The 111,547-nt window shown below is 42.4% G+C and overlaps 4 protein-coding genes, 4 non-coding genes and 1 pseudogene across 10 annotated transcripts; 6 read left to right on the top strand and 3 right to left on the bottom strand.

Annotated features, from left to right (window-relative positions):
* The first annotated feature begins 5,866 nt into the window (after positions 1 to 5,866).
* Positions 5,867 to 6,281, top strand: LOC123779227 (histone H3). The gene has a single exon (XM_045777151.2). The coding sequence runs from the start codon at positions 5,871 to 5,873 to the stop codon at positions 6,279 to 6,281; it is 411 nt and encodes a 136-aa protein (XP_045633107.2). The 5' UTR covers positions 5,867 to 5,870.
* A 946-nt stretch (positions 6,282 to 7,227) lies between these two features.
* On the top strand, positions 7,228 to 7,795 carry LOC123779216 (histone H2B type 2-F-like). The gene has a single exon (XM_045777144.2). It carries the CDS (start codon positions 7,237 to 7,239, stop codon positions 7,729 to 7,731), a length of 495 nt encoding a protein of 164 aa, XP_045633100.2. The 5' UTR covers positions 7,228 to 7,236; the 3' UTR covers positions 7,732 to 7,795.
* A 19,415-nt stretch (positions 7,796 to 27,210) lies between these two features.
* FCGR1A (Fc gamma receptor Ia) lies at positions 27,211 to 41,357 on the bottom strand. Of its 2 annotated transcripts, XM_045777118.2 has the most exons (7): positions 41,233 to 41,357; positions 36,828 to 36,935; positions 36,406 to 36,426; positions 35,304 to 35,558; positions 30,061 to 30,312; positions 28,833 to 29,117; positions 27,211 to 27,636 (listed from the first exon to the last, which is right to left on the bottom strand). In XM_045777118.2, exons 1-7 carry the CDS (start codon positions 41,282 to 41,284, stop codon positions 27,428 to 27,430), a joined length of 1,182 nt encoding a protein of 393 aa, XP_045633074.2. In that variant the 5' UTR covers positions 41,285 to 41,357; the 3' UTR covers positions 27,211 to 27,427. The 2 variants fall into 2 exon arrangements, with proteins under 2 accessions (XP_045633074.2, XP_087722363.1); XM_087866237.1 differs by lacking the exon at positions 35,304 to 35,558 and having other exon boundaries at positions 41,233 to 41,343.
* A 6,756-nt stretch (positions 41,358 to 48,113) lies between these two features.
* On the top strand, positions 48,114 to 48,184 carry TRNAG-CCC (transfer RNA glycine (anticodon CCC)). Its single transcript has one exon. It is a non-coding gene; the product is annotated as a tRNA-Gly (tRNA).
* A 3,763-nt stretch (positions 48,185 to 51,947) lies between these two features.
* TRNAE-UUC (transfer RNA glutamic acid (anticodon UUC)) lies at positions 51,948 to 52,019 on the bottom strand. The gene has a single exon. It is a non-coding gene; the product is annotated as a tRNA-Glu (tRNA).
* Positions 52,020 to 52,935: 916 nt separating this feature from the next.
* On the top strand, positions 52,936 to 98,981 carry LOC123779200 (myomegalin-like). Of its 2 annotated transcripts, none has more exons than XM_045777122.2 (8): positions 52,936 to 53,207; positions 77,640 to 77,787; positions 88,757 to 88,992; positions 90,087 to 90,138; positions 90,966 to 91,117; positions 95,729 to 95,962; positions 97,292 to 97,423; positions 98,702 to 98,981. In XM_045777122.2, the coding sequence occupies exons 2-8, from the start codon at positions 77,669 to 77,671 to the stop codon at positions 98,791 to 98,793; spliced, it is 1,017 nt and encodes a 338-aa protein (XP_045633078.2). In that variant the 5' UTR covers positions 52,936 to 53,207; positions 77,640 to 77,668; the 3' UTR covers positions 98,794 to 98,981. The 2 variants fall into 2 exon arrangements, with proteins under 2 accessions (XP_045633078.2, XP_045633077.2); XM_045777121.2 differs by having other exon boundaries at positions 77,570 to 77,787.
* TRNAH-GUG (transfer RNA histidin (anticodon GUG)) lies at positions 58,391 to 58,462 on the top strand. Its single transcript has one exon. It is a non-coding gene; the product is annotated as a tRNA-His (tRNA).
* Positions 60,528 to 60,601, top strand: TRNAN-GUU (transfer RNA asparagine (anticodon GUU)). Its single transcript has one exon. It is a non-coding gene; the product is annotated as a tRNA-Asn (tRNA).
* A 12-nt stretch (positions 98,982 to 98,993) lies between the features above and the next one.
* LOC123779226 (thymidylate synthase pseudogene) lies at positions 98,994 to 100,915 on the bottom strand (annotated as a pseudogene).
* Positions 100,916 to 111,547: the final 10,632 nt, after the last annotated feature.

Genomic DNA, 111,547 nt, shown 5'->3' with positions numbered 1-111,547 from the left:
TTTCCTCTCTCCTGTGGCTCTATCCTCTGTATGCTAATGAGTCCCAATACTATATCTTTATCCAGACTTCTAGGCTCCAGACATATAGATCCTCCAGGTTGTTCTTTAGTCGTTTTAAACTAAAAAATGTCAAAATGCTTAAACTTCAAAGCTCCAAGGTGTGACTCTAATAGCGGCTGAGGGAATTATCTCTTCCTTCCTCCCCAGCCATGAACTTTGTTCTCTGCTCATTGAATGGTGCCACCATGCATCACTTGCCTCCGGGATTCACAATGATGTTGATTACAAAAATTAAATGAAAGGAATGTTGAGAAGGAAGGTACCTTTAAAAAATAGCCTCTTTCTTTTTTTTCTCTTTCTTTCTCTCTTTTCTTTCTTTCTCTTTCTTTCTTTCTTTCTTTCTTTCTTTCTTTCTTTCTTTCTTTCTTTCTTTCTTTGTCTTTTTCTTTCTTCTTTCTTTCTCTTTCTTTCCCCAGACAGGCTGTATATTAGGTGAAATGTGAGCATTCTGTCCTATTTTCCCCATAAACCAGAGACAGTAAGTGTCCTGTGGCCTGAACTTAACAACAACAAAAACCAAGTAATTTACTTTTCTCGTGGAAAAATTTCCGAGCTGCTTTTAGGTGGAAAAGGGGAGGTCAGAGAGCCCCTCCTACATCTGTTGTTTCTCAAGTAACTCCGGCTCAAAATAATTAATATACCAAATGGCATATTTGGGGGTGGTATGTTCTGAACCCCTGCAAACTGAGATCTGCTGTAGAGGAGACAAAATTTTACCTCTACCCACTTAGAGTTTTTGGCTGGGCCTGATAATTATATTGACACAAGACGGATTAAGGGGAGAAAAGCATAGAAGTTTATTTACTCTGTGTTTTATTTGGCATTGGAGTCCTCATAAGGAAATGAAGACCCAAAGAAGCAGTTAGATTTGACGGCTTATAAACGGGATTGGACAGAGTAGTAAATCATGAAAATGTCACGAGACGGAAGGGCTTTAGCTAGGGCAGTTAATGGGGGAAAAATAACTAGGAAGATAAGGGTTAGTTTAACAAAGGTTTCTTTGTGCAGATTTCTCTTGGCTTCAACTCCCCATCCTGGGTGAAAAGAATGTTGTTTTCCTCGTGGTATAGGGACGACATCTTCCATATGGGGGTTTTGTCTCCCTTTTTTAGGAAAGAAACAGAGGTCAGAGCACACTTTTTGCACCTGCTGTTTTTCAAGTGCCTTTAGCTCAAAATAATCCATGGGCCAAATGGCATAATTTAGGGGTAGCATATTCTGCCACTGACGGGGTTTGGAACAACATAGCACCTTAGCATATTAAATATTTGCAGCTGAAGAAATCGTGAGAGAAGGACATAAGCCCAAAGGTCACGCTACCCCTCTTGTGCCTTCTCTCCATGACTAGAGGGATAGGTGAGGAGGAACGGAGCAGCTTTATCTCTAAAGACAAAGGGACCTATGGAGGAACTTGAACAAACAGGCCTTGCTGCCTCCGCTGGTTTATTAGACTGACCTCACACTCCTTGACCTACTGCGTTTCTGCAGGAGCGCCCACATTTCTTCATAGCCAGCATAAACGTGCTCAGGCCGAACTGTTTCTTTGGGTCTTCATTTCCTTATGAAGGTCCCCGTGCCACATAAAAGTTGTGTTAAGTAAATTTGTGTGCTCTTCCACTGTTACCCTGTCTTTGTTGGTTTAATTTTCAGACCCAGCCAGGGACCCTAAGAGGACCTTGGAAAACTTTTTCCTCCCCTATGCCACCCTTCATTTTACAGGACAAGAAGTAGTGCTAAGGGGGAAAGGGGAAGTTCTTATCCAACCAGCAAGATGTGGAGGGAATGACTTTATCTCAGAATGGAGTGAAGGAAAGAAGCTCAAAAGCCCATGGCTTCTGAATTTGGTCCGGCGCTATCAGCCACTTAAGATGAAAGGCAATCATTTCACTCATATGTGGAATTTGAGAAACAAACGAATGAAGAAGAAAAAAAAGCAAGACAAACCAAAAACGGACCCTTAACTATAGAGAGCAAACTGATGGTTACCAGAAAGGGGGGGAGGGCAGAGTGAAATAGGTGCAGGGGATTAAGAGGACACTCATCTCGATGCTCACCGAGCAATGTACGGAATCGTCAAATCACCATACCGTACACCTAAAACGAATATAACACCGTAGGTTAAACTGCACTGAAATTAAATTTTTAAAATAAAAATTAAAAAAAAAAAAGAAAGGAAAGCAGGCACATGGCCTACCCACCCCACAAACCAAAGATTCAGTCTCATCTCGAGGATACTTGAAGCCCTGGGGGTACCTGCAGTCAAAGACTGAACACAAACTGTCTTCCTGGAACATATAATTGAGTCCATTACTTTTATATTACAAACACATGCACATACAAAGCGTATTTTTCTTTTACTTGCTTATTTCTCGTGGCAAGTGTTAAGCTTCATATGCTCTTTCCCCTCCTCTCTTGGCACTAAATAATGAAACTTCAGGGCTCAATCTGGAAACTACAGATTCTTATTATTTCTGATGAAGGAAACTTCAGAGATATTAGGAGGAGAAAAATACTCCCTTTTCCCCACAGCAGCAGCAAGCAGAGGTTCGACTGCATTATCAATTGACTTCTGATAGAGTAGTGCGTTGAAAACACTCACAGGGGTCAGTCTATTGTCCAATGTGGAGACTGGGTGAAATCAAATGATTATGGATCTGAATTCTGTTATTAAAGGTGACTTCTAAGTGCTGGGGAGCAAGAATTTCCTGCCCCCATCAAGGTCCTTCTACCTAGACTAAGAATCAAATTGACATGGGATAGATTAACAGGAGAAAATCAAATTTAATTTTGTATGTACAAGGAATCCACACAGACATGGAAATGCCAAAGACAGGTAAAATGAACTAAGGAGAAGGAGTAGGGCCTGGGACTTCAAAGGGAAGGAACGCAATTCACAGGAAGATGAAAAAAGTAAATGTTTGGTAAACACACGTGTGCTGGGCCACTCGGAAACAATGGGACACAGAGGACTTTGATCCAACAGGCCTTGCTAGGTTCCTCCCTGCCTGCCAGACCTAGTTCATAATGTATAATGTAGTTATTCACGGTGACAGCTCTCTTCCTGAAGCCGGTCTTCCATCTCAGTTCTTTTCAGGTAGTCGTGGGGAAGGTAAAGAGCTTTTCCTGTGTCTGCTGGGGTTTTGATTGCTTTTTAAACTGGAAATAATCTTCATGCCTGCCCTTGGCATCTGTAAATAATAAATTGTTCTATTCTGAGGCTAGCCAGAAGATGACTCTTGGAATTTTCTTATTCTCTATATTATAGAGGTAAAATACATCCCACAGCTGTTGGATTCTATATGAATATACATTGCAGGGGAGCAAAATTCTGCTCCCCCAAAAAGGTGTTTCTTTGGCACATGGATTATTTCAGGCTGATTATTTTTAAGAAAAAGAAGACTCAAAGAAGATTTTCTTTTGGGGCGCCTGGGTGGCGCAGTAGTTAAGCAGCTGCCTTCAGCTCAGGGCGTGATCCCGGCGTTCTGGGATCGAGCCCCACATCAGGCTCCTCCGCTGGGAGCCTGCTTCTTCCTCTCCCACTCCCCCTGCTTGTGTTCCCTCTCTCACTGGCTGTCTCTGTCACATAAATAAAATAAAATCTTAAAAAAAAAAAAAAAGATTTTCTTTTTGCCTCCCTCCTAACAGCTTGAAAGAATTCAGACAGAGGACCTGCTCGAGGAAGGGAACTATCACACAGATATTTACCGCACAATACAACCTAGGTGTGGTAGACAGCGAGGAAGCCAGCAGAGTCTGCTTGCTGAAACTCTTTTCTATACCCCATTATTTCTGAGTGGCCCAGCAAACATTTGTTTACCAAACACTCATTTTATCTTCTTGTAATGGTCTTCCTTCCCTTCGCAGTCCCAGACCCCAACTGATCCCTTTCTTAGCTATGGGTGGCATATAAACTTCAATCGCCTGACTGCCTGGGGACCTCATATTCTTATATGATTTTCTCCTGTTAGTCAGGCTCATGTCAATTTAATTCTTAGACCAGCCAAAAAAGCTTGAGGAGCAGGGTAAGTTTTTCCTCCCCAACAACAGTTTGAGAATCTTTTTCTTACCTAAATGAATACCGGCCAAGAACGCATATATTTAAAAAGAACACCGCAAAGAAATGTGACACCTGTGTGGGGGCTTTGGGCTGCCATCCAGACCCGCTGTGGTAGTTTCCTCTTCCAATGGTAATAGTTCAGTGGAGAAGTTTGAGAAACATTGAGGAATTTGATTGCATGATGGGAAAATGCTTCGCTGCTTTAAAATGTGCCCCAAGCCTGATGAAACTAGAAATCCATTATAATGTCTTTCTTCTGCTTTAGGATATTACGCAGGCCTTGTTACTTGTCCGGGACAAGCCATAATTTCTCTGAGACTCTGTTTTTTTATCCGTGAAATGAGAAAAGTAACATCTATTTCAGAGTTGGTATTAAATGGGACAGTGTATGTGAAAGAATTTTTAAATACCAAGTCCTGCTCTCTATATGTTAGCCATCATTACAAAACCACAGGAAGGCGTACCAGCTGTTCACATCGGTTGCACTTTTGCAGGACATTTAGGTCTCCCTAGAGCAGGAGACTGTGCTGCCCACAGGAACTCCTGAAGATATACAGAGAAGATTCTAGCTCGTTTAGGGATCAGGAAATCCCTTCAAAATAACTTTTATTTTGCCTTCAGCAGGAAGATGATCATACTGACACCACGGGTTAAGTTTTAAGTTTGTTGGGCTTGATCGTGTTCACAGGTTTGAGTTTTTATAAGGTTTGGATGCAAAGCTTTTTCAATAGAAGGAGCATATGATTAAAATTTTTATATTAACTATTCACACTTTCAAGCGTTATTACCTTACATGACTTGTTTTATGACACGTAATTTTCTGAGCAATACTTCAAAGCATATGAAATAACTAAAAAGCAGAGGATCTTCGATTTCCCTATACAGAATAGAAAAAAATGAAACTTTTAGGTGAAACTTTTAGATGAAACTACTTTATTGAAGAAAATATGTTAGCAACTCGGCAATCAACGAATAATTTATTTGCTTTGAAACTTTTTTATAGCTTTTAATCTGACTGATAAGCAAGTTGACTATTTAGAAACTAATCAGCATTGTGAAGGAGAAATTAACGTTTCCGGTCTTATATTCCTTGATCAGAAGGGTTTCGTGTACAGGACCTAATTGGCCATTGATGGATTGAGGGGAGGGAACAGCATTCCCAGATGAAAAAGCTAAAGAGAGGCTGAAGGCTCTACCCTGCAAATTGGTGCTGATTAGCACACGACTTCGGCGTAGTTCCGAAGTTAGGTAAATGTAAATTCAATTTTTGGTTCCTTTAACTACGTATTGTTTTGTTGAGTCACCGTCGTACTGTAATGCAACTAACGCTCTTAGCACAGTGTCAGGCGCTAAATAAATGTTAGCTATGGGATTGGAGTTACAGTAACTCAACTGGAAATGTAGGCTGAAACCTAGTTCATGGGAAGGCAGGCTTTTTTTCCGAAGGAACCTGTTTAAAATATAAATCCCAAGCTTGCGAAAGCACTTTAAAAATTGCTCTTATAAAAATGACACCAATTTAAAGGAAAGGTCTAAAAAGAAAAACGTCCGTGATCGCCAAGATTACAGAAAAGTACGGAAAGGTGAATAAGGGAGAAAGATTAGCATAACAATCTACCCGAGAAAATAGGATTGAATTCTAGCCAATGAGATCACATTCTGAAGGTTCCTCACTCTTCTGGCCCAATCAAGACAAGGCTACGTCTATAAATAAGGCTGCCTAGCACTTCTGGAATAAAACCAGGAAGACGTCATGGCTCGTACGAAGCAGACCGCCCGCAAGTCGACCGGTGGCAAGGCCCCGCGCAAGCAGCTGGCCACCAAGGCGGCCCGCAAGAGCGCGCCGGCCACGGGCGGCGTGAAGAAGCCGCACCGTTACCGGCCGGGCACCGTGGCCCTGCGGGAGATCCGGCGCTACCAGAAGTCCACCGAGCTGCTGATCCGCAAGCTGCCGTTCCAGCGGCTGGTGCGCGAGATCGCGCAGGACTTCAAGACGGACCTGCGCTTCCAGAGCTCGGCCGTGATGGCGCTGCAGGAGGCGAGCGAGGCCTACTTGGTGGGGCTGTTCGAGGACACGAACCTGTGCGCCATCCACGCCAAGCGCGTCACCATCATGCCGAAGGACATCCAGCTGGCTCGCCGCATCCGCGGGGAGCGGGCTTAAGGCCTGGTGTTTTTATGTAGACCATCTAAAGGCTCTTTTCAGAGCCACCCACGTTTTCATGAAGAGCAGCTGTGCAGTTTTTCGCCTGGCGCGGGTGTGTTCTCGTGCACCGCTGTACTGGATGGAGGGATGGGGGAAGCTCGCACGTGTCAAGTAGTGAGATAATGGAATCCACGTCTGACCTTTAGTCGGCTGGCGTGCAGGAGGGAAGATCTGAAACGGTTTATAGGTTCTTGCCAAACCTGCTGTTTACATGCGAGTTAACTAAAAGTCTAGAGCGTCAGCCTTGGCTTCTGTGAGGAAAAATTTGCAAGGGGGTGGACGCTGCTCTACCAGTCATTTGTAACGTTACAAGCTGCTAGCACAGAACCTTGGCACAAATCTAGGTACAGAAATTAAGTGGGAAGGCCGTCATGTGGTTTGTGATAATTCCTGGGACGGGAATCTGGGTTTATCAACCAGATTTTTACAGTTAGAACTAAGCCGGATATACGTCCTTGTTTAAATACTGAAGACTTCCTGGTTTAGGTGTCTTAAGGGTTGTGTAGGCAGTTACCTAATACCTTCATCGTTGCATAATACAGGCGGCTCAAACAAATTTGAGGGGAATGCCGGATTTTTTTTGAGATGTAGGTTTAAGGTATTCTAAAACCCAAAAGCAAAACACTTTCACAAAGCGTAGGGAAATAAAACGGCGCAAAAACAAGAAAGTTGTCTTTAGCTGTTTCTTCAGATCTCTTCCTTACGCAAGACTACAACCGAAATGTGGAAAACCAGCCCCAAACACCCCAAACAGGTGAAACTACATAATTTATTGGTTAGCCTGAAATGGAACATTTTGATTGGCTAAGAAGACGTTTATTCTGCTAGCCACTAAGGAAGTGAGAGCCGGAGCTATTATTTATGTGGACTCCACCCCCACCATGACGACATTGTTGGAAATTAACCAATAGAAATGCAGTCCTGTGCGAGCCTTCATTTGCATACAAGCTCTATAAGTAGCGCGCAACCAAGCGCCTTGGCAGTAGTCCGGATCGTTTACTGGCGTGTGGCGTTACTTCTTGCAGAAATGCCTGATCCAGCAAAGTCGGCTCCTGCACCTAAGAAGGGCTCTAAGAAAGCGGTTACGAAAGTGCAGAAGAAGGACGGCAAGAAGCGCAAGCGCAGTCGTAAGGAGAGCTATTCTGTTTACGTGTATAAAGTGTTGAAGCAGGTGCACCCAGACACCGGCATCTCGTCCAAGGCCATGGGCATCATGAACTCCTTCGTCAACGACATCTTCGAGCGCATCGCCGGCGAGGCCTCCCGCCTGGCGCATTACAACAAGCGCTCGACCATCACGTCCCGGGAGATCCAGACGGCCGTGCGCCTGCTGCTGCCCGGCGAGCTGGCCAAGCACGCCGTGTCCGAGGGCACCAAGGCGGTCACCAAGTACACCAGCTCGAAGTAAGGGCGTGCGAAGGACGCAACAGAACAGCTATTTTACCCCAACGGCTCTTTTCAGAGCCACTTAATTTGTCACAGAAAGCAGCTGTAAACACTTGCTGGAAGACTTGGCTTTTGGTTAGGTGTGGTGGGCCTGTGCTCTCGAAAACCTTTGGGTGATAAAGATTGCCAGGGGGCTGTTAAAGTCCAGACCCTCCCACAGTGTGGTGGTGTCACTCATGGCACGACTCTTGCTGGTAACAAAAAACCTGGCACTCAAAATGGTCTCTACCTAGTTCTACTGAGTCCGTGATGGAAGCTCAGATGCAGGTAACTGAGCAAGCAGGTTTGCTATAGTTTTAAAGTTTTCGGGTTTTGGTTTTTGTTTTTTTGGTAGGGGATGCTGTACTAAATTTCTCTGCCCATAAATGTCAACACCGTTTTTTACTAATCGGGCCGGATTTGTTTTCCTTAGCATACAAATGGAAATCCCTCCGTTCCCCACTCCCCACTGTCTTAGCCTTCGTAAAAAACGTTTCTAGGCGTCTGTCACGAACGATGCGCAATAAAGCCATGTGCTTTAGTCTGTTGACGTACGTGTAAGTGCCGACCCAGCAATCCTTGCCTAAATTCCTCCCTAGCCCCATCCTTCGGGTAGAGATTTTGCCTCCCACCCCTTGGGACATTCAGTAATATCTGGAGACCGTTATCTCTTGGGAAGGGATGCTAACTGGCATTTAGTGGGTAAAGGCCAGGGATGCTGATTAACATCCCAAAATGCATAGGACAGCCCCCACTGCCAAGACTTCAACTCGTCTGTAACCTCAATCCTTGCGCGGCAGCTGGTAGACCCAGCGCCCAGACTTCCTTTCCGTCGGGATTTAATTCTCACTTGGGTCAAACCTTCCCTCTGCCCCACTACCTAGTCAATGTTCTTGCTCTTGGTGAAAGCTGAGCAGAACGAAGATTTACTGTGATTACTTACAGGAAAATTCTCCTCCAGGGCAAGGAACTTGTCTTCTGTAACAAAGTTTCCTGGTTGTAAGAACCACCTTGGTGCTGGCTAAACACATTCCCAGGTGCCTCTCCTGGAGCTTCCTGATAAAGTCAGGTCGGAGGTGGGGACTGGGGAGGTGGTTTTTAGTGTTCTCAGGTGTATTTAAAAAGTCTGGAGTGCATGATGTGCAAATGGCCACAGTTAACATAGGGGATGAATTTCTAAAGACCCCTTAGTTCAAAACTTGCGTAACTCAAGACTGAGCTGGACAGGACAGAAGCTGGTGAATGTTTTACCAAATAAAAGGTCCCCTTAAGGTAAAAGGAAAAATCTTAGTTTCCAGTTCATTTGTCAAGCTTTGAAATTAAGCCTTTCCTGATAAATGTTAAGGAATTTGCTTGTCAAGTTTGTGCTTAAGATGAATTTTATTTATAACGTAAGAGTCCAAATTTACATCCAATTAAAGTTACATAAAATGGGCTGTATATGATTTTTCACTGGAAAATGAAGATTTTTCTGAGTCATTTTCCCTGGTGAGAGGAATGACTCACTGAGAATTTTAATTTCCCAGTGAAAGAAAAGAAGTCCTTATCCAGCACATTTTATAGTTGGAAAAGTTAGTAAATGAAAAGGCCAGGGTGTCTGTCTTCTCCGTCAAGCCAGAGACACCATCTGGTCTCCTCCCCTAGGATCCTGAAGGTTCTCTTCTCCCTGAGGACTAGCAAGGGACCCTTGTTTCTCATGGTCTTTGGAAGTTGTTAAAGCATTGTCGACTGGCTCACCTTAATCACCTTAATCAAAAGCTATCATTAGTTACTCACGCCTGAAGGATTAAGCCCCCACACCTTATCCTGAAACCAAAGGCCTGCAGCCATCGGGCCGAGTTCCCTTCAATTGCTTATTTTCCTCAGATCCCTAGCAGAACCAAAATGCAGTACCCACTGTCCTATAATGCCTCTTAAGTTTCTCTTCCTTTGTGCTTTTGTTAGGTGGTCCTCCTAAACTGTAGTACTTTCTGTTGCTCTTGCAACTACTCAAAGCCTGTCAACCTGCCAGTTCTTTGAAACTGTTGCTCAAATCTTGCTCCATGAAGCCTTCCCATCCCATTCTAGATCACAGGAAGTCTTTCTCCTTCTAACTCTTAAGGCTTTCTTTGTTCCTCACCCAGTGAATTTGCAATTAACTGTAGCATTGTGAATTGGGTAGCCTTTTTCCTTAAATTTTTTCATTGTTTTTACATGTTCTTCTTTGTCTTCTGATAGAAGACAGGGTTTACTTTCTTAAAAGACTGCTTGGGAGCTTCCACAAAGGCTGTTTCTAGTGACCATTATAAAATAGCATCTCAGGGCATCTAGGTGGCTCAGTCGGTTAAGTGACTGACTCTTGGCTTCAGTTCATGTCATGCTATCAGGGTCAGGAGATCAAGCCCTGAGTTGGGCTCCGAGCTCAGCTGCTGAGTCTGCTTGAGATTCTCTTCTGCTCCTCCCTCCTATTTTGCCCCTCCCCCCTCTGGTGCTCTCTCCCAAATAAATAAAAAATAAATAACATCTTAAAAAAAAAAAAATCTCAGTGAAAGTTTGTTGACTGATTGCCCAGACCAGAGAATGCTAGAAAATTGGTCTGAAGGTGATAAGTTCATGTACTCTGAAAACCTTCACTTTTTCCTAAATTTTCTTGCTCCTTTAACCTGAAACATTTATAATAATTACTGACCCAGTTAAAACAACTGTTGGAGATTAAAAACTCCTAAGAGGGGCAGAAAGAGTACTGCACTTGACTGCTTCCCTTCATCCCTGTACCTATGTGGCCAAAAGGATGGGATTCTACTGGAGCTTTTTCGGCCTAGTTTAGATGCTGCCTTTCAGTGTGGCGAACAATGGTGAGATGCCTTCCAGAAGAAGAAAAAAGTTTGTGCTATGAAGATAAGGAGCTTTAAATATCAGATCCAGTGAGCACTGCAAATAGGCTTGGTCTGGGTCAGGTTAAATGTCATTAAGATTGGTTGGTCATTATTTCAAGGACTGGGGAACGGATTGCGGTATCTAAACCTACAAACATGACAGTTGAATCTTGTCAATTTTTAGACAAATACCTCATTTTTTTTTAAGATTTTATTTTATTCGACAGAGATAGAGACAGCCAGCGAGAGAGGGAACACAAGCAGGGGGAGTGGGAGAGGAAGAAGCAGGCTCCCAGCGGAAGAGCCTGATGTGGGGCTCGATCCCATAACACCGGGATCATGCCCTGAGCCGAAGGCAGATGCTTAACCGCTGTGCCACCCAGGTGCCCCCAAATACCTCATTTTAAAACTGGGTACATTTCCTAAAAGTGATCTAAGACTCAAACCACTTAAATTCAGATGACCATCATTCAAGCACAGGACAACAGATGGGAAATAGGTTATATGATCTCTTTGAGGGGCATAAAGTAGGCATTAGGAAAGAATGTCAGTCTTTAACAAGGAAGGAACAAGACTGTTTTGGAGAATTACTTGATAGTGATTTTTTTTCTACATTTTGTAACTATAACTGAGCTATCATATGATTTGGCAAAAATAGAAAACTTGATTAAAAAAATTCCAGATCCCATACTGCCAACATGAACAAACTTCTGAAATATAAAACCAGGGCGTGTTATAGTTTTCATGTGTAATCAAATAAATATAACAGACATAATATTAGCAAAGCAACGAGATGGATAAAAAGATGAAAATACATCTAATAGAAGGGATTACAGGAGTATAAAAATAATTACAATTCAAGGCAAAATGTGTTATTTCCAAAAGAGGGGGGAAGAAGGAAATGTTATGAGTTAAGGAGAATGATAGGTTGCATATGGCTGGAGGGTTCAGGAACATTCCATGAGGAGAACTTATATGTGCCAGGTCCTATGTGGGTGATGGGGATATGTAGGTGTCCTCCTTCCCAAGTCCATGAGGTTCCTCTGGAATCGTGCTTGTAACCAATATATCAAATGTCCTCTGGGAATCTTTTTTAAAGTTTTAGTTTTATCCAATTTTATTTATTTGCCAGAGAGAGACCACGCGCACAAGCAGAGGGAGAGGCAGGAAGAGGGAGAAGCAGACTCCCTGCTGAGCAGGGAGCCTGATGTGGGACTTGATCTCAGGACCCTGGGATCATGACCTGAGCCGAAGGCAGATGCTTAACCGACTGAGCCGCCCAGGCGTTGCATTAAAAATTTTATTTTCACAGACGATTTTATGTCATTATATTGAAAAGCTCTGGCTGCCCCTCCTGCCTACAAAACAATTCAAGTCACATCGTTCTTGGCTCACAGCATCTCAAACCTGCTGAAACTTTGCTCACCACAGTCCTAGCTTGAGAGAAATTCAATTTCCTTGTTCCCTGTGAGATTAATTTTCTCTGGGGAGGTGACTATGATAGGGTGAGTGAAAAATAAGCCTTTTCTTAGTCACCTGTGATTTATCAGAAAATATTGTTGACTCAAAATGTGTCAAGTCTCCAAACACACCTGGACAGCTCCACTGCTGCCCCCCCCGCCCCCACCCCCAGCCACCAGCACATCCCCAAAAGCAACAGCTTTTGGACTGGTCTCCTTGCTTCTTCTTCTTTTTTTTTTTTAAGACTTTATTTATTTGAGAGAGAGAGACAGCCAGGGAGAGAGGGAACACAAGTACGGGGGAGTGGGAGAGGGAGAAGCAGGGTTCCCACCGAGCAGGGAGCCCGACATGGGGCTCGATCCCAGGACCCTGGGATCAGGCCCTGAGCCGAAGGCAGACGCCTAACAGCTAAGCCACCCAGACACCCCTGGTCTCCTTGCTTCTGCCATCTACCCTCTCTATTTTCCACAAAAGAGCTGGAGTAAACTTCTGGAAACATGAGTCAGATCCTGTTCCTCCCACATCGGTAATCCCTCTTCTCCCCATCGGAACACCCCCACCACCACTACCACCTGCGCCAACCATGGCTTCAGCGTGAAGGCTGCATCCTTAAGCTGGTGGGCGTACACCTCCTGTCTTCCCGCTCTCCCTTCTGTTTGCTCCACTTTGTCACACTTGTCTCTCTGTTCTTCCTGAATATGCCAAGGCCCTACTATCTCAGGGCCTTTTTACTTGCCATTTCCTCTTCTGGAAAGGCTCTTCCCCAGATGCTTACATGACTGGCTTCCTCATGTCTTTTAGGTTTCTGCTCAAAGGATACCTTACCATCTTATCCTTGAGGATGTCCTTGAGCAGCCCATTTCCTCCTCCCCCAACTTTATGATACTTTTTATTCCCCTATCTTTCTTAATTTTCCTCCATGTACCATCTGATACTAATGTGTTTATTTATCTATTACTGAATCAGAGCCTGCTACCCATAAAAACTATTCTTACCTGCTTATTGTAACTCTATGCTTTCTGGGTGCTTGGCTTCTTGGTTTAGAAGCTAATTTATCAGCTTCTTTTGTATCTGGGTTTGTTCATAAGACAAAACTCTGGGACAATGAAATATGAATGGAAGTGATATATATTATTTCTAGTTTGTGCCCTAAAAAGGAAAAGGTATGTGCTTCCCTTGCCTTTTTTTTCGCTTTCCTCTGGCTCAATTGTAGAAGTGATGGCAGGAACTGTGGCAACCACCTTGGACCCAGAAACAGAAATCTTGTGATAAGGATGGCTGAAGTGCTCTCCTAGCCCTGGACTATGAAATGAGAGAGAAAGAGATTTGTATCTTCTTTAAGCCACTGTTTTTTAAAGATTTGTTACAATAATTTAGGCTGTACTCTGACCCATTGTCTGACTCTCTTCTTACCTTCCCAGAGTAAGTCCTATAAAAGCAGGTACTTTTTATTTTTCTATCCCCATCGCCTAGAACTGCATCTGGAATGTAGTAGGTACTCAGTAAATATTTCTGGGATGAATGGATGGATGAGGGGATAGTAGTTGAAAGGGATGGCAGAGCTCCAAGACTTGGATTTAACAAAAAAGGATTGATTTAAAATCTGTCGCCCTCTGAATGGGGAACAGCACAATATAGAGTGAAGGTCTAGGTGAGGTGGCAACAACCACAGTCCGCAAATCAGTTTAGAAGCTTCACAGTGTAAGTCGTTGGATATTTATACTAACCTATACTAATTCAGAAGCAGTAAGAGGGTAAAAGAAAACTTTTTGTTCCTCTGCTACTCAATACTTCTGGCCACCGAGTGTGCGGCTTCTCCATACCAAGCAATTACGACATTAACTACCTGGACTTGGCCCAGCTACCACAGATTAAGGGCTCAGCCCCATAACACTGCTCCCCCCCCACTTCAGACACTACTCACAGTACTGGGTGTCCATGTTACCCACCCTCTGTCAGTCTTGGCTACAAATCAGGGGGTCCCACCATCCCCTCTTCAGGTTTGATCATTTGTTACAATGGCTCATAGAACTCTGGGAAACATGTTTCCCGGGTATTGTCATGGATACAGAAAGGTTACAGATGAGCGGCCAGACGAAGATGTACACAGGGCAAGGTCCACGAGGGTCCCAGGGGAAGGAGTTTCTGTCCCCGTGGAGTTGTGGTGTGCACCAACCCGGAAGCTTTCTGAACCCCACAGTTTAGGGATTTTTATGGAGACTTTATCAAGTAGACATGATGGATTATTGGCTCAATCTCCACCCCTTCTTCTCCCTGGAGGATGCGGGAGGAGGGGGCGGCTAAAAGTTCCAAGCTTCTAATAATAGCTTGGGCCTTTCTGGTGACCAACCTCCATCCTGAAGCTTCCTAGGAGCCCACCAAAAGCCAACTCTTTAGAACAAAAACACTTCCCATTACCCAGGAAACCAAGAGATTTAGGAGCTCTGTATCAGGAACCAGGGGCAGAGACCAAATACATGTTTCTTATTAGTCACTGTCCACCCCTGGTCTCTAGCCACAGACCCCTTACAGCAAACTGATTAAAAGTCAAAAGATACTGGCTGAGGGGCACCTGGGTGGCTCAGTCAGTTGAGCAACCAACTCTTGGTCTTAGCTTAGGTCTTGATCTTGGGGTCATGCTGGGCACGGAACTTACTTAAAAAAAAAAAAGATACTGGCTGAAAAGGCAGTGTGGTGATGAGTCTTAGCAGTGAGTCCCAGTTCCCCCCTAAGAGCTATACGACCTTGGGAAAGTGTCTTCACTCCTCTGACTCTCCATTTCTTCCTCTGTAAAATGAGAAAGATAATGGAACCTACCTGATAGGTTTGTTACAAAGATTAAATGAGATAATGTGTTTTATGCACTTCGTGGAGTAGCTGGAACATGGTAACATTTGATCGGCGTCTCATTATGATTATGGTTAGGAAGACACTTCCTGCAGGAGCACATTTCCCTTGCCAACAAACATTGCTTTAAGAGATTTCTAGTGATTTGAGAGTCACCTCCCTACGCGTTGGAGCAATAAGACCTTCGTTTTCTAAAACATCATCTAAGAAGGCAAGTCCACAATTTACTTGTTGGGCCTTTGATTCTCTAGAACCTTCAATATCTACTATGTGTTCTAATAGGGAAAAAATGAATTAGAAAACAAAAGACCTTATTTACAGTGTCTGTTACCAGTGCTCTACAAAAAAGACCTATATTATCTGGCAAATATCTTTTTTAAAAAAATCAGATGGTGTTTGCAATACTTCCTATCAATGTTCTTAGGAAAAATGAAATACTTTCATTAAATACTTCTTTCAAATTTCTGATTCCTGAGTTGAAAGCTCTGAATTTTGAGGACTTAACACAGGAGCAAGCCAAGTGAATAAAAGGGATTTAGGGTACACTATTATGTAGCACAGAGGAGGACACACATAGCCAAGAGGAGAATAGGCAAATATTTGGGAAATGTTAAAATCAGAAATTTTAAAATGGGCTTGGTGGAGCCAGGTTGATGACTTCTGGGTCAATCATTTCCGCTTGTTTGAAGTACTGCACATTTTTCCTCTCGGTACTTTCAAGAGGAAGCTCTTGTTTTTGTCACCTACTCAGGAATCAAAGTTTTCCCAAGAATATCAGGAAGACTTTCTTATTTAAACTACAGTCCAAGGAGTAGCAAACAGGCAGATGATCGTTCTGAGACCTCAAGATTTCTTTTCTTTGGCCAAGAACACATTATGTTATAGGCGATACATTTCAGGTGGCTGTAGTAAAAAGAGGTATAAGAATCTAGAGAGAATCTCACGATCAGCCAATCCAAGGAACTTTGCTTAGATGACCAAAGCCAGAAAGAGCAAACTAGGGAAATAATAGAGCTTAAGCAGTTCTCCAGTATTTGACCTTTGGGGACCAAACTTGGAAGCTGGCCTACTGTCTCAAGGTAGGAAAGAGGTAGTGGCCTGGCATTGGTTGAGTATTTTGAGAGATTGAGATCTTAATTGATATTGGGACTTGAATAGCACCAGGCACCCAGAAGAAGGAATCTTGTGACAAAAAACAGAAAACACAGATTAGTGAAATGAAGTAAGGAGAAAGTTTTCTCTGTTTCTTCACATGATCAAGAGCAGTGATTTTAAATTACCAGAAGGTTGGGGGAAGTCCATATCACTCTTTTTTTTTTTTAAGATTTTTATTTATTTATTTGACAGAGACACAGACAGCCAGCGAGAGAGGGAACACAAGCAGGGGGAGTGGGAGAGGAAGAAGCAGGCTCCTTGCGGAGGAGCCTGATGTGGGGCTCGATCCCAGAACGCCGGGATCACGCCCTGAGCCGAAGGCAGACGCTTAACCGCTGTGCCACCCAGGCGCCCCTCCATATCACTCTTTTGATATCATATGTTTTTAATATTCAGGAGAACAGAATATACCTAAAGATATCAGCTTTGTTTTTGTAGGTAATGATGTTTGAGCTTTGCGTAATAAGTTTTAGTTTCTACTTGGTAGGATTCTAATTTTCAAATGCATTGAAACTCTTTAGGCCAAGAGGGAGTGTGAAATACAGTTCAGATACACCACAGATTTAACCCTGGGCAAAAGTTGTTCAGTGTTCTTAATGTAATTCCCAATCCTAGGATTGGGCCTTAAAGTACTTGAATTTCTTTCTGGAGATGTGTTTCATGTAGTTTGGCATGTCTAGACCCAAGGCCCACATTATAACATGTAGAATACTGAGCAAGAGAAAGGCATACTGGTTGACCTATATATATTAGAGTTACTTCCAGCAAGGGAATATACCCTTGTTTCCTTAGGCTTCTTCACTCCTCTGCCTGCTGCACTATGAAAAATGAAGAAAAAAATTTTTCGCTTATTGAAGTGACTCTGTAGGGGACTTTTCCCCTGGTGTCTTTTTAAGTGTTTGAACTGTTGAATCGTTCAGAGTTTTGTTGTTGTTTTTCTTTTTCTTTCACATTATCAAGGGACTGGGCAATAGCAATTATTCTTGAGTGATTTTATTTTATTTTTTTCAGAAATAGCAAGTGTGTGTAGAGGACACATTTTAGGATTAGCAGGAGAGTTAACCAAGGTAAAACTTGAATTTCAATCCTTGGCCTAGAGAAAAAACCTAAGAAACCTTTTCATTGTCTAGGGGAGGTGTGTTTCATGGTATTATGGTTGCGGGATGTGTTTAGATGGGAAAGGGGCATAATAGGTCAAGCTTTCTGGATTAGTGCACGCAAATAACTTATAGTGGGGAAAAGCAGAGTCTCAGGAACTGGCAGATCAAGTTGACTAAAACTTGTTGAGGCGATAGAGGATTTGAAGACCATGGTTAACAAAATTAGTCATAACTACACTTATACCCACATCATCTGGTATCCAAAGTGGAAAACATACATTTTGAATTCATGTAAATACTGATAAAAACTGACCACGTTTAAGATAACAAATGAAAGCTCAACAAGTGTTGAAAAAGTTGAAACCACATGAGACCCATTTACTAATCATAATGCAAGGACATAACTAAAAATATTCTCCTCGATCTGTACTGCTAGGAAAACGCACATGGACTAAAGAGGACATAAAAATAAAAATTATATACTTTTTAGTATACAATAATAATAAAGAGAGCACTATATATTAAAACTCACATGAAGAGGTCAGAAGAAAATTCATAGCTTTAAAATGCATTTATGAGAGAGTGAGAACTATTAAAAATAATGAGTAAGCTTTTACCATAAAAGCTAATAAAGGGACACCAATACAGGAGGGAAGTAGAGGAATAAATTAGGATAGAAGCAGAAATGAATAGGTCATACTTCCTCACTCCGCCAAAATAGAATTAACCCATAAGGCCAAAATCTGGTGCTTTGAAAGAAAATTAAAGGGTTAATTCTTTGGTAATTTAATATTGAAAGAGAAAAAAGTACACTACTATATCGGCAACATTAAACATAGAAGATATTTTAAGTGGTATGTGTATTTTGATACATATATTTGCAAATGTAGACAAAATATTTAATTTTTAATACAAGTGATCAAAGTTGCCCTAAGAAAGGTAGAATGACCTTTAAAAATAAAAATAGCTGTAGGAGAAACTGAAAAGATAGGCAAAGACCTACCTTTAAAAACAGCACCAGGTCCAGAGAGTTTCACCAGACATCGAGGGAAGAGACGATACTTAAATAAATTGATCAACATAATGGAAAAAAGATTAAAAGCCACACGTAAATGCTATGAGGCCAAGACAGCAACGGTTACTATGAAGTTTAAGTGAAATAGAGGTGGCTGGGTGGTGTGGTTGGGTAAGCATTCAACTCTTGGTTTCAGTTCAAGTCATGATCTCAGGGTTGTGAGATCGAGCCCTGCATCGGGCTCTATGCTCCGCACAGAGTCTGCTTAAGACTCTCTCTCCCCTGGGGTGCCTGGGTGGCACAGCGGTTAAGCGTCTGCCTTCGGCTCAGGGCGTGATCCTGGCGTTCTGGGATCGAGCCCCACATCAGGCTCCTCTGCTATGAGCCTGCTTCTTCCTCTCCCACTCCCCCTGCTTGTGTTCCCTCTCTCACTGGCTGTCTCTATCTCTGTCAAATAAATACATAAAATCTTAAAAAAAAAAAAAAAAAAAAAGACTCTCTCTCCCTCTGCCTCTCCCTCCTGCCCTCTCTCTCTAAAATAAATAAATAAGTCTTAAAAAAAATTGAGTGAAATAAGCCCTGCAAAGCAAATAAAAGAGTTTTTGGTAAATAAAACAAATCCATAGAAGTTAGATATTATGGGCTACAATATAGATTCCAAAGTGGAAATGAAAGATAATTGGGATAAGAAACCACACTTCAAGGAGCTGTTAAGTGCATGGTTAAGACTTGAATTCTAGTGTGTTGTACCCAAAGCCTGTGAAATTTCAAGATGTGACTGAATTCAAGTTAGGAAGTGATTATTTTCTAAAATGAATATGGTACTTACAAACCTGTTGCAAATGCCTATTTCTTCTCTTTAAGGCTTTTTTCTGCCCTTTCAGAAGAAATGGTGTTCAAAATCACAGCCGGACTCCAGAGCTGATTCACTGGAGATCATGCCATGGTTTCCTCCAAGTTATCCTCTCAAATGTAGAAAAAATATCTTTGCAAATGTAGACAAAATATTTAATTTTTAATACAAGTGATCAAAGTTGCCCTAATAAAGGTAGAATGACTAAATAAAAATAGCTGTGATTTTTCAGAGAGAACCACATTTGGGGAATTTATTTCTCCAGAATGTGTAAACCAATTATTTCTAGTGTTTCTTAGAGAGTTTCTCTCTCCATTAACTCACTTATCATGTTTGGGAAACTTTCCCTTTAACACATGCTTCCTCTTCACAATTTCTTCTTAAGTGGAGGAGGTAAGGACTGACATGTACTTAGTGTGATATGGAGATGAAATGGGGAAGGCAGAAAGATAAGCTTCTAACCCTTTAGGGATTTGGACCCTACAATTAGAAACAAACCAAGAAATAAGGAATAAAGGACAGCAAACAATTTTATTGGCTCTCGTTTGATGCCAGTGTGCATTAACAAGGAAGTCTTTAACTACTAGACCTTATGGAGGCCCAGATTTTCAATTTACTAGAATTTTTTTTTTTTACATCCTGCTTTCCATTGCCAAGCTTAATAGACAGTTCTCTTAGTCTTTCAGTTTTTATATTATCCTAACTATGAGATTGGTAATAATCACTTCTTAAGATTTTAACAATACCATTTACAATAACTTACAAAAATGAAAAACCCAGGAATAAATCTAACGAAAAGATGAACAAGACTTCTAGGGAGAAAATCAAAACATTGTTGAGAGATATTAACAAAAATATAAATAAATGGAGAGTTATACCATGTTCATGAATTGGGAAAGTCATATTATAATGATGTCAGTATCTCTCCTTCACCCTCACTCCCAAAATCTACATATTTAATGCAATCCCCCTCCAAATCCAATAGTCTTCTCAGAAGAATTTGACATAGTTTATCGCTCTTTCTTGAGACCTTTCTTCTTCTCTGTTTTCTCCTATTTCATTGGCTATTCCTTGTCAACATCCTTTGCTGCCAATTCTTCTACACGACCTTTAAGATTGGGTACATCCCAGGGTTCAGCCTTAGACCCTTTTCTGTTTTCTATCTGTACTTACTGCTTACATTGTCTCTTCTAATCCCATGGCTCTAAATGCTACATATATATATGATATTCTCAAATTTTTATCTCTACTTCATTGTTCTCTGAGCTCCACTCATTTTCCATTGTTTTTTCTTTTTTCTTTTTTTTTTTTAAGATTTTATTTATTTATTTGACAGAGAGAGACAGCCAGCGAGAGAGGGAACACAAGCAGGGGGAGTGGGAAAGGAAGAAGCAGGCTCCTAGCGGAGGAGCCTGATGTGGGGCTCGATCCCAGAACTCCAGGATCATGCCCTGAGCCGAAGGCAGACACTTAACAACTGCGCCACCCAGACGCCCCCTCCATTGTTTTTTCAACTGTTATACTCAAATGTCAAATAGGAATCTTAATATGTCCAATACAAAACTTTTGCTTTTTGCTACTTCTCTCTCCCGTTACACCAGCTTGCTCTTTCGCACCTGGTCCCAGTCAATGGAATCAGTTTATTGGTCAGGCCCAAATCTAGAAGTTGTTTCTGATTCCTCTTTTCCCCACATTCACTACATCAATCAATCAGCAAGCTTTTTGGGCACTCCCTACAAAACATATTCCAAATGTGACACTTCTCAGTATCTTCACTGCTCCCTGTAAGTCCAAACTACCGTTGTCTCTCACCTGGATTCCTAACTGCTTTCCATGCTTCCACTGTTGTCCAACCCTTACTGCCCATGGGGTCTGTCTCCAACTGGCCTGGTGGCAGGGAGGACTGTTGAACCCCTTCCAGCCAACTGCCAGCTATGCCTACATTCCATGTGGTTTTCAGGAGGTAATTCCTAAATCCAGAAAGCTCTAGGGTTTCTCCCAACTGTGTGGTAGCCAGGAAAGACCTAGAATGGACCCAACTCTTCCCATTTTACCCCAAACCAGTTGATATGCTCTGGGGTTTCCTTCTCAGGCTAGGAACACTCTGTTCTGAAAAGGGCCTGAACTTCTGTAGAAGCTCGAACGAGTTGAGGGCTTTACCTGTGGAGCCTGGAAGGTGAAAAACTGACCCACCCTTCTCACAACCAGTTGCTTGTTCTGCTCTTTAACTGTCTCCTCTGGGATACTTAGTTCTGCAAACCCTGGGGATTACAGAATATGCCCGAGAGCCTTTGTAGGTCCAGCCGTCTTTTGATCGTCCCTGCTGCGTCTCAAAGTGAAGAAAGAACACCCTCCCTCCGCCAACACCCACCACCCACCACCCTCCTCCCTGCCACCTGCAGCAATCCCTCCAAGGCGTTGTTCTTAGTCCTGGGAGCTTTTGTCATCCGGGATAGGACAGGCCTTTGGGAGAAGCCACGTGATTCCCGAACGCATTTCAGAGCAGTTCTTGAAGAGCTGCGGGCTCCCTGCCCACTGCCAAGCTGGTTCTTTCTGGCTCTGACGGTGGTGGAACCGGCAAGAAAGTCATCTGTGCTTGACTGAACGGCCGTCATTCACTCCCCACCTGTTCCTTCCCCGCCGCCAGCTCCTCCAGCCACCTTGGGTCTCCCGGCCGGTCAGCGCCCGTCCGCTTCCCGCGGTCTCCCAGTCGTAGTCCTCCTCTCCGCGGCGTGGCGCCACCGCCGGGTCTGCGAGCGGGCGGGTCGGCCCCCGGGCCTAGAGAGGGGTTATTTAGCTACGCAGTTCCGGGAAGCCGTCTGCCAACCCGCACTTTTTGGTTTCCCGCCGTATTTCCTGCCGCTGGCGACCGGGCTGCTTGGGGAACCGGGTTCTCACACGTGCCAACCCCGAACAAACAAGTACTTCGGGGGTTGGGAGGCCGCCCACGAGCTGAGTGCTCTTCTGGGTACCGGGACGAATCGGGCATGCACGACTGCTTGCTCTTCTCTACCTGTCCGCCGCCGCTGCCGCCGCCGATCCAGCCTAAAGCCCATTTCTTGCCGCGGCCGGCTCTGGGGAAGCAAAGATCTCTCCCCAGGTTTTGGGGAGGGTTGCGGAAGGCGAGCTAAGCTGACAATGTGCACAGGTGGCCACAGGGTGGAGCCAGCGGCCCGCTGCGGGACGGACTCGGAGCACAACGCCTCGGCGCGGTGCCACAACTACGCCTTGGTCTGTCCATCCAGAAGCCGGTTCTAGCCATTAATTAAATGTAGAGCTTAAAAAAGTGTATTCGTGACGGTTAAGAGCTGATTTACAGTAGAATCTAACACGTGCCAGTTAGGAACAAAAATGGTTCATGAGCGTATTTGCAACCAAGTAATGTGAACACGGATTTACAGTGTCCAGTATTTTTTTTTTTTTGTGGTCAAAATTAACCAAAAATTCTGTTAGATTGTTCAAGAAAATGTATAACACCAACTAATTTCTGTACATTCCTTTTACTTGGAGATGTAATGTTGATCTGTTAGAGGTAAAAAGTTTCATCTCTTGTTTGAAATCAGGCAGAGTATGCAACTGAGAAACACTGAATCGTGGGTGAATGAGTTATCAACTCCTTCCTTCCCTTTGCTTAGAATAATGAAAGTGCAGCCAGACTGCTCTTGGAAGCCGGTTGGTAATTCCCAGCATGCTTTTTATATATCTGAGATACTCTGTGATAGCGTTTGTGCTTTCACGTATTTCCAGCTTCTTGCTTTATGCTTTCTGTAGACTTTTATACGCTCTTTCTGGTTGAATGGAGCTTGATAACTAGTTCCGACCAGCGAGCTGGAAGTGTTGCGTGTCCCTTCTGGGCTGGAGAATTTAATTTCTGGTTTGGGATGCTCCATGCTGTCTTTCAACTCTGGCACAGCTGCTGACAATGTCCCCGAAAGTGCCACCTTCTTGTTTGACTGGTGTATCATGAATGAATGACAAACCTCTGTTGGCTTAAGGTGCTGAGATTTAGGAGTTGTTACCTTAACAAACTCTAGCCTGTTCTTACACAGCCCAATTCACAGATGAATGGATCAGGTACGGAGCTGTTGCCTCGATGAGATAAGATGCAGTTATTTATTAGTATTTCTTACACTCTGCCTTGTTCTCGGGACTCTTCCTCAAGAGCCAAGCTGTTGTTGTTGTTGTTGTTTAAATAATAATAATAAAGAAGAGGCAAGGTCTTTACATGAAAATTGCCATAAATTCTGCTTTACCTCTCTGTACCATATACCAGGATTCAGAACATCTCAGCATGGGCCAACATGTTTATTTCTAGTTCCTAGCTTTGCCCTTAACACCCATAACTATGAGAAACATAAAAACTTCCCTGTGGTCTATAGTGCCTTTGTCTCTGACACACAGAGATTTTTTTATCCTCAGGGCTTAAATAAATCATGATTTGGGATGAGTAAGAGATATGCCTCTCTTTTGCAAACTGGGTGAAGGGTAAGTGGGAAAGAGTAGGTAGAAAAGCAGAACGAGCTTGAAACATTACAGCGGGCATGTTCTTAGACACACAACATAGTGGAAGACTGTGCATGGAAGTTGAGGATTGGGAGCCTGATTCCCTTAAATGGTCATTGCCAATATACCTGTAAGAACATCTTCATATATTCCTATGGGTTCACACACCGGGAAGACACAGGTCAGTGGATAAAGCAATCCATATGTATGACAATAGGGGGCAGTGGTGACTCTGGAGACAAAGTGCTGTATTATCGTTTCACCATTATTGAATAAAATTCTATTGATTGATTTCTTGATTTCTGCAAGTAAAATTAGCAGGCTTGTGTTTTGCTTCTAATGCTAACTAGTGAAATTTGAAACCCTGACCTTAAAATGTAAGTCTTCATTATTCATAAAAGTACAATCAGAATATATGAAGATGTCCCTTCTCCTTTTCAGATAGGAGAGAGCATTTTGCATCATAAGTCAGCTCAGTTTGATAAGGTGTTAAACAAAGGACATTCACAGGAATATCAAGCTTATTCTGTGCAAAATGGAGCCATGTGTGCATATATTTTGCGTACCAATTTGTTTTGTTCTCTGTTAAAATATATGTATGTCCTTAGAAGTGTTATTGGGACAAATGGGTCTTACAAGACTCCAAAGGCTTTATAAATTTTGCAGTGGCATACAAAATACTCAGACTGGACTCTGGGAGCATATGTTGGACAGAGTTTGGGGTGCAAGATGTTTATTAAGGATGAACCCCTGTGAAAGGAAGAGTAAAGAGGTAGGACTGGGCAGTGGAAGAAATCAGACTGCCACAGAAGCTTGATAAAGCCTTGACCAACCCGCTGAGGAGCTCTGGAGCAAATACTGCTCTCAAGCATGTCCTGCTTTGGTCTGAAATGTCCTGTTCTGTTCAGGCAAGACATGCTGGGTGCTCCAGGAAGGATATGACTTTGGGAGAGCTTGGGTTGTTGGGGTCTCAGCAGGCGACAGTTTGCCTTCTGCTGGGTTTTGCAGTGCCTTCCCTTCTCTCCCTTTAGGCCTCTCTCCACTTGGATCCAGGCATTTCTCTGTGTGTTTCTAGTACTGGATAGAATAAAAATAAAGAGAAGTGAGCCCTTAGATAGGGAAAAGTGTCAGGGACAGAGCACCCAACAACTGTAGGGAAATTGGAGGGCTGGGCACCCACCTGAAGAAAGTATGAGGTGGTACCAGGCCTTGACCAGACCCAGAACTTGGGGAACCAGCAGGTAAGCATCAATTTGGGGGACTCCAAGAACCTCTTCCTGTCACAGCTATGGCTAGAAATAAGGGTAGACTGAGGTGCAAATTGTTCAAATCTTAGAGTAGGCAGTTAGGTTCACAGGATACCTGGAGGCCAGCAAAGAGAAAGTCATGGCCAGCGATTGTGAATGTCAGAGGCCTGTCCCCACAGCACTCCTTAAGAAGCTGGACTGAACCAGACAGGCCCAACATGGCAGGTGCCATGACAGAAACCCCTGGCCAAATAAGGAAGAAAAAGCGAGAAAACCTGCTTCCAATCCTGCCCCCAGTAATGAATACCCACCCCCTTGTTAACAGCTATTGATAAAAATAGAAACCTAAACCCCCAGGGCACAGTCCCTCCTTCTCTCTCTCTCTCTCTCTCTCTCTCTCTCTCTCTCTTACTTTCCCACTCTCACATCTCAAGAGTGTACTTTCACTTTAATAAACTTTTCTGCTAGTATCCCTCAGCTCATTTGCTGTGTTTTGTCCTTGAATTCTTTCTCATGACAACCTTTGGTGACATCTTTGGGACAGGATGGGTCAGGGCCTCAGGGTCTGGGATCTCCCCAGTTCATCCAGCAACACAACTAATAATTTAATCACAAAAAGAGGGGAAAAGTTGATTTAACCAAATCAGTTATTTAAGCAGTAAAGAACATGTGAGAAAAAACTATGACAAAGATAGAAAAGCATGGAAAAATCTGGAGAGGAATCACAAGAGGAGAGTGGGGAAGGAGGAAGCACTCACGATGCTTTAGTAATGACTGTCTCCATTCCAGTTCCACCCCAGGTCATGGTGTCTGTCTGTCCCCATCTTCTTCTCTCAGGGAGCCCTTTCCCTGAAATTCTATCCACCCTGTGAGGGTTAGCAGAGAGCTCTCTCCTCTGAGTATGAATGTCACTTCCTGCTTCAGTTCCCAATTCCTCAGGTTAGAGTGTTCTACAGATGGTCCCTCTATAGAGGGTCTTTGGGCCTCATTCCCTGCAATTCTCATTTCCATCTTCTCAGTCAATAAAACCAAACATGTGCAATCAATGAAACTCTTACTATTATGTATGATCATTTCTTTTAATACAAATGTTGCAGTCGTAACTGGGGTGCCTGGGTGTCTCAGTCGGTTAAGCCTCCGACTCTTGGTTTCGGCTTAGGTCATGGGTTCGTAGGTCATGAGATAGATCCCTGCATCGGGCTCTGCACTCAGCTGGGAGTTGGCTTGAAGATTATTTCCCTCTGCCCCTCCCCCCACTCACGCTCGCACTCTCTCTCTCTCTCTCAAATAAATTTTTTTTCCAATGTTGAAGTTGTACTTCTACTGAGATGATAATTGCTGTACTTTATTCTGAAAGAGAGAACATTCTCATTGTCCGTGACGAGGCGAGCAGTGGGCTGAGGTGCTCTTCCATCTACCTCACGCTGCTGAGGTGCTTTAGAGCGCCTCTAGGTGCTGGACGGTAAAGGTGAGCCCCGCCACCGGAGCCAGGACGGAAGCTAGGCAGGGAGCATCCTTGTCTGGCGGATAAGCTACACTGTTTTAAAAAACCAAATCTAGAATTTGTTGCTAGGTTTGTTTACACCCCTTTTGGTTTTTTCTAAGCTTTAATAAAGTCCTTTCACATGTTTCAGTTTTATTTCAGCTATGTTCTAGATAGCAGAAAAATATTTTGCCTCCAAATGAGAACCCAAGTGGGAGAGTAGCATTATCTTGAAGCTGGTTAGTAATCATCCAGAAAATCAGAAGGGGAGAGTAAGTCTCTGGCGGTAAGACCTGGGGCTTTATGATGTCACTGCCCCTCCCCAGCTGAAGCTCCTCCTTGCCGTGCTCTGCTGGGAGGTCTGGGTTTAATTTATTAAGGAAAGCCACAGTTACATTCTGTCTTCCTGGGGGGTGGGGGAGTGGGATAGGCAAGGAAGACTCCTGGCGTCCCTGGACACAGAGAGGTGGTGAGAAAGCCTCATATGAAAGGGCAAAAATCAGGCGCCCATCTGTCGTGGTGAGGGACAGCCCTTAGCTCTGCAAGCTGTGTGGGTGCATTCCCCGCTCCTGTGCTGAAGAGAGAACCCACCAGATAACCACGCTGACTCCGGGGAGGTGTGAGCACTCCACCCATAGTCTCGCAGGAGCCATCTGTAAGTTACCTTTCCTTCTTTTGGGTCTCTGCCCTTTTCTCTTGTCTCCCTGATATTTGTTCTTTTTCTGCCTCCTTCTAACCCTCATTCTGTCTCTTTCTCTTTTTTAATCTCTTGTACATATGCACACAATTACCTTTTCACCCTGTCCCTAGAAATAATATTATTGCTCAAACTACAGAGTAGGATAATCAGGTTAGACTGGACTTATAAGTTTTTAAAGATTTCTTTAGATCTCACTTCAGATAATTCCTGATGACCCATTTTCTAAGTTTATCTTCACTGAAGTCAGCTCGTTTGCTTACTTTATTTCAGAGTTAATCAGATGTCATGGGACTCACAGTGCTAATGTCTTTAAACTTTTGGATGTTTGCACCCCAGTGCTTGCACAGAGAAGAAGGGGAGGGACTGTCTAGATCCGTGGGTACGCTCTGGGCTGCTGCTACTGCCCTCCCTTCAGGGGCTGCTGGTATGTCCTTTCCTGCAGGTGCTCTTGTTCATAACATTATGGTTCTTCTAAATACCTCTCTTTCTGAAGGTAGGAATTTACTCTTTTCTCATGACCAGAGTCCAAAGAGATTTCTAGGTTCCACTTTTTCTTTCTTGGCAGTTCCTTATATATAATCATACAGAAAATGGTGTCCACCAAAAATAGCATTCCCACCACCATGTAGAAAAGGACGTGAAACCAGACACGAGTTTGTATCTGGAGGCCTGAAAAAGAAAATGACAAAGAGAAGAAATGCTAGTTAGAACGCAAAGAGATCTGGCTGAGTTACGTTTGGGAGGGAAGGCTGACTGACACCTGGTATGCCTGTCCCCCGTGGAGACACTGGTAATTTCAGGGGACAGGAAGACGCTGCCCCTGGGCTACGTGGTATACAGACCGGGGGCAGGCTCCTCATAAGAGTTGAACTGCCAGGGCCCTCTCAGTGGACTTACTTGCTAGTTTCAGACATAAAGGCTATTTCTATGCCATTTAATGCTTGGAATGAATTTGGGTTGAAGACCCCCAAGGACTCTTTTCCCAAAGAGTCTCTGTTTTGGAGCTCACAGTCTCTCTACCTCAGCCAGATTAGCACTTGAGCAAGTATTATATGCAATCCACAAAATTCCTACCTCACCAATCTACCACGTGAGCTCCTTGAAGTAAGAACTGCACCCCAGGGACCTGGGTGGCTCAGTCGGTTAAGCTTCTGCCTTTGGCTCAGGTCATGATCCCAGGGTCCTGGGATAGAGCCACACATTGGGCTCCTAGCTCAGCGACAAGCCTGCTTCTCCCTCTCCCGCTCCCTCTGCCTGTAGCTTCCCCTGCTTGTGCTCTCCCACTCTGTCAAATAAATAAATAAAATCTTAAAAGAACTGCACCCCAGTGTCTTCATATCCCCACACCCATGACAATAGATGGGAGGAACTCAATCTATTGTTAATTAGATTTGGGGGGTGGGAGGAGGAGTGAGGGGAAAAGAAAGAGGTGAGAAAATAGGAAATGAAGAAGAAAGGAAGGAAATAAAGGGAGAAGGGACAGGACATTTATGAAGCTCATGAGAATAGTGAAGTTACAAATCAAGAGTGGAAGGGGGTGCCTGGGTGGCACAGCGGTTAAAGCGTCTGCCTTCGGCTCAGGGTGTGGTCCCGGCGTTGTGGGATCGAGCCCCACATCAGGCTCCTCCGCTAGGAGCCTGCTTCTTCCTCTCCCACTCCCCCTGCTTGTGTTCCCTCTCTCACTGGTCTCTATCTCTGTCAAATAAATAAATAAAATCTTAAAAAAAAAAAAAAAAGTGGAAGGGCCTGTTCATCGGTTTTTCCTGGCTGGGCCATGAAATCCCCTTAAATAAACCTCAGCCCCAAAGGGGAAAAGGAAGCATCTTCTCCTTGTGCCTTCTCCTGTCAATTCCCCTCATTCTCACCAAGCACTTGAAGCTCCAACTCAGGGCTGCGCTTGATGACATTGCCATCTTCCGTGGTAGCCTCACACCAGTATAACCCCGAATCTTCTCTCTCAGCAGTCTGTATCTGGTATTCAGAGGACGTGTTCCTGCTCAGCAGGGTCTTGCTGCCCATGTAGAAGGAGAAGTAAAGCCGCAAACCAGGTCTCTCTAGGAGCAACTTTGTTTCACAGCTCAGGTTGACCAGCTGCCCCTCCAGGATGGGTGATGACAAAGATGCTTTTAGCACTGGGGCTGGAAATAGCTCTAAAGAAAAAGTTAATGGGGACAGGGTTGCCTGCTTCACTGTCAAAGTTCTTTTTACAGAAGATATACCCCCTCCTCCTTGGGAAACCTGCCCCCAGAGAATACATCCATAAGACAATGTTTCCCACTTCCAGCAGAGAGGCATTGGGGTTTCCTCACAGATACTCTTATAATGGCCATCTTCCGCATTTCCTACTGTGGAGAATACCTCCACACAGCCCATGCTTCCCTGAATAGCCATGTTGTTGATTACGTGACCATGACTTCTGGTCATCGTCACCAGCAGTAGGCACTGACCCACACACTAGACAGGTCAGTGACTCATTACTTGTGTTACTGCCACAAAAGATAATCTGGGACAATCCTCTTTCCCATAGGAATGAATCCTTTTTCAGATAGAAAAAAGTTGCTAGTAGTTATGAGTACTAAGATGAAAGAACCACAATCAGGCCCACATGCAAGCTGGAACAGAGGAAGCTGCTTAGTTAGCAGATGTTCAGAGAAAAGTAGAACCAGAGGGGCCCCATACTGCCTCTGAGAGACAGAAAGTATAACCAAGTCCTAATGTCTTCATGGCTTCTGTGTCTATGGAGCTTTTTATGATGAGATTCCATTTAGTTATTTTCTAATAACTCTCTTACCTCCCTCGAGTGTATCTCTATTCCTTGCAACTGAAATAAAATTGATGAAATAGATCCTCACTATGACCTGGCCTTCACGTTAGCTCCTGGAATTACTGATGAGGCATTGTGGTTTACCGGAAAGAGCAACAGACTGAGGCCCAGAGGACCTCGGTTCCAGTCCCCGCCCAGCCACTGGTCATTTCATGGCCTTCAGTGAGACAGCTACCTCTCTGGGAACTTAAGTGTCTTCACTTGCAAACTTAAGTGATAATTTATGATGGTCCTTAAAACTACAGCTTTATGACTATTCAGATACATACCTTTTACAGTGATAGGTACTCCTGCTGATTCAAAGCGTTGCTTTCCCATGCCAGAGCAGTGATAGATGCCATTGTGACTCAGGTTCGTTTTCAGAATGGTGAATTCAGAATTCTGAATAGAAAACTTTAAGACCTTGCCATTTTGGTAGAAAAGCACATTGTACACCAGCTTATTATTCCATCCATGACACCTCAAGGTCAGAGGCTCCCCTTCCGTGATGACTCTGCTAGAGACTTGGAGTAGTAGCCAATCTGGAAAATGTAGACCCAAAATGTATGCATACAGTAGCAGAGGTTCAAGGAGGCTGGAACTGGGCCCGGGGGGGGGGGGTTCTTATCTTTTTTTCTTTATAACATTCCAACCTCAGAGCTCTGCTGAATTTGAGGCCCATCCCTCAATTATCTTTAGCTTTGCTGGGAAGCAAAGTCATCTTTACCAGCAGCCATGCACACAGCCCCTTCTTATCTTCCCTTTCCAGATTTCAGAAGTTGGTTGGCGTAAAAAACAGTTTACTGTATGTGGTAGGCAGTATGACCCCAATGAATCATACCCTTGTGTAATCCCCTTGAGTGTGTGTGGAAACTGAGACTTGCTTCTCATCAACAGGATATGACAAAAGTTATGGGATGTCTCTGTCATGATGATGTTACATTATTTGACTCTGTCTTAGCTGACTGGACTGAGAGAGTCTCCCATTGAAGAAGTGAGCTACTATGTTGGGAGAGGGCTGTATGGCAGGGGCCTGCCTCCAGGAGCCGAGATTGGCCTCCAGCTGACAGCCAGCAAAAACGCTGGGATCTCTGGCCTACAACGTAAGGAGATGAATTCTGAATTCTGCCAATGACCACGTGAGTTTGGAAGAACTGCGGGAAGGAGCACAGCCCAGTCATACCCTGATTGCAGCCCCTGAAGAGCACCCAGCTAAGCTGTGCTGAGACTCCTGACCCACGGAAAGATAATCAATGTATGTTGTTTTAAGCTGCAGTGTTTGTGGTAATTTGTTACACGGCAATGAAAAACAAATACACTCCAACTCCTGACTACTTTGTTAATGCGATCCCACATACTAAGACAAACACACAGAAATAGCAAACATGTCCAGGTGGTATGTGCTTCTAAACAGACAGGATACACACATATGTGCCGATCAGTGATCTAGTCGGTAAAAAACAAGCTCCAAGTCCAAGGGGCCCTCCCTTTAGATATACACCTCTACACAGAACTAAAAATGCTTCCTTTTTCTTTCCCTGGGGCAGTGGGTTTGGCTAAATGAGGGTGAGGTTCTTAAAGGACAAAAGATAGAAGTCAGGTATTCCCGTGCTAGATATAGCATGATTTTTATAGTTTTGGATGCTGCTATCGTGTTTCTAAATACAATGAATACTCTTCTCTCCCTTATTCTCATTCCCAACCAAGAGGTGTTCAAAGACTACACTACCCAAACACACAGACACCCTTGCTTTATACATCCACAAATATAGTGGGAAATTTTAACACACCTCCATCAGAAACTGTCAAAAATACTATTGATGATATAAAATATTTGAATGACACAATTAATAGAGTTGATTTTGTGGATTTATATAGGATGCTTAGCTTAGAGAAAATTCACATGCTTTCCAAACATACATACAACAATTACAAATACTGAGTACATACTAGGCCACAAGCAATTTTCAACAAATACTAAAGAACTGATATCATATTTAACACAAATTCTGACCAAAATGCTGTAAAATTAGAAATCGGTAACAAAAAGCCACCTTCCTAAAACACTTCTAAATAATTCATGAGGAAAGAAAACACATATACACACATACTAATGAAAATTAAAAATACTTAGCCTTAAATGATAGTGGGAGTATTATAGATGGAAAACTGCAGGACGCAGCTTTTAGCAGACATTACTAATTTCCTACTCAAAGCCATTCTTTCCATCTTCATCACCTTGGAGCAGGATGGGGACGCTCATTCTAAGCCATATGATTAGGGCTTAGGTCCTCAAAGTAGCTGTATTTTTGTCGTCTCAGCACACACAGATTTAACTGAAGTGACTGAGAGCTAGTGGAACTGCAGTTAAATGCTCCACTGCCGGTTAACAATGGCAAAACATTTTTTTTTAAGGTTTTATTTATTTATTTGACAGAGAGAGAGCATGTGAGTGAGCACAAGCAAGGGGAGTAGCAGGCAGAGGGAGAGGGAGAAACAGGCAGGGAACAGAGAGCCTGACTCGGGGTCTCAATCCCAGGACCCAATCCCAGGACCTGGGGAACATGACCTGAGCTGAAAGCAGACACTTAACCAACTGAGTCACCCAGGAGCCCCGTGGCAAAACATTTTTAAGTAAGGGCATAGAGAGCACCAACTCAAAAACCTGATGTATTATACTACAGTAAATGTAAGCATTTCTTTGACTGAAAAAAAAGAAAACAGCATAGATAGCAAAAAGACAAGCCACAGAGTGGAAGATATTTGCAACACTTGCAAAAGGACTCATGTACAAAATATAGAGCTCCTGCAAGTCGATAAGGAAAGACAACAATAAAAAAAAAAAAAGGCAAAAAACCTAGACAGGTACTTTACAAAAGAGGATATCCAAATAGGTAATAAATGTGACAAATGCTTAATGTCATCTTCAGGAAAATGCAAATTAAAGCTATGTGATAACTATTGCACACGTACCAGAATGGCTAAACTGAAAAATATAGAAACAACTGAGAAACAACTGAAAGAAAGAAAGAAAGAAAGAAAGAAAGAAAGAAAGAAAAGAGAAAAGAAAAGAAAAGAAAAGAAAAGAAAGAAAGAAAGAAAGAAAGAAAGAAAGAAAGAAAAAGAAAGAAAGAAAGAAGAAAAAAAGAAAGAAGAAAGAAAGGAAGAAAGAAAGAAAGAAAGATTTTGTGACCCTGAAATTCCACGCCTGGGCATATTCCAACACATATCTATACATACGTGCATCAAAAAACATGTATAAAAATGACCAGTGGGGGGCGCCTGGCTGGCTCAGCGGGTAGAGTGTGCAAGTCTTGATCCTGGACTTGTGAGTTCGAGCCCCATGTCGTGTGCAGAAATTACTTTAAAAAATAAAATCTTTTTTAAAAAACGTTCACAGTGGTACTATTTATAAGAGGCCCAAAATAGAGAGGCCCCTGGGTGGCTCAGTTGGTTAAACATCTGACTTTTGATTTTGGCTCAGGTCCTGATCTCACTGTCCTGAGAAGGAGCCCCACGTCGGGCTCTGCACCCAGCGTGGAGTCTACTTGAGATTCTCTCTCTCTACCTCTCCCGCTCATGCTCTCTCCCTCTCTCTCTCAAATAAATAAATAAATCTTTTAAAAAAATGTAAAATATTCTCAATACATCATCAATGCTGGGGCTTCTAGAGTCTGCAGAGGCAAAGAAAATGGCCTCTTCCCAGCCCCGCTTCATTTTTTGCCACTTGAACCGTGAAACACTTCTGCTTCTGCCTGAACTACACAGTCCCTTGTTAAAACAGTTCTGTCTGGGGGGCTGTCAGTTAAGTCTCTGCCTTCGGTTCAGGTCAAGATCCGGGGTCCTGGGGGGCACCTGGGTGGCACAGCGGTTAAGCGTCTGCCTTCAGCTTAGGGCGTGATCCCGGCGTTCTGGGATCGAGCCCCACATCAGGCTCCTCCGCTGGGAGCCTGCTTCTTCCTCTCCCACTCCCCCTGCTTGTGTTCTCTCTCGCGCTGGCTGTCTCTCTCTCTGTCAAATAAATAAGTAAAATCTTTAAAAAAAAAAAAAAAGATCCGGGGTCCTGGGATTGCTCCGGGGGTCTGGCTCCCTGCTCAGTGAGGAGGCTCCTTCTCGCTTTCCCTCTGCCCTGCTACCCCGTCATGCTTGTGCCTGCACACTCTCTCTCTCAAATAAATAAATCAAATTTAAAAAACAAAAACAGTTCTGAGAGCCCCCCTCACATCTGTAGCCTAGGATGTGATTCCCAGAAATCTAAAAGACTCATGAGGAACGCCTAGCATTTCCTCTGACATTCTCAATATTTCCTTGGCTAAAACACATTTCCTCCAAAAGAAACCTAGTCCATACAAATCTAATTATGCTGGAGGCATAATTAGATTACTGGACATGGATTAACTTTTGCATGATCATAATGGAACATAATGGATTAACTTTTGCATGACCAATAACAATGAAGTTTTAACTTACTGCTTCTGAATAACTAAAGAACAGATTTGAATGATTTTAACTGAATAATGAAACATTTTACCCTAAAAAGTATTGCAGTTTCCATTTCTTGACAAATGGAAACCTTCTACAGATTTAAGTGGATAGTGGGGTTTTTTTTCCCCCTTCTATTCATCAGTTTAAAATGTTTCATTTCACAGTAATTTCATGTCCAGAATATTATCTTACAGATATATTATGAAATGTGCCCCAGACTATACATATAGAGATGTCTATTGCAAAACTGGAAATACACTACAAGTTTACTAATAGGGAGAAGGATTAAATCAGTTATAGCCCAGCCATACGGCAGACATTTGAAAGCTCATGGTAGATGGGAGATTTAAACAGACTTCCAAGGTATTTTAAGTGATAAAAGCAAGGTGTAGAACAGTATATACCAACCACTTTTTTAAAAAGTTTATATATATATTAACAGTTTTATTTCCACAGCAGGTTACTGTGAGAATAGGGGTTTGGGGTGGAAGAGAGACTTCATTGTTCATCACTGTACATTTCTCTGAATTCTTATTTACTATGTGCAGGCATAACTTTTCAATAAAATTAGATCATTTTAGTTTTTTTAGAAAGATTTTATTTATTTGAGAGAGAGAGTAAGCGAGAGAGAGAGCATGAGCAGGCAGAGTGAGAGGGAGAAGGAGAAGCAGACTCCCCGCAGATCAGGGAGCCCGACGTGGGGCTCAGTTCCAGGACCCTGAGATCATGACCTAAGTGGAAGGCAGACACTTAACCAACTGAGCCACCCAGGCACCCCCAAATTAGATCATTTCAAATAATAAAATCTTAGGGTCTGAGTTTTTACACTAGATACCCTGCTCACAGCTGTCCCAGTTGGGGTGCTGTTGGGGAACAGTTTAAGGACCCTAATGTGATATTCTGAGTATCTTGACTTAATTTCGCCTGGCACAGAGAGCTGAGACTCGTACTCCAATAAATGAAAACCCACATATCTGGCATGCAGAAAGGAGAAAACACAAAGGAAGACCTTGTGATTTCCAACTCTCCTGATCCGTGCCATACTTACCTCTGTGGACTTCCAGCTGTACTGGGTCACTTGGCACTGAAAAACCTGTCTGGCACCTGTATTCACCACTGTCATTGACACTGGCAGCGGCAATTCTGTGTCTGGGGGTCAAGGTCTGAATGGCTGTGCCATTGAGAAACCACTGTGTAGAGGTGTTCCCAGGTAAATGGGGTCCCTCACACCGTAAGGTTACATGTTCCTCTTGGAATATATTGACCCATGGAGGCTGCAAGGTGATCACTGCCTTTGCGGGGTCTGTTTGGGGATTAAAAAAAGAAAAAAAGACCAAGTGGAATAAAAGGATAGTCTGAGCAATTTGTAAAGTTTCGTGGATTGCACAAGGTAAACATATGTATGTAGGTGAGATTGAAAAATAAGCAGGTGGGAACCTACAAAAACTAGCTACTGAGAGTATCCAGACCTCATGCAGAGAGCTGTGTTCATGTTACTAAATCTACATCTGGGTGTTGGAGATTTGGGGTTCCTAAGAAACAAATGACTAATTTAGTTTTTACTGTTGGTAAACAAAGAAGCAAGGTTTTAAACCAAGGCAAGTTGATTAGCTTTGTGCAATCAAGTCTTTCCCTTGAATTCTGAGAGCTTCAGAAGCCCCAATACTGTTCTCCCTGTGCAATACCATCCTTGAGGGTTAAACTCAGGCCTTAATTAACATCTGCATTGGAAACCAAGACTCAAACTCCTCACTTTGAAACCTTTAGTACTTGCTTCATTCTCTCTGAGGAGAAAAAAAATTACTTGGCTTTCTTGTAAAGGGGACTGGTTTGAGGAATGTTAGAAAACCCAGCAGAGCTACGTCTATGGTTTTGCAATTCTGGCTTTTTTCTGCTATTATATACATATATACATATATTATATACGTAGGCATTCAGTCCTGAGGTCACGGCTTTTTCAGGAAATCTTAGAGAGAAACCTTAAAAACTAGGATTTTATCAAAATCATACTCTGAATATTGGGGACTTTACACAATTTATAAATCTTGTTTCTATCCTCTCCCTATACTCTCTTCTTCAGGATAACAAAACTCACCCTTTAGAAGCAGGAATGTGGCAGAGGAAGAGAAACTGAGTTAAAAATTACTCACCCATTTGTGCACCAGCTGGAACTGTAAGAGACCAAAGAATAGAGGCATAAGTCGGTCAGTGGGAGATGACAAGGAAGGAAATCGAAGAGACAAAACTAATGTAGACTCTGAGGGGCTAGCTTAGGTCTCTTGAATCTCTCTCTACCCCCTTTCCCCCAAATCAGGTACTAGTGGTACGAACAGCCTATAGGTGGTTATTGATAAGGCTTTGTTTTTATATGATGCTTCCAGGCTAAATGTTACCACTAAGTCTCTCTTCCTATGCTTTTGAAATAATGAGCAAGAATAAACCATGGAAGCACAGACACAGTTGTCCCCATATTCATGAGTTCTAGCCTAGGATGCCAAAGGAAGACAGAAAGTCTTGAGTCCCATAGCCATAGTCAGTACGCTTCTACCTATCCCCTCTAAGCCCAACTTACCCCAAAGGAGCAGAGCTGTCAAGAGCCACATGTTATCTCCAAGCTGTTGGGAGTAGCAAAGTCTGTAACATGCAAGATATTGAAGAGTTTCTGCTGGAGGCTCTGGAGCTGAAATTAGAAAAGAGGAAGGAAACTGCCTCTTCTAACCACTACCATCATGCTCCTTTTTTGGGAAATACATCCTTAATTCTTGCAGCATTCTCTCCCTGGTCTCAGACTACTTGGCTGTCTTCCCTAGTTTGAAACTCTGGGTTTGGGGCTTATGAAACTCTCAGAATTCGAGGGAAAGACTAAAGTTTTTATTGATACTCTATTCTAACTGTATTCTCTCTTCACTAATTCTGTTTCTTGGGACTAAAATATAGCAAATCCTCATTTCTAAAACCGGTTCAAAGCCTGGCCAATGCCTCTAAAACTTTATTATTTGAATCCAGATTGTTCTATATCAACCTCTACATGACATGTGAGGAACAACTCTTTTATATGAGCTCTCCTACTGCAATGATGCCTCTGTTCCTCGGGAACGCATACAGGATCGATGTCCCGTTTTGGTTGGTTGGTTTGTTTTTAAAGTCACCTCCCTGAAAGACATTATGAATTTGGAGTGTTTATCTTGGCTTCCTCTAAGGAAATTAACTGTTTAATGTAAATGCTGCACAGAAGAAAAATGACATATATATGAGTGGAAATATCCCTAAGAAGGGATGTCTCTTCATGGATATGCAGGATATTTCTAATGTTTTATTGTTATGACCAGCACTGCAATGAATAGACTTGTACCTGTCTTTAAGCACTCAATTTACTATCTCCACGGGATGCATTCCTAGAACCAACATTGCCCAGTCTGAGGAAATGTACTTGTTTTTCTTTAGATAAATGTTGTCAGATTGTTTCTCATCATCATCACCATCATCATTGTATATCTTTGTAGAGTGCTTGTTATATGCCAGGCAAATATGCTGATATGTCTTTCTTCATTTAACCCTCATAATAAACTGTGAGTAGACACTCTTGTTGTCTTTGTTTTGTATACGAGGAAACTGGACAAAGAGGAATTTAGTAACTTGACCAAGGTTATAAAAAAAGTAGAAGCCAGGTTTAAAACAGGCAGTTTAATTTCCTTCACATTCTCTACCAACAGAGTAAAACAGTACCCGCCCCATCCCTCACAATTCCTTTGTAGTAAAACAGCTGCTTCTTTGAAAATTGAGCGAACAATCAGGAAAACATGAGGAAATGAGTATTGTTGTGGAAGAGGAGTGAAAGAGATCCATGATCTGGAGGATGAAGTATTTTTTTTTTCTAATAAGCATCTGTAGTTTCCAAATGAAAAAACAACTAGGATAATGGAGCAAACACTGTAACTAAGGCAGATAAGACTAATCTCCAGTATTTAATGATCAATGAAAATCGTGACGCTCACAAGAGTCATAGGAGAATTCATATCTGTATATGACATTTATATTTCCATTTACTGATGAATTTTATAAGACCATCACATTCATAGGCTTCATACTTTTAAAATCACTTCACAAATACACTTTTCTCAAAGGGAGATGCAAAGTCTTATTTGCCTATCTTAACTAAAATTTTTCTCTTCACTACAGAAAATAATTTGTGAACAATTATTTGATATGTTTTATGAGGTAAGATCATTTAAATCTCATACAGAACTGACCAAAAAATTGTTTTATTTTTACACTCTTTACAAGTAAAAAGCAGTCAGTAATACTTTATTCTCTACTCAATTCCTTCTTCTTTAACAACCATAATTTTAAGAACTATTGAAACCTATCGACAAAGTTTTAAGTAATTGCATATAATTGTCTACAGCACAATTTTGCTTATGTTTTGTATGCTGTTGTATATCTCTTGAATAGCTGTAATATACTACCTTTATATATTTGCTAATGCTGGATTTTTCAAGAGATTCGATAAACTTTACCTGATGTTTTTCTTCAACAGCCATTCATTATAAAAAGTACCTGATTAGTTCAATTTCAAGTTTCCATTAGAAATTCAATGAGCTTTTTATTCTTATTCTTACTGATGAGGTTGTGGAATACAGGTGAGGTTCAGTGGGGTGGAGTCCAGAGCCAACGAACAAGAAAGAATTCTTGAGACGTCTTTGGTGCAAAATGGTGGTTTATTAAAGCAGGGGGACAGGACACGTGGGCAGAAAGCTGCTGCCCTGAGGTTGTGAGGAATGGCCTATTTTATACCCTCAAGTGGGGAGGGGGCTAGGGGTAGCGTAGGTCTCTAAGGAATCTTGGGAGCAAGGTCCCCAGGACCTTGAGGGGGCTAGCTACTATTGGGAAAGGGTCATTTATTACTGTCTAATAAAACCTGAGTCATGAGACCCTTCAGATGTATATCAGTGGGCCATATGCTTGGGGAGTGATTGCCAATACGTATCTTGGGGGGTTAGAGATAAAGGAAGTTTCCAAAGGAATTTTTATACGTTAAAGTAGACTTACAGGATCTCAAGTAGACTTACAGGATCTTAGTGGAGGGGAGGGGCTCAGGCTAGGACTGCCTTTTGCCCTTAGCAAAGTATTAACATGGAGGCAGCTTAATTCCCAGAGGAATGTCACCGTGCCTATTTCAAGGACTTGTCAGTGGGCTGTAGGTAGCAAGGACTTTCTTTGTCCTTCAGGGCAGCCAGGAGTGCCTGAGGAACGTTGCATACATCCAGGGGTGGGGGGATTACAGGGTGCCAGTTTCTGCTTTGTCCTCAGTTTGCCTTCCGTTCCCTCATCACAAAGAAATTCTGTTTTATTTACATTTCCTTCTGCCTCAGCTTCCCTCAATTTTATGGAGGGGATGGTAATGTTAGGGCTTCAGGAAACTGAATTATGGGTCTTGCAGGGCTGTGATCTCTGTCAGTTAACCATTTGTTTTTTCCTTTCCTTAGCTTTAGGGCAGCCAGGAGAGCCAGGGAATGTTCGATACATGGTGGGGGGGGGGTTGGTTGCAGGGTGTCAGCTTCTGCTTTGTCTTCAGCCAGCCTTCTATTCCCTCATCATTACTATTTGATCTATCAAATCTTTCTCTGTTTCATGAATCCTCAAAGTAACTTCATCAACTTAAAAAATTAATTTTCATCTATGACTTCATATTTATATAATCTAGCCTTTATGGTTAATTTCTGGTGGTATTATAATTTGTCTTTTATAGGCTGTCTCAGTCTGGGATGACCTTGTCCATTTCCTCTTTCTCTAACCCCACTTTTTTTGGTCATAATGAATATATTCATCAAGCCTTTTGTCTAATTTTCCTGTGCGCCCTTGAGATTCTTTCCTAAGCTTTTCAGTGATCAAATCAGTGGCTTTACCAAAAGCTCATTGTCATGGAATTCTAATATATAGAATGTTTTCTATAGAAGCTCTATTTTATGACTTTTTACTTAAAACTATTTCAACTTACAGCAAATCTAAGATGCTATCTGCATACTATCAATCCTTTCAACATTTTGTGCAAAAGAAATGACCCCCTTTATGACAACATAACCCAGAATTTCTAAGAACTTTACTACTGGTGACACAATTCTGACCCTCAATATTCTGATGAATTAATGATGAAAATAATAGTGATGTTTTCTTTGTAGTAACCTATGAGGGAGGCAGACTAGAGTACTACAAGTGAAATTGGCAGTTTGAAGAACGTTTTATAATACAGTACTACTTCAGCTAGAAGCTTCTACTCTAATGATTCAGCTAATGTTCCTGCCTATAGTTCCTCCAACAGAGTCCAGATAATAAGTAACCTTCACTTTGTGATCAAAGTTTGTGGGAGTCAGACCAGTTTTTTTGAACTTTGAAAAGCTCCTGGCTCACAGAACTACTAGGGGTGGGTAAGTGTGATTTGATGGACTCTGTAAGATTTTGTGATAGAGTTATTTGAATGAAAATCTTGTACTTTTAGAAATCAGAAGCAGTGCATACAGGGGCTTAATCCTTGAAAATTTCCATACAATAACTTTGTTTCTTAGGGTTTTATCCTGTCTATTTGGGTGATGTTGACCCTTATCACAGTCTAACTTGTTTTTTGCTACCACAATTTAGTTTCTCTTCCTCCAATAGCCTCTAGGCTGATTCTCAGCAAAAAGTAAAAACAAAACTTACTGGAAAGGCAGGGTAACAAAGTAGACTTATCCATCTAAACAAGGCTAGAGCACTCCAACATTTTACTTGGATGAGAATATCTTGCTATTACTAACTCAATTTTGTGCACGAAAAATAAAGCTAAAAGAGGTCAAGCAACTTGCTCATGGTCAGAAAGTTAATAAATAATGCAGTGATACACAAACTAGCTCCAAGTCTGGTTGTTTCGTGCAGTAGTGATATGATAATGGTAAGATTTAGCAAAAACAGAATTATTGTAAATTGACCCCAAGTATGCTTACCTCTGTACTGTAACTCAGAAATATTTCCTGAGGCAATTAGCAGCTTTATCATGTGGAAAGGCAGTCAAAGCCAGATGCCCTCTGGGGAAAATTAATTATTTGCAGTAGAAGTGTGCTGACAGTCCAGAGATAAAGCTTTTACATCTCCTGGCAGCTTAGCATTTGGTAGGGGTAGTAAATGGATAATCTTTTCAAGCCTTGATCACAATCTTTTCAAAATTCAACTTTTCAAAGAGTAAGCATAGACATCTTGTAGTCAAAAGGGACAAAAGCAGACTTTTCTCTTTACAACTAGAATCTGGGCTGGTTAGTGTAAATAATGGATTGGTCTCCAGCAACGGTTGCTGCAGATTGTGGCTCAGAGTTCTATTTTTATACACCGTCTGGCCATTGTCCCATTTGCATATTCAGTCCCTCATCTAGGATCCACTACAATCACACCTTTATTCTCATCACTCTCCTGAAACTGCTCTTGTCAAGGCTGCCAAAAACTTTTTGCTAAATGCAATGGTCAGTTCTTACCCTCATTTAATCTAATCTATCAACATTTTACAACTGATCCTTCCCTCTTCCTTAAACATTTTCCTCCCTTGGTGGGGGAAAAAATAAACTTTGAAATGAAATAAAAATAGCTAAAATTAAGAACTCAATGAGAGTCTAATAGGAGAGAAGTCACAGCTGAAGAAAAAACAGTAAAGCAGAGTATGGGGAAGAAGAAAAAATTCAAAATGTAGGACAAGGAGAAAAAAATGTGTTAAACACACGAACAAAAAATAGCAAATCAAGTGGGAAAGTGTATCTTATATTTTGGTTAGAGTCCTGGAAGTAGAAGAGAGAGAGAAAACAAGGCAAAGTCAATATTTGAAAAATATTTGAGAGTTTTCCAGGCAATATGAAAGACACAAATCAACGGATTCCAGAAGGCCAACCAATCCCATACAAGGTAAACAAAGGGACATCATTACTAGAGAAATCAGTAAAACTGCAGAAAATAAAAAACAAAGATAAAAATTGTAAAAAAAAAAAAAAAATACCCAGAGGAAAAAAGAGATTACATTCAAAGCAGTAGCAGTCAGACCACTGACTAACTTCTGAAAAACAAAAATCAAACGCAAATATTTTCAACATTCTGAGAGTAACTGCCTCCTAGACTTACATACTTAATAAAAAGTCTTCAATAATTAAAGTAAAATAAAGACGCTTCCAGAGAAAAAAACCTGGAACAGTTCTTCCCAAGCAGACTAACACAAAAGAAATTTCTAAATTGACATTTCTCAGGCAGAAGAAAAATGATTCCATATGGAAAGACAGGCACGGAAAGATATAAAGAGAAAGGTTGACATAAATACATGGATAAATCTAACACTGATCATATAAAAATGTATAAATTATCTTCTGGGGCTTAATACTCAGAACTATAACAAATAATAACTGCATATATGTGGATGACACTAAATGGAATAAAAGTATTCCAAGGTCTCTATAGTGTTTAGGATGAGGGTAAATGTAATAAGTATTACTATGCTTGATAAATCAAGGGTTAAAATTAACTGAAAAAGAAAAATAAAGATTAAGACTAATTTTTAAATTAATCACTGGAAGAACAGAAGCAAAATGAAATACAGTGAAAAACATAAAAGGAAAAATGGAAGTAAAGTATATAAAACAATAAAAAAAGTTATAATAGTTTAAAAGATAACTAATCCAAAAAGAGAAAGAAATAAAAACATAGATCAAGAGAGACAAATAGAAAAATAAAGATAGTAAATTTGAAATTAACTATATCAACAATTGTATTAAAGGTAAGGAGACTTAATTATTCAGTAAAAAATAAATATTGCTAGACTGGATTTAAAAATTAACTATATGCTGGGGCACCTGGGTGGCTCGGATGGATGTTTGCCTTGAGCTCAGGTCATGGTCCCAGGGTCCTGGGATCAAGCCAGCTCCCTGCTCAGCAGCCTCTCCTTCTACCCCTGCTCCTTTGCTCTCTCTCACTCATTCAGTCTCTCAAAAAAATAAATAATTTTTAAAAATATTTTAAAAAATTAACTATATGCTGTATTCAAGGGACATACCAAAACCCATAAAGTGATAGAAAGATTGAAAATGAAAGAAAAGGAGCATTATTGAGAACATTAACCAAAAGATAGCTACATTAATAGACTTTAAGGCAAAAAGAATCACTTCGGTATATGTCTCTACTGGAATATAACCATCCATTTTTAATTGCCTTTTATGCTAGTTGGTTGTCATGGGTAATGATATATAAATTAATCTCCAGGAGCCATTTTGTTAGACAAAGAACTTTGATATTTTCTTCTTCACCCTCCAACTATAATAACTAATAATTCTTTTAAAATACCTTATTTTTAAATTTGTGTGTGATTACGGTCATATCTTAATTTAGGATGATTCCCTGGCCACAGCCTGCATTGATGTCAGAACCTCTTCCCTAGAGGGCACCTGGGTGGCTCAGTCATTAGGCGTCTGCCTTCGGCTCAGGGCGTGATTCCAGGGTCCTGGAATGGAGCCCCACATCCGGCTCCTCCGCTGGCAGCCTGCTTCTTCCTCTCCCATTCCCCTGCTTGTGTTCCCTCTCCCGCTGGCTGTCTCTCTTTCTCTCAAATAAATAAATAAAATCTTAAAAAAAAAAAAAAAGAACCTCTTCCCTAGATGAATCCTAGGTTATTAACTGCCTCGTGTCAAGGGAGACTGCAAGAAAGAACCCAGGATGACCGCCCCTGGCATGGGGATGGATATATGGTGGTGCCAAATCCTGTGCCTGTGTTGCCCAGCTTTCTGCTGAATTTTTGTCTCTGTCTCCCACAGTGTATCAAATGCTCATCAAGTGGCTCCTCTCATGCTAACTGCTTTCCTTATAACAAGGCCAACAGTGGGAAGTATTTGGTCCAGAACAGTCTTTCACCACCCCCACTGAACTTCCAACATCGTCCCCCAACCCTCACCCCCTTAATTTTGTCTCTTCAGAACACCAAAACTGGTGATGGCCATTTCTCTGTCCTACTCGTTTGGGTATCCCCTAAATTATTGTGTTTCCTAAGAAGCAGAGGTTGTATACTCTCCTGCACTTTCACCCTTCTGGAGTTGGCATTTTGGACAGGGTAGAGGTAAGGTGGACATGCTTCTGCTTTGGCAATTATCACATTATCCACATTATCACTTGATGTAGTCTCATTTGTGAAAAGTGGCCATGTGATCCATCAGTTAGGGAGTTCAGCTGTTAATTGAGTGGTCAGCAATTAAAGCTGATCAGCTTTTGATTGGCTTTAGAACTTCCTAGCACTTATTCCATACTTCAGTTTCTCTCGTTCTGAACAGTTTTTATTGTGCATTTGCTATGTCCACTTAAGTCAGAAAGTCTGAATACTCCTCTATTTGCTTTTTCTGATAGAAAAGGTAAATAATTAGCATTCAAAAGGAACAACTGACTTCTCAGATACTAGGTTCCTGAAGTTAATTTAATGTATGATTTTGACCATTCATGATATAATGACCTGTACAGTGACCTATAGAAAGAAATTTTTCTATTGGCCAAATTTCCCAACTTTCTGGTCCAACACAACATATAGGAGTTTTGAGAAAAGTTAATGGAATGACAACCTAGAACAGAGGATGAGACATTCTTTATGCTCCTCAAGTCTCCTTCTAGGGATATATTTACATGTATCATGACAACAGAAAATCAGAAGAATATAGGCACAACAAAGAAGGGAAATCTTCTGGCCTTTTTCCAAAAGGAATTTCCAAAGAGAGAAACACACACTGAAGTTATTCTTCATATTCTAGGATACTTCTGCTAGTAGGTGATGTCATGATATCAGAAGGTATGCACATGAGTGTGGCAAGAATATTAGTTCCAAATGTTACATGTCCCCAGCAACATACCAGAACTTACTTTGCCCCTCAGAGGAACAGTTGTGCACCTCCCGCCCAGCACTAATCCTTCCATGATCATAGCCCTGTCCCAGTCCCAAGGCTGCGAGTCACTGTATAGACACACTCTTTAATCATTTTTACTTTCCAAACACTGCCCATTTCATTCTTTCTCTCCCTCTCCTCAACTGACTGCAGTGTTGCCCCTGGCTGCTGGATCTTTGCATAGACCAGACTTACCCTTGTAAAAAAGATTCAAGAAGAGGTAGTAAATGAAGTTACCATGGTGGAGAAAAAAGAAGAAAGACAGTTACATGTATGGGCCTGCAAGCTGGGACAGTCAGGTGGGAGGTGAGATACTTGCTATTGAAGCACCAGTATTCTTAGGTTAAGGTGTCCTTCATCTTGTAACATATCCAAATACTTCATGAGGTTGCTTCTCGCACAACCCACAGCAGGCCCTAAGACTTCATCTACTGGACTTCACGGAAATGGAGCTACCTGTCCATACATGGACTCAATGACCACACAGATTCCAGCTACACTAAGCAGCTCACTATGGAGCCTGATCTGGGATGGATGAGAACCTCAGGTGGGACCTCCTCCTTCTAAAGGGTACAAATTCTCAGCTGAAGAATCCAAAATTATCCCTGTGTGGAGACCTCTGTGCTCCTAGGACACCTCTGAAGCTTGACTACGAAGAATTCCATAAGACCAAATTTCAGAATATTTTCTCCAGGGAACTCCCTACAGGGACCTTTTGGTGGCCTTCATCCCAGCTGTCAGGAAACTGACTTGGTGAAATTGAAAAGTCAGAAAGTCAGGTTTACCAGCACAGTGACTCATTTTATTCTTACTTCTTTATCACCAATCCCTGTCTGACTCTTGAGCTTCTCCAATACGTACATATGTCTCAAAGCCAACACAAGTCCCAAACCCACAGCTCTAGGCGTTACCACTGCAGTTCTTTCCCAAAACTTCCTATGGTCTCCAGGGCTCCAATGACCAAGGAAGGGAAGACTGCTGTTGGTCAGCTACTGTGGTGGTTGATGTTGATTTAGGCTATAGGGATGTCCAACATTACACCATGGAATGATCAGTCAGAATGCAATGCGGCAAATGGACTGAAGCAGACTAGACTAGCTGTAAGAAGACCAGTTTTTTATCTACTTATATTAATGGAGGTAAGAGGTGATAGATGGAAGAGTTTAGTAATGAAATGGCAGTAAATCTGTAGAAAGTCCAATTAACTTAAGCACTGTTTATTATTTATACTGGAAACAAGTTTCTGTCTTGGGAGGATAAGAAAATTTATCCAAAAAGAGCAGCAAGATCTGGTTTGGGAAAAAGAATGGTTGGTGGTGGGGCGCCTGGGTGGCACAGCGGTTAAGCGTCTGCCTTCGGCTCAGGGCGTGATCCCGGCGTTGTGGGCGTGATCCCGGCGTTGTGGGCGTCATCCTGGCGTTGTGGGATCGAGCCCCACATCAGGCTCCTCCGCTGGGAGCCTGCTTCTTCCTCTCCCACTCCCCCTGCTTGTGTTCCCTCTCTCGCTGGCTGTCTCTATCTCTGTCGAATAAATAAATAAAATCTTGAAAAAAAAAAAAAAGAATGGTTGGTGGTGAAGGTAAATGTACTAGGCAGGGCTAGGAACAACGTGGACACGTTGTTTCAGTGATCAACTGAAACCAAGACAGTGCACTACTACTTTTTGGGAGAGGCTGCTCCCCGGGTCTGATCCGAGAGTGCTGAGGTACGGTGAGTGGTGATGTGTGATGCTGACACGGAACTCACTGGTATGTTGAGTTTTAGCATGTGTGACTCTGAGACGTGGATGAGGCATTGACTTGTGAATCAGGAGTTGTGAGCTGGAAGTGCAGGTTTGTAGTTTCAAAAGAGATATAGGAATAAACGTACACCTGGTTGATGTAGGTCGAATTGAAAGCATGTTGCCCAGAACTGGTGTGTGTCTTGGGTGTCGGGCAGAGGGCAGATAGAGTCAAAGCTCTTCAAGGTCGAGATGATGGTGGTTTTCCTTATTGAGCTCAAGTTTATGACTCAGACTCCACTTGGCTTGCCTTCAAGAGAGGTGTCATTGCACCTCTGTGGCTCTTGTCCTTCAAAAAGTCATAATGATTCCTAGTACCAACATGTGTAGGAGCTCTCCAGGTTCCCTTCTTCAGTTTAATTTCCCCAGGGAAAACTGAAAAAAGAAATCTCTCTCCATTTTTCGAACTTCAACAAAAGACCTCTATGTTAATATTTCAATGTTAAAGTAATTTTTTTAAATAGTCTACTCATCGTACAGCTAGTAAGTAAATCAAAGCCTATTAATTTGGGAAATTGGATTCTCCCAAACCTTGATTGCAAACTTAATCTTTTTATATCATATATCCATTCAAATGTTTTATACACCTTAAAAAACCAGACACATTATAATGATTACAAGATTGATCATTACTCTTTTACCAAAAAAAAATAAAATAGAAAAATTTTAAAAGCTACAAAGAACTAACTCCATGGACCAGAATTTATTTCTTCATTATATCAATCTTGATTCTGGTCTTTCCCCTCTTTTCTGTCTGATACTAATTCTGGTTCCAATTCTTATTTCTTCCCTGGATTAGAATCCTACTCACCTAACTTACAAGTTAGGTTACCTTCCCAGAACCACGAAGACAACAGTTGAGATTGACAATCAAAGATTTAGGAACAGAAACAAGGAACCTAGATGAATTTCTTACGTTTTTCTATTGGAGTCTGTTTCGCAGTTGGAGAGAGCCCTTTTCAGAGTTAAGAGTTTGTTCATACAAATCAGATATTTTGGTATCGATGTTTTGTCTAGTACAGGTTTCCTATAAAAAACCTTCGGTTTGGGTGCCTTTATCAGGTATTAGCCAGCACTCTAAAAACCCTGTTTTGTAACTATCATCAAGTCTTTCTGGATACCTACCCTAGATTCCATCTATGTCATACCACACAGGGAAGCATTGGTGGTTCAGTGGTAGAATTCTCGCCTCCCACGCGGGAGACCCGGGTTCGATTCCCGGCCAATGCAGTGAACTTTTGTCTGCTTTCATTTCCCTGGGGTTTTTATATTCCTCTCACACAAAATTATGCTGCATGGGCAAACAGCATCGTTTAGGAGTTTTGGTTGCTACTGCTGCAGTACTTGGATTCAACAACCACTGTCTTTGAAAGGGGGAGGGTTTCTGCGGGGTTTGCGTTTTAGTCTATCTGGACCTAAGACCACAGTTACTTTCAGCCTTTTTCCTGGAGGACCCACAGGACCCAAAAAGCCACCAGGTCACTGATGCCCGTTCTGGACCTTGGGTCGGCCGATGGGCCACGTCTCACCACGGAGCGAGGGCAGAGACAGCAAGGTCCCCGGAGGGGAGCCGCCGCAGGGTCGGCAGACACCCCAGTGGCATCGGCGGCCCAAGGAAAGCGCAGATGGGTGGAGAGGGACCCGCGTGGACGCGAGGGCACCTACGGCCAGAGGCCCCTCGCTCGCGCCGCTGCACCGCAACACCAGCGACCGGGTCCGTTCACGTCGTCAGCGGCGCGGCCTGCGCTCCTCCCGCCCGCGCCTCGCGGTTCCGGGGAAGGATGCCGCGTGCCCGGCGATGCGCCTCAACAGGTGTTAGCCCGAAAAGTGTATTTGTAAAAAGGGAGAAGGAGCTAAAGACTCTGGGAACTGTTGACCCGGATTTGTTTTCTAGCTCCTGGGCGCTCCTTGGGAGGGATTCCGATTTGAGGGTAGTAGGGGTTTGGACTGCGTTAGACACTACGGGTGATTAATTTTCATCTAAGAATAGCTTAAAATTTAAGCTTTTTAAGCCTATAGCGACATTTCACTTTTTAATAATTTATTCATGTTCAAGGGCTTTCTTACTCTGGCATTATGTCTTTCTACATTTTGTTCTAAACTGATGGTCATTTTTTAAAAGTTCTTACCTGGCAAGACTGTGTTGAAATCATCAGGGTGGTTTTACTATTTTAACTTGTTTGGGAATATCTCTATTTGTTGAATAAACACTGTGATACATAATTTCTCGTTTTTTAAGATTTTTCTCTAAACAGGAGTCAGGCTTTAGAGAGAACAATCTAGGGGCCTTGATCTTATTATAAAAAGGAAAATGATACATCACTTAGGTGATGAGGCACACTGAAAGGGTTCATCAGGTACCAGGGATTGACCCTGGATGATCAACTTCAAAACAATACCATTGTAAACCTAAGAGACTTTAAAGGCAAAGAAAACATCTTCAAGTTCACCAGGTAAAACTGTGAAATAAGTTACAAAAGCAACAGAATTAGATGAGCACTAACATAGAAAGCAAAGCAACAGTGAAGCAGCATTTTCAAGAAACGTACGTAAAGAAAGTGCAAATCACAGATATTAGATCCAGCCAACCTCCTTTTCAATGATCAAGGTATAGGAGAATGGCTCTGCTATGGCACTCTGGTGACCTTGTTCTTCTCCACGTGGGCCACACAGGCAAGGTTCAACTGCTGTTTGACCCAGTTCTTGGCTGAATACCTCCTTGGAACTTGGAAAGATAGGCAGTCTTGTGGGGTGCTATTGTATGGCTATTTCTCACTGATCTCTGTGGTAGATTGCCTGTCCTGAGGCAGGCTACAAGTAGGCAGTTTTTCATCTGTCTCCCTGGTTCTGGTGAGACCTGGAAATTTCCACCTTGCCTCCACCTCCCTAGGATGCAACTACAAGTTATCAAACAACTTGGCAGCAATATGGAATTGGCTCCTTCAGGACAGAGCAAGCCACCACTTGTGTTTTCTTGTCATCTGATCCCTCCGGCGTGGTGTCATGCTGTGGGATTACAGATGTGGGGAGCTGACAACATGCTACACTTGCTAATGCTGTGTGTCTAAGTAATAATTACCTCAGTTCATTTGAGACTTTTGTCTCCTTACGGGTCAGTTCTACAGAAGTGTGACATGATATACTGTTGCTTAGGGACTGCTATACTGCTTGACAAATGTGGTATTCAAGTGCGACCGGTAAGGTCGTAGTGCTTTCTCAGAGGAAAGACAGACGGAGTGCATGGGCCAGGTTAGGGGATATGAGAAGGCTTCTCAGGATGATGTGGGGGTGGTTATGAGCCAGGGGAGTAAGGACCTTTTGACTATCCATACGTCCATGGATAGATAATTGGAGGTTCAGCAGTGACAAGGAAGGATTGAAAGCAGCCACCTAAATGGTGCTTTAACTGTTGCTAAAAGTCTGTTGAGACTGAGTGGATGACCTCTTAAAAACAAAAGCAAGTATGTGGCTGTGCTTACTGTAGTGGTACTGCTCCCTCCATGGCCCCCACTCCATCCCTCTCTTCCCCTTATCCTGATCTCAGGTAATAAGAAGACTCCCCACTACACCAATGGGCCTCACAGAGTAGTCACACCTCCTTGCTCTCCCTGAGCTCTTTGGCAAGGAGATGAAATGGTCTCCTGGCTGCTGTGTAACCTGTCAAGTACAAGTGTTCAACTCCTTGCTCTGTGTTCCTGTAAGAGAGTGTAAATTCAACTGACAGTGTGGATAAAACTTGTGGTAAAGAGAAAAAGAAGTCAAAGTTAAGAGAAAGGCCTCTGTGCCAAATTAATGTATAGCTGTGAAAATGTATAACTGAAATCAATGAGCTGCATGTTTATACTATGAATACTCTTAAAGTGTTAGAGGAGATTCTTCTGTTCAGAGCACTGCCATGTGTAAAGTGCTAATAAAACAAACTCCCCTGACATTTGCCACCAATGGATGGCTTAAAATTTAGCATGGGTGCCTAAACCCTCTGATGTCTAAAGTTTGACTGTATAAATAATGTCTTATTGATTGGCAAGTCAAAAATTTTAATCTCAACAGCTCTGACTGCAGTGTTATCAGATCTCTGCCAGCAAGAGTGACTGATAAACCCCACCAGCTTTCAGTAGCTTGCTTGCCAAGTGAAGTTTCTTGGGAATATGTAGATAAATCCTTCTGGCAATGCTCAGAAATCAAGAATGGGATGCTTAACCAACTAAGCCACCCTGGTGCCCCTAACTCTTATCTTCCTGTAAGAAAAATAAAGTGGCCATCAAAATGAAAATTAAATTACTGAAACAACTTCTCTCTGGTTTTTAAAAAATCTGCTCTGCTTCCAACCATTGTTAGGTCTTCAGAAGCTGTTACCTTCGTTTCTGGTGCTCATTTATTTCTGCCAACACTTCCAAAGATGGATTTAGGGACCCTCCTGTGCACCATGTTCCTGAATTTCCTAAAGGTGAAGTATGCCAATGAAACTATTCAAGCAACAGCTCCATATCCACAAAATTTAGAATCCGCGAGACCACTGCAAGTAAAAAAGCCAGGCTTACATTTTTATTGCAACTAATCTTACCTGGAAGAAAAGGAAAATACCAGAACAGGACATGGAGTCTTCAGTTCAAGATCGCTGAGATACAAGGCAGCTCTTCAGTTTATTTGTCCCTAGTGGACTTAAAGTCTATGGGAAAACTGACTATGAAGAGGTTGGATGGTGGTAAATAAAATTTGAGATTATATTTAAAAGACTGATAATTTATAGTGTTAGTTTTAAATGTGGGGGGGAATATGAAGTCTCATACAGGTTGGGGCATATAATTCGTGCTTATAGGTTGGTGGGTAGTGTATAGGAGAGTTTGAAATTCACACTCCATTTTACTTAGCAGTTCTGCTTTCTGGAATGTATCCTCAATAAATAGTTAACTCTATTTTCCCGCCAGTCTTCGGAAAGGGAAAACAAACCAAACTAGAGCAAAACACACTGAATGAACTCAGTGTGCATAGATTCCCTGACCGGGAATCGAACCCGGGCCGCGGCGGTGAAAGCGCCGAATCCTAGCCACTAGACCACCAGGGAGCTGTGCACCAGGAGCTTTTTTTTTAAATCCTCTGACAAGATTCACACCCTTTCCTGATCTCTAGAAAAGCCCCCCGCCTGCCTTTACCACCGTGCCTCCCACCCTTTTAAGGAATTGCCCCCCCTAAGCCCTCCCTCCCTGCTTTCTCAATAAAAAGAGCCCCACAGGAAAGACCGAGAGCTCGGCGCGCCCCGAGCCCCGCCATGTCCCCAAGTCCCAGCCGCACCCCACCCCACCCCCAGCTGCCCTGGAGACGCGCCTTCGCGAGGCCGCGTGCGGACACGAGGTCGCCGCGAGGTTGCCGAGGAGAGGCGCCCGGCGTGAGACCCGGCGTCCCCAACATCACCCGGCGGACTCCGGGGGACGCAGCAGCACAGGGCGCAGAGCGGACCGAGACCGCCTTCAGGAGCGCTCGGCGGCCCCGAACTGGACGCGGGGTCTCGCCCCCGCAACCCGCCGCCCTGCGCTTCCGACCTACCTCAGCCGAGGCTCCGCACGCTCGGGCCCAACAGTTCTCTCGGACGCCGGCCTTTCTCCCGCGCCACACGGCCGCTCGGGCGGAAAACCCCGTCTCTTCTTTCGCTGGCCGCCGTCTGGGAGCCACACACTCTCCCCTCCGGCCCGCGTTCGGCGAACGACTGTCCCGTACCGGCGGGAGAAGGACTCCCCTCGCCACCTCGCTCCGCTAACACTCGGGCTTGGAGACCTCTCACCTCGGGACCGGGCCCGGGCCGCCGTGGACGCCCTTCCTGGGCTCGGCGCCTCAAACTAGCCTCCTCCGGCCCGGCCCCCTCAGCGCGGCCCCTCTCGCGGGTCCGAGCCGCGCACCCCTGCGTGCGGCCTGCGGACCAGCCCCGGGCGGCGTCGAGTCCCTGGGTCTGGGCGGGCGACGCGCAGGTGCGCGGGGCGCGCGGACACCGGCGGCGAACTCGCGGCCCGGCACCCGCTGCCCTCGCGGCCCTAACGTCCCGGCGCGACTGAGCCGCCGAGACGCCCAGGCGGGAGCGACCGGGAGGAGAAGGGCAGCCTCCCCTCTCGGTCCTGTCCGAGATCAGCTTCCCAGGACGCTCTGGAAGAGACAGAGAGGGAGAGGTGGAAATAGAGCCGAGGGAAAGGAAGAACTCCGTGCGATTTTCCTCATCTGAAAACCGCATGACGATGAAATCGGGGTCCCGTCGCTGGTGGAGGTGAGTCGAGTTCCCGTCTCCAGTGGGAGCCAAAGCCTTGGCCTGGCTACCAGTGAGTGAGCGGCCCCTGTTCCTTTGGCGTTTGAACGTCTCCCCTGGGCTCTCTGTGGATTCCAAGGAGGCAACTGGTAAATTTATTTTTAATGCAGTTACTTGAAGTAAGAGTACTTTCAAATCTTTTAGCAAAGGAAACGGTTTCTGCTGGGTTTTGAATGAGGACTTCCAGGAGTGCGGGAAAGTAGAGAAAGCAACTGCAGTTGAAAATCACACACCCAGGAACTGCACTACAGCCACGTGGGTTTGGCTCTTAGGCTGGACGCATTTTATTTTAAATGCACTGTTGGTTGAATTTAAGATGAATTTAGGACGTTCGTGATGCATAGTTTAATTTTAATAGTTTTTAACTTAAATACACATTTTAAAAGTCATATAACAAGCACATGAAGGCTGCCATTTTTACAAAAATGGAAAAGAAAGACGATGTGTAAATGAGAAAGTATCATAAAATGGTTTTAAATATTGGTTGTTTGCACTGAAGTTTTTCCCCCCTTGGATAGGTAACCTCGAACTCCTCTTTCTACAAAATCTAACAATCACTGCAAGACCCCAAGATTCGACTTTCTAGCTCCAACCTACTCTTCCCTACACCTTTTCTCAGCATCTCTCCCTCATCTTTTTTAATACAATAAAAGTCTATTCTTACCCAGCCTCCAACTTCAACCTCATAGTCAACTAACAGTTGGGTAAGTTAGAGGCCCTCCCTGGGACTTTATCTCCCTACAAAGAACAGAGAATTCCAAACCAAACGTTGTATTCATGGTCATAAATAATAGAAAATTTTGCTCTAGCCAAAGAACTGGAATATGAACTTTGTTTTCAATAAAAATCTAGATTCGTGGTTGAGTGTTGCAGACATTTTGTCTCTCCATCAGCTCTAACGGTAACTGGAGATTTCGTTTTTCTGGAAGCTGCAATAGAGGATCTTTGGGTAAGGGACCAGACATAATATGGGAGGACATATGTCTTACAATGAGATGAGAGAAGTTAAGGGACCACAGATCTTGATTTGTATGTTGGCTACTTTGGTATGTACACATTTCAAAATTTGCTGAGATGTGTGAAAAAGTCAAAGCTGGAAGACTTACTATTAAGCTGCATATTACTATAAACAAGACAGTGTGGGAGTGACAGAAGGATTGAGGCACCTAAAATAGACCACCTCTGGTCAAATGATTTTCCAAAAAGAGACACAAAAGCAATTCAATGGGGAAAGGACTATGGTTTCAACAAATAGCATTGGAACAACTAGATATCTACATAGTGAAAAAACCTACAATCCCTACCTTACAATAGACATGAAAGCTAATTTGAGTTGGATCATAGACCAAATGATACACGTGCTACAACTATAAAGTTTGAGAAAAAAATGCATGGGAACATCCTTATTACCTGGTGGTAAGCGAAGTAAATATTATACAAAAAAAAGTAAAAAAGAAAAATGACAAGTTAGACTTTAACAATATTAAATATTAAAATGATAAATTAGAATTTAAAATATTAAACTAATATTAGTCTAATTAAATTAGACTTTAACAATATTCATACTTATAATGTTAAATATTAAAATTATAAAAATAATTAAAATACTTAAAATGTCTTCTCATTAAAGATTCCATTCAGTGAAAAGGCAAATCACAGACTGGGAAAAAAATATTCACAAAACATATCTGACAAAGACCCTATCTCCAGAATTTAAAATGACCTCTTGTAATCAATATTAAAAGCTGAAACACCCGTTTTTTAAAATGGGCAAAAGCTTAAACAGACACTTCAGAGAGAAAGATATACCAATGGCCAGTAAGCACATATAATAGTGCTCATTATCACTAGTTACCAGGGAAATAGATATTAAAACTGCACTGAGATACCACTGCACCCACCACTGCATGGCTAAAATTGTAAAGCCTGGAAACACCAAATCTTGGTGAAGATGTGGAACAACCAGAACTCTCACACGTTTTTTGGGGAATGTGTTATAACCATTTTGGTTTTACAGTTTCTTACACATTTAAACATAAATTTACATAAACATCCCTTTATTCCCATAAATTCTTCACCTAGATAGTCTTCCAGGAGAACTGAAAACAAATGTCCAAACCAAGAATGTTCGTAGTGTCTTTATTAACTGTAGCCCAAAGTAGAAACTACTCAAGTGTCCATTATCAGGACACTGGTAAACAGATTGTAACAGATCCATATAGTGGGATGCTATTCAGCAATAAAAAGGCATAAACTTTTGATATACTCCACAATATAAAGAAAACTCAGAGACATTATTCAGAATACAGCAGCGTACATACTCCCATGATTCCATTTACAAGAATTTCTAGGAGAAGCAAAACTAAGGTACAAAATATCAGCACAATAATTTTCAAAAATAATGCAGAGGATAATGACAATGAGGGTGATGATTCTACTGATTATGATATTATTGAGTAGCTACTAAATTCAGGCACAGACAATGACAGAATGAAGTGGTTACTCTCATTAGCCCCATTTTATAGAAGAAAGAATTGAGGCACATAAAGTATAAGCTACTTCTCCAAGACCACACAAGGGCAGGATCAGATTTGCAAACCAGAGCCTGGGCTTCTGAACACAAATTGATCAGATCTTTCTTCTTCTCAGTTTTAGGTATTTCTGGTTTTCTCAGATGTAGGGGTGAGAAAAGGAGAGAGAAGGAAAGAGAGGGCAAGAGGAGGAGTGAGGGATAGAAACACAAAGATCTGTAGTCAACAAAGAGCAGAGCAGGAAACTATTATGAATGTTTTTACATCAAAGGTTATAAGAATTTCTGGGAGGTTGGTGATCTGCAAGCAAGTCAAAGATTCTTAAGCCAAAGTGGTTAAGTATTGTGCTGAGGTCAGAACATGAATCATAAATTTTAAAGCTGAAAACTAAAATATTAAAGTTTCTAGAAGAAAATGTAGGAAAACATATTCACAATCTTGGGCAGGAGAGATGTCTTAGAGTAAGATACCTTAACAATAAAAGAAAAAATAAAGAAATTAGATTTCATCAAAATTAAAAACTTCTGCTCATCAAAAATCACCATAAGAAAGTAAAAAGGCAATCCATAGAGTAGGAAAAGATATTTGCAATATTCTTACCAGAATATGACTCAAATTTTGAATGGATAGAGAACTTCTAGAAGTCAATAATAAAAGCCAAAGCATTAAAAATTAGCAAAACACCAGAATAGGCTTTCTTCACAAAAGATAATTTCTAAATGAGCAAAAGACATAAGATGCTCATATCATTATTTGTTAGGGAAGCACAAATTAAAACCACAGTGAGATACCTTTATGCACTCACAAAAATCAGTAAACTGTTAAAGAGGGAGAACAACTGCTGAAAAGAATATAGAGTAACTATACCTGGTTGCTGTTGACAAGGTAAAATCACACAGTCATTCTGGAAAACTGTTTGGCAGTTCCTAATAAAGTTAAATTTACGCCTATCCCATGACCTAGCAATTCCACGACAAAATATATACTCTAAAAATGAATGCACATGTATAAGGGCTTTGTTTACAATGGCCCAAACTAGAAATTATCCAAGTATCATCAACAGCAGTATGGTCACACATGGGAATAACACTCATCAAGAACACTATAACACACTTAGCAGTATGGATGCATCTCAAAAACATTATGTAGCATGGGCGGGGGGGAGCCAGACACACAAAAAAGTATATTCACTTCTGTGAATTTCAAAAATAGTCAACACTAACCTATGGAGATAGAAATCAGAACCGTTTATATCTACTTAATCATATGTTTTTGTTGAACCATTTTAAAGTAAGTTCTATCATGATCATTGAACCTAAATACTTCAGCATGCAAATGACTTCATTGACTCCAATATTCCTTAATTCAGTCTTTCAATCCACTAGACTAGGGCCAGCAATTTTTTTTGTAAAGTGCCCAATAGTAAGTAGTTTAGGCTTTGTAGTCCATATGGTCTCTGTTGAAATGCTCAGCTCTGCCATTGTAACACAAAGGCAGCCATAGATAATACATAAATGAATAAGTATGGTTGTATTCCAATAAAACTTTATTTACTAAACAGCTCTGAGTGGGATTTGGCCAGCAGGCCATAGTTTACTGACCCCTGCACAAAAATCACAGTTCTTTTTCATACCCAAAGTATCACAACTCATGATAGTGAGAATTCCTTCAAGCTGGCTATGTGTTTTTTAAAGATCCTAGTGCATTGTTAACGAATCACTGCCTTCTGATCTAAGCTTTCCCATGCTCGCCCTGTAATTCCCCAGCACCATTCCTGGAAGTAGTCATTTCTTTAAGAAATCTTGATTCATTTTGTAGGGAATAGTATTAAAGATAAAAACCTGGATACTATGCATAATCATGGACCTTTGGGTGATGTTGCTTTTAAATCAGTTCACAGCGCTATAGTAGATTGTAACTGAATTTATTTATTTTACATATATAAAATGTTCATTTGAAAATAGCAGTAGGGTGCCTGGGTGGCTTCGTGGGTTGAGGCCCCATTTCTTGATTTTGGCTCAGGTCATGAGCTCAGGGTCTGGGAATCGAGTCCTGAGTTGGGCTCCACGCTCAGCAGGAAGTCTGCTTCAAGATTCTCTCTTTCCCTCTGCCCTACCCCCACTCACTGTCTCTCTAAAATAAATAAATAAATCTTTTTAAAAAATGCTTTAAAAATAAAAGTGATTTGGGACACCTGGCCGGCTCAGTCAGTAGAGCATCTGACTCTTGATTTTGGGGTGGTGAGTTCCAGCCCTACGTTGGGTGGAGAGATTATTTTTTAAAAATAAAATAAATTAATTTTAAAAAATAACAATGATTATGCCTGTTTGGGGCCTTGTAATTTTTTCTTTTCTCTTGGGCTCAAAATCTTGATTGCGAGTTAACAAAGTTACTTATCTAACTTGTTGCTAAAGTGTAAAGTCCTTTCAAAACAACAAAAAGAAATCAGAATGATTTGCTTAAGCAAAGCATAAGTAGGTGGGAATTGGTTGGAAAGGACTGTATTGATGTTTCTGAGCTGACAGAAATTTTGTATAGCTTTATCTAGGTGTGGATGGTTTTACATCAAAAATATTAAAGGAGGCGCTGCAAACGCCTGCGGGTTTGTGGCGCGCCGTGATCGTATAGTGGTTAGTACTCTGCGTTGTGGCCGCAGCAACCTCGGTTCGAATCCGAGTCACGGCAGTAACTGCTATCTTTCTTGACAAAATTTGGAAAGTATTTTATCCTTGGTTTTAATCTCCTCATCACTTTTTGTGGCCTAACATCAGGGTTTGCGGTGGCTCCCTAATACTTTGCAGTCAGGAGAAGGGGAGGAAATCCGACCCTGCACTAACCTGGGATCAGGTATTCGGTCTTCCAAAACCGTGCCTCATATCTGAGCATGCGCAGAACTATCCCAAAAGGTAAAGGGCTATCCATTTACATAACGGTGTAGGCGTAACCGTTTTTCTGGTTGGGATATTTCAGATGTTGATGGGGCCTTTTTAGACACTATGACAACGAGCTTTTTATGAGTTTGTATTCCGCAGGGTATTTTACAATAAAATCTAACAAAAGCCAATTACATGCCATTTTCTACCCCTCCCACCCAATTTTTATGCTAATAGTACTAATATTGAAATCTAACTCACGTAGAATGTGATACACGATCCTAACTGCACAGCCCAATGAGCTCTGATAAATATCAAATACTGCTGTGCCTCAGTTTCGAACCGCAGGAGCCGCAACTACAACGTGAAGCGCTAACCTCTGTACCATCACAGCGCTGGAGGAAACCGCTAGCAATTGGTGTGTGTCCTGTAATATTTTTGATGCAAAAATATTCGCAATATTTTCTTGCTTTGTACTTGAACAACTACAGGGTCTTGCACTTTTCTCTCTTTCAGGTCCTCTCTCTCCATTTGTCCCTCCCCATTCTGATACAAAATAAAAAACAAATCTCGTCTTTCAGGATCTGGCCAGTGCGTCTCCACAAGCCTGGTGGGAGGTCTCCTTGTCCTCAACCGTGCTTCTTTCCGTTCTCCTGAAGGTTCTTTTTTGGCCCCGACCCTTTTCCTGCTCCCTCACACCGACCCCATTGGCCCCTGAAGATGGAACGCAGTTGAATTGAGCCCTTGGAGCTTAAGCTGCACAGATGGTGCACTGTCGGTCTCTCTGCGGCCCAGCCTGGGGGACATTGCAGGGTTCGGAATCAATTGACCAAAATAAAACCTTTTGAATAGAATGTCCCCTTTTTAAAAACATTTTCTATTTCAGCTCTCAGAGTTCTTCAAAGGATTAAAAGCTTAAAGGTGACAATGTATGTAAAAAAACGAAGACCAACCAAAGGAGAAGGGCAAAGACTATACAGAACTTGCTATAGCAAGGGCATCAGCCATGGTCACTTGCATTTTAAAAGAGACAAAAGCTGAGGGAGGAGTGGGAAAGCTTTATAGTAGGAAAAAGGGAAGACTTAAGCCATAGAAGCTATTGGCATGGGAAAGCTGTAAGTGGGTAACTAGAAGCTGAGCATCCTGTATGACTGGTTAGGGTGCGTATTTGACTTTCTCTGACTGGTCATAAGTTGCAATGGGAATAAAAATTAGGGAAGCTGTAAGTTATTAATCAAATCCTGGCCATTTTGAACCAGTTGTTCCACAAGTTTATTTTTTAGCTCCCTGGATTGTTACTAGAGTTAAAAGCCTGACTTCCTACAAATCTGACTTCTAGCAGGCTGCTTCCTGGGAGCTGGCTGCAGGTGGAGGACCAGAGTTTATCAGAGTGTGTGTGTGTGTGTGTATAAATATGTTTATATATGCGTGTTTATATATATGTTATGTATAACATATTACATAACATATATATAAACATATATGTGGTCTAGCCATTGTCCCTTTGTATGTTCAGACTCTCAAGTGCATTAATTCAGCAAGTCCTAATTGAGTGCTCTGGGCATTCAGCTTTCCTTGGGCCCTCTCTACTCAGCCTAGGGGGTAGAGGGGTGGTAGGGTCGCGGCCCCGGTTGTCTCCGGAGGTTCTGGCTTCTGAGGTCGGTGAGGGGCAAGGCAGGGCGAGGCCATTTGGGTGCCCCAGTTTCGGAATTACCCAATGCACCGGTTTCAAACGCGACAAACGGCTCATTTGTCACTCTAATCTCTCCGGTTTTCCAAGACTTTGGAGCCTGCCCAATCACACAGCAGGGGTTGGTAGCCATTTGCGTTTAGTGAGGGATCACTCTCTATTATAATGAAGAAAGAGGGTGCACCGTGTCTCTGTGGCGCAATCGGTTAGCGCGTTCGGCTGTTAACTGAAAGGTTGGTGGTTCGAGCCCACCCAGGGACGGTATGGGCCTTTTTACATCGGTTTGGTTCCTTGGCAAAGAGCAAGATACTTCACTTCCCTCCTTTCAAGTGCTATCAGGCCCCCTTCTTGAGCTCCCATGACCTCCCAGAAGATCTGCCGGGAAGAAATGTAGTTAGGAAACACAGAAGTTCCTAGAAACAAGGAACAAGACAGGCTTGATGTAGAGCGTGTATTGTGGGATGGAATCTTGTTTCTTTGGGCTAGTAACAAATTTTATGTACCTCAAATTTTCAACTGTGTAATAGCATCTCGTGGGATGTGTCTGGATTTAGTAATCAATAACGCTATCAGAATCGTGAGCATTATTATTATCTTCTGCATTATTTTTGATGAAGGCATTTCTTTGTACTATTACTTTAACTTTTATGTGTTATTTTAAAAAAATAAGTTGGTCTTATGATAATCAAATACTCTTGTAGCCATCATCCGTGTACCCATATCTTTTGCCGCTTACACAAGTATTTCTGTAGGAGAGTCCTGTAAATGCAATTGCTCTGTCATAGTGGTTACAGTATGTTTTTTAATGTAAATTTGCCCTTCATTGTAGTGGTACCACTTTATAGTTCAATTTATTTTTCTAAATAGGAGAATTCTTTTCCTCGTACTCTTGCTAGCACAACACACTTTCTATATACACTTATCTTTGATCATCTAATAAGGGGAGTGTTTTCCTCCTGACTTAACTAACAGGGAGGTACAACAGATGACATAGTGGGCATTAAGCAGTAGGATATCTCTGCATCTACTCCTCAACTAACTGCCAAGATATTTTTATATAACTGTAACTGATTTGTGCAGAGACCTGTCAACCAGGTGCAGAGAAGACTGGCCAGTGTGGCCTCTTTAACAGCTTTGTGCCAAGCAGCTTACCTAGAGGGAGAAAAAACTCACTGGTCCCAGACATTTGTTCCTTTTCTCCTCTCTCTATAAATAGTAAGGGTGAGTTAGTATGTTGTCTGTATTCGTCAGGATTCTCCAGATAAACAGAATCAATATAGAACTAATACACACAACATACTAACTCATCCTTAGCACTTCAGATAGATAGGGAGATAGGGAGATTGGTAGGTAGGTAGGTAGGTAGGTAGGTAGACTGATAGATAAGATAGATGGATGATAGAGTAAGAAAGACAGAGACTTATTGTAAGGAATTAGATCACACGACTGTGGGGGCTTTGCCCTTGCAGGATAGGATGGCAGGATGGAGACCCACAGAAGGCTGTTTGACTCCAAAGGCGTTCTGCTGACAAAATTTTCTCTTTTTTCAGGAAGGTTAGTCTTTCTCTACTAAGGCCTCTAGCTGATTGGGTGAAGCCCACTCACATTATGGAGGGCAATCTGCTTTAGTCAAAGTCTACTGATTTAAATGTTAATCTCATCTAAAAATGCCTTTACAGAAACATTTAGAATATTGTTTGGCCAAGTATCTGGGTGCTGTGACCTAGCCAAATTGACACATAAAATTAACCATCACTCACGCTATATTATTCCTTGACAGTTTTTGGCAGCTATTTCCACAAAAAGTCACATACCTGAGACACATCATCGTACCCAAGAGAATTCTGCGTCTGACAGGGGCACCTTGTGTTAGAGCCATTGGTTCATATTCCCTTGATTTTTCTGTTGAGCCTCAGGAGCAGAAATTAAGCTCTATGACTTTTACATACTATGCGTAATTCTTGGACAGTCTTTTTCTTTCTCATTTGTACATTGTCAATTATTTTCTCCCATCAGTGGTATCGATGTGGAATTCTGGTTTTGCTTTTATGAAGTGAACATCCAGAGATGATCTCTGTTGGGTGGTAGTTCACAAGGACCCATTCTATGTTGGATGGTAGATGACAGATAGTCTAATCTGTGAGTCTTTTATGACTGGCTCTTTGTCCTGAGGTTTTTGGTATTTTCTGGTGTTTGAGTCTGCAGTGTTGAGAATTTGTTCACATCTTATCCAACACTAGATAAAATTCTATGGACCCAAAAGTGGAATACTTACTATCTATAACAAGAATTATCTCAACACACTGTGATTCTCCCCTAAGAACTCTTTTCTTTTTTTAAAGATTTTATTTATTTATTCGACAGAGAGAGAGACAGCCAGCGAGAGAGGGAACACAAGCAGGGGGAGTGGGAGAGGAAGAAGCAGGCTTATAGTGGAGGAGCCTGATGTGGGGCTCGATCCCATAACCCGGGATCACGCCCTGAGCCGAAGGCAGACGCTTAACCGCCGTGCCACCCAGGCGCCCCCTCTCCCCTAAGAACTCTTGACTTTAATAAATTGCTCTACATGGTGGGGATCATAGAAAAGAAAGGAAACTGAATTTCTGGTATCCATTAGTCTGTTTCGTAGTCTATACTGAAGTTACTAAATGATAGAATAATTTCACAACTGTTTAAATCAGGCTAAAGATAGGAGGAAAAGGATATTTATGCCATTACAATTAAGCAATTAAGTGAACAAATAGGGCTTCTGACAGTTATATAAATCAAGATTTAATAATTTACAGAACTGTTAACTAGTTCATCTTTTTATTAAAAAAAAAGAAAAAATCTTCTTAAAATGGATTTTTAAAAACTGATAAAATTCAGTGACCATAATGCAAAAGACTCTGAGAAGGCCCTATTGCACTGAAAAGGCTATCGTAAAATTACTCAGATTTCCAGTAGTGCGTCTTCTCCAAACATTTAATGGTATATAGTTATTAACTTTTATTTTCCTCACTGATAAGCATTTTTAATAAATAACATTGCCTCTTTTCCTTTCAATGGTGTTATTACTTTCTACAGTTAGTTCTTTTAGAATGCCCAGTAATTTTAGGAGAAATTTCCATTGTATAATTACAAATTATTTTCTAAGGAAACTAATTGGTATAATTTGTTTTCTTCTGGAGGGTATGGACAAATTAGGTCTCTTAACAATTCAAAGGAGGTGCTGCCCAGATTGGTCTATGGTTACTAATAATCACTTATATGAATTGAAAATAAGAGAAATTAAGTATTTCAACCAAAAAAAAAAGAAATTTTACTATGTATGTTCAAATTTTCAGAGAGAATTTGGCTTCTTTCCATTTTCATTGGTAATTTTGTGCTTTTTCTATGTGATTCCCTGACATTATTCTTTCTGAGTAATCAAATGACTGTCACCTGCTCACATCAAAATGATCAACATGTTGCCTGGACCATGGTCGTATGACCATTCTAACCACACTGCTACAAAAGGGGGGCAATTGCTCATATCTTATTAAGAATCTAACATGCTGGGGCGCCTGGGTGGCACAGCGGTTAAGCGTCTGCCTTCGGCTCAGGGCGTGATCCCATCGTTGTTCGGCTCAGGGCGTGATCCCATCGTTGTGGGATCGAGCCCCACGTCAGGCTCCTCCGCTATGAGCCTGCTTCTTCCTCTCCCACTCCCCCTGCTTGTGTTCCCTCTCTCGCTGGCTGTCTCTATCTCTGTCGAATAAATAAATAAATTCTTTAAAAAAAAAAAAAAGAACCTAACATGCTAAGGATCTGATCCAAGATTCTGAATTTCACCAGTTTGTATTGTATGAGAATTTCTATTCTGGCTTGTTGTTCTTAAACTGGAACATGTAATTTCCAACTTGTCACTGACTTTGGTTCAAATAACAAAATGGCCTTAGCTTTAGATACTCCACAGATTAGCAAGAGTGTTCTATTACTTAGAATAGTCCAGAACAGGAAAATCGCTCTTTAATATTTACTGGCTAGCCATACAAAAGCTATTTTACATTTTTGAAGTAAGGATTTTTAAAATATTGATCAATCAGTCAATTAAAAAGTTCACCTGTTAGCTAAAGTTGATCCAAGTGATTCTTGAGCCTTATTATCCTGTTTAGGCCTATGCTGACTAGAAAACTGGGTATGAAGTAGATTCCACACTTCTTAGGATATTTGTGATTATACTCACACTTTTTTCTTCCGCTCATATTCATGTGTTTAAATGCTGGTACAGGACCATTACCCTGTGGTAACATCCAGCTGATGTATCAAAAAGAGACTGAGACTCTCATGGTCAAATTATCTCCATTTGAAGCAGAATTTTGACCCAACACTGGCAGCTTAAAAATTCTGAAAAGGAAAAGACACAAATCTGGTTTCAGCAGATGGACACTGGCAGAGATAACTTGTCATGGAGAATTTTCAGCTAAACTTTCAATTCTATTCAGAAAACCTCCAAATCACTGAAATTGGTTTCCTTCATGACCCAGTGAAATTGCTCCCAAGGCAGATTGCTTAGCTTGTCCTTTTACAAATTCCAGAATATTAGCCTATGAAAAAAAAAAAGAAGGGGAAAGAGAGAGGGAGAGAGCCATTGTTTTCTGATTGTGTTTTCTTTTCTCCCCTCTCACCTATTTTGTTTTCGTATAATTTTTTGGAGAGAGGCTTTAAAGATCAACAGTTTATGAGAGTGAATTATGTACCGATAATTGTCTTGTTCCCTGTGGGTGGCAGTGTCATTTGGTACAACAATTCTGGAAAATTATTTGACATTATCTACTAAAAGTGACTGTAAATATAAATATAGAAATAGATATAGATAGGGAAATAGGCTTATATGTATATATCCTGTGACCCAACAATTCCAATTTTAGCTAAATAGCCAACTACGTTGCTAACCTGATAGTCACTAGCCACATATAGCTGTCGAGCATTATGGCTAGTGCCACATGTTGAAATGGTAATATTTTGGATATGGCAAGCTAAATAAAATATATTATTAAATTTATTTCACTTAGTGGCGCCTGGGTGGCTCAGGTGGTTAAGCATCTGCCTTTGACTCAGGTTATGATCCCTCCCTGCGTCAGGCTCCTGGCTCAGTGGGGAGTCTGCCTCTCCCTCTCCCTCTCTCTCTGCCCCTCCCCGATCATGCGCAGGCAAGCTCTCTCTCTCTAATAAATAAAATCCTTAAAAACATTATTTCAGTTATTTCTATTTACTTTTTTAATGTGGCTACTAGAAAATATAAAATTACATTTGTGGCTAGCATTAAATTTCTATTGGAGAACACTGCTTTAGAGAACGGTATGCATATGTTCACCAAAAGGCCTGTAAATAATGGTTATAAATGCTTTATTCCAAATGGCTCTAATCTGGAAACAAATCAAATGTGCAACAAGAGCAGACTAAATATATTGTGATATAATCATATGATGGAATACACACAACAGTAAAAACCTATGAAAAAAATATGAATGAATCTATACCATAATTTATACTGAACTAAGATTATTCCCTGAGCTCACACACACACACACAAAGCCCCAGAGTATTTACTTTCTGATTCTATTTATGTGAAGACAAAGAACAAGCAAAACTAAATAGTAATAGAAATTTAAGGAAGGCTAACTCTGTGGAATGTTGCCTGGGAAGAGGCATGAGGAAGCTGTCCAGAGTCTGGAAATGTAATGTACCTTAGTCTGGGTGGTGGTTACTCAGGTGGGTTTACATTAATAAAGGAACTCTTAACTGCGAACTTAGTGTACTTTACATTTCTTATAACTGAGTAAAAATAATTAAAAGGTTGCTTAATTAAGGTTTGCCAAGCTGATAATGAAATTTATTCTCCTGGGAAAGCCTAGGCTAGGATGAAAAGTAGGTTCACCTTAGGAAACTAGAGATAGAAGAACAAATTAAATTATAGGTAAGCAGAAGTGAAGAAATAACGAACATCAGAGCAGAAGTCAATGAAATTGAAAATAGGAAAATAGTAGAGAAAAACAACAAAGACAAAAGCTAGCTCTTTGAAAAGATCAGTAAAATTAATAAACCTCTAACCAGGCTAACCAATAGAAGAAAGAGAAAAGGCACAAATTCCTAATGTAGGAAATGAAAGAGAACATCAGTACTGATCCCATGGACATGTAAGGGTAATAAAGTAATGAAGGAATATTATGAAAGACTCTATGGCCCCAAATGTGATAACTCAGGTGATATGGACCAATCTACCAAACTCACACAAGGAGAAATAGATAATCTGAATAGACATATATCTATTAAAGAAGTTGAATCAATAATTAATAACCTCCCAAAACACAAAGTAGGTTCCAAATATTTATTATGATATTTTAGTTATCCTCATACTTTTTGCTTTCTACTTATTTGACAACATTCTGATGACCGTCTCCCTATTTTGAGTAAACTTAGGTGAGATAACTCATTCACAGTCCCTTATTTACTACTACTATTGAAGTATAATTTTTATATTAATCTCTGTGTATACATCATACTCGGGGATTGACACACTTCCATGGAAAATTTAGCCCCTGAACCACTGGAAGATGACTTAGTCCTTAAAAAAAGACAGTTCCCAGTCAGAGCATGGTTAACAAATTCATTGTAATTCTGTGTTTAAACCTCTGCTTCCACATTCTGCTCCTCATGCCTCACCCCCTGCCTCTGAGAGGTCTTGGAGACCCATTTTGCTTTTGCTTTGCTCCAGGATACTCTTGTTCTCAGGAGGGACTTGGGGAATGAAGAGGAAATAGCATGTAGGGTCAAAGCCCTTGAGGTGCTAGAGCTTCCCTGGGCTCAGCCATCTGGCTCCTGTTAAGGGTTGCTTCTCCATCACCATTCAAGCCCTACCACAAAGCTTCATCCTCCTCCATCCTCTAAGGACATTATTTCTGTGACTTTCATTCTTATACTGCAATCTTACCTGTGCAATAGAAAGATTAGCTTTGCAAAATTCAGTTAACACGCTTCTTGGGAATCAAATCCAGTGTCCTGGGGAGGGGACAAAAAATCTATCACTGACCCACAATGGCTGACATGACTGACTTAAGTCACCTAATTAACATAGATTGCCTAGCTTTATGTGGACTCCCACCAACTGCAGTCTGGATTTGCACTCTCTTTTCCCAGGGGCCTTCAAAAACAGGAAAACTGCAATGAACACCACCTCACACTTGGGCCAACACAGTGCTGCAGCAATATAAATCAGTGGGGAGGAAGGCGTGAAGCCACCATCTCGGTAGAACCTATGACCAGTCAAGGGACTGAGAACCCCATCTGTGAGAGAGTATGACTGGCTTGGGCTCCTGTTCCCTTGGGGAAGGTGTGTGGATCTGATGAGGAAGCAGAGGCAGCAGGAGAGATGGCCCCTGGGATTGAACTGACATTCAGCTGTATCAAGGCAGGTGGAGAAAGCCATTCAGAATTGTTACGGAGTGTGAGACCTTATTAACTCTGTTTATTGCTATAGGGAAATAAAGCAGATGATTTTATGGTAAAATGGTTATTCTGTAACCTGTGGTGTCCTATACTGTAGCCACTAGCCACATGTGGCTATTTAAATTTAAATTAATTATTATTAACTAAATAAAATTCAGTTTAAGCACTAGCCACATTTCAAATGTTCAGTTACCACATGTTTCTAAAGGCCACCATATTGGAAAATGGAGACCTAGCTCATTAGTTTAGTCAGTTGCACATAAGATTTTTATTTCAAAGTACTGACTTCTCACTCACCATTAAACTCACTTTAGTTGATTTAGTTCATCCCTAGTATCAGCAGCTTTGGGGTCTATACTGATCACTAAGTGGTCCCTGAGCTTTGAGACAAAGACTTTCCTGTTTTCCCTGGACTGGTAAAGAGGAACCATACCATACCCTGGCTACTGCAGGGCAGTGGTAAACCAGGCACGACCAGGGTTTTCTTGCGTCCATCATTCCAGCCCCAGCGTTGCTCTAGGTTACTCTAAAGGCTGCCTCTGCCCACGTCTCACGGGAACGCTTGGGGAGGCTCCCGAGCTCTGCTTCAATGCTAACCCTTCTGCCTCCCCAGCAAAGAACACTGAAGGGTCCTGACCGGAGACTGATGAAAATATTCTCTCATCTTCCTCTCTAACTGTAAAAGCTCATTTCAATGTTGTCATGTGCTGTAATCCAACATCTATTTTAAATCTCACAGACATGAATTTGGGGGCTTTGGCATCCAATAGACTTTGGTTTGATCTTGCCTCTTCCACTAGCTCTGGCCTGTCAGTCAAATTTTGAGTTTTTTACATTTCGGCTTCCTCCTCCAGAACAATAGAGCTAGTATTCACTTTGAGTGGCTGTGATGAGAATTAAATTACCTATTATATTTTATGCCAATTTACATTTACAATTCAACCCGTATTTTTAAATATTTTAACGTTATTTTACTATTTTATTCAATCCGTATTTTTACTATTTTATTCAACCCGTATTTTTAAATATTTTAACGCTATTTTACTATTTTACAACACCGTTCTGTTTCCTTTCTCTTTTTTTTTTTCAGTTACATCCTGCTTAAAACAATTTATTCATTCTGGTATTTCAGTTATGGTAGTGACAGAAAATTTTAAAAATAATCTTTTCTATATAAAAAGTGAATCAATGTAAAGAAAACGTTAAGGTATCAATGGCAAAGGAACACAGATATGGCCAAATATGAAAGTGCTATTTCATAAAGTTTGAAAAACATTATTTGGGCTCATTTTTACAGGACCTCCTCCCTCCCCCTTGTCGCTCCAGGAGCACTCCCTTTCGCCCTGAGTCAAGAAGGCAGGTGCTCAGCTGTCCCTTTACACTTTGAACACAAAAGGCACTGCCGCTTTTTCTTGTGTGCTCCCTATGGAACTCCCCTGTTCAGACCATTAGGAAGAATCCAAATTCAAGAATCAAAGACTTCTGGTTGGGAGATGGGACTACGTGATCCCTGGAGCCATAGAGTCTATTTCTGGGGAAGACTAAACCGTTTTGTTCGCTCATTCTCTTCTTATTTTTTATTTCATTAATTAGTTCCTTGTGTTGTAGGCCCTACTTTTAATCTTTTTCTCTTCAATATCACAGAGCTTGAGCAAGGAGGGGAAGCAAGCAAATTTTGGCGAAGTCTTCTCAGTTAGCACCGGCATGATGGCCAAGCGCAGGGGCTCGGGAGGCAGACGGCCTGGCTGAGTGCTGGCTCTCACCACCGCCGGGCTGGGGCCCTTGGCAAGTCAGCTCAGCCTTTCAGCACCCGAGTGTTCTCATCTGCAACAAGGGTGGTCATAACCTACAGTATCTCGGGGTGGTTATGTGGACTAGAGGCGCTATACATGGTACAGCACCGAGGAACTGTGTGCCAGTCACACACCGAAGCTCTGAGAAAGCTGTTAGTAGTATGATAATTAAGACTTTGGTTTCCGCTTCTAACTGTACCACTGCTGGCTTTCGACGTTCCTCAGAATAAAGGAGGAGTGTTAACTGGTTTGGTTTCCTTTATATTATATTACAAAGTGACCTCTATATTAGTGATCGGCACCTGGAAAATTGGTTACTTGACAATTTTGATGGTGACTTAACTGACAGTGGAGATAGACAGCGGAGAACTGGATCCAACTTCATCAAATCCTTGCACCTTGGACCTTTATGATGATTGTTCAGCTCTCGGTAGACAGTATTTTACATGTGCTTCTAGGAAGAGCTTTTGATATCTAGTCAGACTTATCCCCAATACTTTAAGAAAAGTCCAAGTATGTACCAGTAACCTATTTAAGAAATCAAAATAGGAAAATTTCATTAACCTAGAATTTGTAGATTTCCTCTTTCCGTGATGATGGAGTATCTCTAGCAAACCAGCACATACAGTGAAAAAAAAAGTAGGTAAAATCTGGTTTAAAGGAATTGTCTGAAGTCTTCGGAAGACTACCAGTGCAGCTAGGACACACAGAGCCAGCAGGAGAGAGAGAGGTGCTCATTGGAATGAAACTAATTTTCTGCCTTTTCCCCTCAGGGCATTGGCGTGGGCAGGAATCAGAGACTGGGAAGCTGGGGAGAAGGCAGATACTAAGAATCTGAAAAAAATAGCAGCACTTTAAATAATCCATGGGGGGAAGCATAGAGGGGGGTAGTGGGAAGACTTGTGGGGCTGTCCCGATATTCCAACTTGAGGAGCCAAGATCCTGGAGCGCACTGGGATGTGAGCTGGATGATTGGTAAAGAAAGCTTTTGCCCTTGTTAACCTTAAAAATAAAACTGCCAGTTATTTTACCAACAAAAGATGGGTTTATTTGAGAATTGAAGAAAGTTGCAATCCACAAGCAAGCTATAGCAAAACCATTGGCAAGTCCCCCCAGCAAAGGAGTGGAAGGGTCTTTAATAAAGTAAAGGGGGAAGTTGAGTAGGTATTCTAAACATAAAGTCTATTGCCGTAAACTGGGAGTTCAAAGTATAGCGGCTTTTCATTGGCTGAATTGTGACTGTTTCTCCTTGCTGCGCTATTGCTGGGGGAGGAGGAAAGCCTATCTTCCTCCTGCTGGGATAGTAAAGCAATATCCACTTGAGAGGTCTTTCTCTTCCTGTTGGGTCTGCAAGGTAGTAGGATGTGACATCTCCCCCTGACGAATCTCCCTGCTCCAGGAGGTTGAATCTTGAGGTTTCCAGTTTCTTATTTTCACACCCTCAAGCCATTGCAAATTCAGCTACATGTAGGGAAGAAGCTATGAAGGCAAGCAGGGTAGGGCTGGAAGAAGATCAGTTTCAGTGCTACCACGGTGCAGAGGAAATAGATACAAATAGAAGTTCAGGACCCCCCAAAGAGATGGTATCTCTCAGACAGCAGCCCTAAGGCAGCCCTGAGGATCTACTGCCTAGGAATGCAGGCAAAACCACATACAGACTGAGACCCAACGAGTGCAAACAAACTAGAACAGCTCCCTCAGGAGATGGATTGAGATGGTCGGCCTCTACATAATCTCTCCCAAAAGATAGCATTATCCAACGCCTCCAGAGTTTTTCACACATCAGGCCCATCATTCAATCACATTTTCCAGTGATACAAAGAAATAAGGGGGGGGGGCAAACAATAGAAACTAACCGACAACATGATTGAGCTATTGGACACTAAAATATATATGTTTAGGTGTTTAGGACATAGATGACAAGATAGAAACTTACCCTGGAGATTAGGAATCTATTGAAAACTCAAATGGAAATCCAGGAACAGAAATACGTGATAACTAATTTTAAAATGCAGCATATGGTTTTAACAACAGTTTGGACCCAGTTGAAGAGGAATTAGTAACTGAAAAATGATAAGTATAAAATATCTAACTGAAGTATGTATGAAAAGCTAAAAGGAAGGAAACTTCAGAGAGGAGAGTTTTTAAAAAGTACATGTCCTGTTTTTATTTTTATTTTTTTAATTTTTTTTAAAGATTTTATTTATTTATTTAACAGAGATAGGAACAGCTAGCGAGAGAGGGAACACAAGCAGGGGGAGTGGGAGAGGAAGAAGCAGGCTCATAGCAGAGGAGCCCGATGTGGGGCTCGATGTGGGGCTCGATCCCACAACGCCGGGATCACGCCCTGAGCCGAAGGCAGACGCTTAACCGCTGTGCCACCCAGGTGCCCCATGTCCTGTTTTTAAAGAGCTAATGTGCCTGTGTTTTCATTAGGAGATGGAAATTGGATTAAAATCAATTTTGTAAAATGTGATGGTCGATTAAAAAATAACTGATGAGCTATCAAGCCAAACATACAAGAAATTCTATCAGTTTCAAAGAAGATTAAAAACAAGAGAATTTGTTTTGTTTCTCTTTAATCAAAGGCAAACAGAAAAGTCATAGGAACATCTGGAAGAAAACAACTCATGTTATATTCATGATTACAGGGCTAAAATACTATAATTTTCAATCTACATTTAATCCCTGACAAAATATCTTTCAAAGCGAAGGTGAAATAAAGGTCTATCCATTAAGCAGAATACCTTCAGAAAAGGAAATACAAAAGATAGTTCTTCAGGCAGAAGTGACCCCAAGGGAAACATGGAAATGAAAAAAGGAATGAAGAGCAATGGTTATGTTAAATATGTGAGCAAATCAAATAAATATTACCATCCCAAGCAATAATAATAATGTCTGTGTGATTTAAATATATTTTGAAATAAAATTAATGACAAAAACTCAAAAGGCAGGAGAGTAAATGGAATTCATATCAGTAAAGTCCTAGTGTTGCCAAGTGAACTAGGGAGACCCTGGGCCCTGGGACCTTGACCCAGACCATCCCAAAGGTGTCACTGAAGGTTCTTGTCTTTTCTCAAGAAAGAATTCAAGGACAGACATGCAACACAGCAGATGAGAAAGTAACACAAGTAGGAAAGTTTACTAAAGTGAAAAATACACTCTCGAGATAGGAGAGAAGGTGAGCTAGATAGAGAGAAAGAGAGGGAAAGGGAAGGTGAGAGAGGGAGAGAACATCAGCTATGCACCCTGGGGGTTGGGTTTCAATCTTTTATTGACATGTTAAGTAGGGGATGGAATATTCATTACTTGGGGCAGGGATTTCTTCAAAGCAGGGTTTCTCACCTTTTCATCCTTATTTAGTCAAGGGTTTCCTGTCATGGCACCCACCATCTTGGGCTGACATGTCTGGTTTGATCCAGCTTCTATGGAGAATTGCCGGGACAGGCCTCTGACTTTCCTGATAGCTGACCATGCCTCACTCTTTGCTGGCCTCTAGGTATCCTGTTAGAACCTAACTTAACTGCCGACTCTAACACATAGTCTAGAAACATATGAAAGTTCTAATTTCTATTAGAGTCTTTTGTTTAGATTTTACAGAAGACATAAAAGTAAAAAAAAACCACGTATCAGAAGGAAACTAAAAGCTGAACAATTATTTTTGTAATTTCAACAATTTAAAAAATATACTTAATCTTGATTTTATACTAGCAGTATGTTACTGTGATATAATTCACAAACGATGCATCTATACAAAGCGTACAATCTGGTGAATCTCGACAAATATCTACACCCTTGTAACCATCAGCCAGACCAAACTCTAGAGAACATCAACTCAGGACGTTTCCCTCATGTAAGTTTCCAGTCAAAATACCTCAAAGAAGCTACCACTGTTCTGATTTCTAGGCTACAACTTAGTTTTTCCTGTTCCACCTGTTCTGGGACTTTACGTAACTGGAATCATACAGGAATAACACACAGGAACCTTAAAATAGCCATGTTTTAGGGACGCCTGGGTGGCCCACTCAGTTAAGCATCTGACTCTTGATTTCTGCTCAGGTCATGATCTCAGGGTCATGATCTCAGGGTCATGAGATTGAGCCCCGCATCAGGCTCTGGGCTGGGCATGGAGCCCATTTAAGATTCTCTCTCTCTCTCTGCCTATCCCTCCCCCCCCCCCCGCTCTCTCTCTCTCTCTCTGTAAAATAAATGAATAAACTTTTTTTTAAGTCGTTTTAGATATTCAAAAACGTCCTTTTGCAGAGGCATCCTTTGCTGAACATACTGTTTGGGAGGAATTTACCCGTGTTATTGTGAGCATGTGTCATTTGGTCATTTGTATTGCTGAGTAGTAATCTGCAGAATATAAAAATTTATCAGTTCCCCTGTCGATAGACATTTGGTTTGTTTCTAGTTTTTGCCTAGTATGAATAACACTGCTATAATCATTTTGTAGAAATCTTTTTGGATGTATACAATCATTTCTCTTGGGAAACGAATAGGAGTACTATTGCTGGCTCATAGGTAGGTGTATGTTTAACTTTATGAAAAACTCCCAAAAATCTTTCCGAAGTGGTTGTGCTAGTTTACGGTCCAATGAACACCACACAGCAATATCTATCTACAGTCTATAAAGAGTTAGGGGAAGGATTAGGCAGCAATAACAACTTTCAAAATTCGTTTTACCAAACTACCTTTCTTCATCTTCTTCCACATCCTTTGGAGGATGGGTGGAGATGGCCATGATCACACCCACAGGTTCTGCGACTGGCCTGTCTAACCCTGACAGCAGAGCCATAGAACCAGCTAACCGGGGCATCCCACCCAAGTCTTAGGCTCTTAAACCCTTGACGGGAATCTGTCAGTAGTATGCCGGCTAGCACCAGCTCTCAGAGCTGGCTCTTAAATTCACAGGAATCTGCCATTATTAAAAATTAAAATCTATCAACTTAACAAATTATATCAAAAACAAAATCAAAAATACCCAAAACGCATCGCTTCCTAATTATTTTATGTTTTACTATTATCTGTGCTCTTGAGGTTATTTGTGTGTATTGTATTTTTTTTAATTGTGGTTAAATATGCCACAGTTGGTTAGTTGTAGGAAATAATGTTGCTATGAACATGGACGTACAAATATTTCTGAGTCCCTCCTTTCAGTTCTTTTGGGTATATACAGAATTACTGTATTGTATGGTAAGTCTATTTTTAATTTTTTGAGGAACTGCTATACCGTTTTCCATAGGGGTCACACCATTTTACATTCCCAACAGCGCACAAAGGTTCCAATTTCTCCTCATCCTTGACAACACTTGTTATTATGTTACTTTGGTTTTTTAAATAGTAACCATCCTAAAGGATATAAGGTGGTACATCTATAATATATATAATATATAATACTTTTCCACTATATAATGGGATTCCAATATATAATAGTATAATATATCCCAACTCTATATTCAGTGATGGTCTCATTAGTAGCTTAAAATTGGCCATGGTGACGGTATTAACCCCACAGGCAAATGCTACACATCCGAGTTTTATCCCCTATAGTACTTGTTGTTAAACACTTACCAGCACACCAGTGAAATGGAGGCCTAAGAGGTGGGAAGCAAGGCTTTTATGTTTGTGATTCTCCTCACAGTCTCAGCCGCTGTGACCAAACTATTGCTCGTACTTGCCACCCATCCCCTCCATTCCATCGTCTAGGTTTTACTGGACTCTGTGACAGACCATTTTCAATGGCTTTTTGGGCAGCCCAGGCAACTGTTGAGACCTGGGTGAAAGAATAAATAAATCTGTTAGACGTATAAATCAGCACCACATTGAGTAGCCATATTCAAAGAGATCAATTATTTTAAGGATTTAGACAAAGTAGAAAGTAACTTGTAGAGCCAGAATGAAATGCAGAACAGGTATTAACAGAGTATAATGTTGGTAGAGTTTTTTTTTTTTTCTAAGCAGTGCAAAAACAATAATCTACAAGTTGGGTGAAGTAGGGAGTTTGGAAGGTTAAAATGACTTCTTGTTAAATGAAACCCCTACAAGTTTTCCTACTGCAAGGGAAAGAAATTCAGCATTGCACTGAGATATATTAATTATCATGGAGTGAAAGTAAGACATCATTATGCTAAATTTATTCATCATACCTAGAACATTACACTCTAGTTTTTGGTCACTGTGCTCTTGAATGGATCAAGGGGGTAAAATCTGGACAGTTCCCGAAGAGGAACAGTAAGAATCACTAGAGGCTTTGAGGCGCCGGGGTGGCTCAGTCAGTTAAGAGTGCAACTCCTGATTTGGACTCAGGTCATGATTTCAGGGTCGTGAGATTGCGCCCTGCATCAGGCCTCGTGCTGGGCGTGGAGCCTACTTAAGATTCTCTCTCTCTCTCTCTCTCTCCCTCTGTCCCTCCTCTCCCCCCATGGAAAAAAAAAAAGAATCACTAGAGGCTTTAAAAAAATTGATGAAGGAAAAGTGAGAATTGTTTTTACTGCAACTATCTTCAAGAAAATAAAGATGTTGAGAAAATACTGATGTTTTCTGTATAAAAGCAAGATCGAGACTCTTGATCTTGGGGTGGTGAATTTGAGCCTCATGTTGGGTGCAGAGATTACTTTTAAAAAATTGATTGGTAAATCAATAAAAGAGTACCCAGATATTAAAACTGGCTGGTAAAAGGGGCGCCTGGGTAGCTCTGGGTTAAAGCGTCGACTTTCAGCTCAGGTCATGGTCCTGGGGTTCAACCACGCATCGGGCTCCCTGCTCAGCTGGAAGTCTGCCTCTCCCTCTGCCTCTCCCCGCTGCTCATGATCCATCTCTTGCTCTGTCACGCTCTCTCTCTTTCTGTCAAATAAATAAGTAAAAGCTTTAAAAAAAAAAACCTGGCTGGTAAGAGGGGTGGTCTCCATTGATAGAGACACCTAGGGAGAAATAGGCAGCCTTATGTTGTGTGTGGCAGGCCCTCAGAAGGCAGAGATTGCTCAGCTTCTGTAGCTACCAACATTCTAATTCTGTGATTACAACTTGAGACATGGAACCCTGAGTCCCTCCCGTGGCACTAGTGTTGATGTCCCAGTGACCTTGGATTTGAGCTCTGTTATCTCAAAATTTGTTTCTGCCTTCATGACTCTCAAAACTTGTGAGTGATAAAAAGGCTTTCTGATTTCTGAAGGGACACTTCCAGGAAATTTTATCTCAACTGTCAGAATCAAAAATACTCAACTCTTGGGGCATCTGAGTGGCTCAGTCAGTGAAGTGACTGACTCTTGATTTTGGCTCAGGTCATGACCTCAGGGTCATGAGATTTAGGCCCACGTTGGGCTCTGTGCTCTGCACAGAGTCTGCTTGAGATTCTCTCTCTCCTTCTCCCTCTGCCCCTCCCCTGACTCACACTGCTCTCTAAATAAATAAACAAACAAACAAATAAAATCTTAAAAAAAAAAAACTCAACTCTTAATCCAGTTTAAAGCCCATTTGATTTCATTTTTTTATTTCTTTTTTAAAGAAGATTTTATTTATTTGAGAAATGGGGAGGGGAGCACACAGGGAGAGGGAGAGGGAGAAGCAGACTCCCCCCTGAGCAGAGAGCTTGATGTGGGGTTCCATCCCAGGACCCTGAGATCATGACCTGAGCCGAAGGCAGACACTTAAGCAACTGAGCCACCCAGGTGACCCTTCATTTGTTTATTTCATTGTTTACTTGGTTTGTTTTAACCTAAAACACCTCTGGACCCTCCTCTTCCTCCTCATAGCACCATCTCCCCCTACTTGCTGTATCTTTCCTCCAACCCAATGGGTCACCAGGGTCTTCAGGGCTGAGGAAGACCTCTTGAAGGGGGGACGTTGTAGGTTTCATTCTTTACCTCCTGGTAGGCACACCCCCCCCCCCCGTTGCTTTATGCTCCATGGGATGCTCTGTAGTAATCCAACTCTATAAACCATAATTTTGTCTTGATTCCTCTAGGTAGCTTTGGAGGAAAGCCTGGTCATTGTGGAGACCCACACACATTTCTCTTCCATCTTTCCTTTTAAAGGAAGCAGTAAGAGGGTTCTTCATGAGAAAATGCTGCAACTAAAAGCTGGAATGCAGCGGCCCCTGGAAAAGGGACCTGTTGAGCGGAGAGTGGATGGGCAACAGACTCAGCCTGAGGAGGCAGGGTCCTCCCCTGTGTCCCACAGCAGGTAAGACACTTCTGCTGCCAGAAGTAAATCATTGCTCTCACAGCAGCTTTCAGGGTCTGCATCCAGGCTCTCGCATTAAGACCTTCCTGGAAATTCTTTAGAGAAAAGCCTAGAGTGTTTTTATTATCAGTTACTTTTATTATTCAGAGAAATTTGATTTTATTCTAAATAACAATGCATATATTCACCAAATATATCATCTTCATGGGTGTTTGGGATTTCATGGAAATCTTCCAGTCACATCAGTAATGTCTCTTTTCTGCATTGATGAGAACACCTAAGAATCTCCTGTTACCTCAGGAGACTTCAGGGCAATCAGATTGTCCCTGGTTTCCGGAATGGCAATTTTGATAAGCTCAGTTCTTAAAATAAGCTTACAAAATTGCCAAATAATGGCCTGTTGGGTACGTTTATGAATGTTTTTAATGGCTGTTTGCTTACAACACTTTTAAAAAAGATTTTATTTATTTATTTATTTATTTATTTATTTATTTATTTATTTATTTGACAGAGAGAGAGGGAGAGCTTGCAAGCAGGGGAAGCAGGAGAACTAGGCGAGGGAGAAGCAGGCTCCCCGCTGAGCAGGGAGCCTGACATGGGGCATATCCCAGGGATCCTGGGATTATGACCTGAGCCAAAGGCAGACGCTTGACCGACTGAGCCACTCAGGCGCCCCAGTTTGCTTACAACTTTTTGAAGGCATTAAAATAATATGGAGTTAATCCATTATACATTTATCTGTGAACACCAGTTACTGACATACTACACATAACTAATGTGCTGAGAGGCTGGGGCACAGCTCTGAAGGTGATAAAATTCTGCTTCATGCTCCACTGGGACACTGTCAATATGTGCCACTTAAATTTCATCGACCCAGAGAAGAATGTTAGAGCTAAAATAATCTTAGAGTCAGTTCGTCTTATTTCCTCATTTCAGACCAGAGGACGTTCGGTCCCAAAGATATGGCTGCTTGATCAAAGTTGCAGCCTTTGGCAGAAGTAATATTAGAATCTTGGACTCTTGGGGCGCCTGGGTGGCACAGCGGTTAAGCGTCCGCCTTCGGCTCAGGGCGTGATCCCGGCGTTATGGGATCGAGCCCCACATCAGGCTCCTCCGCTATGAGCCTGCTTCTTTCTCTCCCACTCCCCCTGCTTGTGTTCCCTCTCTCACTGGCTGTCTCTATCTCTGTTGAATAAATAAATAAAATCTTAAAAAAAAAAATATCCTTTTTAAAAAAAAAAAAAAAAAGAAGAATCTTGGACTCTTAATTCACAAAGCCTACGCTCGCTTTGTCAGATACATTTTAAAAATTTATATTCACGTGATTATTCTTTATGTCTTTTTAGTCTTGGAAGTCTTTTAAAAAAAAAGACTTTGTTTTTAGAGCAGTTTTAATTCTGAGCAACATTGAGTGAAAACTACAAAGTTTCTGTATATCCCCCGTCCCTGCACATGCATAGCCTCGGCCCCCCGCTGTCAACATGCTGTCCCGGAGTGGTATATTTGTTACAATCAATGAACATACTTGGACAAACCATTATCACTCAAAGTCCATAGTTTACATTAGGATTCATTCTTGGTGTTGGACATTCTGCTGTACTTTTGACAGAAGTGTAATGATATGTGTCCACCATTATAGTAACATGCAGAATGACTCTTCATTGCCCTAAAAAATACTCTATGCTCTGCTTACTTGTTCCTCCACTTGTTCCTCCTTCCCTTCTAATCCCTGGCAACCACTGATCTTTTTACTGTCTGCATCATTTTGCCTTTTCCAGAATGTCATATAGTTGCAATCATACACTATGTAGCTTTTTCAGATTGGTTTCTTGCATTTGGTGATATACATTTAAGGTTCCTTCATGTCTTCTCACAGTTTGATTCCTCATTTCTCTTTAGTGTTAAATATTACATTTTCTGGATGTGCCAGTTTATTGATAAATTCACCTACTGAAGGACATCTTGGTTGCTGCCAAATTTCAGCAATTATGAATAAAGCTGTTATAAGCCTTGTGTGCAGATTTTTATGGAGACATAAGTTTTCAACTCATTTGAGTTAATAGTGAGGAGCACAATTGCTGGATCATATGGTAACAGTATGTTTCGTTTTGTAAGAAACCACAAAAACTGTCTTCCGAAGTGGCTGTAGCATTCTGCATTCCCATCAGCAACGATGGGAGAATCTGCGGCTCCACAGCCTCACTAGTATATGGTGTTATCAAGGTTCCAGATTTTTACCATCCTAATATGCAGTGTATCTCATTGTTTTAATTTGCCATTCCATAATGACCTATGATGTTGAGCATCTTTTCTTATGCTTATTTGCCATTTGGGTATCTTCTTTGATGTCTGCTCAGGTCTTTTTCTCATCATTTGATTGGATTGACTTGAGCCAAAGGCAGATGCTTAAGTGACAGAGCCACCCAGGCACCCCATTCACTTTCTTTTTATTGAGTTTGGGGAGTTCTTTCTATATTTTTGCTAATAGTCCTTTATCAGATATGTCTTTTGCAATTATTTTCTCCATGTTTGTGGTTTGTCTTCTTATTCTCTTGATCATGTCTTTTGCTGAGCAGAAGTTTTTAATTATAATCAAGTCCAGATTATTATTTCTTTTATGGATTGTACTTTTGGTATTTGTATCTAAAGAGTTCTCACCAAACTCAAGATCATTTAGACTTTCTGTTTTGTTATCTTCTAGGAGGTTTATACTATGTGTTTAACATTTAGGTCTATGATGTATTGTGAGCTAATTTTTGTGAAGGATGTAAAGTCTTGTCTAGGTTCATTTTTTTTTTTTTTTGCATGTGGATGTCGAGTTGTCCAGCACCATTTGTTGAAAGACTATCTTTTCTCCATTGTGTTGCCTTTGTTCCTTTGTCAAAGATCAGTCAACTCTCTTTTTGTGGGTCTGTTTCTGGGCTGTCTATTCCGTTCCATTGGTTTGTTCATTCTTTCACCAAGATCACACTTTCTTGATTACTAATAACTTTATAGTAAGTCTTGAAGTCAGTAGTGTCAGTCCTCTGACTTTGTTCTTTTTGGCTGCTCTGGTTCTTTTGCCTCTCCATATAAACTTTAGAGTCAGTTTGTCAATATGCAGAAAATAACTTGCTGGGATTTGGATTGGGATTGCTTTGAATCTTTGGATGAAGTTGGGAAGCACTGACATCTGACAATATTGAATCTTCCTATCCATGAACATGGAATATCTCTCCATTTATTTGGTTCCTTTTTATTTTCTTTCATCAGAGTTTTGTCATTTTCCTTATATAGATCTTATACATATTTTGCTAGATTTTTACATAAGTATGCCATTTGGGAGATGCTAATGTAAATGGTATTGTTTTCTATTTCAAATTCCACTTGATCATTGCTGGTAGATAGGAAAGTCACTGATTTTTGTATATTAACCTTGTATTCTGCAACCTGACTTTTTAATCATTTTATAGTTCCAAGAGTTTTTTGTCAATCCTTTCAGATTTTCTTCATAGACAATTGTGTCATTTGCAAACAAAGACAGTTTTATTTCTTCCTTCCCAATCTGTAAACCTTTTATTTCTTTTTTTTTTTTTTTGGTCTTATTGCATAATCTAGGACTTCCAATATGGTATTTAAAAGGAGTAGTGAGAGGGGACACTGTCACCTTGTTTCTGATCTGAGTGGAAAACTTCTAGTTTCTTACCACTAAGTATAATGCTAGCTGTATGTTTTTTGTAAATATTCTTTATCAAGTTGAAGAAATTTTTCCCTTGTATTACTAGTTTGCCCAAAGGTTTTCTTTTCTTTTTTTTTTTTTAATCATGAATGGGTGTTGGAGTTTGTCAAATGTTTTTTCAGCATCTATTAGTATGATCATGTGATTAGTATGATCATGATTTTTCTTCATTAACCTGTCGATGTGATGAATTACACCAGTTGATTTTCAAATATTGAAAACAGCTCTGCATATCTGGAATAAATCTCACTTGGTGTGTTGTATAATTCATCTTATACATTGTTGGATTCAATTTACTAATGTTTTGCTGAAGATTTTTGTATCTGTGCTCATGAGAGATATTGTTCTGTAAGGTTTTTTTTTTTTCTTTGTCTGGTTTTGATATTAGGGCAATGTTAATCTCATAGAATGAGTTGAAAAGTATCTCCTCTGCTTCTATCTTCTGTAGAAAGACTGTAGAGAATGAGTATAATTTTTTTCTTAAACGTTTGGTAGAATTTACTGTGAGCTCATCTGGACCTGGTGCTTTCTGTGTTGGAAGGTTATTAATTTTTTTAAATTTTTATTTATTTTTTTTTAAAGTAGGCTCCATATCCAGCATGGAGCCCAACGCTGGGCTTGAACTCACAGCCCTGAGATCAAGACCTGAGCTAAGATCAAGAGTCTGATACTTAACCAACTGAGCCACCCAGGCACCCTGGGAAGGTTATTAATTACTGATTCAGTGTCTCTAACAGACATAGGTCTATTCAGATTGTTTATTTCTTCTTGTGTGCACTTTGGCAGATTGTGTTTTTCAAGGAATTGGCCCATTTCATCTAGATTATCCAATTTGTGGGCATAGAGTTGTTCATAGTATTTCTTTATTATCCTTTTAGTGTCCATCAGCTCTATAGTGATCCTCTCTTATTTCTGGTATTAGTAATTTGTGTTTTCTCTCTTTTTTCTTTAGTCTGGCTAGAGGCTTATTGATTTTATTGATCTTTTCAAATAATCATATTTTTAAAATAAAATTACCTTAAAAATTTTTTTGAGAGAGAGAAAGGACACATGAGCAGGGGTGCGGGGAGGGCAGAAGGAGAGGGAGAGAGAGAATCTTAAGCAGGTTCCATGCTCAGAGTGGAGCCCCATGCAGGGCTCAATCACATGACCCTGAGATCATGACCTGAACTGAAATCAAGCTTAACTGACTGAGGCGCCGCTACCTAAATACATTTTAACTATCATTGTGATAAATATTACTTATTATTGGGAAACTGGCTGGGAATAAATAATAAACCCATAGAATCCAGAATGATAAACGTATTCCAGAAAAAGGCCTTGTCTTAAAAGTAGAACTGTCTTGATTATCTCAGAGACTCCTGAAACTCAGAGCAAGAGGATACTGATGGTTCTGATAAAGAACACTAGACTGAGAGTTTGGAGCCAAATTTTTTAATAATGGTCTTTCCAGCAACTAATAATGGGAGCTCAGGTGTATTTCTCCCCACTCCAGCTTTATTGAGATATTATTCACATATATCAGATATATTTCTTACTCTTTGTGGGTCTCAATGTCTTCATCTGTAAAATGAGGCCTCTTCCTACACTAGTATTTTCTACATCTTGATGGACTGGAATGTTAAAAGGTCTATTAACTTAGTAATTGCAGCCAGGATCAAGCTCTGGCCCCTGGTGCATGTCTATGTCCATGTGTGCGTGTGTGCATGTGTGTGTATTTTGCAAAAAACACTGTGCCAACATTATATCCTGAGATCTCAGAGCTGAAAGAGCAGATGGGAGGGGCATCTTCTTGGTTGGAAAAAGAGAGTAAGAAGACAGGGAGAGGGGATGGGGGTGCTGAGTAGCCAAAGTTGTTGTGAAAGAGGAAGTTAGGGGGAATTAAGTGTCAAAAATCTAGAAATAGCAAGATTGAAACCACTAGATCACTAAAATATTAATTAGTCAGAGTTTATTGTGCACATAAAAATAGTTTACACCTTGGAGCTCTCCAACTGACAGTGGAATGAGGTTCGGAGGTATATTGTTATAAGACAGCTTATATAGTGAGAGTGCAGAGCTTGCTTGTTTTTTTTCAATGATTGATAATGTCATTAGAGTTTTCCTAATGATTGAGGGTTGGTTAAAAGTGACCACCTCAAGCTAATTTGGGGGAACAGCTTGAATTTCATCTATGATTTTCAGAGACATATGCCAGAAGTGGCCCAATATTTATTTATTTATTTACTTATTTATTTATTTATTTATTTAGCAGAATAAGCTAAGTTTGGATTCAGTAGTTTTCCTAATAGCATAATCAAAAGTATCATTGTCATTATCTATTTTAAAATCTATGTGTTATAGATAGAAACCCAATTTTCATCATTTGAGTCAAACCAAAGTGTGTGATTATAGAGTGAGTCTGGAACGTGCCTTAAATTATGTCCAGTACCATTAAGGTTTTCTATGCATAGGGACAAATTCCCAGCAATGAAGTTTGCAGTGGTTATGAGCCGTCCTATGGCTTCCAAGCTTCCTCCCAGTACTAGATTAATTGGCCATAAGTATTAGTTAAATGGCCAAGGGATGGATACCCAACCTTTTTGTAAAGCCATTTTTCCTGTCATCAGAGCATGTGTAGGCACTGGTTCTAACATTAGCTGAGAGTCTTCCTGAGCGCGTAAGTGGGCACGTAACCAACAATCATTTTGCTTAGTTAAGGAGGGTATGCATTGAATGGCAGGCCTTAGTGGGTAGAGAAAATCCCTAACAGAAAAAGGAGCACGACTATGAATGTTTTGTGTTAGTTTGTGAAACAGTAATATCACAATAATTGTTAAAAATTTGAGTCCTGGGAAAAGATAAGGGATCTAGCAGAATCTTTTTCTGTGGTCTTAGGTGTAAGCTATCCACTTTGCCTTGTTTTCTGCTTTGAGGGAAGTTTTGTTTGTTTGTTTGTTTGTTTTTCCTGGAAATCCTCAATTTTAAGTTAACCATAGGTTGACAAGTCCAAGAATTGAGGAGCAGGGGGGTTCTCTTTATTAGATTTGATTTATTTATATGCCAGAGAGAGAGAGAGAGCACAAACAGGGCGAGCAGCAGGCAGAGGGAGAAGCAGGCTCCCCACTGGGCAGGGAGCCCAATGCTGGACTCGATCTCAGGACCCTGGGATCATGACCTGAGCCAAAGGCAGACACTTAACCAACTGAGCCACCCAGGTGCCGACGGTAGGGGAGGGGGGGTGTTCTCTTTAGTTGAGAGACATGGACCCAAAGTTCAATACCCTATAATTTAACTGCTGTGTGAAAAAACAGAACCCGGTAGAGCCCTTTTCATCGAGGTACAAGTGCTATTTTTCATTGATATCTCTTTCAGAACACCCAGTCTCCAGGTTCCAGTGTATGAAGTATAAAGTTTTCCTCAGGCAGAGGGTCTCTAAAAGCCTCCTTGACCTGTTGAATATAAGTTTTTGAATATTGCATCCATACTTTAAAGCATTGGGTCATATTAGAATTTACAAGGGCAGGATGTGTGTGGGGTTCTATCATCAAAGGCATGGGTTGCCTAGTGATGAATTCATAAGGTGTTAATTTATGTTTCCCAGAAGATGTTGACTTCATTCTCATAAGGGCTAAGGGTAACACTTTAGGCCAAGGTACTGCTGTGGTTTCAGTCCATTTTGCCAGTTTTAATCTTAGCGTATCATTGGTACATTCAACCTCCCCTAAAGACTGAGGGTGATAGAGAGAATGATAGTGCCATCATGTTTGAATAATCTTGTTTAGTTGTTTTATAATCTGTCCAGGTAAAGTGAGCCCTGTATCACTTGAAATTTCATTTGAGATTCCCCAAAATGGAGAAACATTTTCTAATAATTTCTCTGCTACTGTGGTAGCTTGCCCACATGGGAACGCTCCTACCCATCCAAGAAATAAATACACCATACAAGTACATATTTATAGCCCAATTGGAGACAATTGAAAAAGTATAATTGAAAATGTTCAAATGGCCCAGATATGGGGGAGCAGCCCCTGGGGTTAATTTAATGATTTTATCCCAGGTTATATGATTGACAGGTTAAACATTGATTATAAACTCAAGATGCTAGTTTAGAACAATCACCCATGATATTTCTTTATATTTTGAAGCATTTAGTCAATTCCATGGTGGGTAGTCCCTTGAAGCCCCCACAAAAGTGGTAACTGAGAGATTCAGGAAGCACCAGCCAGTCATATGTGCCCTCCAAAGTCCTCTTTTTATGATAAATTTCCATCCTTCTTGGTGCCACTTCTGTGAAACAACTTTTTGTCATTACACAAACTGTCTTAACTAATCCGACTTGGATCTATAGTTGACCATAGGTTGTGGAAATTCAGGAAAATGCCTTTACCAAAAGGTTTAGTATCTACCCTTTGGCCATTTTATGGAATTTATTTTAAGTTTTGGTACATTAGGAATCTCTTGAGTAAGAGCCTTAGCATGAAAGTTAGCCGTTGCATTTCCCTGGTATTCAGGGTCTGGTGGGAGCGTATGAGCCTCAATTTCTAGGATAGCAACTTGTGAGGATGATAATAATGTAGAGACGAGGTCAGCAACCTGAGCTTCTATTTTATAGGTGTATCACGTGACATTGAAAATCTTCCTTTCAGGGGCCCCTGGCTGGCTCAGTGTTAGGGCATTCGACTCTTGATCTCAGGGTTTGTGGGTTTGAGTCCCACATTGGGTGTAGAGATTACTTGGAAAGAAAAAAAAAATCTTTGTTTCCAGAGCAAACCAAAGTCATAAACTACTCTGAAGGCATGCCTGCTGTTGGTGTAAATATTTGAAGATTTTTCTTTTGTCAATTTATAGGCTCCAATGAGGGCCAACAACGCTGCAGGTTGGGCTGAATTAAGTAAAGCAGGGGCTCCTCTTTCTTAAAAATTCATGTTGTGTAGTGACAGCATAATTGGCTTGATATTTTCCTTCAGAATTTTTGGCATAGGAGACATCAACGCAGAGCACTAAGTCTGGATTGGCTAATAGGGTTTCTTGTAAATCTAATCTAGGAGTTGATTTAAGGAGACCAAGTCAACAGTTAAAGAGTCTCTCCTCTGTTAGGTAAGGGTAGGAGGGTAGCAGGATTTAAAGAGTTGCAGGAATGCAGCTCCCTGCTCAGCGGGAACCTGTTTCTCCGTCTCCCACTGCCACTCCCCCTGCTTGCGATCTCTCTCTCAAGCACATAAATAAATAAAATCTTTAAAAAGAAAGAGTTGCAGCAAAGAATACTGAGGAGACAAGAGTAGAATCTCACAAAATGTTGTCTACTAGCTGAGAAATGGTGTGTATGCTCATTGTTTGGCAAACTTTCTACAGCATGAGAACCCTGTAAATTCAATTCATTTCCCTGAACAATTTGGGTATGTCTTGGTCTTTGGATGCAATTTTAAGCTATTATAGACTGTAGGGCTATTTTTTCCTTCATTTTCTTGAGTAAGGGCTCCCCAAACCTGATAATTACATTCCTGAACAAACAACGTAACAGGTTTAGGATAGTCAGGAAGTCCCAATGCAGGAGGATTCTGTAAAGCCCATTTAATTTCAGTAAAGCTTCCTCATATTTGTTTTCTGAAGAAGGGTTCTTGAGTGTTGTGCATAGAGTGGAGAAGCTAACTAGGAAATGTCAGGGACACTGGATTGACAATATCCTGCAAGTCTAAGGACATTCCCACTTCGTAGAGCTCCCCAAGTGAGTACAGGATCTTTCTTAGGGGCAAGGGTTTTCCGTGTCAATGGAAAACGCATAGGATCCCTATGCATTTAGGACAGGAACACAGTGAGAGATGAGTGGAGGTTTGTAAGGACTTCTGTTACCCATAATTGGAAGAAATGTTTACTGAGAGCCTCCTCTGGGTTTGGCTGTGTGCATAAGATGACTAAAATTCTCCCAGCTCTGAAAGAGTTCTTAGTCTAAGAGCCAGTAGCTGCCTAATGATACAAGAAATGTTGGTTAGAAATATGAATCAAGTATAGCGTGGTTTAAAAGGTTCAAATAGGATTTGATGCTACCTGGGGGATGACATGTCCTGATCCCTAATCTGGCTCCTTCTTACACCTGGATTACCTGTTCTAGACCAGTGACTCAGGGCCTCAGGCAAATTTCAGCTTCTCAGGAAACAACTAGAACCTGTGCTCCCTGCTGGCTGAATGGGGCCAACACTGCCAAGGTCTCCAGGAGCAGCTGGTGACATCAGAAGCCATTGGCTCTGCTCTAGCACTCCTACAGAAGCACAGAGGATGTCAAGTTGGTCTGATAAATTCACCATTACCGAAGTCACGAGTGATCATCTGTCTTCTTTTTGATAAGACAAATGCTTTACTGGCATTGTTCTACTCATCCCAACATTTAAAATAAGTTTCAATCCTGATCATATTTCTAAAAAGGCAAAGTAGTCATTTTGCCCTCACTTTGCAGATAGGAATGCCGAAGCACAAAGTAGTAAAGTGACTTCCCCAGCTTGCGGCGGGAGGGTAGAGAGAGCACACTGGGGCTGCAGCCTGGGCCTGTGGCTTCCTGCTTCATCCAGCCAGCCGCGTCGCCTCTCTCAGGAGCAAGATGAACTAAAACCTCCTCTTCTACAGTCCTTTGTAACAAATAGTCGCCATGTTGGTCAGGATATTATGGGATACTAGATTACTTCGTGTCATTTTCTTGGAGATCGTCTTTCAGATCATTCTTCTGAACTCTATGAGCAGAACACCGTGCTGGTGAGTTACTCTGGAGCATACAGAGGCGGCAGAATACGGTGGTTGAATGAAAGGAGCTTGAAGATGTCCTGCCAGTGGAGCTTGGCCATCTACAGGAAAGATGCAGATAGGTCCATCCTGATGAGAGAAGAATCCTGCTGCCTAGAACAAGTGGTTTCTTTTCTCGGATGATGATTTTCCTTCCAACTTTCCAATTAATACCTGGCTTTGTTTACCGTATTGAGATGGTTTATAAGCTGAAGAGAGCGACTGGAAGCAGATTTTAAAGCAGAACTAGAGAAGAAAGTCTGGTTCCATTTTCAGAAGTATGGAGCTGGGGAAAGACACTTTTAGAAGGGGACTTCCAAGCAGAAGAAAGCTGCACTTTCCTTCCTTCCATCCCTTTACCACATTCAGGTCACTAAACATATGCCATATAATTCAGTGTAGGGGACTTAGGGGTGAAATTCTCTAAGCGCCTTCTGCTGAAGTACCAGAACCTGTCAGTCACCTCTTTCCCTACTTACTGTTTCTTTCCCACTTCAGGAAATACCATTCCTTGATCCAGGATCAGGCTCGAGAGTTAACCCACCTGAGGCAAAAGGTGAGGATGGGAAGAGCTTTCTCTTCCCTTCTCATGCAGCATGTCAGTAATACGGTGAAAACCTTTGAGGAGCTCCTTAGCAGGAATAGAGTTGACCGCTACATGGAACAGCACTTCCGTGAGCAGCTGAGCAAGGGGAGCCAGCTGGCAGAGAGCCTTGCAAGCAAATTCAGCACAGGTAAGCTGGTCCCAGGGCTCAGGAGGACCTTCAGTCCTGCCCAAGGACCCAAGGCTCAGAGAAGCCCACACTCATCTACAAGTGACTTTTCAGTTTGACCTCCTGCTTTGTAGTCACCATCTTGGAACCATGGTGGAGTCAGGACTGGCTGGTGAGGAACAATGAGGAGAAGCACACAGGAATGGGGATGCCAGGATGATGACCAGCTCCTTTATCTCTCGTGGAATATGGACACTAGGGCAAAAGGCATCTCTGGGGGGTGATAGCATTTATCTGAAACTGTCAGAAAGATAGGTAGAATGGGGGCAGCTGGTTGCTATGAACAGAGCCCTGAATTAGGATCTGAAGACCCTGGCTCTAGCCTGTATGTGTTCATTACTAGCTCTGGACATGTTCATACTTCTCTTGATTTCTGTTTCCTCACCTAAAAAAATTAGGTCAAATAATACCAGCATGATTGATCTAAGGATCAAACCAGCAATATTAATCAGTGCACTTCAAAAAAAATGATAAAGAATCATGCTGATTTGGGCATGCTTCAGACACTGTGTATACCAGTACCGGGTGGTGGGAACGTCAGTTATTTCGGGTGCCTTTACCACAGAATGTTCCCTGGAGCACCTGAGGGCCCATAGTAAGAGCCAGCTGGAGGCCGCTGTGTGGGCTGCTGATAGCAGATCAGAGGCAGGGCAAGGATGTCTGCCACACAGAGACGGGAGTGGATTCTGCGTGAAAGCTGTGAGGGGGCCTACAGATGTGAGACCGAAAACCAGCTTTTGGGGGGGACTTGGAGGCTCTGCTTGGAGTAATCCGGAGGCCTCCATGGCCTGTAGGAAAAGTGACATTTTTAGCTTTTGACTCTGACCCGGGACAGAGCAAGTAGAGAGGATGATCTTTGTGGTGGGCTCAGGAAAGCCTGCCAGGCAAGTTCTCCAAAGTCTCAACCCGACACCTCCCGAGAAAATTCAGAGTATCCTGGGCTGAAAAAATCAAGCAGTCACAGCTGATTCCATAGAAAATTCAGTGTCTGTCTGTAATCTGGGAAATGAGACCTGTTTAAATTATAACTAGTCCTTTTTGAATCTGGTTTTCAGATGACTTTCCAAGTGAGAAGAATCAAGCAGGACAGATGCTGCGGACCCTCGGGTAACTCCCAATTTTCAGGGGCTGTGAAACATATAATCTGGCGAGGGACTGAGAAGCAAGGGCTAGAATCTCAAAGAGGCAGGAGCTCTCACACCCCACAAAAAGCAAATGGCGATTATAACATCAAATCATTACGTATCCCTAGTGATGAAGTGGTCTTGTTTCCTATTTTTTAAAATTCAGTATTATTTTGGTCCCATTCTCTATTAGTTCACCAATTTAGCAATACTGAGCCACTCTAACCTCATTACCCAGTCTTAGGAGTCTCCTGTACCCCCAGGGACACCCTCTGATTTCCCCTAGATCTTTAAAGACCAGAGTGAGATTGTATCTGGTTTCTTCAATGGTGACCCTAGAGGTGCTGGCCGATGTTACCGAGCTACAAATTTTCCTCTCAAAAAAAGAAAAAGATTTACACTGTATGATAATACTTGGGATGGAGGTCTAAAAACTGCAGACACCTGGGAGGCCACATTGCCTCAGGAAGCAGCTTCAAATGGGCCACGGCACTACTACTGAACGCATCGTGTCCAGAGTGTGTTGAACTCTCAGGGACCTCTGGTTGTCCTGCGCAGGAGCAAGGAGTATTACTGAAAGGGCGGGATGGGTCTTCTCTCTTCCTCGGGATGTTTGTGGCCAAGGCGCTGGGCAGCTGCCGTTCTCCCCTGTCCCCCACTCTCCACCCCCAGACAAAAACAAACTGTTTGGCTTCTCCTCCAAAGAAACGGTCTCCTTGACTTCTGGCACTTATCCTGTGAGCCGCCAGATCATTACAGCCATGTCATTCAGGTGACCTTTATTTTTCCTCTGTCTTTCTTACCCACCAGTCTCTTAAGGGAGATGCATAAGAAGGGTAAAGTGACAACAGTCCTAAGGACCAGGCAGGAGGCCCAGCCCCAGACTCTGCCCCAGATCCACTCCAGCAGCACCTTCCTGCTTCGTGAAGAGCAAGAAGCACGCCCTTCGGTGGATGTGGCCAGTGAGTACCCAGACCGTGGCCAGTTGCTAGGTGCTGGCTCCTTTGTCTACACCAAAAGTAGGTGTCTTTGCGGCCGGGCCCTGCAGATCCACTGTGATGGCCCTGGTAGAGCACGGGCCCAGGACTCCGTCCCAAGCGTAGGCCCAAGGGTGTCAGGTAACTCTTTTCCATTCCTAGTCCCACATGTCATCAGCTACCTGACCCCCTCTGGCACATGCATGGTGTTGGACTTGAGGCGAGGAGTCAGGAGTTGGGAAGGGAAGGGGCAAACGCTCCGTCATCACTGCAGCCCAGCCGTGTCACCTTTCAGATCACGGCGTGAACATCGCTCACGTCGGGCCTGATCTTGAAATCCTTGGGGTAAATAGTCACAGTTCCTGTTTTCTGTTTACCACTAAATATTCTTTACCACTTGTGGATTTGCAGATCCCATCCCACATTCTAATAATTCAGCCATGATGTCCTCTGACCCCTCATTACCTGGGATGTGTCTCGGGTAGAAGCTGAATCCATCACCAGCCTGCCCCTGCCCAGAATCCCCCAAGAACGGTCTTTGGGTAGCCACGGTGGGGCGTTGGAGGAGGAGACTACATTTAAAATCAAACCTTCATTTTCTCCTGCTCAGTTTTCTCTTTAATTTCCCTCCCGAGAAAAGTATTTCTATTTTCAGGGAACTCTATCAGTCAAATCCCGGTGTGGACAACATGGAGAAACCATCCTTAATCTCTGGCTGTATCTGATTTTTTTTTTCCTGAATTGACTGTTTTAGGCAATGAATAAGCCATACTGGGTTTGACCTGGTACTATTCCTGTTTCCCATTTTACCCCGGGGATCAGAGCAGCATAGTGAAATGAGGAAATTCACCTTTATTGAGCACATATTTAATGCTCACATTATTGACTACGTTACATCTCTTGCCTCATTTAATTGGCACAACCATCCTCTCAGGTAGGTGGTGGCGTCCCAGTTTGACAACACGGCTGAGGACACTGAGGCTTAGCAAAGTCAGGGAACTTACTGAGGAGCGCCCAGCTTGGGGGTTTCACCGCGAGCCTGCGTGACTCGAAAGCTCAGACCGTCCACTGCACGGCAGCCCGAGCAGCCAGGGACCGAGCAGGGAGGCAGTCACCTCTTTCTACACCTTTTTTGCTGGGTTTCTGGAGCTGGTGTTTCCCCCCCTCCGCTCTTTGTGACAAAGATCTAGCCTCTGCACATGCCATTGCACTTTCATCCAAGAATTTATCAATAAATGGGCTGCCCTCGATATGTACATGACCTCCTCCAAGGGGCCAGTGGGGCCTTACCTACATCCTTGAACTCAGTTGCCCAAAGACACTTGATTCCACCTCATTGCTACCCTGAGAGACAGCAGAAGGGCAGACACACTTTCCCCTCACCTGCAGGTCCTGCCACGACTTGTAGGAATGGTCACACTTGAGATGTGGCCTCTGGGGTGGCATCAGCCTAACTTTCTGCCACCTCTATCTTTTCTGAGGGAAACTGAAGCCCTTCTTTTTTCCATCTGAAGTCATTATCCTCGCAGAGGGCCAATGGCTTATCACTGTTTCTCCTTTGCTTTTTGAGCCAAAACTCCTGGAGTAATTAACAAAAAGTGTGGCTAGTGTGGCAGCTTCCCTGTGAGGTGAAATGCTCCTCACAAGAGGCTGCTCCCCGTTTCTTTCTGTGTGCAGTATAAGGGCATATTTTCTGTGTTGTGTGGCCAGGGGAGACCGGGACATGAGAATGCTGATCACTGTTACTGATGGACTTGGACCTCCTTTGGCCTTGGCTGAGAGTAAGCTGATTTTCTGGAGAGGGGGTAAAGGAGGTTTGGAAGGCGCTGGGAATCACCTTTTGGTTGAGTTCCTACATTGTCAGGAATTGTGCTGAAGGTTTATGTAGTTTACCTTCCTCTTTATTTCACAGTGATGCTAATAACATCTGGTATTAGGTAATGCCATCCATAACGGAAGGAGAAGACCCACTGGATTTTGGTTTAAGTGCACAGTTCCTTAGAGGAACTTGACTTGGTTGAAGGGAAATAAGGACTTCACTCCTACCTGCTCAGAGGAGACACTTGCCTTCTCTGTGGCCCTTGATAATAATCCTTGAAAGGGAGCTGACTCCTATTTTTAGCTGAATTATGGCCCTACCATCCAGGTGGGTGTAGCCAGGTTCTCCTAGCATCATTGACATCATGCATTTTTGGTTCTACAATCCCCCGTGCGGAAATAACCCAGTCATTCTTTGGACAGGAGTCAGACAATCTAAACTGTATTTAAGAATTATTTTTACAGTCTCGTGAGCCATTCTGGGTGGGATCCAAATCACCCCTCGCCTTCCTCCGAGACTCCCTCAACCTCAGTAGGCCCCCAGAGCGCTAGGTAGGAGAAGTGGGAGGCACCAGCAGCGTCACCCTGTTTAAGTTCTCTGCACATGGGCTATTAGCGGAAGCCATTTTCCCTTTCTCTCCTTCCTCCAACAACCCCCAACATAGAACAGTCTCATGAAAGGCATAGACTGTTCCATGAGTATATTACCTGTTCACAGACCAGCAAAATGCTTCATCTCCTTAATCTCATGATTTCTAACATTGGCAGTGAGCTCTGCTACTGGAGGAGACATTCTGCCGTCCCTCCCTGGGATCATTGCAGTATTGGGACTCATGAAGGGAGCCAGGAGAGGGGTCCTTGTACTTTTCCTGTGCATGCGCTGTAATCCCCAGATACTACATCTAGCCACTACTTCTATGCTTGTCCTTTTTTAAAAAATTCAAGTACAGTTAGCATACAGAGTTATATTAGTTTCAGGTGTACAATACAGTGAGTCAACAATTCTATGGGGTGCCTGGGTGGCTCAGTCAGCTGAGTGCCCAACTCTTGGTTTCAGCTCAGGTCATGATCTCAGGTTTGTGAGATTGAGCCCCACATCAGTCTCCATGCTTGGCATGGAACTTGCTTAAGGTTCTCTCTCCCCCTTTCCTTCTGTCCCTCCCCCATGCTTACTCTCTCTTTCTCTCTTAAAAAACAAAAACAAAAAACAATTCTATACATTTCTCAGTGCTCATCATCATAAGTGTACTCTCAATCCCTTTCACCTATTTCATCCATACCCCCACCTCCCATCCGGCAACCACCAGTTTCTTCTCTATATTTAAGAGTCTGTTTTTTTGTTTATCTCTTTTTTTCTTAGTTCGTTTGTTTCTTAAATTCCACATATGAGTGAAATCATATAGTATTTGTCTTTCTCTGACTGACTTATTTCACTTAGCATTATATCCTGTAGCTCCTTCCATGTTGTCACAAATGGCAAGATTTTGTTCTTTTTCATGGCTGCGTAATGTTCCATTGTATATAAATACCACATCCTCTTTATCGATTCCTGTATGGGTGGACACTTGCTTCCATAATTTGGCAATTGTAAGTAATGCTGCAGTAAACATAGGGGTGCATATATCTTTTCAAGTTCATGTTTTTGTCTTCTACCCAGAAGTAGAATTACTGGATCATACTGGTAGTTCTATTTTTAATTTTTTGAGGAACCTCCATACTGTTTTCCACAGTGGCCGCACCAGCTCACATTCCCACCAACAGTGCATGAGGGTTCCTTTTTCTCCGCATTCCCACTCGCCAACGCTTATTTCTTGTGTTTTTTATTCTAGCCATCCTGACAGGTGTGAGCTGATATCTCATTGTGGTTTTGATTTGCATTTCCCTGATGATGAGTGATATCGAACATCTTTTCATGTGTCTGTTGGCCATCTGTATGTCTTCTTTGAAAAAAACATCTATTCATGTCCTCTGCCCATTTTTTAATTGGATTATTTGGGGGTTTTGGTGTTGAGTTATAGAAGTTCTTTATATATGTGGATATAACCCCTTATTGGATACATCATTTGCAAAATATTCTCATTCAGTATGTTGTCTTTTTGCTTTGTTGAATAAAAAGCACAAAAGCTTTTCATTTTGATGTAGTCTTTAATTTTGCTTTTGTTTCCCTTGCCATAGGAGACGTATCTGGAGAAATGTTGCTAGAGCGGATGTCAGAGAAATCACTGCCTGTGCTTGAGGTCTCTGATATCCGCTCTAGTCTTCACTCCATGCATTACCGTATTTGTTTTTTAGGCTGCTGCAACGAAGTATCACAGACTGTGTGCTTTAAAACAAGAGACATTTGTTTTGCCCAAGTTCTGGAGGCTAAAAGTCTGAAATCAAAGTGTCAGCTGGGCCATGCTCCATTTTTCTTGCCTCTTCCTAGTTTCTGGTGGTCTCTGGGAGCCTCCCTTGGCTTGTAGATGGATTGCTTCAGTGTCAGCCTCCTGACTCCCTTGTCATGGGGTCTTCTCCCTCCGTGTGTCTCTTTGTGTGTGTCTCCTCTCCTATCCTTATAAGGACATCAGTCATATTGGATGAAGGCCCACCCTAATCCAGTATCACTCATCCTAACTCATGACATCTGCAAAGACTCCCTTTTCAAATAAGGTCACATTCTGATATTCTGGATGGACATGACTTTTTGGAGGACACCATTGAACCCAGTATAATTATCTTTAAAAAACACTTCATATCTGACTTCCCATTGGTTTCTCCCTCACGTTCCTTTCTGGACAGATGTCAGCCCAGCCACTCCTGCTGATTCAGCTTCATCACTCGGCAACCACCCAGATGCCAGATCTGCCCAGCCGTCCCATCCTCTGAGTGGCAGCACACAACTGAGCGGGACGCCAGACCCGGGGCAGCGGGGCAGCAGTGGCCCATGGGACGAGACGAGGCCTCAGAAAATGAATGCATCTGGGCATCTGTCCCCGTTCTCCTCTTTGTACCGGCCCAACTCCAAGCCCTCTGGTAAACACAAGGAGCAGGTGGTGAAGTAGAGCCCATTGCTGGGAGGGAACACATTCTTTTTGGGCCCAAGGATGGTTTTACTCCTCTGTTAGATCCTGGCTCACAGAACTGGGTGAGGTGAAGGGGGCAGTATCCTGTGGCCCAGCCAGAGAATGAGATGCCAGCCCAGTGCCGGACCTTTCTAAGTGCTTCTCCCTTTGCCCCTCCCGAGGGAGTCACTCTGAGCAGGAGAATACAGGAAGTCGGGGGCATTCTGAGGTATTCTACAGAGAGGATGAGTTGCTTCACATCCATGTGCTCCCTTTTCTCTGTGCTATAATCTTCCCAGGCCTAGATTGAGACTGTTCTTAGAATTCCCAACTCAGGCTTCCATGGGAAAGGTCTTCCTTAGGTCAAGAGCTATTTATTGCAGGATAGGAGACTATTTCTACAGGTACACACACACACACACACACACACACACGTGTGCACACACTTGGTATGCAACCATAAAGCACTCTTGCCTCTCAAACTTTGCTGTGGAGTTTAAAGCCGGGCTTCCTGGCCACCAGTGACTAGAGGTGCAGCCGTGAGGAGGAATGGCTTGAAGCATTTCCGTTTCTAGCACCCGGACAGAGTACCAATAAGACATTTGAAATTCTCAGAGAAAAACCTGGCCCTCCCCAAGTCGTCCTGGCAGATGAAGTCCATCCTTGGTTTCTTTCCCCTTCCCTTTGTGCATCCATTGCCTTCCTCAGAGGTGTCCCCTTCTCTCGTGTTACTCCTTCAGGTCCTAACACCTCCCCAGGCCCTTCCTTGTCACTCTTCACCAAGAGCGGTTAAAGGGAAACACTCAGTATCACTCATTGTTCACTGCCTGATTTAATTTCATATGCATTTACCTTAGCCTTTCTGTTAATAGGTGGGTGTTAAAGATTTTCAGTCATGGATCATCAGGTAGGGTAGGTATGAGGTAGAGAGAAAGGCCCTCTGGATTGCTACCACAGAAGGTAGACCAACTTTCTCATTGTTAGGCCAGTCTTTGTAGCAGATTCTCACCCTTGCTTTCCAGCCCAGTGTCCATCTCCCTCAGATGTACTCGGCCTCTATCTGGGAGGAGGCCCTTGAGGGGTTTCCTTACAGAGGGCCATCTTGTGTTTGAAAGCCCAGGAACTCTTTAAACAAAGTTGCCTGGTGCTTCCTGTTTACCCAGGTGAGAGAAAGAAATTGTCAAAGTACAGGGATGGGCAGGGATCTTGCAGAGAAGTTCTGGGCAGGCGCCATGGCTGCCCACGAGGGAATGGCTTTCCCCACCTCTTACCTCTCCCGTGCCTTGGTGGGATGCAACAGGGGCCGACCTACTGGAAAAGAATCTTGTGGAGATCCAGAACCTGCGCCAGCGCCTGGAGGAGTCCATCTGCATCAATGACCGCCTGCAGGAGAGGCTGGACCACGTGCTCAGCAGTGCTGACCAAGGAAAAAGTAGGAAAGGCGAAAAACTGATTCTGTCCACATCTAAAGTCTTGAAGGGCACATAGGTTCCCAGTTAAAAGGCATGTCAGTGTGCATGCAATACCCTGGTCTTCCCTACAATCTGCCCAGAGAGGGAAGCAGGGCAGTCACTGTTGTCCCCACTTTATCAATGAAGACACCGAGTGTTTGCCCCAGGTAGGGCTAGGTCTCATGCTCAGGGCTGTCTGACATGATGCCCATTCTTGTAACTCCCTCCACTACCTGGTGCTGACCTGGCTTATGCCTGACTGGCAAGTGGTAGAAGTGAGACTTGCACGAAGCCCACTCCAGCAGAGGGAGGACCACATCTCACTTTCTTAGCATTACCACATGTCCTGGGCACCACCTGCCACTGCCCATATGTGAATGGCCCATACTCCCACACTTTCCATAGGATGCTGTCACTCAGAGACCAATACTTCCACATCCCTTCTCCCATGTCAAGCTCAGAAGAATGGCGGCCAGGGCCCCTACAACACCACAGTAGCAGCTAATTCATGGGAAAGACTGTCCCACAGTTGCAGCCATTGCACATGAATGTGTGGCCTGCTACAGCATGACTCAGCCACGTCACACGGTTGCGCCGGTGCACGAAGCCCCGGTGTTCTGTGTGGCGAAGGCTGTAACTTTGGTGGTTGCAGGAAAGTATATCTTTGAGAGCACCTGTTTCCCAAATATAGGACTTGCCTGGGTTTTTTAACTTCCTGTGATAGTAGCCGCATCCGGCTTCCACGGCTAGAACCCAGAGTCTGTGCCTCAGCTCCACCATAAGGAAAGGGCCTTTGGGAAAGCAAACTGGAGTTTTCAGGCTTATAGAGGGCAAAATCCAAATCTGGTCACTTCCGTGGTCCCCCTTTCCACAGCAGTACCCAGTCGCAGAGACAGAGAAGAGGGTGGAAAGTTCAAAAATTGCCCAGACCCACATGGGCCAAAATTGTAATCGTTATACTCAATTTGAATAGGCTGCTGCTACTTATAAGGTCCCATCTACTCAACCCTAGCAATGTAGGAGTGAATAGCTCTGGGAGATTCACATTTCACATATTAGTCCTTTGCTCCGTCTTTGCAGATAACCAGGGAGTCACTAGCTGTGAACTGGATACCAGCTTGGTGCTCTCTCCCTCCCTTTCCCACTCCCAGCTGAGTGTGAATAAGGAGGGAAAGGAATGTCAGATTATTTCGAGTAGTCAGTGAAGAGTTCCCTGAGTCCCTGCAGACATCACTGCCGCTCTGTCTCTCCCTCCCTAGGCACCACACAGGCCGCTCCAGGGGTCTCCTCTGCAACCCCACATTCATACGCTCGAAGTCACTCTTCTGGCTCTCCTCAGGATGTCTTGTGACATGATGTCTGATGGTCTAGAAGAATGTTCTCCAGAACTTTTGCAGCCCTATCGAACAGCATTCTTGGCTGTGAACTTGGAGGCATCGACATCGACCTTTAAATGAATGGATCAAATTAATAAATTCTTATTTAAAAATTATTGTTTACATGTATTGAATGCCTATAAAGAGTAAAATTTGTGAGGAAAGAATAAAACCAATAATGGCCAAAAATTCATAGAAAAAATTAAAGGAAAAAATGAGTTTTCTCTATGAGCTATTTTTTTTCTTTCTTTTCTTTCTTTCTTTCTTTTTTTTTTTTTTGCAGAACACTTCTTTATTACAGCAACATATAAAGCAAATATAACCTTAAATGTTTATGACCACAACTGTACATTACTATGACTGCTGGTGTCATCCAGCTTGTTCAAATTCGGGGGAATAGCTTATATGTAATTCTTGAAATCCACTGACCTTCTTTATAAAAATGTGGTTTGAAATGCATGTACACATTTTTAAAGTACATAAATTTTCACTCTCCTGACTTTATTCCCAATCTCTGCGTTTTCACACATCCTTGATGAGTTAACCAAACTCAAGGCCTTTTGTTACTAAGAGAGCCAGCGAGGTTATGTTCGCCAGTGGCAATATCCTTAAAAGTTAATAATAACTATGGTCACCGGTAGATTTTTGAACTAGTTCCTTCTTCCTTAAGGGCAAACGAGCTTTCACCTGGGCATTCAGACCGACAATCCTTCAAACATCTCCTTAAAAGACTTTATTAAACAGCCATTTCCATTTTAATAGTAGGGTGAGGATTGTACCCCTCAATCTGAAAGTCTTCAGCTTTGAAGTCATTGATTCTCTCAAGTTTGAGAAGCATTTTGAGCATTTTCGGCAGCTCAACGTGATTCAGGTAAATATGTGCATCTCCCAAAGTATGTACGAAGTTAGCTGGCTTCAGGCCCGCGATGTGTGCGACCATGTAGGTGAGCAGGGCCTACGAGCTGGCGATGAAAGGCACACCCAGGCCCATGTCTCACGACCTGTGGCACAACGGGCAAGACAGCTTGCCATTTACCACGTAGAACCCGCAAAGGGCATGGCAGGGAGCCAGGGCCGGAAGAGGAAGAGCCAGAAGAGGAAGAGCCAGAAGAGGAAGAGCCAGGATTATTCGTGTGTCATCAGGATTGGTGTGGATTGCATCAGTCAGCTTTTGCACTGGGTCTACTCCTTCCTTGACCTGAAGAATCTGAGTTCTTACCTTTGTATTCTGCCCCACACACCTCCACTGAAAGCCTGACCTGGAGTTCTCCTTAGCGTCAGGGGTATGGACCTGTGCTGTCACTGGCCTTCCAGCTGCCCAGTAGCTACATCGGATGGCCTCCTTGAAAGCTGTCTTCACCTGGAGGACTTTAGAGGTGCGCTGGAGGGAAGCCCATCCCGAGATAGTTGCAGAGGGCGGGGTTTCAAGACGTAGAGCATCAGATGCCTGAGGTCTCCTTACCTTCGATAGCCTGTCCCTCTCTGCCAGGGACAGCCAACAAAGACTTAACTCAGGCTTCAGGGAAAAGTGTACACGCAGGAAAGCTCCCTCAAAGAACAATGGATAACTGAAGGCGAGCATTCAAGAGGAGAGCCTCAAGAGGTTCGTTCTCAACCAACACGAATGCCAAGAAAATGGGAAAGGGAAGAGGTGGGCTTCCAGCACTCCACCTGGGCTGCTCCAGGTTCAGTGACCTTTGAGGTCAGAGGGTACAATGACAGGGAGAAAACTATTCAGCTTGTCTGAACTGCCTGTAAAATGGGTAACTGTGGATTCAGGGAAAGGAGAGCAATGGAGGCAACAAGAAACAGAAGAATGAATACATGAGAGAGAATTGCTTTGGAAAACACATGCCGTGTCAAATTTGGGACCACACTGAAATTCTGCTTAGTTGTGTTATTACAATGACCAGGTCACATGCTATTTTGAAGAAGAAGTCAAGGATTGAGATCGGTCCACCAGTCAAGAGTCACAGAGGCTGCCCCCCAACCCACCACATATCCAGGGAACCATAAATATATATTGCTTTGCACCTGCTGCTTTAGTTCATCATAACACTTCTGAAATTCTTCCTTGTTGTTGCGTGTATCAGTCATTCGTCTTTTTATGGTTGAGTACTATTTATTATATGAATAGCCCACAATTTGCCCATACTCCCATTTGTGTCCTTTCACTTTCCATCTTCTCCACAACAGTCCCCCTCCTTGTCTCCTTCCTGCTCTGTGCACCATCTCACTGGCATTTTTTTTTACTTTGTCTTTGTTACGTCAAGTTTTCAGTATGGCAAAATGCAACTCACTTGAATCTTGAAGGTGTGAAAGACAGGGGAGTTAGCTATAATTTAGCTTTGGATAAAGGGAGTCCATAGGCCAGTTTTATAAAATTGCAGAGAGAGGGGCACCTGGGCGGCTCAGTGAGTTAAGTGTTTGCCTTTGGCTAGGGTCATGTTCCCAGGGCTCCCTGGTGGGGGGGAGCCTGCTTCTCCCTCTCCTTCTGCCTTCCGCTCCCCCTGCTTGTGCTCTCTCTCTGTCAAATAGATAAGTAAAATCTTTTTTAAAAATGCACAGAGATGCAGGAAGGTAAAACAATAATTATTAAGACAGGGGCGCCTGTGTGGCTCAGACAGTTAAACATCTGCCTTTGGCTCAGGTCACGATCCCAGGGTCCTGGGATCAAGCCCCACATCGAGCCCCCTGCTCAGCGGGGACCTGCTTCTCCCTCTCCCTCTGCAGCTCCCCTGATTGTGCTCTCTCTCTCTGTGTGTCAAATGAATAAATAAAATCTTTTTAAAAAATAATTAAGACAGCCATGGCCCTAAGGGAGAGAATGGTTTGTCGTCAGAAGGCAGAACATCACTATCTTTGCGCTATAGTGGGGAAGAAGGCACATCCAAGGAAAGGGTGAGGTTAAGGAATTTAGGTTCTCAATTTTGGTTGCACCTTACATTCACCTGAGGACCTTTAAAAATGATTATCAAACCTTATTAGAAATTCAGACTTATTCGATCTGGGATGGAGCTTGGCATAGAGTTTTAAATTCAGCACAGATGATTCCAACAAACAGCCGGGAATAAGAATTGCTTAGCATTGCAGATAAACCAGCTACAAACTGTTCCAAAGTGGGCATCTCCTTCATAGCAAAGGCTGAAAATCAGGCCATTTATGCAATTTGCATTTGTCTGTCAGGAGTGATGGTTATAGAACCTGGAACAAGGATCATTGGAAAAGCAACAGATGAATCATATCAATTGTGTTTCCCACACTGATATCCCCTCCTAGAGCCACGTTGCTTAAATTTTCTTGACCACAACCCACAATAAGAAACACATATCACACTGTGGCTCCATTCATACAGCATGTAAAATAGTTAAAATTTTGCACAATTATACTTACCCTTACTACATGCAATGTACTTTCATAATTTCCATACTAAGTTGATTTCCTGATCCACGAATTGAGAACATAGCTTGAATCTATGGCCATACCACCTTGAATGCGCCCGATCTGATCTTGGAAGCTAAGCAGGGTCGGGCCTGGTTAGTACTTGGATTGGAGAACATAGCTTGAAAAACATGGATTAAAATGTTTTCTTTGGGCATATTTTAAAAGACAAGTATTAGGTGTTACTGGCCTCAAAAATTCTCTAAATAGGAATTAAAACATAAAAGCATTCTTATCTATACGCTGTCCTTTACTGTGCCATAAGAAACTAAGAGGAAACCATTCTCTGATGAATAATTCAGAGGATGACAGAAGAGGGAAATAGTTTAAAGTGCAACAGTTGAATCTTTTCACGCTATTCTTAGAATGTTCCTATAGTGTGATGAGATGTGAAGTCCCTTTGGAGAATACTGATCCCCAGGCAAAAATTTGGTAGTCATAGTTCAGCTAATTTTTTCGCCAATTCTTTTTTGCTTTCTCTGTTGGTTTCTTTCTCTCCTGAGCCTCTTCAAAAGAACACAAGACTTCTGTGAAGCCTTATTTCTTGTCCCCACAAAGGTGGCCCATCAGCCTCTGATGACTGTTGTCTCCTTCCAGATTGGGGCCTTTCATCTCTCTCCCATCAGCCTCTCCTTTCTCACCAAACGGTTGTGCGTCCTTAGCTACTCCCTCCGTCTCCTCGAACCACTGTCCCCTATTCTGTGGACGATGGGGCAGGACGTTTTTGATCTCTGAAGGCCCACTAGCTTTTACATTCTTGGGCTCTTCATTGACCCCTCTCCCTTCTCTTTAAAAGGAAAGGGAAATCTAGTTAGAGGTGTGTTCGCTGTAAAATTTAACAGGCTGGTCGTATATGTGCATATTCAAGGTTAAGCACCTGTTTTCCTCCTGAAAAAGGGAGGAGGCCATCACTTTCTTTAGAAAAGAAGGGTCTGGAGAGTAAACTTGGCAGCTAAGGAGGAGGTGGGGGGGATTTGGCTATCTAGTCGGTAGAAGCCGTGAATAGGGATGTCACCAGCTTCTGGCCATGAGCCCTGAGTCCCGCATCCAGGAAGGGAACTTAGCCTCTGCTTCATTGGTACTGCTTCCCCATTCCAGGCTGCTGCTCACTGCTTCGCCTGTCTTCTATGGACGCCCACTGTGCTCTTGGTCTTCAGGACCACATGACTCTCACTCCAGCCATTGATAGGATAAAGACGAAATGACTCCTGTTTAGGTTTCTTCCATTTTCTGTCTGCAGATCAAACCTCAGTGGATGACGCCATACACTCTAGTCCTGTGAATTCAGACTTCCAGAAGCCAGGCAACCAACAAACACAACCTTACTCTCTAAAGCATTAGGAAGTATGGGTCTGATATTCTCTCAAATTTTAGAGCTACTGATCTCATGAGCAGAATCTGGGCCTCATCTCCGCAAACCTACAGGGTGGCCCAGAAGAAGTAGTCACAGCTATGTCCTGTTGGGGTCGGTGGAAAGTTAGGAAGAGATTTTCCACTTCTGGCTTATCATTAGCCAATGCTAAGCAAAATGCACTTAGTCCGAAGACATAATTTGTGATCCTGATTTTTAATGAGACTCAGGTAAACTTGGACTGGCTACAGCAGCTTTTTACTTCAACTTCTGTCTTCAAATGATCAACTCAAGGTAAAGAAAATCCTGCCCCCCATGAATGAATTAGGTGGCCCCCAAATGGGCCTACTGCCTTACTACCTGGATCCCCTCAGGGATCAGTCTGACAACACCACGCAGTGGTGTTGCTCTGCTGGCTAAATGGTGGGAGAACGGGCATGGGTCAGTGAACACTGCTTTCAGCCCTCACCTGACCCTGGGGCTGTCCAGTTAGATCATTGTCAAGATGGGCTTTGTCTAGACTGCGGTCAAGGAAGACTTCAAAGAATGGTGGGGACAAATGAAAATGCCACAGAAAACAGCTAGAAGGGGCTTCCAATGGAAAATCACACTATCTTCGTCAGATGACATTTAGAACAGTGATAGTGGCACAGTGGGTTAAGGTAAAAAATTAGAATCTACAGAGGCGCCTGGGTGGCTCAGTCGGTTAAGCGTCCAACTCTTGATTTGGGCTTAGACCATGATCGCAGGGTTGTGAGATTGAGCCCCATGCCAGACTCTGTGCACACAATCTGCTTGAGATTCTCTCCCTGTCCCTCTGCTATTTCTTCATGGAAGCTCCTATGTTAAAGGTTGGGGTCTGGGGAGGAATGGGAGTCTGACCAACCACTGCCCCCAAAGCCAGGATGTGAGCACGTTATAGACCAGCAGATGGAACACTAAGAGCAAGGCCTGGGGGCATCTCAGAATTGGGCAGCCTGGATAGAAACAGAGCTCTCACCCGTCACCAAAGAGGGGCTGCTGGCTTATCTTTCCAGCTTAGGGTCAACGCCCCAGCCCTCAAAGCTCAAGTCAAGCAAGGAGAACGATCCTAGTGTACTCCCAGGAGCACCCAGAACCAGGGTGGACACGCAGGCCTCTCCACCCGCCCGGTGCCATGGAACAGTCACTTCTAGACTGATCACACCTGTAGCACTCGCAGTTGTCAAAAATAGAATGTGGATTGTTATTGTCTGTTCTCCCACAGAAATAACTTGTTTTTCTTTTTTTTTTCCCCAATGATAGTTATCTTGGAAAATGGAGTGGATGGGATTTACTGGGGATGCTTCTCTTCTCCTCCATAAGAAAGTGGGAGACTGCTAAACAACGCAGTGGGAAGAGCTCGAGTGATCATTCCTTCAGTCGCACAGCTTTGGCCCAGGCAATGACTACTAAGATGAGAAGTTGTCTGGAAAACAGAAACCACACCAGGGAAGGGATTCAGCAATTGTTGGAGGCTCAACATGCAAACCACAAAACACCAGGTCAACACAGATCAACAGAGCAGGAAATAGTTGCCATAGCTAGGGCTGGAAAACCAAAAAGAATATACTGAGATTGTAGAATCTGGACGCTTGGAAGAGAGGCCCCAGCTGGAATCAAAGCTCTGAAGTGAAGACTGTCTAGCTATTGCTGTTACCGCAGGTAATCAGAGGAGGTGAGGCCCCCGGAATTAGGACCCAAATCTTTGGTCCAGTAGTTGGCTAAGCCTTGAGGAGTCAGAGGGAGGGACGCTGCAAAGTTTGCACCTGAGGAGAGGGGCCGTCCACCTTTGGTAGTGCCTCCAGAGCCTGAAAAGACCCCTCGCAGAGCCGAGATCCAGACCTCCAAGGAGGGGACACTGGCAAACTGGTGCTGGCGCCCGTGCCTCGGGGGCTCTGAGGAGACCCGCTTGCCCTGCAGCTCAGAGCAGGAGACGCGGGGCGCTGAGGCCAGACTCTCTGAAGGGGGCCGCTAAAAACCGTTCTGGGAATGGGGGAAATCTAGAATCTGGGGCCAACTGTAACCACCAGAAACACCTGACACAGTGCAGAAGGGTTGCTGAGGTGATGCAGAAAAGGAAGAGTGAGAAAACAGGAAGAAGCAAATCCCTCTCATTCTCCTGCCCTCGGGTGCCCCCCCCCCCCCCCGGCACAGTCTGATGGGAGCGGCTGGCTCGGAGGCACTCAGAAGCCAGTGCCTGAAGCTGACAGACCGTAGCTTCCAAACCAACACACCTCACATCCTCAAGGCAGGCTCTCTCCTCCTTTCTTCCCAGAGGTCTCTTCTCTTGTGACGAGTCAGATCTAGCACTGGGCCCTTAAATTTCTGCATGAACATCACTTCTCATGCTTGAAAAGCTTTTTTTGAAGTCCTCCTCACTGAAGTCGGTTGCCTTGAATAGCTCCACTTCTGCCTCTGTGAACAGGTCTCTCTGTTCCTTTTCCCCTGATTTCGGCGACAGTCTTGAGTGAGACAGCGACCCGAAGGATGAACAGATGCGCATTCTAAGACAGAGCCGTTTGGGATGTGGCCTGGTCACTAATGGCCGTTGCTGCTACAGGACAGGAGTAACTCTAGCATGAGTGAACAAGAGACAAAGGCTCGGGGATCTCTGGGGCCAGGCTCTGAGCATCTTGGCCTAAATACCTTGGTAATGCAACCCTCAGTTTGTTTCCTTAGTTAAGAGTCTCTTGGGGTTTGTCTGTCTCTCAAACAAACTGGGGGCTGCTGGAGGGAGGTGAGCGGGGGGATGGGGTAACTGGGTGATGGTCATTAAGGAGAGCACTTGATGTAATGAGGCCTGGATGTTATATGCAAACTCCACCTCTGAAACTAAAAACAGTCATAAATACATCCATCCATACGTACGTACCTCGATACTGCGAGCACCACTCACTGACTTTCAGCTTTAAGCAAACTGATTCATAAAGTCACTTCCTCATGGGGGGACCAACTGAGTTTACAGTTGGCAGTACTGTTTGTAATCAAACATTAAGTGCAAATGTTAAACTACTGTATGTGATTGCTGGTCGTCTTCTATGTTATTTGTATAATCGAGGAGTATTTCTAACATATTATCAAAAACAGCATTATTTGCCAGTTAAAAAAATTAAACCTATATCCTGTCCTCTTAAAATGAGAGAGTTTGAGGGGCGCCTGGGTGGCTCACTGGTTAGGCGTCTGCCTTCAGCTCAGGGCGTGATCCTGGCGTTATGGGATCGAGCCCCGCATCAGGCTCCTCCGCTGGGAGCCTGCTTCTTCCTCTCCCACTCCCCCTGCTTGTGTTCCCTCTCTCGCTGGTGGTCTCTATCTCTGTCGAATAAATAAATAAAATCTTTTTAAAAAAGAAAAAAAGAAAAAAGAAAATGAGAGAGTTTGAGAAGATGGATCTGGTGTACTTCCAGTATTAACATTCTAATGGATTAAATATAAAGAATATTTTAAAAATCTGGATCTACTTTCAGTTGATAGAATTCAATGGCATGTATACAAAAAGTACTTTAAGACTGGCAGTCATCATTGAAGTTAGACATTATCTTCTGGGCGGGGAGACGCTCCTTAGTATTTAGACGTAGATAGTCTGGGTGCAATTCCCTGTCGCACCCTCAAAACCTGAGCACCTGAGCAAAAAAATTATTTGGTCTCCCTAATCTTCAGCTTCTTTTCTGGTAAACTATGCATAATAATAACATTTCCTCAAAAGTTAATAGGAGATTTCAGGGCACCTGGGTGGTCCAGTTGGTTGAGCGTCCAACTCTTGGTTTCAGCTCAGGTCATGATCTCAGGGTCATGAGATCAAGCCCCACATCGGGCTCCACAATGACTGGGGAGTCTGCTTGAGGATTCTCTCTCTCCTTCTCCCTCTGCCCCTCCCCCTGCTCACACACACTCTCTCTCTCAAATAAATAAATAAATCTTTAAAAAAAAATTATGGGAGATTTACATGAGTTAATGTTTGTACTGGGCTTATCATGGTACCCGGTACACAACTGCTCAGTTAGTCTGTTATTGTGCTTATTCTTATTGTCACTGTCAATAACTCATCACTAAGTGGCATCATGTAAGCACAGGGTTTTAAGTAGGCCTTGATAGTTTTTAAAATAAAAGACTCGATTAGAATGTCTTTTTCTGACACAATGGCCCGTCCCGTAGTTACCGGAGAAGAGAGTTCAGAAATGTGTTTGAGACATTTCACAAAGCAACAGCGCCGTGCAGCCAGGTGTAGTGCAGAGCAGAGTAAGGAAGACAACAGCTTTCGAAAGTGATTTTCCCTGGTCTTTCTTCCTTCACTTTCTCATAAACATTTTGCTGCACATGGGCAGGTGTCTGGGATCAAACACGTGGTACCAGCAGCCTAGCTGCAAAGCCATCGAGACATATACTCCAAGACGTCCTCCTCAGTCTCCTGCTTCACCCTCAGTGAGCGTGGAGACACAACGTGGGTCACATAAGCCCCTCCCCTGCCACACCTGCGCATCCCTTGACGATCTCGGCTGCAACACCACTCAACACCACTGCACGTGTGGGGCATGGATTACCCACCAAATACCTAAGGGCCAGATTTTACCATGTTCTGTAGAAAGGTCACATTCATGGGCCATATGCAATGGCTTTATGGCAACCTCCAGCAAATCGGTCAAGATTCCTCCTGAGTGCTCTCATGTTCAGCATACTGGTAACCTGAATAAAAGAATTTAAAAAACCATCAGATGGGCAAGTCATCATCAAAATGGGTGTCCACATCTATATTCAAGGAGATTTATTGAAAACTGAGCTTATATAGCCGGAATGAAATGTAAAACCAACAAGTAGAAGAATAATATTTATACAAAAAAAGCAAAAACAAAGGCATCCCACAGGTAATGAGAGATAAGACATTAGGAGGTCAAAACTGACCTCAATTTAAATGAGACATCAATATATTCCACTGCAAGGAAAAGGAAAATGGTTTTGGAATATATTAAGAAGAATACCAAAAGTCAGGGGGAGAAACCCTTCTACTGAATTAATTAGTCGTACTTCAGGAGAATAATACATTTGTTTTAGTTACTATTTTTTTTGAAGAATGTGAACATATGAAAACTGGAGAGGACTCAAAGAAGAAATACCTAAAACTCATTGATTTTTTGTTTGAGAAAGAGCCATAAAATCTGTTTTAATTAAAAGAGAATGAGGAATGACTTTACGACAGTCCTCAATAAAGAGAGGGGTGGGAATATGTACGCCTTGTATCGTACTTACATAGAAAGGGTTGAATGAGCAGCAGTATTTTAGGTTTTTAAAGGTGGTTGGTTGGCAGTTTTGGCAGAAAGGTGTCCAAAGACTGCAAATGGCTGCTAAAATAGGCAATGCCTGGAGACTTTTAGAGAAGGTTGCATTGGGCATTGGTTTGGCTAGACAACCAAAGAGCAGAGCCTCTCGGGGTAAGAAGCTCTCCTTATATTCTATGTCTATGCTTGTAACTCCAGACAGTTAACTGGCAATTTTGTTGGAGCCTGGGCGACAAGCAGTGCCTCCGGCTTTAAGCTCTGGCACGGGGAGCCTCCCTCCCTGTGATCAAGCACTCAGTTGTCGTGGGTGCTAATGAAGCTTTTGACCGCAGATAGGATTCTCAAGAGACTCTATCTCAACCGTAAATATCCTCCGCCCCACCCTTAAAACACCGTTAGTTTCCATCTTCATTTAATCCATTTTTTTCTTTCTTCTCACATTCCTCTGGACAGTCCTCAACCTCCCGCGGCAGCCTCTCCATAATTCGTTGATATGTTTTCCCCATATTAAAGATTCTACCTTGATCATGCCATTGTCCTATCTCCCATGAGGGGCTGCCCTTATGATCTCTGCTCCTCTGGGATCCTCTTTTTTGACCTGACTTTTTATCAGTCATGATGTCTTTCAGCTCACTGAGGTGGCTTAGCAGAAAACCTAGAACTATGGAGATCCAGACTAATCTCCATCCTCTCTTTCACCAGGAGCAGACAAGTAACAGGATTCTTCATGAAGAAATGATCCACACGAGAGCTGAGATCACCCAGCAGTTAGAGCAGAGGAAAAATGGGGGGAACAGAAGGAGCCAAAGACATGCGCTGGGGAAGCAGTGTTTTTGTTTCCCAAATCAGTTGGGACGCCCTTTTCGGAAAACAGGGACACTTAGCGTTGCAAGACCACCCTGAGCAAAGGACTTGCATGCTTCAGCTGAGTCACTCTTGTTTCAAGTAGGGCTTTGGGGGTCTTCATCTCAAGTTGTTTGCTTAATGGTGGGGCTTTTCCTTTGCATGAAAATCTCCTGGGGAATTTGTCTGAAATGTGGTTTCTTGGGCTGTATCCCCAGCTGTTTTTTAAAATTCAAGGATAATTCATACAGTGTTAGTTTCAGGTGCACAGTATAATAATTCAACAATTCTATACATTTCTCAGTGCTCATCATGATAAGTCTACTCTTAATCTCCTTTACCTACTTCGCTTGTCCCTCCACCCACCTCCCTTCTAGCAATCACCAGTTTGTTCTCTATAGTGAAGAGTCTGGATTTGTTCATCTCTTTTTCTCTGTTCATTTGTTTTGTTCTTAAATTCCACATATGAGTGAAATTATAGGGTATCTGTCTTTCTCTGACTTATTTCACTTAGCATTTTATCCTGTAGCTCCATCCATGTTGTTGCAAATGGCAAGATTTTATTCTTTTTATGGCTGAGTAATGTTCCGTTGTATATAAATCACATCTTCTTTGTCGATTCCTCTATGGGTGGTCACTTGCTTCCATAATTTGGCAATTGTAAATAATGCTGCAATAAACATAGGGGTGCATTTATCTTTTCAAATTCGTGTTTTTATTTTCTTTGGGTAAATACCCAGAAGTAGAATTACTGGATCATATTGGTAGTTCTATTTTTAATTTTTTGAGGAACCTCCGTACTGTTTTCCACAGTGGCCACACCAACTCGCACTCCCAGCAACAGTGCACAAGGGATCCTTTTTCTCCACGTCCTTACTCACCAACACTTACTTCTTGTGTTTTTTATTTTAACCATTCTGACAAGTGTGAGGGAATATCTCATTGTGGTTTTGACGAACATCTTTTTTCATGTGTCTGTTGGCCCATCTGTATGTCTTCTTTGGAAAAATGACTATTCATGTTCTCTGCTCATTTTTTAATTGGATTATTTGTTTTTTCGGTATTGAGTTGTATAAGGTCTTTATATATGTGGATATTAAGCCCCTTATTGGAAACATCATTTGCAAAATCATCTCCCATTCAGTAGACTCTCTTTTTGTTTTGTTGATTTCCTTCACCGTGCAAAAGCTTTTTGTTTTGATGTAGTCCCAATAGTTTAAATTTTGCTTTTGCTTCCTTTGCCAACGGAGACATCTAGAAAAATGTTTCTACAACTAATGTCAAAGAGGTCACTGCCTATGTTTTCTTAAAGGAATTTTATGGTTTCAGGTCTCACATTTAGGTCTTTAATTCATTTTGAGTTTATTTTTGGGTAGGGTACAAGAAAGCAGTCCAGTTTCATTCTTTTGCGTGTAGCTGTCCAATTTTCCCAACACCATGTATTGAAGAAACTGTTTTTACCCCCTCTATATTCTTGCCTCCTTTGTTGTAGCTTACTTGACCATAAAAGCATAAGTTTAGGGGTGCCTGGGTGGCTCAGTTGATTATCTGACTCTTGATGTCAGCTTAGGTCTTGATCTCAGGGTCATGAGTTCAAGCCCTGCACTGGGCTCCACACTGGGCATGGACCCTACCTGAAAAAAAAAAAAAAAAAGCATGAGTCTATTTCTGACCTCTCTGTTCTGTTCTGTTGATCCACGTTATCTATTTTTGTTCCTGTACCACATTGTTTTGGTTACTACAGCTTTGTAGTATATCTTGAAATCTGGGATTGCAATACCTCCAGTTTTGTTCTTTTTCAAG

This window comes from Ursus americanus, chromosome 12 (assembly GCF_024610735.1).
Source record: "Ursus americanus isolate L20-20 chromosome 12, mUrsAme1.1.p, whole genome shotgun sequence".
NCBI classification, from domain to species: Eukaryota; Metazoa; Chordata; class Mammalia; order Carnivora; family Ursidae; genus Ursus; species Ursus americanus.
This window is presented reverse-complemented; position numbering and strand designations above follow the sequence as displayed.

Bases quoted from the DNA above. Each gene is read 5' to 3' on its own strand.
- LOC123779227 (XM_045777151.2), top strand. From the start codon at position 5,871: ATGGCTCGTACGAAGCAGACCGCCCGCAAGTCGACCGGTGGCAAGGCC.
- LOC123779216 (XM_045777144.2), top strand. From the start codon at position 7,237: ATGCAGTCCTGTGCGAGCCTTCATTTGCATACAAGCTCTATAAGTAGC.
- FCGR1A (XM_045777118.2), bottom strand. From the start codon at position 41,284: ATGATAAAGCTGCTAATTGCCTCAGGAAATATTTCTGAGTTACAGTAC. The intron at 36,427-36,827 runs GTAAGTTGGGCT...GGTCTCTTACAG, and splicing joins GACAGCTCTGCTCCTTTGGG to TTCCAGCTGGTGCACAAATG. The intron at 29,118-30,060 runs GTATGTATCTGA...CTTTTTCTTTAG, and splicing joins AGTACCTATCACTGTAAAAG to AGCTATTTCCAGCCCCAGTG.
- LOC123779200 (XM_045777122.2), top strand. From the start codon at position 77,669: ATGCTGCAACTAAAAGCTGGAATGCAGCGGCCCCTGGAAAAGGGACCT. The intron at 88,993-90,086 runs GTAAGCTGGTCC...TCTGGTTTTCAG, and splicing joins TGCAAGCAAATTCAGCACAG to ATGACTTTCCAAGTGAGAAG. The intron at 90,139-90,965 runs GTAACTCCCAAT...CTTACCCACCAG, and splicing joins CAGATGCTGCGGACCCTCGG to TCTCTTAAGGGAGATGCATA.